The sequence below is a fragment of the Berkeleyomyces rouxiae genome (assembly GCF_048999995.1).
Source record: "Berkeleyomyces rouxiae strain 22BRR77 chromosome Unknown BrBRR77_ptg000001l, whole genome shotgun sequence".
NCBI classification, from domain to species: domain Eukaryota; kingdom Fungi; phylum Ascomycota; class Sordariomycetes; order Microascales; family Ceratocystidaceae; genus Berkeleyomyces; species Berkeleyomyces rouxiae.
Genome location: NW_027396491.1, coordinates 3187640 through 3295298, shown reverse-complemented (window position 1 = coordinate 3295298; position 107659 = coordinate 3187640). Strand labels below are relative to the sequence as shown.

General features: G+C 52.1%; 23 protein-coding genes across 23 annotated transcripts; 14 read left to right on the top strand and 9 right to left on the bottom strand.

The window, feature by feature from the left end:
* Nucleotides 1-7104: 7104 nt before the first annotated feature.
* Nucleotides 7105-8520, top strand: BROUX77_000937 (uncharacterized protein; the record flags this gene model as incomplete). The annotated part of the gene is made up of 1 exon (XM_073753596.1): nt 7105-8520. One exon carries the CDS (start codon nt 7105-7107, stop codon nt 8518-8520), a length of 1416 nt encoding a protein of 471 aa, XP_073609172.1.
* Nucleotides 8521-9667: 1147 nt separating this feature from the next.
* BROUX77_000936 (uncharacterized protein) lies at nt 9668-11526 on the bottom strand (the record flags this gene model as incomplete). The annotated part of the gene is made up of 2 exons (XM_073753595.1): nt 9668-10717; nt 10846-11526. The coding sequence occupies 2 exons, from the start codon at nt 11524-11526 to the stop codon at nt 9668-9670; spliced, it is 1731 nt and encodes a 576-aa protein (XP_073609171.1).
* Nucleotides 11527-12207: 681 nt separating this feature from the next.
* Nucleotides 12208-14554, bottom strand: BROUX77_000935 (uncharacterized protein; the record flags this gene model as incomplete). The annotated part of the gene is made up of 2 exons (XM_073753594.1): nt 12208-14051; nt 14122-14554. The coding sequence occupies 2 exons, from the start codon at nt 14552-14554 to the stop codon at nt 12208-12210; spliced, it is 2277 nt and encodes a 758-aa protein (XP_073609170.1).
* A 1694-nt stretch (nt 14555-16248) lies between these two features.
* On the bottom strand, nt 16249-17130 carry BROUX77_000934 (uncharacterized protein; the record flags this gene model as incomplete). Its single annotated transcript, XM_073753593.1, has 1 exon — nt 16249-17130. One exon carries the CDS (start codon nt 17128-17130, stop codon nt 16249-16251), a length of 882 nt encoding a protein of 293 aa, XP_073609169.1.
* An 854-nt stretch (nt 17131-17984) lies between these two features.
* On the top strand, nt 17985-19126 carry BROUX77_000933 (uncharacterized protein; the record flags this gene model as incomplete). The annotated part of the gene is made up of 2 exons (XM_073753592.1): nt 17985-18206; nt 18278-19126. 2 exons carry the CDS (start codon nt 17985-17987, stop codon nt 19124-19126), a joined length of 1071 nt encoding a protein of 356 aa, XP_073609168.1.
* A 944-nt stretch (nt 19127-20070) lies between these two features.
* Nucleotides 20071-22321, top strand: BROUX77_000932 (uncharacterized protein; the record flags this gene model as incomplete). Its single annotated transcript, XM_073753591.1, has 3 exons — nt 20071-21275; nt 21341-22128; nt 22257-22321. 3 exons carry the CDS (start codon nt 20071-20073, stop codon nt 22319-22321), a joined length of 2058 nt encoding a protein of 685 aa, XP_073609167.1.
* Nucleotides 22322-26371: 4050 nt separating this feature from the next.
* Nucleotides 26372-28625, top strand: BROUX77_000931 (uncharacterized protein; the record flags this gene model as incomplete). Its single annotated transcript, XM_073753590.1, has 2 exons — nt 26372-27104; nt 27172-28625. 2 exons carry the CDS (start codon nt 26372-26374, stop codon nt 28623-28625), a joined length of 2187 nt encoding a protein of 728 aa, XP_073609166.1.
* Nucleotides 28626-29902: 1277 nt separating this feature from the next.
* Nucleotides 29903-32650, top strand: BROUX77_000930 (uncharacterized protein; the record flags this gene model as incomplete). The annotated part of the gene is made up of 3 exons (XM_073753589.1): nt 29903-30034; nt 30108-30186; nt 30261-32650. The coding sequence occupies 3 exons, from the start codon at nt 29903-29905 to the stop codon at nt 32648-32650; spliced, it is 2601 nt and encodes an 866-aa protein (XP_073609165.1).
* Nucleotides 32651-33053: 403 nt separating this feature from the next.
* BROUX77_000929 (uncharacterized protein) lies at nt 33054-35047 on the bottom strand (the record flags this gene model as incomplete). Its single annotated transcript, XM_073753587.1, has 2 exons — nt 33054-34678; nt 34747-35047. 2 exons carry the CDS (start codon nt 35045-35047, stop codon nt 33054-33056), a joined length of 1926 nt encoding a protein of 641 aa, XP_073609164.1.
* A 2420-nt stretch (nt 35048-37467) lies between these two features.
* Nucleotides 37468-40280, top strand: BROUX77_000928 (uncharacterized protein; the record flags this gene model as incomplete). The annotated part of the gene is made up of 2 exons (XM_073753586.1): nt 37468-37599; nt 37686-40280. 2 exons carry the CDS (start codon nt 37468-37470, stop codon nt 40278-40280), a joined length of 2727 nt encoding a protein of 908 aa, XP_073609163.1.
* Nucleotides 40281-41848: 1568 nt separating this feature from the next.
* BROUX77_000927 (uncharacterized protein) lies at nt 41849-43825 on the bottom strand (the record flags this gene model as incomplete). The annotated part of the gene is made up of 1 exon (XM_073753585.1): nt 41849-43825. The coding sequence occupies one exon, from the start codon at nt 43823-43825 to the stop codon at nt 41849-41851; it is 1977 nt and encodes a 658-aa protein (XP_073609162.1).
* Nucleotides 43826-58964: 15139 nt separating this feature from the next.
* Nucleotides 58965-59548, top strand: BROUX77_000926 (uncharacterized protein; the record flags this gene model as incomplete). The annotated part of the gene is made up of 2 exons (XM_073753584.1): nt 58965-59025; nt 59100-59548. The coding sequence occupies 2 exons, from the start codon at nt 58965-58967 to the stop codon at nt 59546-59548; spliced, it is 510 nt and encodes a 169-aa protein (XP_073609161.1).
* Nucleotides 59549-60090: 542 nt separating this feature from the next.
* BROUX77_000925 (uncharacterized protein) lies at nt 60091-62051 on the top strand (the record flags this gene model as incomplete). Its single annotated transcript, XM_073753583.1, has 4 exons — nt 60091-60234; nt 60318-61085; nt 61203-61534; nt 61919-62051. The coding sequence occupies 4 exons, from the start codon at nt 60091-60093 to the stop codon at nt 62049-62051; spliced, it is 1377 nt and encodes a 458-aa protein (XP_073609160.1).
* A 9450-nt stretch (nt 62052-71501) lies between these two features.
* BROUX77_000924 (uncharacterized protein) lies at nt 71502-73817 on the top strand (the record flags this gene model as incomplete). The annotated part of the gene is made up of 2 exons (XM_073753582.1): nt 71502-71913; nt 71977-73817. The coding sequence occupies 2 exons, from the start codon at nt 71502-71504 to the stop codon at nt 73815-73817; spliced, it is 2253 nt and encodes a 750-aa protein (XP_073609159.1).
* Nucleotides 73818-77854: 4037 nt separating this feature from the next.
* Nucleotides 77855-80327, top strand: BROUX77_000923 (uncharacterized protein; the record flags this gene model as incomplete). The annotated part of the gene is made up of 2 exons (XM_073753581.1): nt 77855-77920; nt 77982-80327. 2 exons carry the CDS (start codon nt 77855-77857, stop codon nt 80325-80327), a joined length of 2412 nt encoding a protein of 803 aa, XP_073609158.1.
* A 1158-nt stretch (nt 80328-81485) lies between these two features.
* On the bottom strand, nt 81486-82924 carry BROUX77_000922 (uncharacterized protein; the record flags this gene model as incomplete). Its single annotated transcript, XM_073753580.1, has 5 exons — nt 81486-81550; nt 81661-82096; nt 82321-82384; nt 82541-82631; nt 82756-82924. The coding sequence occupies 5 exons, from the start codon at nt 82922-82924 to the stop codon at nt 81486-81488; spliced, it is 825 nt and encodes a 274-aa protein (XP_073609157.1).
* Nucleotides 82925-86934: 4010 nt separating this feature from the next.
* Nucleotides 86935-89506, top strand: BROUX77_000921 (uncharacterized protein; the record flags this gene model as incomplete). The annotated part of the gene is made up of 3 exons (XM_073753579.1): nt 86935-87045; nt 87131-87395; nt 87450-89506. 3 exons carry the CDS (start codon nt 86935-86937, stop codon nt 89504-89506), a joined length of 2433 nt encoding a protein of 810 aa, XP_073609156.1.
* Nucleotides 89507-90350: 844 nt separating this feature from the next.
* BROUX77_000920 (uncharacterized protein) lies at nt 90351-91442 on the bottom strand (the record flags this gene model as incomplete). The annotated part of the gene is made up of 1 exon (XM_073753578.1): nt 90351-91442. One exon carries the CDS (start codon nt 91440-91442, stop codon nt 90351-90353), a length of 1092 nt encoding a protein of 363 aa, XP_073609155.1.
* A 936-nt stretch (nt 91443-92378) lies between these two features.
* BROUX77_000919 (uncharacterized protein) lies at nt 92379-93415 on the top strand (the record flags this gene model as incomplete). The annotated part of the gene is made up of 2 exons (XM_073753576.1): nt 92379-92911; nt 93283-93415. 2 exons carry the CDS (start codon nt 92379-92381, stop codon nt 93413-93415), a joined length of 666 nt encoding a protein of 221 aa, XP_073609154.1.
* Nucleotides 93416-93659: 244 nt separating this feature from the next.
* On the top strand, nt 93660-94469 carry BROUX77_000918 (uncharacterized protein; the record flags this gene model as incomplete). Its single annotated transcript, XM_073753575.1, has 1 exon — nt 93660-94469. One exon carries the CDS (start codon nt 93660-93662, stop codon nt 94467-94469), a length of 810 nt encoding a protein of 269 aa, XP_073609153.1.
* Nucleotides 94470-94844: 375 nt separating this feature from the next.
* On the bottom strand, nt 94845-95786 carry BROUX77_000917 (uncharacterized protein; the record flags this gene model as incomplete). Its single annotated transcript, XM_073753574.1, has 1 exon — nt 94845-95786. The coding sequence occupies one exon, from the start codon at nt 95784-95786 to the stop codon at nt 94845-94847; it is 942 nt and encodes a 313-aa protein (XP_073609152.1).
* Nucleotides 95787-97060: 1274 nt separating this feature from the next.
* On the top strand, nt 97061-99854 carry BROUX77_000916 (uncharacterized protein; the record flags this gene model as incomplete). The annotated part of the gene is made up of 3 exons (XM_073753573.1): nt 97061-98732; nt 98825-98962; nt 99040-99854. The coding sequence occupies 3 exons, from the start codon at nt 97061-97063 to the stop codon at nt 99852-99854; spliced, it is 2625 nt and encodes an 874-aa protein (XP_073609151.1).
* Nucleotides 99855-102027: 2173 nt separating this feature from the next.
* Nucleotides 102028-104013, bottom strand: BROUX77_000915 (uncharacterized protein; the record flags this gene model as incomplete). The annotated part of the gene is made up of 1 exon (XM_073753572.1): nt 102028-104013. One exon carries the CDS (start codon nt 104011-104013, stop codon nt 102028-102030), a length of 1986 nt encoding a protein of 661 aa, XP_073609150.1.
* Between the last annotated feature and the right edge of the window lie 3646 nt (nt 104014-107659).

Genomic DNA, 107659 nt, shown 5'->3' with positions numbered 1-107659 from the left:
CAAGAAACATGCCTCAGGTCCATCCTGGTTCGTTGGGTGCTCTGTTGGAAGCTCCGTCTCTAGTCGAATGGGCAATATTATTAATCTAGTTCAATACCGTACCGTGACAGCCTTTCCGAGGTCGTGCTAAGGCGGGCCAACCTTACAAATACCGAACCTTGATTGTAGTATAGATAGTGGATATCAACTGGACTTTGCGGAGTTTAAGGACTTAAGTTGTCTCTGGTGAGAAATGATCAACTTTAAGCTTATATACACCCACCTAACTGCCGTTGTATTAGATTTATCTGCACGAGAGCACGTTTCTGGTAAGATCAAGAAAATAGCCGGAGCTACGGCTAGTACAACAGGTGTTGTCTAGTTGGGGGCATTTGTCACATACATCCTACATTGCGAGAAGCCCATTTGTAAGTGACGATGAAGACGTTGGGGGGCTTAGAAATTCGTATGCATCCTCTATCTCTCAACCTACTCAGTGTCTATTGGCATGAGGTAGACTTCTTTTAGAACAGAACCGAAAGGCGAACAAGTGACTGTGTCGAGTCCGACATCAGCAGTAGGGCGGGCTGTGGGTGCAGCAGCTTTTCATTTCATTTTAGTTATCTTACATCAATTGAAATGCTTATCAAATACTCAAAAGATGACCAAGCATGTTCTGGCAACCGGGTAGCGACAGAGCTGACTGCCGTGATCCCCTCACCCCAGGCTGCCTTGGTGGCCGTCATCTCCCAGCTCAAGGGAAACTGTGGACGCCGACTCGGGATCCTCCTGCGGTGATAAGCACATCTTGGCGCGGGATGCACCAGAAGGCGGGATACATGAAGATTGTGACAATAAAAAAGAACAAGAAAAGTCATAGTTTGTAAGCGAGGCACCCGCCCAGGTCGTACGACCCCAAAGCTACTGAGCACAACTCCAGACTCCCAAGCCGAGAACAGTCTGACTGCATCTACAACAAGTACCAACCGATGTTTCTCTTTCGAGATACTACATAAACTACAGAGAATACATACCGGAAATCGCGTAGAAAGTTGGATGCAAGATAAGAAAATGCATCAATAGAGCTTCGTTATAAAAAAGAAAAGGCAAAAAAGAGAAGGCGACGCCACCTTAGAGTCTAGATGTTCTTCGTATGACAACTGGCCAGAACGCGGAACAAGATAAAGATCCACAGACAAGAAGTTGAGGTTGGACATAAGGACGAGTCCCGGACGCAACCCACTACCTTCTGGGCAACTCTACTTGCACGAACTTGAACTATCATGCAGTCCCCCTTGAAGACGAGATAGGAAAGGCGGACGAAGAAGGGAAAGACGGCGACGAAGAAGGAACTTCTGGTATCGCAGAAGCTTGATTAGAGGGGGAGGCGCCACCGTGGGTGGTCCAGTAGGACCAAAAGGCGTCGCGGGCGGTCCGGGGGTACTGGCCAACATCATCGCTATTTTGGTTCGGAGGTTGCGGCCCAGCTCTTCAGACTGCTAGTGTAGCCCCTCCAAAACATTGACTGCTTCTTGCAGTTCACCTCGGAGGAATTCAAGATATCTCCTCATGTTCCAATCTATATCCTTTCTTCGGCGGTGGGCGCGACAAGTAGACTTAGAGTTCTTAGTCTTTACCTGTCAGCTTTCGCTTTCAAAGCAGCTTTATCGTCGGTAGCTGGAACGGCGGCAGGGGCATTGGCATAAACAGCTCGAGTGAAAAAGGTAACATGGTCGGTCGTTTTGGTAATTATATTCGTGGTCTTGATAGAATAGGTTATAAAAACAGAAGTGCTTGGAGGAGGAAGATGGGTCGGTGGTCAAGATAGCAACGAGCAAGCAGAAAACCCGAGCGAGAGTATGATTTCACCCAGCAATGCCGCAAGTACTGACCTCAAGTTACCGGAAAAGAACACAGACCCGGCAATTTCACTGACTAGACGTGTTGTGACAGCAAGAGTAAGCATTGCGTTGAAGTTTCAACCTCGGCCAGCACCTTCACACACTCTCTCTGTGATCAAGCACAGTGGGAGAGGCCGGTACTGGAAAGGCATCTGCTTTCCTAGCCAGATACTGATGATAGAGGCAAGAGCGAGCATGTCAGTTGGTGATGACTGTGCGAGATGACGGACGGAAATTCGGGGAGTGAGGCGGAGAGATGCTTAGTCTAAACTTTGATTTCGACTGGGGCTTCTTGAAGACCCGAACTGGAGGGAAGCCTTGCCAACGGGCATTGATTTAGGCTAGCCCTACCTGCGCCAGGTGTAAGTTTTCAAGAAGCTTGACATCGCTCAGCTCTATACGTGTGAATTCCTAAATCTTTCAGGTGTCGGACAGCTTTGCAGACAACTATTCGAATGTTTGAGCGGACCAGTGGCATCCCGCGGTTCGCCCATGACATTGCCGGTCGAGACCAACTCGCTCCGGGTATAACACCAAATAACCGCGGATAGCCGATTCCCGCAGTTGAAATAAAGTTGAGGATATTTACCACATGCTTCATAAAACTAACAAACCCATGCTGTGACGATGCTATGCTTTTAGATGTAGCCGCTTCAAGATGAAACATGAGCTCTTCAACACTTCAACTTCTTAATACTAATGGACTGAAAGAGCCTTCATCAATTCAGGCACCTCTGAGAGTCCCAGCCGAGGCTTCTGCTTGGACTTCTACGGCCGCTACTCGGTGAAAGGTTGACTTGGCAAGTTGATGTTGTCGTTCCTCAGTCGCAAAGCCTATCTCACACAGCATGGTCCCGTTCCATGATTGGTCAGAGTGTCAAATAATTGATTTGATTTGAAAGTGTGGTTTGACTCCTGTCCTACTTGCGTGGCAAAATACGGAATATACGTCGTACAGTGCTAGGTGCAAGATAATGGTCAGGGAGTCAGTTGGTTCAGTCGGTGTTGTCTATTCTCCTTCTCCAGCCTCATTCCATCTATCGTGATAGCTTTATACAGGTACAAAGTGGGGTATTACCAGGGTTAGCGCCAGAAGGTGCTCACGTGATCAGAACCCTGTAAATGTACCTTGTAGCCGTGGAGTGATAAAAAGTTTTGTGCAAAATAAGAAAAGGGGGTTGGCGGCGTGTTCACACCAGAGGGTTGGCAGCGCGGTTGCGCAAAAAAGTAGGGCCCCAGAGGCTAAGCTGCCCCGGGTAGGTTGATTGATTCATTCTTTATTTACCTGTCTACTCGTGAGGTATTCTCGGCATACGATAGGCGACTATAAGTAGTACCAGAAAGAGTACATACAGAAACTGAGACCACAATCCAAGCCATGCATACAGAAACCCCCCGCACAAAGTGTAATGACTAAAGTGTGTCCACCCGCCTAGCCCTGAGGCTGTCCTTTGCTTGTGTGGCCCCAAACATACCCGGAATCCTGGCCCAGCGCTGTAGCACAACGCAAAAAGCAAACCTCCTCAAAACCATCCCCAAAAGTGGAACCAAAACCAGCGCAGCCCTGCTGTGGAGCTACCATCCCCACCAACATTCGCTCGTCGGCTAAAGGGTGGGAAAACGAGAAAAATTCTCGCAGACGAGCCAATCAGCGGACGTGGCCTGGGGCTCTCGAAAGAGCGAAAAACCAAGGCCAGATGAGCCTCCAGAAGTCTGGTGATCGTGGGTCCGGAAGAAAGAAAAGTTGGCGTAACCGCAGCGTGCGCGATGGATGAGGCACGGCGGTACGGTTCCCGCGCCACGGGGCGGACTACCTGAACCTTCCAGAAAGGCGGTCCATCGAGAGTGAGTGTGTCTCCCTGAGGTGCAGTGCAGAGTGCTCGAGGGGCCGACGGTCGTAGCGGTGGTGAGAAAAGGGGCGAACGTCGACGAGATCAACCCACGAGAGGGGAAAAAGACGGGCTCAAGGCCTCACAACTCGAAAAAAGAATAGACGCAGCATTGGGGATATGTGCGCGCTCATTCAAACCCACAACGAGGGGGAAATGTTCGTTTTTTGGCGAGGGGGCGACATCTTGAACTCAAAGGCGCCACCCCGAGGGTTGTAGGAGGGAAGGTTGATGCCGATTCTCCGCCCCGAGACCCCCGGGATCTATCCCGGGGAGCCGCGATCCGGGCTCCACACGACGGACAGCCCGCATTCAAAAAGAGTATGATGACCACGATGGGATTCGAACCCACAATCTTTTGATTCCACAGAAAATTTCGTAGTCAAACGCCTTGCCATTGGGCCACGCGGCCGATCTCTCGGATTGTTGAAGATAGGATGTCACTTCACAGATTTTGAGGAAATCATTTGTCCGGGGCCGGGTGGGGCCGGGTCCAACCCCCTGGCAATGCCCCGCACAAACATCCTCCTTCTTCACCATTGGTTTTAGTGGTGTAGGAATTATGTTTCTAGTTAGAGCAGGAGCATAGGTCTTGGAGACTTCCATATTCCAAAGATGATTCCCGAAAGTACATTGCTGATCGGCGCATGGGGAAGCCGGTGATGCCGCATGTGGATGGAGGCGTTCTTTCGTCTAAGCTTTGTCATGTGTCAGTATGCTCGGTTGTGCACATGTGGATATGCTGGTACTAGGCGGGGTAGCTTTGGTTGTTCGATTGAGCGATGGAGTTCCGACTGATTCGTTGTGGGTGTTTGATTAGCGGGATTGATCAGCGTTAGAACATGTGGCATTGAATCTGTAGTTATAGATATGTATAGCCAACTACATTGCTTGATTGTTTGAGAGCTTAGCTTGCAGATGCCTTGACTTGACTTGACTATATTTATCGTCTACCAAAATCACTAAGATCACACGACGCCGGATTGGTTACCGGACGGAAGTTTAAAGTCCTCCGCTCGACACGCCCATCGTTTCTGTGTGTTCGGGATGGCGCACCATCCCCAAGCCCCGAAGAACCAGTGGTCCACACTCCGCATTATCGCTGTAGCTTGCAGATGCAGAACACGGTATCCCTTTATGAGCACCAACAGCAGCCAGCATATCATCAAGATATCAGATCTCACGGCACCGTGGCCGAGTGGTTAAGGCGCTGCCCTGCTATTCCGCACTCCTACGAACTCGCAGAGTTTGGAGGTCATCATCAGAATATCAGTCCAGGCAGTTCGTTCGCGAGCGCGTGTTCGAATCACGTCGGTGTCGAGAAACTTTTTGGGGGGGTTGTATGAAATGAAAAAAAAAGGGCCGGATGTGAGTTGTGGGTTGTGAGGCATTCGGTGTGGCAAGCTGTACTGCTCACTCTGCCCTTTTTTTTTTTTTTTTTTGGTGGAGAGAAACACTCGCAAGTAGATGGGTTAATAGAGCAAAGAATTTCAATTCAATTCTTCTTGGGCGTGTTGCGATTGGGTCTGCAATATTGTTGTGAGTCAGTTTCACATGTTCTCCTCGTGGTTGATATATCGACATAGGAACAATGCAAGCGGAGAGAGAAAGAGAGACACGACGCGTTGGGAGAGGTACAAGTAGGTACGAGAATGTGCGAGTGCCACCTGTGCAAGCATAAAAGTACGCCTTGCATTAAGCGAGGGAGACACTTGTACGAGGGACAAGGGATGGCAGCATAGCCAGCCAGCCAGGTGGTGCCAGGAGCGCACATACGAATATGGAGACGCAGGACTAGTGCGGTCGCTGCGTGTTTGAGTGTACTGTGCTGTCTTTGTATGCCGCATGCAGACGCTGAGACAACCAGTTAGTTAGTTGGCAGCGTCTTGGGAAACAAAGATGCTTGTTTGCAGCGATGCGTCTCTGGCGGTCCTATGACGCTGATATGGCATGCTCGTATGGAAGATTGCTCGTATGGGCGATGCAAAGGCTTGAAGTTCAGAGGCTCAGGGCGACTAACGTGTTGTGTGCATGATGTAAACAAACAGACTTGACCTCAAAAAGTCTTCAGCCAACACGGCCCTGGCCCTTGGCGGCCTCGGTTTGGTTGGTGTTTGTTGTTCTCCCTGGACACATTGTTTCCAGTAAACAAAACGGCGTGGTGCTCCCTGGCATTGACAGTGACAGGGGTTGGGGTTAGGGCTTGGGACTCGCGCTGGGACCCTAGACCCCTGCACTGGGACCATGGTGGCTATCTGGAGGTGGTATCGCAATTTAGCACAGACCAGCGGCCGTTGCTGGTTGGCAGCGATCTGGAGCTGGTCTGCCCATAATCAGCAAGAATCCTTTGGGTGGTTACATAGCCAGCGCAAGCGCAGGCCAAGCACAAGGACCAACGGAGATGCATCCATAGAAATGTGTGTGGTTACATACTCATACACGTACCGGTACACGTATTAGGCCATGCAGAAAGAGGCATACAGAAGCTATCAGGGAGGCCAGCAGCGCGAGGGCGAGTTCAGGGCCTGCGCTGTGGTGGCGACTGGCGCCCTGAAGATCACCGGCACAGCGCAATCTGGGCAGAGACAAGGAGAGAGACAGCGACAGAGATACGACAGAAGAGAGAGTTCCAAGAACAAGAAGCCGGTCTCAGGCTCGTCTTTTCATCCCATTCCTGTCTGGCCTGGCCGTTGCTGCGGCTGCACGACGAAGGAACCAGACGCCTTGGGTACCCCTAGACCCGGGCATTTTTACCATCTCTTTGCAGGCGATAACAAGTACCAGTACAACGAGACACTAGCTGCGACTTGGCCTGTAGCTGATAGGCGTCCTAGCTGAGAGCCTTTAGTGCTCAACAGCCTGCCGCCCCCACTGTAAGACAGCCGTTCCACTGTATGCACAGGGGCTCTAATACGAACCACGATTTTTCATGTTTTTTTTTTCTTTTCATTTTTTTCTAGCTAGTGAACTACTTATTTTTCTTAATTTTTTTTCTTTTCCTCTCCGCATTCCACGCTAAAGCTCGCAGCGCCGAAAGCGAAGGACGGCTACGTCGCGCCTACATTTTAGGTTGATTTTTCTTTTTCTTTTATTTTTTTCTTCATTGTGTCCGCTTCTGCCCCGAGCGTCTGAATTCTGCGAGTTTGCCCATCAAAAGCGTCGAGCGTCCCGCCGAGCCACTGAGCAGCCGCCTTTTGCTTCTTTTTGTTCTGCCAGCTCTCAAAGGTACGTTTTCCACGGTCACGATCCACGCTCTACGCCCCCCCCCCATCGCGTTCCTCTTTGCTCTCGTCCGCCTGCTGACTCTCGTCTTGCTTCTCCAGCCTCTTCGCACCATGTCGGCTCCCACTTCGAGTACGATTCTGCTTCCCAGCAGCGACCCTGCCGCCTCGGCCGGTGCTGCCGAACCTTCTGCCTCTTTGACTGACTCCAGCCCCTCACCCTCTTCAGACCTGCCGACCACTGCGGCTGCCGACTCAAGTCCAGCGTCCTCGGCTCCCGCTGCTGAGACCTCGTCGGCTGCTGAGCCCACATCGGCCGCTGAGCCCACGTCGGCTGAGACCAGCGCTGTGCCAGCCTCCTCGTCGACCCCCGAAGCCACCAGCGCTGCCCCGGAATCATCAGCCGCCCCCGAAACCACCTCCTCAGTCGCCCAGCAGACGACAACAATTGCGCCAGAGACGTCGTCGCCCGTCACATCATCGCCTGCTGCCACTTCATCCCCTGAACAAACTCAGTCGCCTAGCCTCGTATCCAGCATTTCTACAACCCCCATTGGCTCGTCAGTAGATCCTGCCTCAACCACCGCCGCCGACCAGATCACTACCGCCTCTGTTTCCACCAGCACCTTTGTCACAACCATCACATCGACCGACAGCAGTGGAGAAACTGCCACCAGCGTCGATTCCTCATCGACAGCATCCGCCTCGTCAACCGACACGAGCAGCGGCGGCGGTGGAGGCGGTGGAATGAGCGATGGAGCCCGGATTGCCATCGCTGTTGTTGTTCCCGTAGTGGCCATTGCCGGCCTTGCTGCCGGTGGTCTGTGGTGGTGGAAGCGTCGCAAGGCCATGCAGGTTGCCGAGGAGGAGCGCCGCAAGGAAGCCGAGGACTATTCGTACAACCCCAATGGCGACCCTACCATTCCCGGGACTGTGGCTGCGGCTGACGGCGCCTATGAAATGCGCCAAGACTCCAACACCGGCTACCGCGGTTGGGGAACCACCACCATCGGCTCGAGTGGAAGAAAAGCATCCACCACTCTGTCCGGCCCCGTGGCTGTAGCCTACTCGGACGACACCAGCCCTTCACATGGTGCACCCGACGCCCGCTCTGGCGACCGCCTGATCGAGTCCCAGGCCGACTCCTACTCGCCCGAGGGGGAGATCCTCGGCGCCATGGGCAGCGGCCAGGGCCAGGTCAGCGATGTGCACCGTGGCCTGTCCAATGCCTCCTCGTCCTATAGCGCCGCCGGCCGTTCTGACGGATCTGGCGACGGTAACATCGGTGTGGCCTATAGCGGCGTCGTCAACAACCAATTCTACGACCAGTATGGCTCGGCGAACCCCTACGACGCTCAGTACCAGGAAGGCTACACTCCGAACGGCCAAGTCCCCGGCGCTGCTGGTCTTCAACCTAGTGAGTTGCCGGGCCAGCCTGTCATTCGAGATAACCCGGCACGCCGCAACACACGCATCGAGGGCCCATCGCATTTCCCACAACAGAGCGCCGGAATAGCACAAAACTTCTAGCCTCTCCTGAACACCGACGTTGACGAAACACCTCCTTCTTTCCAATCTGCCTCTTCTCTTTGACATATAACTCTTGCCATGACGACTCACGGATTTACTTCATCTACCGCACCATCTATTATTTTTTTCTTTCCCCTTACCCTTATTCTTCTCCCTGAACTCCCTCTACGACACCCTCCTTATCCGCCCTTTGGCGTCTCCGTATCTACGCCCCTAGTCAGTTCGCCCGGCCTATGAGAGAGATGAGACATTTGCCGCGCTGGCTTGCTTCCACCACAATCCATACGAAGAAAAAAAAGAAAGGATGGGTGGCGAAGCAGGCTTACCGACGTCATTGAACTGACTCTCGAGGCTTACCTTTCCTTTGTGTCTGATGACCGCTGCTGTTACCCTCGGCAGTTGTTCTTTTGCTGGCCACCGTGTTTAAGCTACTTCGACCGGGTCTTGTGGTGCCTGAATCTTGCGTTTAGTTCAAGACTCACCACAACAACACGCTCCGAGAAAGGGCTCGTCCCTTTGTTCACTCACTTTTTTTTTTCCAACACTTCACACAATCTTTTCTTTTCTTTTTGGTCTCATATATATCCCACCCTTTTTTTTATCTTCTCTTTATACTCTCTTGTGTCATTCTCGATTTCGTATTTTTCTCTCTCTATCTCTGGCCCTTTTCTTTTTTTCCTCCACATCACACATTCTCTCCCCCATCTCCTCCCTTTTCTCCCTCTATTTAATCTGGTTGTTCTCATAAAACAGGTGCTCCTTAAGCCAAAAAATGCTACTGGCATTGTTGTGCGCCAATTGTCCCTTCTCGCCATTCTTTCTTGTTGCCAAGGGTAGTGGTGAAACCAGCTAAACAAAGCCTTCGTGAATGCCTGCGGCTGGCTTCGTAGACAGGCTATGTTGAATATCTTGGTTTTCCTTTCTTTATATATACGCCCTCTTTTTGTTTCCCCTCCACTTTGTCGCCACTTCTGGGACCGGAGATCACCAAGTCATAGCAAGGGGTTATACCGTACCGTGTAGTTGCTTTCTACAAATACAATATATCCGTAATCTTTTTCACCTTTTATAGTTCCAAGTCATACATGTCCTCCCCTTGTGCTGCATACGTACCGTACCGTCTTTCCAGATCTCCTCTGTCTTCACTTCACCCAGCCTGCGCGTGTATGCCCTCGCTCAAATGCCTGCGAGACCACCAGAATCTACACGCCGCAATCTCATGCGCCGTCATATCCCGCACCTCCCACGCCGTGCCCCGGCACCCGCCAACCTCATGCATCAGCTCATCGTTCCCCTTCCCAAACACCATGATCCGTCCCCTCCCCGGCGTCCCGTCTGGCTCCCTCCCATCACCCAGCGGAGACACAAACGCCGGCCACTCGCCCAGACACCCCTCCCCCTCTCCGCCTGCCGCAAACTCAACCACCTGCGCATGCATCCGCTCCGCCGCCGCCCGCAGCCCCGCCCGCCCCTCGAGCACCTGCATCTCGTGCGTCATGCCCAATGCGCTGTCTGTATGACACGCCAGCCCAAACGGCGTGCTCAGCGCCGCCCACTCGTACACACGCGCCGCGCCGCACGCCGCGTGCGCGCTGTGCAGCACCGGCGTGATGTACGCCCAGTGCGCGTACACCGCCTCGGCGCGCCGCCAGTGACTTGCGTTTACGGTGCCGTCGTCATCGGGGAGAGGGTACAGGGCTTCCAGCTCATCGAGATCGGCCGATGTCAGGCCGCCGGGGATAAGCCGGGTGAAAAACTCGCGGAACGCCGCGCGCGAGTTGATTTCCCGCGGGACAAAGAGCGCGCCCTCGTGTGTGCAGAAGCCTGTAAGCAGCGGCGCGGCTGGCGCGGGCACTTCATCTGCGCGCGGCGCCAACGACGGTGCACCCCAAATCAACCCGCGCGGGCCGTCCACGACCGGCTGGAACGGCCAGCACAGGCTTGGCGAATCACGCGCCCACACCTTGCCGGCCGCCGCGCAGAGCTCCTGCACGGACAGCTCGCGCAGCGCATCAAGCAGTTCGGGAACCGGCGCGAGGCGCACGCCAGCGGCAGCCAGGAACGCGCTGAATTGCTCTGTGGTCCGTGGGTGGACTGTGGACAGGACACACCGCGCAGTCGCGGCGCCGCTTTCGAGAATCGCGCGGCGGAAGGGACGCTGTGACGCAGCGGCATATACGGTAAGAATGTGCCCGACCTGAAGGCAGGAGTTAGCGGCGGTCTGTATATATATATGGGCAGGCCGATTGAAGCTTGACAGAGAGCAAAGTATTCGGTATGTAGAAGACAGCTGGGAATCGCTGTGCGGAGCAGGGTCTCACTCACCATGTGCGCACCAGCACTTGACCCCATCAACGTGATATTATCCTCATCGCCTCCAAACCCTTCAGCATTATGGGAGACCCAATCCAACGCCAACATCGCGTCCCAAATCCCCGCATTCAGCGTGCCCGGCCCCTTGTCGCCATAGTTCTCCGACGCCTCATGCTCCAGCGCATGGACCTGCGCGCCGCCCAGGAACCCCAGCACGCCGAGCCTATAGTTGGCCGCAACGACAACCATCGGCGTGCGCGCCCACGAGACCATGGAGCGCAGGTCACGCGCCATGCTGGTGCCAAAGTTGAACATGCCGCCGTGGAAGAAGAGGACGATGGGGAGAAGCCCGTCTCCCGCCTTCCACGCCTTGCTCTCAACTCCCGCAGTCCGGTAAATCTGCAGATTCAAACAATCTTCCCTCTCACCCTCATCCTCCCAGCCGCCTCCCGTCGTCGGCGCCCCCATCCCCACCTTGCGCGCGTCGCGCTGCTCGCCCAGCCGCGGCCCCTCCGCCACGCGCGCGCGGCGAAATCGATTCCGCCCGCTCGTCGATGTGCCGTATGGGATGTCGTAGAAGGCGTCGACGGCTCGTGGGTAGTCGCCTGGTTCGGCGGGAAAGTGCGTGCCGAGGTACGTTCCCTCGCCGACGTTTACTGTCGGGTGCGATGCTGCTCTTGAACTGGGCGCCATTTCTGGTGATGTGAGCGTCAATCTCGTGGTTTGTTGCTTCAGGCTTCGCTTTTGTTATGTGTGAAGCCAAAGTGAATCTACTTGGCTTTGGGGCAGCGAAGATGTACTTGGTTCGGAGGGAAACGGACCACAAGACTACGGGATCAACCGGATCTGTTAGATAGAGCCTGATTTGTAGTTGGATTCAACGGCAAGGTTCACGCCTCGGGCAGTCTTTGCACTTGATACGATAATAGACTTAGATTTGATGATTGAGGAAAAAATATTGTTCATGTCAGACAGAGCCTTCACGTAATTAGCTCTTGGTCAACTGGTGATAAAGCTCTTCTACATACATACTTGCTAACCCTAACTACGAAGTCTAGAGCATTCAACGTCAAAACCTGTACGACTATTCAATCGTGTACTCAAAAGACTTAAAAATTCAAAAAAAGTAACAAAGAACAAAAAAACCCCTCGCTGCATCGCAAAAGGCAGCCGAGCCGTGAAAACACCAAAACCACTCATAGGAGAACGCCGCGAGAATCCGGCTTGACCATCTCAATGCGCCAGCCTTGGTCAAACTTCTCTCAAAAAGCAACCTGACAGTATGAAAGATAACTGGTCCCGCAATCTATAAAACATGTATCCAGACGAAACACTATGATAGCCTTGTAACCCAAAGACAAGACACGCCTTTATTTATACGCCAACTGCTTTGGGTGTCCTTTCAGCCGCCTGCTTTCGACGTTGTTTCTCGGCCCATTCACGACTTGCCTGGCGAGATCGTTCGGCAGCCTCTTCGCGCGCAGCTTTGGCAGCTTGCTCGCGCTTTTTGCGGTCAAGCTCTTTGTTGCGCGTGTATTGGCTGTCCTGCGCAACAACTTGCTTCGCGCGTTGACGTTGCATGTTGATATCTTCAGCTGAAACAGTACTGCTTTGACCGATTGTTGAAGTTGAAGTGGCCCGACTAAGCTGGCCACCAGATAGCTTGTGTTCCAGGTTACGTCCCCGGAGAGCATCTGATCCTGGAGTTGATGATCTCGGTGTTGAACGGCCCTGAGCCGTCAAAATCGATGCGCGCTTCGGAGTAGAGCGGCAATCCTTGTCACCCTCGGAGGCCTTGCCCTGTCGAGCTCTGCTAGAAAGCGTCTCGCGAGGGTACTGGCCACCGCCAAAGATGCTAGCTGGAATTGGACGGGCCTTGAACTCACGTGCCTTGCGCTCTTCTTCCTCTTGGCGCCGAAGCCTTTCCTCATGCTCTAGTCTTTTTCGTCGTGAAATAGCTTCACCTGGAAGTTCAAAGTTGGGGATTGTGAGACGCTTGGTGGACTTGACTCTGTGGAGCGATGGGGTTGACACTCGAGGCGGCGTCTTGTGAGCAGGCGACTGAGCCTCTTGGTCTAGCTTGGCTGCCAGGCGAGCTTCCTTTTGTTCCTTCAGCCGGCGACTAACGGCAACACCTGGGAGTTCGAAAGTCGAACTAGTGATGGGTTTGGCTGACTTAGCAAGAGGCTTGGGAGGCAGAAGACTATTCGGGCGAGCCACAAAACTACGTGTCTTTGACGCCCTATCTCCACTCTCAACTAATGGTGAGTTTTCAGTCGACTTTCTCAGTGACAGAGAGCTACTCCGTCTCATACTGTTATTTAGTTGGAACTCAACAGCCTTGGAACGGCCTAGAGTTTGGGCCTGTTGTCTCGGGGTGATGGGTGATCGTTTGGGAGTTAGGTGTGAGCTTGAGACCGCCTTGTCTCCAGTATTTTCCCGCGTAGGTGTCATTACGGGATTGAATTGAGCATCAAGAGCCTCAATGTCGTCTGCTAGTCTATCAAGTGCCTCAACTGAATCTTCGATGCGCGAAGGCGCACTAGGAGGGTTGGCCACAAAGGGGCTTCGGAGAGCAGGGGACATATAGTGAGAAGGAGAACGAGTCGGGGTCTGGTTGAGGGACCGGGCCATTGGTTGAACTTGGTCAAACATTTTGTTGTTAAGTATGGAAGAAGGCACGGCTTCGGCGTACGAAGGCGGCTGATCTTCGTGCTCAATAGGAACGGGGTAAACCTGAGCGTAGGGATAATTAGAAGGGGCGTCCTTGATTCTTTGAAAGATGCTTGGATGCTTCTTCAGAATTTCGTGATTAGTGTCCAATCGGGTGGCTATAATGGATGCGATATTAGTAAAACTTTGGTCTCCTTCACCAGAACCACTGTTGACTTGGGAGTCGGTTTTGGCGCCTGTATCTACGCCTGGACGGCAATCTGCAGCAGAAAGATGGCCAGACCCGGGCACCTTAGTCTTATTCAACTCCTCCAACAAACTAATGCCATAGACCAATGTAAATAGCTTATCGCTGTTGGTGTGTTTAAAGACGACGGCATCGGGGTTGGCAATGCGATTCAGATGGCGGTTATTGTCGCATACAGGCACCGCAAGCACCGCCTGAAACTGACCTGCAGTATGACGCTCAACCTCACCGTCAATGTCCGACGATGGTTTCGGAAAGTCGCCTTTGTTTCTAAATGAAAGAGGACGAAGATGATTGTCTTGAGGGGAGAGAGTAATACAGAGTTAGTTATGACCGTGGTTGGGATGGATAAGCAAAGGCAGACTCACCAAGTCCTAGTAACAAACTAGGTGAGGCCGGGCGAGGAACTTCAAATGAATTGACAGTACCAGGCAACGACGAACCGGACGAGGTTCTACTACTTGATGATACGATATATTTGCGGTGATCAAGGCGATGTGAAGGAGACACCGAGCTACCTGCACTGAGGTGAGAGGTGGAGTTGGAATTGCGGAGAGCGTGATAGCTAGTGCCAATGTCTAGATTTTTGATGCCGTTTAAAATGTCTTCAACGTTGCCGTCAACACGCGGTTGCAAAGGAATATGGTCTCTGTTGTCGTTGTTTGTACGGCTATCCCAAGAACAAGAGCTGAGGGGACTTGCACAACGACTGGACTCGGGAGAATATGCTGAGGTGTCTTCGAACTCGACCAGAACTGAGAATCGAGCAGGATCTCGGGGATTTGCTGTGGAAGAATTCATGATTCAGGGAAAAACAGGACAGACTGGGCTGCCTGTATTATTTGCAGTCGGCAGCGGGCCTTGACTAGACGTTCCGGGGGGTGGCTGCGTTTTTTCCTCAGGAAGACGGCCAAGACCCCTCCTTCAATGCTAAATTCAGGAATTCTAATGTTGATTCCAGGGGCTACCTATCCACAAGGCCGGCTTGGGGAGGGGGGTTAATTTTACAACACCACGTTTTAGCAAGGCCCAACGAGTGGTGCAGAGCACGTTTAGAGTCTCAAGTAGCCCAATCGGGACAAGTCAGGCAGTCTGCGACGGAGGTTTTGAGAGCGACGCTGGACTGGAGATGCAAGCCAGCAGCAGGCCGGAGAAGCAAAGAATGCAAGCTAATTTGGTGTGATTATGGATGTGACGATGATGCCGAGCTGATGAAGTCAAGTGACTTGAGCTTAAACCGTAGAGACAGAGGCCGCCAGTGGGAACAATACCAGTAAAAAAATTGAAGCAAGTGAACAAACAAACAATCTAACAAGAGAAAAGAAACATATTGAAGCTGTGGAAATCCAAAGTGGTGAAAGCAGACAACGAGATATTTTGTAGAAGAACAAAGTAGAGATAAGCAGAGACGGCGAAGGGGAGAAAATACTAGAGCAAAAGCGTGAGGGGCAACTGGAGATACCCAAACCAGAGGGGACAGCCCGAAAACAGAGGAACAAGGCAACGAGGCAAGAGCGCACGAAAGAAGAAGACGCAGATGCAAAAGTCTGCCAGAGGCAAACGGCAAGGACCCGTGAAAGAAGCAACAGCGGCAAAGTGCGGGCGGCCAGCGCTAGATGCAGAAGGCACGCTCGCTGTTTTTGGCACTTCTTGCCTGACTTTTACGTCGCTCTCAAGGCAGGTGCTAGGTCTTGATGTCGACGAAATTAAAGGGGAGTTGCGGGCTTTGGATGCGGAAGGAACGTCAATTTTGTGGGCAGTTTCCTCCGTCTAGAAAAGTCACGGACACACCACTCTAATAAACAACGCCGTCAACAAAGCTACAGAGCGACTGGTTATTTCTGTCCCATTCTGATGTTTTTGTTATTCTGACTGGTTGACTGTGTGTACACGTACGAGCAGGTGTTGGACTGGCAACGGTAGACTCATAGGAACCGTTTGATCCAGACTTCTGACACGTGGGCAGGGCATGAGCGTGTGTTTCCATGTTCATACCTCTCACTTTAGGGTTTCCTCTCCCTTCATTGTTCACTATCAAGCGTAACTAACTCTTCTTGACGGCTTTTTTCGACTCAACTCAAGTCCGTCACCTTTCGCATTTCTTTTCATTTGAGTTTAGGCAGGGGTCGAGTCATTTCCCAGGACCAATGCAAACTACAACTTAGGCCCTGGCCCTGCATGAATCGGCAAGGTTTTAATCTCACATTCATGCATGGTGATGTAGCTAGGAGCATCCTACGATATGAAACCAAGTCAACTCTTCACTTTGGTGAAGAAAAAAGAGCCGGGGAGGGGAGCCTGGCGTCAACTTCAGATAAAATGCACAATCCAGATAGTTGTGTGTATTTGCATAGTTAGCTACTCCCATACCATAAAACTGGCCGTATCAAAGCACGAATCTGTATTTGGAACTGACGCTGAAAAAAAACCCCAAAATCTGACAATGAAATTATAACTAGTTACATACATATATTCTTGGACAGTCATCCAACGAATCAAATGTTAACGCCCATGTTATCCATGATCTGTTGTCTCATGGTTCGTCTCTGACCGACTTCACTATCTTGGTGCTGAGCACCGCTTGTAGTCGCTGTGACGGAAGAGTCTTCGCCTTCAAGTCTCCGCCGGAGACCTTCAAATTCGGCGCCGCGCTTTTGGTGAGCCAGACCGACCATCCAGCCGGGCAGTCTCCATTTCACCAGAGCTGTCGGCATGAAGTCCTTCCACGCATAGCCTATAATCCAGCCCAGAACAGCTCCCAATAGTGACCCAGGCATTTGCAACATAGCCAACTGCATGGCAAGCACATAGCGGTACGACTTATCGGATAGCGTGACGCCTGCTGGTGGCGCAGCGTCTGGGGTTGCGTCATTTTGGGTGGCCGAGATGCGGTACTGGTAGAGGTGAGGCACCAAGAGATGGTACTGTGCCAACATGGCAAATATCACGGGGGTCGGACCAGCCGGAAGATAATTAAAAGCACCACCGGTCACCAGTCTCATGAAGAAGGCCAAGACAAATGGCGGGATAACTGCAGTGAACATAGAAGTAACCAGAACAAACGACTGAGAGACAGATGTTAGCCAGGTTTTGCCAGCCATGGTGGAGGTGGGATAACTTGCCGCATATTTTCGAGAGCCCCAAATGCGCTCAACTATGCGCATGTTGTAGAGGGTTATGCACGCAAATAAGGCTTCTGACGAGTTGGTGTAGCTCAGCTGATACGTGAACAAGCGCCAGAACTGGCCGTATCTCCATAGATGCGGGTCAATGAGAATATAAGAATAATGCTTGATATCAAGTAGGCTCGCGGCAATGGAAGATGTTACTAGGCCGATGACCATGAACTTGGTCACGGGTGTGTTCGTAAATGACATGGCGATTTTTGGATTTTCCGTGGAGCTGGATTTTCGCTTCTCTTTTCTTTCTAACGTGCATGTGCTAGGGTCGAATTCGAAGGAAAGTAAGATCGCAGCCGGAGGATCTAAGTTGTGTGGGTTGGTGGAGGTTGCTGATGGGCTTTTACACTTCGGTTGCGATGCTGCGAAGCGGGAGGTCAGGAAGAACGGCGCGAGATGTCAAAAATCGAACGGGAAATGCGTGGAAGTGACTGCATTTACATTTGACCAAAAAAAGCCAGGCTTACATTCGATCCATCACAAGTGCGGTCAATGGTGACAGACAGCATCACCGCTGTAAATACAGCTTCAGTGACGAAAGAGGACAGCTTTGCCTGTGTGGTATGACTAATCAACGAGTCAGCCCGACAATATTGTTGACACGACATCTGGCAACAGCTGCTGGAAAGGTAGTTGCAAGGCTGCCACATTTCAGGGTGTTGCAACCAACCAAGCCACTTTCTGTGGAGCAAGAGCGCCGTTGCTGGCTTCGGCTTTCTGCGCTTCATGTGATTCTGCCTTGTTACTTGTTTACATTTACTTTGTTGCCTCCAAACCCCGCTTGCTTCTTAAAGCATCGCCTCGTCTGACTCTCTTATTTATTCCTCTGCTTCTGCCTATTCTTCATAATTTGCCCGCCTCTGCACATATACGATATCCTGTCGAAGTCCGGTGCTTATAATCAACGTTGATGCCCATATCTGAAGCTTAGGTTTAGCTGTTACACACCTCGACCTTCCATTAGCTCCCACATATTAAACATCGACCAAACTCCCTCACCGAATCAGACTACCGACGAGACGTAATTAACATATACCCACCGTCCTCCGGAAATGTCGGACCCCTATCTCACTCACTTGAGCCGCTGGGTCAGCAGCTCTCCCCCTGTGGAATGGGCTGTAGGTAAGATTCATGAACTGTTGATTAGTGCCATTCGCCAAGGCCCCATTCCGCAGCATGTGGCTATTGTGATGGACGGTAATCGCAGATACGCACGCGCTCAGCGCATGGAAACGATAGAGGGCCACCACCATGGCTTCGAGGCCTTGGCCACAGTAAGTGACATAGCCATACCCTCATCCCCCACAGAGATGACTGCTTTAGCTAACCACCTCCTACACTCTAGACTCTAGAGATTCTCTATAAAATAGGAGTCAAGGTTGTTACCGTCTATGCCTTCAGCATTGAAAACTTCAGCAGGCCCAAGCACGAAGTCGATGGCTTGATGCAGCTCGCCAAGGTGAAGCTCGAGCAACTTGGCCGCCACGGAGACATTCTGGACCGTTATGGCGCTAAAGTCTGTGTTCTTGGACCGCGCAACTTGCTGCGCCCCGATGTGCTTGAGGTTGTTGAGCGGACGGTGGAAATGACCAAAAACAACAAAATGGCAGCATTGAACATATGCTTTCCCTACACCTCCCGCGAAGAGATTACTACTGCTGTGAGACTGACGGTGCAAGAGTATCTCAGTCCGCCACAGAAGAGCACCATGTTCTCGCCGTCTCGGATCTCTCAAAAGGTCCTGTCTAAGCATCTGGATTCACGAGATATCTTGCCGACAATTCGGGACACTAGCCCGGCCCCTTCGGCCAACTCTGATATCGACGATGCGGTCTCGACGGCCACAACTCTCCCCCCCGACTCTCCGCCGCTTGCCAATGTGCGCGGTCACAACCGTCTGCCTAACCCCGAGACGATTACCGCGGACACCATCAACAGTCACACTTACACGGGCGATAACCCGCCATTGGACATCTTCATCCGCACCAGTGGAGTGAAGAGACTCAGTGATTTTATGCTTTGGCAGTGCCACCAGGACACGTACATGGCCTTCCTATCTTGCTACTGGCCAGAGTTTGGTATGGGTCAACTCTTGCCTGTCATGCTGGAGTGGCAGTGGAAACAGAAGCAAAAGGCTCGCGACGAGCGACCGGCCAAGGGCAACCGGCCCGCCTCGGCTCGCATTACGGGCTAGACCGAGATTGGGTCTTTGACTCTAGAAAATAAGAGATTTGCGCGACATGAGCGCGATGGGGTTCCTCGGCGTTTACTTTGGGATTGATTCTTGCCAACACAGGACCGTTGTAGTGGTTACTTTTTGTTTTCTTTTGCTCGTATTCTGTATCACTTTATATTTTTTTTAGACCCATACCTTTGTTACGAGAAGACATTCTTTATCATGACACTTTAATAATACTTCAATCCAGAACATGTACATGATTATCTCATGGTTGCGTCACTTCACTGTGAGAATGAGGTCAAGCCGCCGCCGCGCCGCAGTTAAGTGGAGCGCAAAAGATAAGATAAAAGATAAAGCCCCATCCACATGCGCCACACTGACCTGCTCCAAGTAGGCTATCCTATTGGTCAATACGAGTCAGCCACAGGCCGAATTGGGCTTAGTGGCAGCCAAATGTGCTGAGAAGAGAAGCGCAAAACGCAAAACGAGCACAGGAAAGCCGCCAGCTGCAGCGAGACAGGGCAAATGAATTAATAGCAGGGGCGGAGAAGAGCCAGGACCAGGCCAAGAGCGACTCCAATCCGCGGGTTCTTCACTTTTGCTTCTCCTCGCACTTGCTAGCTTCTTCAACCGCTGAATTTTCCGTCCTTGTTCTGCTATGAGCGTCGCTTGAAGCCCCGTGACTTGCAGTCTTGATTTTGGCGAACAAGCTCCTCTGCTCAGTCTGTTTCGCGATTGTCCTTGCTTCAGGTGTTTTGCTAGCCTTCGTTTCGTTCCGTGAAGCTCATCTTCTATTCGCTCGCGATTTGACCTTTGCTCGTTTGCTCTCCGCTTGCGGTGCCGTTTTTGCGCGGTCTAGGCTCACTCGATAAAATCAACTTTTCTATTCGTGTCTCCTCGACCTTTCCACACTTACGCGTACTCATACTGGCCATATACTCGCTCTTGTTCTGCTTCCGATGAAGCCTGTCAAACCCCCCGCTACTACCGCTGCCATTGCCGTCACACCCGAATCCACAGTGGCCGTCGCCTCCTCGATTGCGCATAACCGTCGCTCACAGCCTCCCCGACAGACTCGAATGAATCCTCCCAGATCCCAACGGGGCTCTGGTCTCGGCGCCGGTGGTGGCCGCGATGGTGACTCCGGCCCGTCGGACCAGCCCATCAACATCTTTCCAGCCATCAACTACCTCGCTGACTCACTCACCACCTTGCCCAAAGAGCTGATCCGCCACTTCACCCTCTTGAAGGAGGTCGATGCCAAGATATACGCGCCCGAAGAAACCCTTTTCAATCTCACTGACGCCTGCTACACGGCCCCTATGCCACAGTCCAAGCCACTTCCCGAGGGCGTGCCTGAGCGGCTCCAAGGCGTGGTAGCCGGCGGCGAAGCACTCCACAACCTCGACCCGACCCCGGTCCCCAACACACTAGGCGGAGCCCCCGGTGAGCCCAACTTCCGCGCCAGTCTCTACGACCCGCAGAACCTCGACCGGCGTCAGCTGTTCGCCAGTACGGCAGCCCAAATCAAGGAAATGCTGGTCGCGTTGGAAGAAAAAAACCACGTTATTTCCACGGCTAACGATGCGCTACAAAAGCAACTTGCGCGCATGGACAATGTGTGGCCTCATCTGGAGGAGGACTTTTGTGATGAGGCGAAATGGGGTAGCGTCAATCACTGGGCCTATCCCGAGAATCGCGCCAAGGAGGGCCGTCGTCGAGATCACATCTCAGCTGCTGCGTTGGCTGCTGCCGAAGAGGCCGCTGCTCGCAGCGACGCTCGCAAGCAGGCTGTCCAGGCCAAGAAGGAAAAGAAGCAGCAACAGCAGCAACAACAGCAACAGGAGAACGATTCCGAAGAAAACAAGAAGGCCAAGTCACGCCGAGCTCCCGAGGCTTCGACATCCACCGGCCCTGCACATACTTCGGTCGGCCTCGGCATTTCATCTGGCTCGACAAATAATGGAGCTTCAACGATTAAGAGACGCAAGGCCGAAAAGGCGCCAACTGCTAACGGAACTGGCTCGGCAGATAAGACAAGTTCTGCTGCATCATCAAACGGGACAAAACAGACAAAACCGCCAGCCAGCCCGGCTCCTCATGTTCCTGATGGTACCAGAAAGAGAAAGGCGGCATCGACAACAACAGCGCAGCCCAAGAAAAGGTTCGTTCGTGATATACAGCGTGTGGTTGGATCTAAACTGACATTTATACTTTTCTTTTTCGTAGCCGAAACGGTGCTGGCACGACGACTTCTGCTGTATCGTCACCTGTCCTAGGTGCCCTTCCCGACCCCAAAACCACCTCTGCTCGCAACTCGCCCAAGCCCACCTCCAACTCCCGACCCCCTGCGTCGCGCGGTCGTCAAAACTCAATCACTTCCGCATCCACAGAGAATGGGAAAGGCTCCAAACCCACTGGACCATCCCACAAAAGCAGCGGTGCCGGGCCTCTGACCCCAGAACTCGGGGCTGCGCTCACGGGTCCAGTGCTCACTCGGCCTGAGATTAAGAAAGAGACCGAAACACACGAACCCGGGACGCTTACCCTCGGCGGATCCCCACGCAAGCGCGATACAGCGCTGTCGCGCACTGATGACCGCGGTCGTAGCAACACCACGACACCAGTACTACCACCATCCATGCCAACAGCTACAACCAAGAGCGGGCGCGTCAGCAAGCCCTCGACACCGGCTCTTGCCACGTTCCAGGAGACTTCGGCCCGGCTGCGCACATCGCGCAGCAGTGATAGCGGCAAGGAGACAAAGCGCAAGAAGGGCTCGACCCCGCTGCAGGCCCAGACTGTCGTAGAGGAAGAAGTCACTGCGGTTGCTAATGTGGAGGCCATGGACGCGACTGTCCAAGAGGACGAAGAGATGGAGGATGCAAATGAGCCGACGTACTGCTTCTGCAATGGTGTCAGCTACGGCGCCATGGTAGCCTGTGACGCCGACGACTGCGCGCGCGAGTGGTTCCATTTGGAGTGCGTAGGCCTGAAGGTAGCACCTAAGACAAATGGTAAGTTTTTTTTTTTTTTTTTTTTTTTTCAATCCTCTTGCCAAAGTCTTTGCACTTGTTTGTGTTTGGTACTGGTCTTTTTTTTCTACATTTTCTTTTTCGCAATGCTAACTTTTATGGGTACATAGCCAAATGGTACTGTAACGACTGCAAAGAAAAAATGAAGCCGGGCAGCAAGAAAACATCACGGTAGCCCAGGCGTGCCGCTGATGTTTTTTCCCCTGTCCTTTCCCCCTTTGCACTATCGGAGGCCCGTTAACAAGACAGGAGAACAGTGTTTCCTGTGCTGGTAGCCGGCTTCAACAACATACCGAACCAGACGGTATCCTTGTCACTATTGTATGCTTCCTGTCTTTGTACTGGACTTTGCCATCTCTTTTTCTTCTTTATCTAGAGACTCTTTGGGTCATTGATTCTCACCTTTGCACGACTACATAGCATCATCTTATGGTTGTTCTAGTTATATTTTTGGAGGCTTATTTGTCTAGAGGCTGTTTTCTTTTTTTTCACTCAAAATACAGGCATCTCGCGTTGCCGCTTTTCATATGCCATCTTATATCTATCAACATCAGAAGATAGTATAACGTCACCGTTCATGAATTTGTAGTAGTTATGCGGCATCTTTCTCGTTACTAGCGCCATTTTTGATTGAAGATGTATTCCGCAATGCTCCTATTTTGGGCTATAGCTATGGGCCACGTGAGGACGATTCAAAGAGAGAACATGAGCATAGCCCGGTAGGTTAGATATATTCAGGCCTTGTATACGTATGTACATACAGGCTCATGTGACTTACTTTCATCATTGTATGCTGGCTTCCTCCATGGACGTACAACGACTCCTGTTTGCACTTGGAGTTACTCAAGGGTGGTGCGTGCCTTGAACCCTGAGATCTGGACCTGGAACCGCCCCGAACATGTCAAACTCTACTCTTGCTTGTTCTTGTTCCCTGTTGACTGGCTCGGGCTTCTCTGTGCCCTTTGCCCTGGGTCTGCATGGTTGATGTGCGACTGTGGGGTAGACTAAAAAACCCCAGGCACGTGATTGAGAATCCGGGGTACCAAGAAACCAGGCTAGAGGCGAAGAAGGCGCTAGTGGGCGAACTATCGTGAGATTCTGTATTGGCCGAGCTGGACTCCCTTTCCGAGATCTGGGGGCTGGTCTCAGCGCCTCGCTCGCTTGAGTCGAGCGGTGTCCAACATGTGCTGAGCTGACTTGACCTGAAGCCAAGAGGCTCCAGGGTCTCACCCAGGGGGAGCGTGCAAACACAGACATGCTTGTACAAGCAAGCATGCCAATGAAAGCTGCCTTGCGAACATGCAGCATTGTGGAATGCTATGACTGATAGAAACTAAGCTGAGGACCTTTCCCCCTCCTTTCTTTGTGCTTACATGGTTTTCGTTGACATCACAATTGGAAGCAGCCCGGCCAGGCCAGGTGGTATTGGCAATTCCCTCCCCTTCTCCAGCAAAGCCGTCTCTTTTCTCCATGCAATGTCCGAGTGTACAAGTCATGCCATCGTATATGTGCATATACATGTGCAAGCTTTGCTGCCTCACACCCACATCAACGCCGAAGTAGCCCTTGTGGATTATCGTGAAAAAAAAAAAGTGAAACTAAAGGCTTTTTGGGGGCTTTCTTCCTCCTGCTGCCGTTGGGGAAGCTCTTGTTCGCGTTTGGCAAGAGGGGCCCAAAATAGCTTGTTGGAGAACGCGGAGGCAACTACTTGTGAAAGTACTAGCCACTGCCACTAGTGGTTGGTCCCCAAAATACTCTCTTTCAATGGGCTCTTTTCTGAGCACAACAAGAATTATGTTGACGACAGAGGCAGAAGCAGAGAAGAAACAAGTCGAGGGGCTCTCTTGTAATACGAAGACAGTGTTTGCTTTCCGCTGCCCGCGATTACTTTCTTTTAGGGAGGACACCAACGGTCCGTCAATACTAGCTGCATAACTCGCACTATTACCTTGGGCAGAAAAATCATGACACTCATCACGGGATGTGGTCACGTCCAGGTAGAATTTTGTTGTCATTAGGTAATGGACTTGCCCCGTGCGGTTGTAACACCAGCCAAGAGACGTTTGACGTGGTGTTAGCCTGTCTTATGGAAGTGCTGCAAGCCACTTTGCAGCGCTTCCCCTTTGGCCCTCCCTGAACATGAAAACGAGTTCGTTCCTCCACATCTGGCCAGTCTGGTCAGGAGAACAGACCCAAATGGCTGGGTTACGTGTGTACACAAGTGGACATTGCCAGGCATTGTCTCGATATTTTTTCCTCTTTTGGTCCCGAAACGAGGAGAACAACCAATCCCTTCGTTGTCACATGGCGGGGAAGTTGGGCAAATATGTCCTTTTCCCTGTATTTAACGACTGACCTGACGGTCTTCTCCAACAAGGAGAACTTTTTCACTCAAAGGGTAGCGAGAAAAGAAGCGACGATGATTCAAGGAGCGGGAAGGGAACCGGAGCAAAAACAGAACTGGGCGATAGGGTCTCTTCTATTTCTCCTCCTCTATTGGTTTTCTCCTCTTAGCTAGTCATGTGACCGCCATCGGTGGGCTCAGCATGCGTCCGGGAAGCCAATCCGAGCTAGGTTTGTTGTATTCTGGGAAATAGCGTAACAAGCATTGGAGGGCCTGCAGAGGATGATGATTGCTGAGTAAATGAATGAATTACCGAACTCTTCGTAAGTACGAGGGAGGTTTTCTTTGCCAGCATGTGCCAAGTGCGATGCCGGCGACCATGAGGGCCTCCCCTAGCAGCAGTATAGCCCAACTCAGGTCAATGTGTGTCACCGTAGGATCACTTAGAGACAGGGGAGCGAAGCCCACGACGAGCGGAGCGGAGTCCGGAAAGAGAAAGAATCGATGATGCTGGGATTTGACATGACGAACAGCAACGTGTGTGATGTTACTCACTCGCCCATTACTACACCATGGAAAAACACACATCTGAGATGGACTCCAGCGATATTAATCGGATTTCCGGTATTGTTTTGCTCCTAAGGCGTCGGCAACCGCGACTAGGTCAAAGCTAGTGACTAACTAAGTTAGTGCCAAAAAAAGCAAAAAAAAAAAAAGAAAAAGAAAAGAAAGAAGAGAAGAGACAACGCGAAAGACCCACGGCTTATTCTACAAGTAGCAGAAACAAGAATGAGCAAAAAAAAAAACTATACACAAGTCCCACCCGGTGCCAGTGGTTGACATGCTTTCCCAGTGTGGTAGCTACCAGCCGAAATCCAACAATTCAGGTTGGGCCCTATGTGTCGAGTCTTCGCGCTGAAGAAGGTAATTGCTGTATGTATCCATCCAGTATGGCAATAGCCTGGTATTTTGGGACGAAAAAGTAAACCCCCCCCCCCTTCTTCGCCTCCCCGGCTTGCAATGGGAATAGCACAACAAAGAGCCTGAAGGAATGCCTTCGCTAGCCTTGTTGGCGTACTATTTTTTTTTTCTCGAGTTGCGCTTCCGGCTTGGGAGCGAGACCTGGATCGGAGACATGACGTTGAGTTTTGCGTAGATATATAAAGATCATGCCTTCACGTTGATGCATGTCCATGTTCTTCTCTCTTCCATATTCTGTATACCTCGCCTCCCACATCTTGAAATTGATCGTCAACTGTGTAAGCAAAGTATGTTTTCTCTCTGACACTCCATCGGACTGGCTTTTGTTGGCTACACCCCTCCACGCTTGTTTGTCTCAACCCGAGCCTGCACACTGTAAAAGTACACACAGTTCGACAAGCGCCGAGCATCCCTTCTCTTCGCTTCTCCATCTTTGTGGTCTCCTTCTTTTCACTCTTGTCATCCTCTCCTGTCCGGGTTCTCTCATCTGATCACAAAATCCCTGCGTCACATTGCCTCATCCCCATCTAGAACAGGACCAGCTTTCTTGTTACCTAAAACCAACAACATCTGACTAATAAGAACCAGGCCTACTCCAACCCAAGCTCAAGCCTTGAATACGTACCAGGATCTCGACTTTGCTTTATTATTTCTTTTTCCGTATCGACTATATCAACCGGCCCTCTCCACCAGACGACTTTTCTGCAGCTTGCCAAACGCTCTACCGCCTACCGCCTACCGCCTACCGCCTACCGCCTACCGCCTACCACCGACCACCGACCACCGACCACCTACCACCTTACCCATCCACTCACGTAAACAAGCCTCTATTGACCGGACTTTTCTCCATCGCCGCTTGTCATTGATCTAGAACCTTCGAAATTTCCTATTGACTTCGATATGACATCTCCCTCCTTTGGCGTCCCTCCTTCTGGCTCATCCATCCGTTCCGTGTTCTTTGAAGCTGGTGCTCATCAGATGCATCCGGCTTCTTTCCCTACCCAACATGACGATGATTGCATGTCTTCCCAACATGATGATACCCATGAACATCAGCAGCAAACGGAGGGCCGTTGCGGCATGAGCCAGCAAACATTCACCGCCGGAGAGCCCCACAGCCCGTTGCCTGATGGCACTCTCGGCCGTAGCTCATTCTCCTCAGTGCGAGAGGACGAGCTTGGCCCTACACAGAGCTTCACCTCGTCAAAGACTTCGGCCTTTACCTATGCCGTGGAGAACGCCATTGTCGATTCGCCCCCCTCTTCGGCCAACAACTCGCCCGCTCCGTCACGCTCCGCATTCCGCCCTCCTCCTCCTTCGATCCCCTCGGTGCTTCAGCAGCCCATGGCCAATGACACTCTCATCCCATCAGCAAACAAGAGTCTGAAGCGGCCTGCCTCTAGTCTTGCTGTTAGTGCCATGGGTGCCGGGGCTCCCGCATGGCAACCCGCCGACACCTTCCGGGGCTGGAAGCAGATCAATGTTCGCGGAAAATACGCCAACCGCAGCTTTAGTGATCTTCAGCTCCTGAACATGATGTGGGCTATGCCTAGCATTCCTGCTGTGGAGGACGCTTCTGTTAAGCCCGGAGCTGGCCACTCGCGATTGGAGATGCTTCCTATTGAGCTTCTTGGTATGCTTCTCTAACTGTTATACCCAAACAACGTTCCCACACCCGTATACTAACATTATACCTCTAGGCGCCATAATTGATCTTCTTTATGTTGAGACGCCTACCAAGGGCCTCACTAAGCGCAATGGCGACCTCATTGCTGTTCTCAACACGTCACACACACTTCATGTTGCTACGATGAACACACTCTACCGCAAGATCACCATCCCACACTCCAAAATCTTCCGCAAGTTTCTCACTGCCATCCAGAAAGACCCCTTCCTGGGCACGATTGTACAGCGCCTGGACTTTAACCACTTCAACCCTAACATGCTGTTTCTCACTGGCGGCGAGCGGTCCCAGGCCCAGAACTTGACCAAGGACACTCTGCTACAGTGCCTCGAGCTGACGCCCAACGTACGGGAGTTTTTGGCTCAGGAGCACATTCTCGAGGATCTCAGCCCGCAGGTTATTGACAAGCTTTTCTTTGGGCTTGAAAAGCTGCAGGCCGTCGACTTTGCTGGCTGCTCCAACCGGGCCTTCAAGTTGGTCTGGGACGAAGTCCTCCAGAACACTGAGAAGTGGGCCAAGACGCTATCGATCAAGCGCCTTTCCTTTCACAGATGCATGATTCTGTCGTCGGCCGTGTACGAGACAGTGTTCCCATGCCTCGGACGGCTGACGCATCTGGATGTTACGGGCTGCAGAGTCACCGACCAGGCTCTCATGTCGATTCCCAAGACGGCTAGAATCACCCATCTCAACCTGTCAAAGTGCTGGCTGCTTTCGGCCGACTGTGTGCTAAAATTCATCGAGACCCACGACAGCGTGCGGGAGTCGCTAGTTGTTCTGAATGTGGCGACAGATGCTACTAGCCACCAGATGTTCAACGAGGATCAAGTGTCCAAGTTGCTGACTATTCTTCCTCCGACACTCAAGTCTCTCAACCTCAAGGGCGCCCGCATGGGCCCCCAGCACATCGAGAAGCTCAAGTCCGTTGTCGGTCGCATTGAGGAGTTGGGCATCGGCCGAGGCCTTGATATCCGACAAGTGGGGCAGATTATTTGCGCCGAGAAGGACCAGGCATTATCCCAGCTGCAGCTGCAGATGCAGATGCAGACGTGCAATGATGGAGACGCCATGGTTGACGAGGACGACTATAGACAGCCGCACTCACTGCGTTACATTGACGTCTCGGATATGTACCACACCACCGACCTCGACTATCTCTTCGACAAGAACTGCCAGCTACTCGACGCCGTCTCACTACCGCTCCAGGTCATCGAGGTCTCGGAGAACGTAGCCAAGCGCATGCGTGCATCGTTCCGCACTGTGGCGGCCCATGGCTGGGCCATCTCCGAGGAGGGCGCACGCTATTGGCTGGTCCGCAAGAACGATTGGCAGACCAAGGCCATGCGCCATGACGAGGCCTTTCGCTGGTGGAAGATGGGCGCTACATACTGGGGCACTCGCAAGATCCCTGTGGCCGACTGCGAGGTCGGCGGCATGTATGGGTCCTTTATGTTTGCGCGCAAGATCTAAGCGGGACATTTTTCGGCGTCTTTTGCTGTCTTGGCTTGTTAGCCTGTTTGCAGAAACTCTCGCTTTTTACTGGCGCGTGTCACTGGGGTCTATTGACCGGATATCGGCGGAGACCAAGGTGTAAGGCGTTGGCCAGTCGTGAGCTTGTGGTTCGTTATCAGATCTTCCGAGCCCTTATCAGATCTTTTTGGCCAACCAGGACTACAGCTGAATCTTGGCCGACTCTCTTTGTTTTTTTGCCTCTGACTACTGACAAGTCCCATATCCTCTTTTTCCACTTCTTTTCTCTTCCTTTCTGCTTCTTTTCCTTGCCTTTTACTCTTCCTGTCTTCTCATACTGTTGTTACGTCTCATTCTTCAGGTCCCCGAACCTTGCATTATGCATTGCATGTCGCATTTTAAACTTGGCCGGCGCATTCTTGTTTACCTTTCTGCGCGGCGGAGTGGTTAGCCTTTTGCGTTTTATTCCCGGGGTTTTATCTTTCTGGAGTTTTGCATCTGCTTTTTTGTCTGCTTTCTTACCGGCTCATGGCACTCACGATCACGGCGCTTTCTGCTTCTTGTCTGGATGTTTTTTTTCCTGCTTTCTGGCGAGCATTTTCTTTTGATATCCACTCTCCAGACCGACTTTTGTACTTTTTCCTGTTTATTTTCATTTCTTGTGCATTATTTTACACATCATCCAGCAAGGGCGTCCTTATCCTCGCTCACAAGAGAGCATCATGCCCATTATGTAGTACTCTGACCAATTAGAAGGCCCAATAGAATCCAGTGTTATTGTCATATGCTCCACATTGAATCTGCGCCACACCTGTAAACGCTGCCATAGCGCTGCCTGTACCATCCAGCGTCCTTTCCGCCGGTACACGGACGCCACATTTGCATTGCTGCGCCACGGTCCGCTTAGTCACCATGCCAAACGCGTCGATCCAGCTCCGCTGCGATTATCCCTCACAATTCGCCTTGTCTCTCTTTTCTGTCCCCTGCTTAGCCACAAGGCTCTGCAATCCAAATAGCCGCAGCTTCACATCCGCCTGAGCCCGAGGCATCAAGAACCTGCTGAGGCCTCGTTTCATTTCTTCCACTCCTTCCTTTAGACCGTTTGCCGTGTATTTTGATTTTGTTTCCTTCTGATTCACGTTTTTTTCGTGGCTTCGGCAGCCCGTATTTACCTTCATTCATTATTAGCCCGACTGCTTCCGCTTCAGCTCCCGATCCGATACTACATCTCGTCCGCCCATCGATTCTATTCCGGCGCATCATCCGTCTTCGCGAAGATGGCGCCTCTTGCACAGGACACCATGTTCCGCTCTTCGGAGATGAGCATGGTGCAGCTGTACATCTCCAACGAGATTGGCCGTGAGGTCGTGACCGCTTTGGGAGATCTTGGATTGGTGCAGTTTCGCGACGTATGTGTTATCTGCCTCGTGTTTCAATATTCTATTGAGAGTCGCTTTGCTAACAAGATTCGACTTCCCGCAGTTGAACAGCAAAGTCAGCGCCTTCCAACGCACCTTTACCCAGGAAATCCGTCGCCTCGATAATGTAGAGCGCCAGCTTCGTATGCCACCCCCAAGGACAACATTGCCAGGCTATTTTCAACATTTCGCTAACCAGTTCTCGTGCTACTGACAGGCTACTTCAACAACCAGATGGAAAAGGTGGGTATTTCGCTCCGCAAGCTTGATCTCGACAGCGAAAGCCTTGCCATTCCCTCAACCGGCGAGATCGACGAGCTGGCTACTCGCAGCCAGGGCCTCGAGCAGCGCATCTACCAGCTCAACGACACCTACGAGACCCTCAAGAAGCGCGAGGTCGAGCTCACTGAGTGGCGTTGGGTCCTGCGTGAGGCTGGCGGCTTTTTTGACCGCGCCCACGGCAGCGTAGAGGAGATTCGCGCCTCGACTGACGACGACGATGCTCCGCTTCTGGCCGACGTCGAGCACCATGTGGCCAATCCCGATGGCGAGCGTTCCTTCTCGGCCATCAACATTGGCTTTGTGGCTGGTGTCATTCCTCGCGACCGCGTTGCTTCGTTCGAGCGCATCCTATGGCGCACTCTGCGCGGTAACTTGTTCATGAACCAGTCTGAGATTCCTGAGCCTCTCATCGACCCCTCAACCAACGAAAAGGTTAACAAGAACGTCTTTGTCATCTTCACCCACGGAAAGGAAATCCTGGCCAAGATCCGCAAGATATCTGAGTCCATGGGCGCGGAGGTCTACAACGTTGATGAGAACAGCGAGATTCGCCGTGAGCAAATTATGGACGTCAATGCCCGCCTCAACGATGTGCAGAACGTGCTTGGAAACACTCAGACCACTCTGGAGGCTGAGCTGACGCAAATTTCCCAGGCCCTGTCTGCCTGGATGGTCCTCATCACCAAGGAAAAGGCCGTCTACGACACACTGAACCTCTTCTCGTATGACCCTGCTCGCCGCACCCTCATTGCCGAGGCCTGGTGCCCGACAAACGATCTCCCGGCCATTCGCGCAACCCTCCATAACGTCACCACCCAGGCCGGCTTGTCGACTCCATCTATCATCAACGTGATTCAGACCAACAAGAAGCCTCCTACCTTTCTCAAGACCAACAAGTTCACCGAAGGTTTCCAGACCATTGTCAATGCCTATGGTACCCCCTCGTATGGCGAGGTCAACCCGGCCCTGCCTGTCATTGTCACCTTCCCCTTCCTCTTTGCCGTCATGTTTGGTGATTTGGGCCATGCTATCATCATGTTGTCTGCTGCCATTGCCATGATCTACTGGGAGAAGCCGCTCAAGAAGGTCAAGTTTGAATTGTTCGCCATGATCTACTACGGCCGCTACATCGTGCTTGTCATGGCTACGTTCTCACTCTTTACTGGTCTTATCTACAATGATATCTTTTCCAAGTCACTCACCCTGTTCTCCAGTGGCTGGAAGTGGGCCAAGGAGCCTAGCTACGAGGGCGAGATGGTCACTGCCGTGGCTGTTGAGGGATACCGCTACCCCTTTGGATTGGATTGGATGTGGCATGGCGCTGAAAACGACTTGATCTTCTCCAACTCGTACAAGATGAAGATGTCGATTATTCTGGGTTGGGCTCACATGACCTACTCTCTGTGCTTTTCCTACATCAATGCTCGCCATTTCAAGAAGCCCATTGACATTTGGGGTAACTTTGTGCCCGGCATGATCTTCTTCCAGTCCATTTTCGGCTACCTGGTTCTTTGCATCATTTACAAGTGGTCTGTGGATTGGTTTGGCCGCGGCGCCCAACCTCCAGGTCTGCTCAACATGCTGATCTACATGTTCCTGCAGCCCGGTACACTAGACGAGGAGCTTTACCCTGGCCAGGCCACGGTGCAGGTCGGCCTTTTGCTGCTTGCATTCTCCCAGGTCCCCATCCTGCTATTCCTGAAGCCCTTCTATCTTCGTTGGGAGCACAACCAGGCCCGCGGCAAGGGCTATAGAGGACTTGATGAGCAGGCCCGTGTCAGTGCCCTAGACGACGACGAAGATGCCCGTGCCGGCGGAAATGCCAGCAACGGCCATGTTGACAGCCCCGAGCACAACGACGATGCCGACGAGGGCATGGCAATGCTGGCTTCGGGAAGCGACGATGATGATGAAGAGCACGAGGAGTTTGAGTTCAGCGAAGTCATGATTCACCAGGTCATCCACACCATTGAGTTCTGCCTGAACTGTGTCTCGCACACGGCCTCGTACCTACGTCTGTGGGCCCTGTCGCTAGCTCATCAGCAGCTGTCCATGGTGCTGTGGTCGATGACCCTTGGACCGGCGCTGCAGACAACTGGCGTTCTCGGTGTTATTATGATTGTCATCTGCTTCTACATGTGGTTCTTCCTGACCGTCGCCATTCTGGTCATGATGGAGGGTACCTCGGCCATGTTGCACTCGCTGCGTCTTGCGTGGGTCGAGTCATTCTCCAAGTTTGCCGAGTTTGGCGGTTGGCCGTTTGCGCCCTTCTCGTTCAGCACGGTGCTGGAGGAGTCGGAAGAGATCAAGGAGTATCTGGACTGAGTGGGAGCTCAGGAGGGGGGGATTTGACTGAGAAAAGTTACTGGGACCTTGTGAAGAGTAACGGAGCATTGCTTTGGACTTCTTTGGGAGAGGAGAGGAGACATCTACCTGTTTCCCCGGCCCTCACACTTTGCTCAGGTCACTACTCCCCGCTGCGCACACTTTTATCGGTGCCTTGATTTTTTGCTTTGTATTTTTTGCCTTTTCTGTGTTTCTTTTCTGTTTCTGTTTTTCCATATGTTCTTGAATAGATGACGCGTCTTGTCTCAACTTATCTCACTCGTGATAGATGTCCTTTTGCATTAATCGGACTATAGTTATTCAAGACATGTCACTTTATATGCGCACAATTAACCCTAAGTCCATGTATGAACTTCACGACTCAACCAGTCACCCACTTGTCTCAAGCCAAATAGAGATACTCCTCTGGTACTTTAGGCCACTTATCGATGCCATCCTGCATAACGACGGACATGCCACCAACTAAATGAGTTTCTATGTGGCAGTGAAGCATCCAAGCACCGGGATTGACGACGTGGTATCTCACCACAGTCCACGTTGGCTCCGTCGACGCATCCAACGTCTGGACTGTATCGCGGAACGGCGGATCGACCAGATTGAACTTGTCCGGGATATCTGCCACAGCCTCTGCAACGCTATCCCAGACCCAGGCGCCGGTGCCTTGGCCGATCAAGAACATCTTGTTCGAGTGTTTGTGTATCGGATGCGCGGGCATGGGGTACGTATCAGTAACAAAGACCACGTCGACCCACGTATCATTGCGCGTCGTAATGGTCACATTATTATACCGCTCTGGATCAGGCACAAACAGCAACGGCGGCGCGGCCATGTCCAGTGCCATGGGATAGACGGTGCTGTTGAGTGCCCATTCGTACGCGCGGCCAGCCACGCGCATGTGCATGACGACTGTTTGGTCGGCTGTGAGTGCCGGTGCTTGGGCCGGGAACGGCTGCATGGCTGTCTGGTTAAAGAAGACGACGGAGGCATCAGAGCCAGCGCCGCGCGGTGTGATGGACGCCGTCGTCGGCCCGCGCTGCGCAAAGGCGCTGGCGGCATCTTGCGCTGGCACCGAGTAGGCGAGCTGGGCGCTGGCCGTCAGCGTCTGGGCGGTCGTGGTGCTGGCGAGCCGCATGGTATAGATGCCGGGCGTGCTGAGCTTGAAGACAACGGAGTAGCGCGCGCCATTGGACATTGTGATGGCGTCGACTTTCTGTGGCGTGATGAAGGCGCCGTCGACGGCGTAGACCCACATGGGCATCTCATCAATGGAGAAGACCGGGGCTAGCAGCCCCAGAGCGCCAATGAGGTCTAGGGCTACCCACGTGCTGTCGGGGTCGCTGGGCAGCGAGCTGGCGCCGAGGTTGGGGTCGGTGTGTGAAGGGGCAGAGTAGCTGAGGACAGTCTGCGAGCCAGAGGTGTTTGTGCATTTGTCAAAGATGTCGGGCGGGACAACAGACAGGTCTGTAGAGAAACCGGCAGCGAGGACATTGCTGACGACGAAGCCAGGAAGACAGCCCTTGGCCGTCAATTCGGTGCCGTTGCCGGCTTCCAGGAACGCGCGCTGGGCGTCGTCGGTGGCGGCGTCGATTTCGGCTTGCGGCAGGCACTGCACGGTGCCTCTGCCATTGAACAGGAACGAATCGTAGCACGGCATCTCAATGCCGCTCGCGAGACTGAGCTCGTGGCGCTTGCTGCTAGTCAGGTGCTGCCAGTCAGAGAGTATCAGCGGATGCACAGCAGCCACGGCGGCGTGGATGGCGGCTGTCTCGGGCGAGTCTTGACCGGTGCCGGAAATGAGGTGGAATGGCATCGGGGCGGACTGGCGCGGGTGAATCACGATAGCGCCGTAGAGCCCGTCGTCTATTTGGCCCATGGTGTGCGAGTGGTACCAGTAGCTGCCGTACTGCGTGGCGTTGAAGGCGTACGTGAAGGATTGGCCGGGATGGATGTGCCGTTGGCTGACGCCGGGGACGCCATCGGACCAAGGCGTGTTGAGCATTTCGATGCCTAGAGAGGAATTAGCATAGAGCGGGAGTCTGTGGGTTGCTTGCAGGACCGGGTAGAGGATTACATACCATGATAGTGGATGGTGGTATTGAACGGGGATTTGTTGTGCACATCTACACGCACCTGGTCACCTTCATTAAGCTCCAGAGTAGGGCCCGGGAAGATGCCGTTGACGAGGAACTGCTTGCGCGTGAAGCCGTCGGGTGCATAGTCGGCCCATGTGACTTCCAGCTTGAAGTAGCGGAGTTGGCTTGGGCTATCGTCCGTGTTGCAGTTGAGAGAAGGGAGAATCGGCTTGGCGGAGATTAGGCCAGTGAGTGACAGGAGCAGAAGCTGGGCCAGCAGAGGCCGGAGGGAGAGGGACGCCATGGTGGAGAGCATTTAGCAGAAGAGCACTTGGTGATAGTCGACGAAGATAAGACCAGTAGGCTCTTTTGCGCTGCGCTCGCCAGCACCACCAGGCGGCAGTCTATTTTATACATCTGCCCAGCGGCTCTAACGGAGTTCGTGCTATGGACTGGATGCTTTGGGCAATAGTCTAGCCTGGCCGCAACGTTTCTTCGCGTCTCCCTCTAAGATGAAAGATCCATATGATCTTTGCGTGTATGGGGAAGCCCCTGTGCTGATTGAAGCTGTGCTCTCCAGGCCTTCCATGATCTTCTCCAGGCATACCTCTGCAGAATCTGCGAAGGTCTCCCTTGCCCCTTGAGTCTGCACTCCTTGACTGACCACATTGAAGAATGTCTCGAAGCCCTTGTGCCTTTGTCATGCCTGTGCCACTACATTTCTCTGCGTGGTTCTTTTACGGGCTGTGGCTCTGGGGATCTAAACTCTAGTCCAAAATTTCACGTCAAGCTGCAATCAAATCCCGAGACGAGCCGGCTAGTGGAAGCCGATGGCGTGTAAGTGGCGACGGAAGGAGGAAGTCCACATGGTACCACGTGTTATGTAAGCACACTGACATAAGCAAACAGTGGATCGCCGTGGGTCGCGTCCCTACCTTGTTTGCGTGTAAGTCTGTCGGTACGAAGGTACAACATAAATCGGAGCGGGTTTGATGGCTGATTCAGGGGGAGCCGCATAGGGGCCTGTTCAGACCCTGCAGCCTCTATAAACAGAGCTGGCTTCAAAACAGCCTTCCGCGGGTCAATTTTGCTGGGACTGGCGCTGTCCCCGGTCCCTGAAACTGAGAATAGGGTGACATTAGGCCCTTTCAGGCTTTGACGTTTCCGTTGACAAAGGGTGCTAGTACTAGGACCGGCATGCTACGCAAACGAGAACGTGAACAGGAGCAAACCAGTTGGATGCCATGCAGTTAGTTATACGGCGTATACTCGTGGTGGCCATCCCAAGCAGTCCCCTGAGTCTGAACAAAAGTGTGTGTGTTCTTTGGGACGCTCTTGGGTGTGCAGCCAGAGGCGCCCAGCCAGCCAGGCCCACCATAGAGGCAAAGTAATTAGCAGTCTCACATGCCAGCAGCCCTGAGACGTGGACTCTACGCCACACGCTAAGACAATAGCCTCCCGGTCTTTGTCGATAGTGTTTGATTCAGCAGCACCTGTTGAGAATTCTCCATGGCTCGTTTTGGCATGCTATCCCACCCACAGTGCTGACCTGGCCAATTGTGTGGACTGCGTGCTGCCGGGCCGTAGTCTGTGAGGGAATGAAAGGAAACTTGACTTGAGATATCGCAGTAGGATCTCGACAAACGCAAGAGAAGCCTCAGCTCGTACTACGCAAACAATGAAAAAAAAGTAACAGCAGCAAAGACCAGTGTCTGTTCTTTGTTCTGTCCTCTGCAAAACTTGCGTCACGCAGTACAGAAATAGCCACACGCGCAGTTCCGGCATTGGGAGCCGGTCTCAAGGCCGGCCCTCCTGCAGTCCTGGCTCGCGCTGTCTCGCACAGTGCTTGTCTAAGCACGGCTTCACGATGTCGAATTTAGAGGACGACGACGAGTGCCCGCACACGCACACGCTCAGGCACAAGCCTGGGCTGGGATCCCCAGCACAGTGCCATCTTGAAACCTTCACGGTGTGCCTTATGGTGTGTTTGCCCGCAGGCGGTCACCAACGAGGGCCACAAATGCACTGTGCGCTTGCCATGACGCACGGTCTTTTCCACGCGATGCATAAACAGGCAGGCACGCAGAGACAAATAGGAAGGAAGGAACAGCCAGCAGGAAGAAGGGGCAGAAGGGGACGAAGAGGAAGGAGGTACAGGCCCCATTGCCGCGTTCTGATTGGCTGGCCCTGTGTGCTGGTCCCAACTGCCCTCAGGCCGGTCCCCAGGAAAACGGACGACCTCTGCTTCTTTTGCTGCTTCGTCTTTTATGTCCATCTGCCTTTTTTTTTTGCGAGCTCGTGCGCTGTCGACGGCGATTTATTCCATATAATTGTTGTAATTAGTTCCTACTGCTTCATTCTGTTGTCGGTTTCCTCTTTTGGCACACGCATTTGTACATATACAAAGCAACTCCTCCTCGTCTACATCTCCCCCCCTTTCGCTCTTGATCACGAATATCACAGTCACGCAAGCCACGCCCACCAGAAAAAGACTCTTCAATCGCGGCGTTTCTTCCTCCAGCCCGTCTGCTGCATGTATCTCTGGAATATTCCGCGCGCAACTACTCCCAGCGTCAAAGACCCCATCCAAGCGCGCCCGGGCTCCACGACACCCGGCCTCCTCCTTTTTTTCGACCGTCAAGCGCCCAGCATTACAGCGACTTTGTTCTGTGGCTGCTCGTGCCTCTTCTCCCTTTCTCGTCGCTTCTGTCTCACGCCGCAATCATGACCTCATACGCACAACAATCTCTCTATCCCGCCCAAAACGGCTCCCAGCGCGACGATGCCGGCCTATCTGTGCCCGGCGACGACTATCGGAACGACAGCTTTCCCATGGAGAGCCCCAGATTCCCTCAGGTAAACTCGCCGCTCGTTATTCCTCCGCATGATGCTTGTCGAGTTCCAAGCTTCCACTTCGGCTGCTGACTGCCCCCATTCCACAGACTCGCCCACTAAGCACAACCTTTGTCGACCTCAAAGACCCTATTCAAATCCACCTTCTTACCGAGACAGCCCTTGCCGACAGCCGGAACTACCAAGTGATAACACAAGACCAAGTCGACATCCTCAAGAAGCAATGTCAGTACCTCTCGCAGCGCATCGAGCAAACAAAATCGAATCTTGCCCTCCAGACAAAATACCGCGATGCTGCCGTCTCCATGGCCAAACTGTACATCCCCGGAAACCCACGCTCCAGCGCCTCATCCATCGCCGGTGCGCAGGAAGCCGAAGCAGAGCGTGAAACTGCCGAGAAACGCTGCGAGGAGCTCGCTGCTGAGCTATTTCAACTAGAAAAGCGGTTGATGGAACCCCAGCGCCGCCTCCTCGAACACACATCCGCCATCCTCCAGCTCACACATCGCGCATCACACAAGAAACAGATGCAACAGAACCTATTAAATAACCCCAGCGGGCTCCATCTATTCAACGGTATGCCTGGAAGCCCCGAGAGCCTATATACGTACTCGACCAACCGCAGCAGTTTAGCATCCGACGACGACGTTGAGTTCGATACCACCAAGCAGCTCTCTCGACACCATGTCAAGGGGCTGGAAATCCCCGTCAAGTCCCCCATTCGCGAGCAAACGAACCGCTTACGAGAGGACGTCGAGCAGCTCAAGGAAGACAATGCGCGCCTTATCCAGGAGAACGAACAGCTCAAGAGCTCAGAAAGTAAACTGGAAACTATTAACCAGGCAGTGCGAGATTTGATCGTAGCTTTCAACCCCGATGAGAACGCCGAATACCCTGACCAGCCTCGCAGCAGCGCCCCGGGACATCTCTTCATCAACACCCAACTAGACTACCTGGAAAAGGGTATTCAGATGGCTCGCCAGGAGCAGGAGTATAACGCATCCAACGTCAGCAACAATAATCGTCTCGACGCCGATGACCAAAGCGACAGCCACGCAAGATTGCGATCTGTCAACGGCATCGTTTTAGCTATGCTAGCATCTGCTGGCTCCGATCAACCACCATCCCCAGGGCCCACCGGCCGCCCGTTGGAAGACGAGATCAGTTACCTTGAGCGCGCCATTGCTGTGGCAGAAAAAGAACTGGGGCCTCGTGGCGCTGTGAGTGTTTCTACAACCAGTGGAAATGTCGAGGGCGAGCTCAAGATGATCTGGGATAACATGCAATCTCGCGCTGCCTTTTTAAAGAAAGACCGAGAAGATCGCAAGAGGCAACGAGCTGAAAAGGGTCTGGCTGATGAAGAGGAGGAGGACGGAGAGGAAGAAGACGTCAACGAGCCCTACAGCTTTATTGCATTTACGTCCAAGGTCAACTTTATGGCGACGCGCGTGCGGCGCCTGGCCGAAGAAAAGGTTGTTCTCAAGCGCCAGATCAAGCAACAACGCGAGTTGAATCAAAAGGCCGACGCCGAGGAAGTGCTTCGTCTACAGGGCGAGGTCGACAACAAACAGGCCGAAATCATCGAATTGCGCACACAACTCACAGAGGTTAAGGACCATCTGGATGATGCGCGGGCCGAACTTTCGCGCAACGAGAACCTGCTCCAGACTGCCCTGCGCGACGTTGAGGGGCTCACAGAAGCCCGCAAAATCGGCCAAGACGAGGGCTCCAAGGTCGCCAGCCTGCAGACGGAACTCGACACCGCCAAAACTGAGCTCAGCGGCCTGCAACAGCGCGCCGGCGATTTAGAAACCCGCGCTGCGGCTGCCGAGGCCAGCAGAGCCGATGCCGAAGTGGCGCACCAGCAGACTGAGGCTCGCCTGACGCACTCCGAGGCTACGCGCAAGGAGCTCGAGGTGCAGGTCGCCAGTGTCGATGGCCGGATTGCCGAGCTGTCGGCGCAACTAGCCGAGGCGACCACGGCGCGCGCAGCCATCAACGAGGCCCTCGACGCCAAGCAGAATGAGGTCGACATGAAGACGCGCCAGGTCCAGGAAAAGGAAGACCTCCTCGAGAGCATGAACCTGATGCTTGCCGAGCTCAAGACCGAGCTGACCATTGCCCAGGCCGAGCTGGACGGCGCATACGGCTCGCGCGCCGAGCGCGCCAAGGACATTGCCGCCATGAAGAGCACGCTCGAGGTGCAAAAGATGCAGACTGAGACCGACACGCTGCGCAAGGAACTTGCCGCGACCGTCAAGCAGCTGCAGGATATAACCTCGGTGTCCATCTCCGCCGAGACCGAAAAGAGCGACATTGAAGCGCGCCTCGACGATGCCGAGCAGGCGCGCGGCACGCTCGAGGCCGAGCTCGAAGAAGTGCGCACGCGCCTCGACAAGGAAGTCCTCGCGGGCCGCGAGCGCCTCGCGGCGCTGCAGGAGTCGCTCGACGCCGAGAAGCTCAAGGGCGGCGCCGCCGCCGGCCTGGCAAAGGGCGCCAGCATGCTCAGCGAGCAGTTCCGCATGACCATGCGCGAGGAGCGCCGCAAGTTCCAGGACGACCTGCGCGAGGAGCAGGCGCGCCGCCGCAAGGTCGAGGACGAGCTGCGGCAAATGCGCCGCGCGGCGGGGATGCGGAGCCCGATGACGCCGGTCCCGCCGCCGCCGGCTGCGGGGACGGCGTGAGGAGCGGGGAGGTGGATGAGTAGACCAAGCCAGTAGAGTTTTTTTTTCTTTTGTCACAGATTTGTTTTTCTTTTTCTTTTTACAAAAAAACGGATTTCTTTTTTTTGTCTTCTTTGTAGCCTTTGCGTGCTTTTGCTTGTTCTTTTTTTTCTTCTTGTCCTGGTTATGGTTAGACACGTTCCAATACTCATCTGCAAGTGTCGTCGTTCTCTTTTTACTCCCTTGTTTTGCATAAACAGCTGCACAATGACGTGATGGAAAGGAAGAAGAAGGAAAATATAAAAAAAAACACACCTCTCCCAGATGACGTCCAATGTCGCTTTTTTTTTTCTGGTACTGTCTCCGTGTGCTGCACTCCCGCTGTTTCCTTGTTCCCGTGTTCCTTTTGTCTTGATCACTTCTTCTTTTTCTTATTATCCAAGAGCTTGGTTATGACTATACACGCACGGACAAGATATCCTACATCACCAGATACACATGTCTCATTATTTCTGTTGCAACTAGTTCGTTACATTGTCTTTTTTTTTCTCCCTCATAAAACAAAAAAGGACCATCTCACGACCATCTAGACACTTGTTCACCGCTCCTTTTTCTTCTAATAATTACCGCATTTTATGTCTCTCCAAATACCTCTTGCCTCTCTCTCTTGTTTTTCTGCCGGCTTAATTACATCATCTTCCCTTCTCCACCGCCCGCAAAATAAATCCCATCGCCCCGCTCAGCTTGGATCATGGCCCGCGTCCCGACTGGTCTTACACCCTCTCTCACCCATCATCATCCAATAATTCACGTGCCACCCATTAACTATAACATAACACCCTTTTGAAAATGTCCCGCCCGTACGAGAAACTCGCGCGTCTCCGTCGCCCTGTCTCTCATGCTTTTTTTTTCTCCGTGCCTTCGCCACACCACCGCTGCGTTGCGTTGCTTGACGGCTCGACCATAAATCTCCCCACGGGCTTAATCTCCCACCCACCATCGACCGTAGCAGTAAAGACTCATAAATCACACATGGCAAGACAGAATGCGATTAAATAAATGGTTGACTAGACATAAGCCAGCGCTTGTTCATGATGCTAGAATATTGAAAAACAACCTACAAAATGACCAAAAAGACTGATGAGAAAGCGGCAGAAAATGCACAAATTTGACGCCGGCAAAAACCAACAGCAGAAAAAAAAGAACGCCGCACAAGCAAAACCCCACAAAGAAGCGCCTGAAACATGTGATGGAGGAAAAGAAAAAGAGCAAAAAAACAAATGCGAGTCTTTCTTCCAAGCCGTCCGCCCACCTGAAAAAGCGAGGCTGCAGAAGCACAGAGAAAAGGCCCGGCCTGTGCGCACCTTGCACAAAAGGAGACGAAATCCAGGTCCATGGGCCCTTGTGACTGGACTGGGCTGATGGAGCAATTATAAAAATGAAAAACAAGAAACAGCAGTAAATATGGGTATGGAATGCGATCCGACAAGTAAGGAAGACGACCGTGAGCGTGAGAGAGACAAAGGAAAAGATTGCAAAAAAAAAATATACCAACCGGGCAATCGAGCAGTATGGGGCCGAATTCAAAGCTACTCGTTCTCTGGGGTGGCCTCGTTGTTCTCCGGGAACGGGTTGCTGGCATACACAGAGGCCCACACCTGGTAGTGCAGAGTGGCCACATGTGCGATCTTGGTTGCCATCATGGCAATGCCTGCAGTCTCAATCTGCAGCGGCGGCGACGTCACTCCGCGAGAGGGAGTGTATGGCCGGCCAGCAGTTCCGTTGGTGAACAAGTGCCAGGCCTTCATGCCGCGGAAGTCCCGCAGGCGAGGCATGATTTCCCAAGCCAGATGCTGGAAGATGTCCATTTGCACTTGAAGCGCCACCGGCGTGGTCAGCATAGACATGCTAGTAACGAAAGAGGCCTCAATCTCGGAGACCTTGTCCAGCGAAGCCGACGTGTTACGCACAATCTGAAGAGCCCAGATCGGGCCAATGGCATCCCAGCGAGAGACACCATTTCTATGCGAGGATGAAGGCAGAGTGCGGAGGAGATCAACCAGAGACTGATAGACATTGTCACGGTCCTCCTTGAGCGTTGGCTGCTGGGGAGGAGGGGCAAAGACAAGAGAGGCACGAGGTGATGATCTAGGAGATGAGGATGCCGAGTCGTTGTTGCTCAGGGTGACTGACGCAGGTCTGGATGTGGGGGGAGAGTTGAAGTCGAAGTCGACGTCCATGCTACCGGAGAGGTATGAAGGCACGTCTGAAGTCTGCTTCTTGGGGTACTCCTTGAGCAGCTTGTCGTAGAGACGCATGGCGATGGAAAGGGCCGTCATCTCGGAGATTTCTTCGCGGAACTTGTGGATGCGTTCTTCGTCGTGCATAAAGGTCGGGGGAATGGTGGTGTACTTCCCTGAGCTCGTAGTGTGGGTGGTCTGGTGGTGGTGGTGGCTGTGAGTGGTGGGGAAACGGTAGGCAAACAGAACAGGCATAGTCATTTGAGCCATGGCGATACCAAGAATGGCAAGGTCGCCCAGGGCGCGCACGTGCGAGGCGTTGGCGGGCGTGGCAAGCTGGACAAACTCCTTGGTGTAAAGCCGGACGTTCTTAAACCAGTTGTGCGCGGGTACCACGTCTAATCTATCCGAGAATATTTTCTTTTCAAAATATCTCTTTTCAAACTTGACAGTGTCTTCAATGAGGGATGGGCGCAGGCAGCGGATCTGGTGGTTTGCCACGTCAAGCTTCATGGCCTCGAGAACACTGAGCAGATCACGCATGCCTTTTACCATGGTCTTGATGTCGTTTTCACGGTTTCCTTTACTAAGCAGGTTGTACATGTCGTCAACCCAGTCGTCTCTCATAGGGGCACAGTGGGACTTGAGCAAGCTGGCCAGCCATGAAGCCAGCTTCTCCAGGTCGGCAACACCGTGGTTGAATTGCTGCATGAGGAGTTCAAGGTTGAAGCACTCATCGAGGGATTGGCGGTCCCTGCTGGGGACAAGGGTCTGGATAATTTCCTTGACAGCCTTGAGGAGGTTGGGAAGGCACCAGTTGTTGGATTCGCCATACTTTTCAATAAAGGCAGGGCGGTTGACTAGGAACATGCCAAGCTGCTCTTCCAGAGCCAGCCAGAACTGCTCGGCTCTCTGGTTCTTCTTACGGCCCTTGTCGCCGTCCATGTTGGGACGGAAGTGCAGCTCGGGATCGAAGTTGATGTCATGTCTTAGGCGGGAGTTAAGGACGATGCGGTTAACGTCAAGCTCGACGAGAGTGTGTCTGGTGACGGGGGGTTCTAGACAGGAGTCTGAGCTGCTGCTTGATGAGGAAGACTTTGAGGTCTTTGCTGGAGAGTTTGCCCTTGAAATGGCGACGGGCGTGGCGGACTGGGAGGACTTGACGTTGGAGGCGGAGGAGGCAGACGGAGAGCCATCGAAGCGACGGGGCAGCTGAATCTGGGCGAGAGGGAAGGTGTTGGTTTGGCTCTTGACAGAGGTCTGAACTTCGGGCTCCTTTCCCTTGGTGTTCTCCATGCCGCCGCCGGCACCTTCTTCGGAAGCCATGATGAGAGCGTTGGGGTGTTGGAAGAAGAGGAAGAAAAGAAAAGGGGGTGTGCGATGGCGATGGACAGATCGAGAAGAAGAAAAAACTGAGAGTTGTGGAGGAGAAGGGCTGATGAAGACGCAGAAATGCGGTGGTCGTGGTCAAAAGTGTGTGTGTGGTGAGAGGTTTTTTTCCCTTTCTGAAAGTTCTTGTCTGGGCCGGCGAGACGACAAGACTAGAAATATAAAATGAAAAGGAGACAAACGAAAGAAAAAAGAAACAAGACAACTAATGATAGATTGTTAGTTTTAGTTTAGTTTCAGGGTGGAATGGGCGAGATGCGCTGGGCGGCCGGACAAAAGAAGTTAAAGCGAGAGCAGAGGGGAAAAATGGATAAAAAGCTGGTGCGAATGGAAGTGGTTATAAATAAAGCGCTGGGCGCAAGGGAGATAAGTACGCAGAAGGAGCCAAAAAAGTGACAAGGAAGGGACGCCAAGTGGAAATTGAGCGACACGCACAGCACTTGCACTGACTGCACTGACTGCAGTTGCATTGATTGAGCTGAGTGTGATGCTGGAGGAGGGAAGGATGGGAGGAGGAGGGGGTGTAGGAGTGGGAGTGGCCAGTGGTCCAGTGGCAGGGAGTCTAGTGGTTCAGTGGTTCAGTGGTTCAGTGGTTCAGTGGTTCAGTGGTTCAGTGGTTCAGTGGTTCAGTGGTTCAGTGGTTCAGTGGTTCAGTGGCCCAGCGGGCAGGCAGTGGCAGTGGGTGGTCAGGAATAGATCGGGCAGAAAGCCGCAGAAAAGGGCAGGTGTAGTGGTGTGCAATTGCAAGGCAGGAGAGACCGACCATCAACCCAGCCGCAGACAAACGAACGGTCTTTCCTTTTGGTAGGCTGCTTCCTTCTTTCTTTGCTTCTTTCTTTTTTTGGGCGTGTTTCAGAGGGGCAGGAGCAAACAACACAATGACTTGCAATTGCACTTGCACTTGCACTTGCACTTGCACTTGCACTCTTTCCTTGGATAGGCATTGCAGCTGCTCAAAGAACAGGTGGGTGGGCTCCGACACCGTGCATATAGTGTGTATCACTGTGTATACGCTACACTACACAACACTACATGGTGGGGCCGTGGAGGGTGAAGGACGGGAAGACGACGGATATACTGTGAGTGTGATCGGTTGATGGCTTGCTTGCATGGTTTTTTTTTTCATAGTGTGCGTGCTGTGTATGCTGTATATGCAAGAGGGCCAATGGTATGGGCTTGAGAGACAGAGACAGCACACACTCGCAGCAAACAAGAAAGAAGGCCAGCCTGCTGCTGCAGCTATAGAACAACCACCAAGACACACAGACGAGAAAACACACAGCACAGCACAGCACACGCAGCAGTGCCCAAGAACGAGCCCAGGCAGATAGAAAGGTAGAAGGGCCGGCTACGGCGACTCACAGGCAGACTAGCAGCCTGCTGGCCCTCCATCTACCTCTCATTCCGGACTGTTGCCAGTGCCATGTGCAGGTTGGTTTGCAGGTTGCAGGCGTGTTGGATGTGTGGTGGTGATGGTGGTCGTGGTCATGGCGTGGCGTGGCGTGGGGATGGGATTTTGCATGCAGGCGGCCGGTATGGCACAGTTCAGGGTTTGCGCATCCAACAGCCGAGGAGGGAGCTCTGTTCCAGCTGGCCTGGGGCGCATGATGGAATGCTTGCTTGCTTGTTTGGCTGATTGCTTGATTGCTTGATATTGTGCAGATGGTTGTCTCGGTGCGGCCAGCATAAGGAGAAGGGAGGGGTGGTGGTGGTGATGGTGGTGGTGGTGAGAGGGGAGACAGTTGATGTGTGGCGTACAGCAAAAAAGTGTGGCTGCATCGTGGCGTGACTACTTACCCAAATAAAAATAAAAATGTAATCTGTCGAGAAAGAGCGACGAGCTGCAAGCGAGACTGGAACAGCAAAGCGGTCGAATGCAAGCGTTAAAGATAGAGAGTCGAGCAACTGGAAAGAAAGAGAGAAAGGTCTGAAAGAAGGACAAGTCCAGGAAAACCGAAGCTTAAGAAGCAGACAGGAATGGGCCGTAAGAAGAACCAGTCGAGAAATAGGAACCTGGGCATAATATAAGAAACGTATGTCCATACATACATACATAGAAACAAGAGGCACACGCGATAAATTGTGTATTATTCCATAGCGCCTCCGGGCCAGGTACGAAAAGCCACTAGACGTATCACTAAGTCACTAAACCGCCAAATCCAGTCCAAGTCCAGTCCAAGTCGACGTCGATGTCGATACCAAAAAGACATGCCCAAGGAGGGGGGAAGGCAATGAACGGGGGCATGCACCAAGGAAGCAAAGGAAGAGGACGAGGTATGGCGTAGCACGGAGCATATGGAGTGAGCGAAGGAGACGAGACAAGACAAGACAAGACCAGAGCAGAAGGGGGAGACTAGGGCTAAGGCGATAGATAGTCTGGGTTGTTCCAGTGGGCGGAGAGGGCTCTCTGTCTCTGTCACTGAGTCTGTGTCTCTGTTCTCTAACCCTCTAACCCTCCAACTCTCTCCTCTCTCACTCTCTCACTCTTGTCTCTGTGACGCTCTCTCCGACTACTGGAAGGGGCGGGGGCGAAAAAAGAAACCAGACGAACAAAAAGAAGCTTTGCTGACCACCCATCGATAAAATCGACCATTTATTAGCTCATGACGCTCGTGCGCCACTGGACCACCCACTACGCTTCCGAAACAAGCCAAAACTTTCCCGCTGCTGGCCTAGTTTAACTGGCTTGACGACTTGGGACCCTGTCTTGAGCCTGTGTACATATACTAGACGTATATACATACACAAATCCAGACATCCCACTCGGAGGACAGCGTCATAGTAGTCTGCTTCGTGATTCGGCTTACCCACACTGCCCCCGGCTTGTTTTACCTTAACTGCTGATGCTTCTAGTAGAGAGCATCATACGCACTACCGCTCTTCTGGCGCCGGCGCTGGCGCTTCCGCGACCGCCACCGTCACTTACGTCTCTGACTGTGCCTATTTAATTAATTGCCTGCAACTTTGCGGCATGCCGGCTCTGGTTCATCCCAACGGAATTGCGCCTTGTAGTCTGTCACATATTGCCATGGTCATGGATTGCCAAGTTACCGCCAAACTCCCACGCGAGCTCCGGCCTGCGGGTGCGGGTACGGGTACGGGCAAGAAAGCTATGCCATTACTCCAGGCATCTCTCGCGAGTGAGCCACACACTTGCATGCATATACACATACATAGACAAGAACAACATGCGAGCACGGAGTAGCTAACTATGTGTCCAAGTATAAATCAAGCAACGGCACAGCTACTCCAGCTGTTCTTTGCTGCCGTCTTTCCTCAGCCCCTTCTCCCTGATTGCCAAATTAGTCTCCATGATTCATGCATCCTATAAATTCAAAGCCAACAAGTCGCCAAATTACAATCTGTGTCTGTCTATCCAAGCAAGTACACATGTAACTGTAGTCTATGATTGTGCTTCTACAAGTCTGCTTATACATATGTATGCATGTACATAACACATAGAGTCAAATACAAGTTTTCCAATGTCAATTGCAATGAGGCCTTCGAGTGCACCTAATGTCTCTCCCATCCATTTTCCCATGCATGAGCAAAGGAACAAACAATATACCATCACGTCGTGCGTGGCTGTAGGACCCAAGCTTGCAGGAGACAACAAAATACTACCAGGGTCATCCGAAAGGGTTCATTGTCACGTGGTGTTGGCTAACCCTAGGTGTGTCTAACACAAAATCTGAGATGCGCCTGGCGTAAATAATTCCGCTTCAGAATGCTTGTGCTTCATGTCCTTGATTATAATACAGGCCTGACCGGTTGGAGGTTTCAATTTTTTCCTCAGATTTATATTTTGTCTGGTTGTTGGTTTCCTTACACATGATCACCTCGGCCGAGAGAAAAACCAGCCAAGTGTGAGCCGAGTTTGTGCTGGCTGTCACTTTTGTACAATTATTAGTTATATATAACCAACTACAAGACGCTTTGCTCCGTGATGGCTGATTAGCCGCCGCTGCTGATGCACTGTGAATATACCCCCACCATGGGAATGGGGATGGGAATGGGATGGTTGTATGTATGGATGTGTGTACAAGTCCCCAACTGACTATCTCTGCCCAAGTAGCATGACCATGAATGAGAACGGCATAAAACCCACACAACCAAATATCCAGCAGCTCATTCGGATCGAAGCCAATTCAGGAGATGGCATATATCAGCCAGGGGCTCCAATATACAAGCCAGCACCGGATGGACCCAGCCAATTACTACCGCCGCCTAGAGAGCTCCCCTCCCCGTCCTTGGCCTGCGGTTCTTCAACCGCTCAACCAACAAAATCCTTAGTCGGGCCGCTTCAGGGAAGAAAGCCGTAATTGAGATCACTTTAGGCCGCCCTGTTGGCTCTTAGGCCCTTTTTGGGCCTTTTCTTGGGGTACGGCTTTGTCTCTAGTATTGTATGCATTCCAATTTCCTTGGCGACACGCCCCCCCTTTTTCTTCTTTTTTTTCTCTTTATTGTCTTTTTTATTTCTCTGACCTTGCCCCTCTGACTTGCTCAGGCCGGCTTCCCCTGTAAACAAGGCCTGTGATTTTCATAGCTCACTGACTGTCAGCACATTCTGGCGATTTCAGAGCTGGATTTACAGACGAAGTGAAACGTCAGCAACAGTGCGAGCAGGGGAACACAAACACTGTCCTCGGAGACAACGCCTGGAATTGAATGGGCATCAGCTCTAATATCAAATTCAAATTCAAGATCAACATTAACATCAACAAATACTTTGAGGAGCTAGCCCTCCAGAAACACAACGCAACACAACAAAAACATAACCCATACACCCACAATTATCCGAACAACCCTGTCTAGTTGCAGATTCACAAGTTGAACCCCGAGTTGCACATGTTCCAACATTGGAGTGTAGTGCAGTCAGTATCAGTCCATTCTCACACAGCTCTGGCTTTGACTGCAAGAGACTCTCGCTACGCACAGTCGAGGTAGGGTTGAGACGTGGGCCTACCCTCCACAGCACGCACACATGAAATCCAAATATACTTGCGCACATGGATCACAGCCTCAGATACTTGTGCCGGCAGCCATGTCAAAAGCCCATGCACAGAATTCAACCACGAGACCATGTGTTTTGCCTGTCTGCCCAAACGGACAGATCTACATGTAGTTAGTTGTAACTATTTGGAAACACTATGAGAATGTTGCAACGAGGTCATAGAGAATATAATCATATATACCCCCTCCCCTTTCCCCTGTACGTCTTTGGTCCCAGAGAGGAGGTTCGAGTGATACAAGCAGGAACAAGAACAAGTACTGGTAGTTGGCTATGTGTAGTTATCAATCAACTACACACATAAATACATAGTGTTGTACTTTTTTGTACACCACATTCCTCTAGGGAACGATGGCAGCAGATTTTTAAAATCTGGAAGAACCCGCCTGACTGCTAGACAAGAAAGATACGAAGACACACACGGAGATACACGCGGCCCATCTCAAACAGCGGCTGGCAGAAAGGAAGAGACAACACGGCAGAGCGGCAAGTAAAAAACAGGCCTTACTTGGAAGACTGCCCTTTGCCTTCCACTTCTGTATTGTGGGGTACCGGCAGCAGGAGGAAACCAAAGGCTTAATTCTCGAGAATTTGAACAAGAAAAAGGGCCTTGTCTAAGAATCAAGGCGGAATGACGCAGCAATGTTTCTAGTGTGTGTATATGTCTGTCTGTCTGTCTTGGCATTTGCCGGGCCGGCTTGCATGGCGCATGCCACGGCCTAGTTAGCAGCAAAACCTGAAGAATGCGGGCCCATCCTCGTAGAGCGGAAGGGGCTTTGCGATTCTAGAAGAAGGCGACATGACATGGTGAAGAGGTGCAAAATATGCATTCATGAGGAGTAGTAGCAGGTCGAATTAAACAGCCATGAACATGTCTGTCGAGGAGGACGATCCCACAGTGTAAAAACAATGGTCACAGTGGGTGGGGGGGGAAATGGAAAGAGAAGAACGAAGTGGGGCCCCTTACGAATCGGCACTCCGGCTATTCCTCTTCCGGCTAAATTCAGGAACACGGGTCCAAATCGGGAAAAAAGTCCTAGGAGCACGGCGAACGGAGACGACGGGGTGAGGCTGCGGACCATGAAGGACTACAAGTACTTTGATATTGTGAACGTGTCTTTACTATACGATAACAGGCGGCGCTATCGTGGCCATCCAACAGCTAGCGGGGGAGACTATAAACTCAGACACTCAGCACTAGAAGCCTGGTAGAAGATCACCCGACCAGCTGAAGCATCAGTCATCAATCTCACCAAATCCGAGCCGGAATCGGGGGGCTTGAGAGCGAGTTTCTTAGCAGGCCTCACAAAGACAGGCCCGGTGGCTGTAACGAAGGAACAAGGCCAATTGTGGCCACAGTAGTTGATTCTCGAGGCACTTAGATACCGCGTTTTGTTAGGAGTCAAGATCTCCCTCCCCCTTTTAAGTGTCTCTCTCTTGTCAGCGACATTGGGCCTTTGGGTCTTTGGGTCTTTGAGGGAAGAGGGACATAGCTTCGCCGGATCGAGTACGATGGCTGCGAGAAAGAAAAAGAAGAAAAAAAAAGGCGGCCAACAATGGGCGGCTGGCTCTCCTATGACTGTGCTTGCTTAACAAGAAAGAAAACTCTGTGCCAGCCCTAGCCATGTCTTGCGTGGTCCACGCAAGCTTGCCCAAGGCTTTAAGGCTTACCTGCTTGTTGCCATCGGCTCCAGCACAAGTTGTCTGTGGAGTTGTCTGTGGCTGGCCCTCTCAACAGCATTGTCCACCATGTACGTACATACGTACTTATTCAATTATGAATGTATGCGTATATAATGGTCCAGCATTAGTAAACCAACGATAAGGAAGCCCAATACGAATATGAAGATCCTATAGCAGCAAGTTCGCATATAAGTCATACCACTACTGCCCAAGTAAGATGGCTAGTGTTGCTACTACCAGCGTGCTACCATGTGCCGTAGCCGCTGGTAATTGTGCATGTAACTACATGCATATATGTAAGTGTACTTGTGTGTGTAGCCATGGCATAGGTAATCCGTGCTTCTGATAACTAATGGACATGTCCGATCTGGTGGTACCTGCGGAAACGAAATAAAAGCCCAAGCCAGCCCGGCCGCTAATACCGGCGGTTCTGGATAGAAACCTTAGGGTACATGGGTAGATGCGGTCACATGACTAATATTCTTGGTTATATTAGGTGGATTAACTGGAGCTAGTTAACTGTCCTCTCGCTCGGCTTGCCACTCAATTAATCCCTTCTCAGACACCACTCCGACAGGCACAAAGCCGGTGTGGCGCACGGCGTGAGGCCGGGAAAGGGAAATAAGGACGGCAAAAAAAAGTGCAAAGAGGGGCCGGGCACACTCGACTAAAGGCGCAAAGCGCCTTGTTAACCACATGGACCTACCCGTTCGCCCACAGCCGCCACGGTATGATGTGCCTCTTTTATGGGCGCTGGCCGACGCTATGTAAATACATACATACTTGTGCTTGTACTTGTACATAATATGCATGTGTTGGCCACACACAACTGACTGACTGACTGACTGTACTGTACTGTATGCGAGGGAGGGAGGGAACGATACAGAAACAGAGACAGAAACAGAGACAGAGACAGAGACAGAAACAGAAACAGAGACCAAGCATATTTGCTCAGGTAAGCCTGGAGGTGAATTGCCTCATCACATCAGACAACGCAAGGGAAAGACACCGACAGGTCTGTGTTGGCGCTCTGGAAAAGTCTTTCGGCGCTGTATGCTACTTACCTGATACTTGCCTTACCGACTTGTAACTATGCTCCCACAAGAAAAGCACTACACAATGCACTTGGGCCTCCCCACAACTCGGCTGGCTGCCCTACACCCTACAACACAACCGCCAAGATACATTCGTTAACTAGTTGCTAGCCTGCCAGCCAAACCATGTTTCCGAGCATTGCCAGTGCCATGTATCTGCAGCTGTACAATATGCAGCCCCCACCCACCCACCACCACGAAGCTATAAAGGGGGCAGACATCGATCCACTATCCCAATACTGGCTGGCACATTGCCATATGGCAACATATTGAAGCCAGTACATACATACATTTATGTCTATTGCACCCAGTCATCAAACGCCGCTTCCACGAAGCGAGAAACTAACGAATGGCAAGGTTGTGGCCATCAGCCCCCTTCTTAGATTCTTAGTGCTCTTAGCCTCACTCGCTCGCTGTGTTCACCTTCAAAAAGCCTAAAAAAAAAGCGCCTCGGACACCGCGTGTACGCATATATGCTCGCCCAGCGCTTCGACAGATCACAGACGCTAGCTGAGCGACTTGTTATCCCTCTGGGCTTCCTCCACACGAAATGTGTGTGTATGTGCAGGTACTATTACATGCAGCCGCACGCTTTGAGCCTGGCCCAGCCAAGTGTGGATGTATGTACAAATGTACTTATACAAGCAAGACATCAGCCAAAAAGCCCCCCCCCCCCAACCTGCCTTGGTGTTGCATGGTTTGGCGCACATCAATCCATGACTTTCTGTAGAAAAGAAAAAGGGAAGAAAAAAAACCCCCGAGACCAAGCCATTCATTAATTATTGCCACCCTGAACCAGCTTGGCTTGCGCACTGGCAGATACTTGTCTCGCGGGGCTCATGTGATCTTTCTCTCATGCTGGCTGGCCTTATCTTTTTTTTTGCTCTCGTTCTCTCGTGCCCTTCCTTTCACCGTCTTCGTGTACAGCCGCACATACGGTTTCGATGCCGTATCAGAAGAAGACGAGCGTACAAGAGCCCGAGCCAGAGGAGGCAGGAAAGGCCGCACCCACGATCCAGTTTGGGGCCGTCATTGATCGCCTAGTTACCCAATGCCTACGCAGGTTTTGTCTGTACGTACGAGTATGAGTGTCAATTCAGTAATGGGTGTTCGCCACTAGATATCGAAAGAGGCCTCGGCCTGTATGTATGTACATACATATGTAGATGCGTGCGGCAAAAAGGCAGATCCTGAGGCGTGACAGAGGATGGACGCCAAGGCACGATTCAATAAGCTACGGTTGGATTTTGCTCTTCGCTCTCTTCGTGTTCTTTTTGGTACGGGGATTTGTTGGACTTGTCTACACATCATTTCTGATCTCCGTGTCGTGTTGCACTCTGAGCGGTGGCATCCTGGTGCTGGCCCAAAGACTCATTGACAACCCCCGCCAATGAGAGCATTCTTGTAACAGCTACCAGTCAAGATGTATGTACAACTACTTGTGTACTTAAATCGTTACTCAGTCACCAGCTGGTCAGTCAGCTGCCACGCCGGGTTTCCGGTGCCCAACCTGTTCTGTGGTCTGGGTCTCATTCTCCCTTAGACAAAGCAACTATCAAAAGGCAGTAACTAGTTGGTTAGTGAGAGAAGAAACCAAGAAAAAAAAAGCCAATCAACCCCCTTGAACATAGTTTGTAGCTGATCATAATCTCAGCCAGTGGTCATCACGTTATATCTTCCGTATTCCGTCCTGACAAAGCTGACTACGACCTCGTCAGAGCAAGACGGGGATGAATCATGACATCAGTAAATGCTGGATTTTTCTCTTGTCTTGCAAAAAAAAAAAGAGAGAAAGAAAAGAGCGAGGCAGGCCAGTATGACTTTGTTCCGTTGTTGTCTCTTCTCACTCTCTGGCTGTCTTTAAAAACTGGAGAAGCTTTTTTTTTTTTTTTATCAACAAAAAAAATCCCTTTCGGTGTATTTCTGCAAGCTTCACCGAGCACCAAAAGGAAGACATCTTCCAAGTCCTCTGGCCCACCCACCCCCACACCCCCTCCTCGTTTTATCGTTTTATTTTTAATACCTTCTGCTTCAAATCTAGACGGCCCGTCGTTGCTTGTGAGAGAACCCGCGGAACAGCGGCAGAACGTGGAGAGAGAGAGCGATATCATGGCATTGATTGGTGTTGTCGGGCGGTGAGGAAAAAGGGAAGGAGGGCGATCCTTCCATGGAAGTTCTAGAATTTCCTTTATTTAGCTCTCGCACTTTGCTCCTGAGATATCTTCTACTCTTTTTTTTTTATTCAGACTGTGAGTGAGGCTTTAAAACCTTGTCCACAGCAACTTTTCTGGCTTGTTCGCAGTTTTTGTTCTCCTCCCACTATTATTGCTCATTTCTGTGAATGTTTGTAGTCTAGCAACGCCGATTGTGCATATATGGATTTCACTGCTATCCCTTTGAAACCAAGAGAGTGAGAATAGAAAAGAAAAGAAAAAAACAACAAGGCAAAACATTCCTCAGGCCATGACTTACTTAGACGGTCTACCCGCAATCACCCAACCAAGAAATAAAGTCGCCTTTTTGTTTTCTTCGCATGCCAGCCAATCAAAAAAGCATTAGGCATGCTTCGTTAGGGACTTGTATTTTTTCTTGCTTACTTGTACTTTGGTCTCGCCGAAAAAAAAAAAAAAAAAAAAAAAAAAGAAAAAGGCCCTGGAAAAAGAAAGGGTCTTTCATCCGTCATGGAATGGAAAATTGGGCAATAAAATCGAAAGCCGTCGTTCAGGGCGAAGACAATATGAACCACCCAGATCGATCTCTGGGGACCTCGGGTTTCCCTTGCTTCCAATGCTTTTGCAGGCGCTGCTCTGACTGACTGACCATGGCGAGCCTGCTTCCGGTGGGATGAGGGAAACAAGGGCCTTCGGCTCTAGTCCAAGGAACGTGGCACAGAAGGACAAGACAGCGCCTCATATAGGACTCCATACATGTACGTATATGTATATACATATATGTGTCTGTACGGAGCATATGCTTTATCAAGGCCCTTGTGGTCTCCTTTTTTTTCTCCGATGCTGGCTGTCTGAGGCGTCATTGTGTGCTAAACTGGTGCGTCTGCCCGTGACTAAAGCATGGCTTCTAATCTCATGGTATCTGACTGGGGCTTACCTGCACCAACTCCTGTTTCTCCCCCCTTGCGACCAGACTATGATGACTATGATTTCCAGCACCAGCACTAGTCGCAATGCAAGTTACAATATATGCATGCATGTTCTGTCCTGTCCTGTAGACTTGGGCCTATACGGATAGAGGGCCCATCTAGTCCCCGAACATGCTAGCAGCTACCCATACACTCCCACCCACATGTAACCCGTACTATTTCACAACGTCGTATATCACTCACCACCTTTTCGGCTTTCTGGCCTGACCGCCGTCGCTTTCCATCTTGACTAAGCCTGGGGCCTCCTTTTTCTTGCTGCTGCGCTGGCCTGTCTTGATAGTCTCGTCTCAGACCGACTATAGCGGCGGGTCTTAGCTCGGGGCTAAAATAACGAGAAGAGTAAAGGGAAACCCAGAGCCAAAACCAAAAGCTCGCCTTGCTTGTTTGTATCGTTGCGAAGTGCGCAACTGAAAACACCGGCTCGTTAAGCTCAGACCCTCCCAATGAATTGACTTTTATTGGCAACCTGCTTCATCTGCTTGATAACCCTAGAGCGACGTTGGGCTGGTCAACCCTTATCCGACCCCCCCCCATGCACCAGTCTTCACGTCCGGGGGAGGGGATATCGCAAACTCTGATTTTTCTACTGCGGCAAGCTTCCCCGGTCGTTCAACGCACTGGGGAGGTTTGGCTGGGACACAAAGTTTCTCAAGCTGAGCTTGATGAGTAGCCACCGCTGCAACACTGATTATCGAGTCAAGCCTCTCCCCCCATTGTCAATGGATGTGATGTGCATGCATGTATGTACTTGTATGTAGATACATACATGGCCATTGTTCATGCAGTGCCCCAAGGACACAGCCTGGGCGGCCATGCATCCACAGACGTACATTGCCCGCGTGAATCAACACAGACTCGACGACACCAAAGTCCCTCCCTGTCTGTTGTTACCCCGTCCAACTGACCTGGCTTCTCACAGCAGTGGCTCACTCTTGCGATCCCTTCCCCTGGCCGCCATGTGACCTCGCCACCATACCGACCTGCAGAGTGGCGAGCCCTTGGCTCCGGACGCCTGCCTCGCTTTTTGCTCTCGCCCGTGATACACAGCCCGCCAAGTCTCCTTGCAATGACAAAAATCCCGGCTGTCTTGCCCGGTTTTGTATTCAAGGCCCGACGAGAGAGAGAGAGAAGAAAAACTTGATGGCGTTTTCTGTTGATATGTATGTGCTAGGTTAGAGAGCAGCGGCTTGGCTCGTCGCTAAGGGAGGCATGTAGCTTGCTGCAAGAAAAGAACTGGCCTGGGCCATGTGTACGGCTTGTATAAGAAAGGTGGCCGCTTAGGACTTTGCTTCGTCGAAGCACGTCGAGGAATTAGGCACATCAGCTATGCAATGTTAGTTTGTGCTCCGGGTAGGTAGCCGTTGAATAGCTGATGTCCCTGGAGTTTGGTTTTGTCGTTTTCAGCCGTGGGATGCGTGGGTAGGAATAGCGAGGACATGGTGAAACCAGATGTGGCTGTCTTGAGAGCAGAGATGCCCAAGGTTTCTTTTTTTTCTTTTTTGGTGGCGGCATTGTGTCCCGCCGAGTCATGGCGGTCTTGTGTCAATTGGCCATGCATGAGAGGTCGGCAAAAGTGCACATGTAATCATCAATTTGTGACTGATAACCCTGCGCCATGTGTGGTTCCATGAAAACAACGTGTGCGGTCTCGGAACCAGTCAATGAAGGACAAACTATCAAGATCCAATAGTAGACGACTGAGTAGTTTTCTTCATGTTATACCGTAGAGGAAAACTTTTAGAAAAATGGCGTTATATCTGTAACTCGTCGAAGTTACTATACACCCCCCCCCCCACGCATGTCCATCCGGCATGAGACGCTCTAGTACTCGGGTCCAGCTCACACCATCCAATAGTATACAGGTATATAGACTGCAGTCAATACCCCGTGTCCAAAGATTGGAGAGTGAGCTCCGACAGAGTGTTTCTAGTAATACATTGCGAGGGAACTAGCATGCGTTTTGATACGCCCGTAACTCTTCTCCATGTGTTGAAGTGGATCTTGTGCTACTACTCGTCCCGTAGACCAAGTCCCTTTGTTTCAGGAGGCCATGATACTTGGGGTTTGATATAGCAGGACACCAAGCCATTGAATTTGTTTAACATGACGTTTCGATGTAATCGCCCTCAAAGTAACTATAGACAGTCTTAGTATTCCTTGAATGACGGCTGCGTGTTGTAATACAGCAAGCATAAGCACAGCATGTCATACTGAAGGCGATGAGGTTTGGGCACAAGCACGTCTATTTGACATGCCTCGCTATTCCGTGACAGGGTGGAGAAGGTTTCCTGTAGAAAAATAGATGGTTGTTCGCCGCGACAAGCCGCAATGCTTAACAAGCTACCCAAGACCTAGACCAAAAGCCAGTGTCATGTCTTGTGTAACCATGGCGGCATGGGAAGTGAATACTACCACCAGGCCTCCTATAGCCAAGCGCAAGAGACGGGATGGGCCAGTCGCATGTAGCCCACTACGGACCAGCGCCGAGTTAAATACAGGGAAGGAGCCTGGCTATATGAACTTTCGTAACATCGACCACTTGGTAACAGGAAAGAAGAGAGTAGACGAGGCAGAAAACAGCCCATCCACGCCCTTGCGTACAACAGCACCCGAGACGAGAAGACTGGTCGTTGTCGCATTCCGGGAGAGAGAGTTTTGGGGCCGGTGCAGGTGGAATGTCTACAATGGCGTGATATACAAGTTCGTGTTGGACTCTTCTTACAACCACCGTAGCCAAGGGTGTTGTGATGGGCGCCGTGACGTACATTTGATGCTCTCGGTGGCGGCAGCTCGGCATCATGATGGGAAAAGAAGGATGCCCCGTCTGTGTGAACACATGTCCCAGTATCACCAATGGCATTGACTCTGCCTTATTTGCGAGCAACATTTGTCCCAAAAGATCCAGAAACAAAGAATAGATTCGCTGCTTCGCCTAAACGCCAAGAGGACAAGGAGGGCAGCAGTACACCCAAGCCACTATTACATATCTTCCACAAAAGAAAAGGAAAGAGAGATCCGCCGATATTGTGGCATAGGTCGTATGTTGGAGGTGGACCAATGCATGTAAGCGCCCCTCAAGAAAAGAACCCGAAACGAGATATCGTGAGAAAGAAGAGAATCGAAAAAAGGTAGTCAAACAGGATAATCTAGTTGACAAGAATGGACATCTAGGAATCAAGACCACCATGTTAGTATGTACACACAGACCAGACCTGCAGAACAAGCTACTCACTGCCATGAAGACACAGCATATGCTAATGTATGGGCTCAGTCGTTCTCCTATCCGCGCACACTTCCAGAAGATGCTCATGAACCTAAGAATTGCCGTTAGTACCGGGACCGCTTTGTAGCAAAAGGAGCGTATGCAGCTGGAGATGAATGAATTGCATCTCCTAGCCGCATAGTGTACGGCTTTGCCTACCCGTTCTTGTTCTTGTCCATGAAGCCTGTGAAGATGGCATGCATGTATGTGCTGGTGCAGACAAGCAGCAAAATAACCAGCAGAAGTGACTGGAAGTTGAAGAGCGCCGTCTGTAGAAATGTGTCTCGTCAGTATCATGGGGTCCGTGTCTCGTTGAGTATCATCGTCATTGCTTTCGTGGAGGTGGGCAGACGGGAGGGCAGATGACGGTACCATTTTTGATAAAAAGAGCCAAGCTGGAACTCGTGTGGTAGCAGGTGGGTCAGGCAAATAAATCTAAAAAATGAAAGGCGTCTATCTGGCGATTGAAGTTGTCGCAAACTTGTCGTTGAGCTTCTTAATCGTGGGAAGATGGAGCTGAATGCGCTGGCGTCGTCATTAGAGCCACGAAACACAGAGTCACGTGAGGACAGGAAATAGGGTGTAACAAGGGTTAACAGTGTTGACAAGGCTGGGAACAAGGGCAACTACGTCACGACTCCAAGAGTTTGCGACTCGAGGAGCCCTGGCAGAATATTTCCACTACCTCATTAGTGTCTTTATTTTTCCAGCGTTTACCAGCAGCATAAAAAAAGGCTGAAGATATACTGCTACAAAAACCCTCGCGTGCTCTTCTTGAAAGCGCCTTGAACTTGTCCACCACAAACTTAAACCAAACCAAAACCAACACCAACACTTTCAAGCATCAAGCATCACATCCGCCCACCATGGAGCCTCGAGCGCGCGCGATCAAGAGTCTCGGAAAGATGACCTTTAATAATACCGAGCGTAAGTTGCCATTCACAGTACCGGCGCCCGCGGGCTTCCTTTCAGCCGACTAACAAGATACCATTCACGGCCAGTCACGCAGCTTCTATATGCCCACGGTGATGTGCAAAACCCGCTGCCCGAGACGATCCGCGTGCTCGACGAAATAGCCACCGACTTCATCCAGAGCCTTGCGTTTGACGCGACACGTGCCGCCAACTACGCGGGCCGGCAGAAGGTCAAGTTTGAGGACTTTGAGTTTGTATTCCGCAAGAACCCCATGTTCCTGGGCAAGGTGCAGGAGGTGTTTGAGAAGAAGGGCGAGATTGACAATGCGCGCAAGATCATTGACGACAGCGAACATGCCATCATGAAGAACGCCGGGAACGAATCCAAGGACAAGGACAAGGACTCGAAGAAGACCGGCGCCGCATCCAAGTCGGCGGCTGACGCGGCGAACGGGAAAAGCAAGACCAGGCTAGATGAAGAGGAGCTGGGCGATGCAGACGATGTTGAAATGGAGGACCTCATACAGACAAAGTAGACGCAGGTTCATGGCACGGGCTTCACGGGTCGGTCCTGTACCGCATGTTGGGCGCTTTGGGGCGGCTGTTCTTGGGGGAGGGGGGTTGTGCTTTTTCGTAGTTTTCTATAGCGACGGCGTTAGGTGCACTTGAAATTCACTGCGATTTAAAAGACTTTTGAGTTTATTCGAATTGCGCATCTACATACAACGAACGTCTTCTGATGTGCGGAATTTCGGTCGTCGTGGTGCGGGATGGTGCCACAAGATACGATCACGTGCTCAGCCTTGCAGGATTCTCCAGGCGCGGCTGAACCTGCTCTTCGCGTGCTGGTCCAATTTTCTGGAATTCTGGACAAGCTTCAGTCTCTGTTCACCGACGACGCGCTGTTGTTTTTTTCTGACTTAATTTGGTCTTCTTATCCGATAACTCTGTTGCCTCGAGGAATTCAGGATTTTTTTATACCTACGATACGCCAGAGACCGACTGTAATCGATTGAAAATAACTCCGCCTCCACGAACACCTTCACTTCTGTCGCAAATCTCGAAAGCATCCGTCGCAATGGTTCAGATCAGCGAGGTCAAGGGCAACAAGCGGGACAATCGCACCGCCGCTCATACGCACATCAAGGGCCTTGGCCTGAAGGCTGATGGAACGGCAGAAAAGCTGCAGTCCGGCTTTGTTGGCCAAGAGACTGCCAGAGAGGTACGAACCCACAACAACTCATTATTTAGGTTGCTGGCTGCGCAGTAAAGACAGACACTAACCTCTCATATGGCGCATTTTAGGCCTGTGGAATTGTCGTCGACCTGATAAAATCGCACAAGATGGCCGGTCGCGGCGTCCTGCTTGCTGGTGGACCCGGAACCGGCAAGACGGCCCTGGCGCTTGCCGTCAGCCAAGAGCTCGGCACCAAGATCCCGTTCTGCCCCATTGTCGGCAGCGAAATCTACTCGACAGAGGTCAAGAAGACCGAGGTTTTGATGGAGAACTTCCGCCGTGCAATTGGCCTCAAGGTGCGGGAGACCAAGGAGGTCTACGAGGGAGAGGTGACGGAGCTGACGCCCGAGGAGGCCGAGAACCCGCTGGGCGGCTATGGAAAGACCATTAGTACGCTGCTGATTGGCCTGAAGAGCGCCAAGGGCCAGAAAAAGCTGCGCCTGGACCCGAGCATATACGAGGCTATCCAGAAGGAGCGCGTGACGGTTGGTGATGTCATCTACATTGAGGCGAACACGGGTGCCTGCAAGCGTGTGGGCAGATCGGATGCCTACGCCACCGAGTTTGACCTGGAGGCCGAGGAATACGTGCCGATTCCCAAGGGCGAGGTTCACAAGAAGAAGGAGATTGTGCAGGACGTCACGCTGCATGATCTGGATGTGGCCAACGCTCGGCCCCAGGGCGGCCAGGACATTATGAGCATGATGGGCCAGCTGATGAAGCCCAAGATGACCGAGATCACGGACAAGCTCCGCGCCGAGATCAACAAGGTTGTCAGCAAGTACATTGACCAGGGAGTTGCCGAACTGGTGCCCGGCGTGCTCTTCATAGACGAGGTAAGAACTAACAATACCAGACGACAACAGTGTTGTTTCCCAGCGGCGCGACATGAAGCGCCGAGCTTCCTTGCACATGAACGTCTACTGACACAATCCCTCCTCCCCCTTTTCTAGGCCCACATGCTCGACATCGAGTGCTTCACCTACCTCAACCGCGCGCTCGAGTCGCCCATTGCGCCCATCGTAGTGCTGGCGTCCAACCGCGGCATGGCCAAGATCCGCGGCACCGACGACATCTCAGCCGCACACGGCATCCCGCCAGACTTTTTGACGCGCCTGCTGATTGTGCCGACGACGCCGTACAAGGCCGATGAAATCAAGCAGATTGTCAAGATCCGGTTGTCGACCGAGGGCGTGGCCATGACGGACGCGGCCGTCGACAAGATTGCCGACCATGGCGTGCGCATTTCACTGCGGTACTGCCTCCAGCTGTTGACGCCTGCCAGGTATGTTTTCTTTTTTTAAAAACTTTTTTTTCGGGGGGGAGAGGGAGGGGGAGGGGTTCTTTACTCTGCTGTGTTGGTTTTTGGGTCTCCTTTCTCCTGGACGCTTGGTCCATACGTCCAAGTCGGCATCATCCTTGTTGCTCAAGCTCGCCCAAGTTATTTGCAGTGCGCCCCTGGATGGAGGGGCCCTCTCTACAGGCGGCCTTCGCTCTCTGTTCTCTCGTTCGAGTCTAGGTTCAGCTACTGACCTGTGGCCTGTGACTGGTTGAGAAAGCAATTGTTACCTCTATTCTCTCTCCCCCTCTTCCCCTTCTTCTCCTCTGCACTTCTATTGTATTGTCTTGATGATCTGGTCGTCTCTAATACTAACGTCATCCTTACTAGCATCATCGCCAAGGCCAATGGGCGCACTCAAATTGATATCCAGGACGTGTCCGAGTGTGAGGATTTGTTCCTGGACGCGAGGCGCAGTGCACAAATTCTATCCAACGAGACAGCAGCTGGCTATCTTGCCTGAACCAAAACGACAACCGGCAGTGTCCTTTTATCTCGTTTTCTTTCTCCATATCACTCGCGCGTTCGGTTTTTTTTTTAACTTTCTTCTTGTTTTGAGTCTGGCCTTTATTTTTTTTTTCCTTTTTTTTCCTTTGGTCCAGCCTAGGGCGCGCCGACCATGATGATGTCTTTTCATGGCGAGCCTCATGGCTTCAGGTCTGGGCTGTTGTCTTACATGCTGAACACTGGTACTACTACTACTACACGTGGAGAGAGCAGCAGCATAATCAATGGGGTATTTATTCACGGAGACGATAGAACGCGGAGGGTTCTTTTTTTTTTGGGAAGTTGTAACGCGTAAGAACAAAAACACACACAAATCAAAAACGATTCACTTTTATTTCCTTCAATTGATGATCACACTTGAGGAGGGGGGATGGGGGACGTGATATTACCTGGTACACCTTTGGTTTCCACCACGTGCTAATGTCGTTTTGTCAAGCCTGTGCAGCCTTGGGGCTTTGTTTTTTCTCTTTTTTTTTTGTTCTTCTTTTCCCTCGCCTTTCTTATTCTTCTTCATCCTCTTCTTTGTTGCTATTATTCGTTGGCTGCTTATTATTTGCTTTGTCTTTGTGCCGTGGTGTCCCTGGGGCGGCCCCCTTTGAACCAAATTTTAACGCGCGCAAAGCGGCCTCTGCTCAGGAGGATCTTAGACAAAAGTCTTTGGCTTTCTTTTTTAGCAGACCATGCACAAAGTCTAAGAAGGAGGGAAAGGGACAGAGGGGAAGGGGAGGGGGGGCACTTGGGGCTTTGGCCATGACCCTCTTGCTCACAGTCTCTCATGCTCTCGCTGACGCTCTCTCTGTATTCTCACCCATTCACAGACACATATACTCACTCTATTCTCACTCCCTCATTCGCACGTACTCTCTCTCTCTCTCTCTCACTCGCTCTTCTAGCTCTACGCCCAGACGGCCAGCCCTAGGGTCACTCGGGATTGCGTAGCCCAGTTTCGGGGAAGCAGGACAAGCTGAAGAAGGGACACTATGGAAGCTGGAAGCCAAGCACTAAGGAGCCGTACACAAGAAGACTACAGAAGGGGGGACAGAATCAGCCGGCAAAACCTTTTTGCTCTGGCTAATTGTCTGGCAGTTCTATAGGCCGCGGCATGCCACTATATGCCCTGAAGGCACTATAAGTGCGGGAAACATTCTACAAAGGTAGGGAAGGGGACTTTCATGGTGCCATAGTCTTCCTCTTCCCGTATAGCGAGCCAGTCTTTGTTCCTTCTCCGGCTGCCATGCTTCTTTGCCTCTCTTTTTCTTTGCGTTTTTGTCCTGGTTCTGGTCATTCTTTTTTTCTCTGCCATGATATGCCATGGCTGCTGGTCTGAAACACATTGTCCTCTAGGTCTATGGGACAAGTACAGCCAACTACAAGTAACTATGTATGTGTGTACTTGAATCAGGTAGAAGCTCGGAATGGACATTCAAGCCCGGAGAAGCCGAGCTCTATATTTCTGCATGTGTGTAGATAGATGGCGCTAAACTTGGCAGAGACAACAAGAGAGGAAATTTACACCGGGCAGGGCGCTGGTTAGCACGCATCTGCTTTTGGAGAGACTTGACTTGGCTATATTTGACATGTATGAGCTGTTGGAGAGAGAGAAAATTTGTGTAGGTACAAGAACAAGTACATGGTTCCAAGTACCCGTACAAGCACACAATCGCACGTTTTTTATAATAGTCAACAAGTGGTTAGTAGCTGATAGATAGTCCTGCCTTCTTGCAAAAGTTTCCTCACGTCGGCTCAGGTACATATGCCTCTCACGTGCTTCGCTCCAGCCAAGGGAATGAATGACTCTGGTGGATGGTTGCATAGCAAACAAACTCAACCCGCGTCTTAAATGGACAGACGCTGTAAAGAAAGGCCCAAACGCCAACCCCAGAATCCAGAATCAGCCAAACGAGAGCCGTCCTTGGTGAGGTAGGACAAAGCAAGGGTCAAACCACTGGTACAAAAAAGTGTATAAGTGCGTAGCTACATGTGTACATGGCTACTTGGGGAGTTGGATAGTCACATACATGGCCACAGCCGTGACGATTCACAAATGACGGGCGCGATTCGCACCCCTCCACAAGAATTCAAGCTTGTGATACCCGGGTATTTTAGAAAAAGAAACGTGCAAGATGTAAACAACATGGCAGACGGAAAAAGAAATATTGAGCGGAACAGAAGGGCTTTCAAAGCCAGGGCAAGGGATACAGCGCACAAACAGGCACAGAAGTGGGTATTGCACCCCCATAAGCCCTAACCCTACGGAAACCATGCAGACGTCACATCGCCGTGACAAGACACCGCGACCGGTCAGATATGGACAAACGCGAATGACGTCGACGGCCTGCTCGTTCTCCTCGATCAGTTTTCACAGGGTCCGCTTAGCGCATGTCTTGCCTTTTCGTTTTTGTGTGCGCAGCCGAATGCATTGTCCGAATTTCTACTTGCAACAAAGTTGGGCGGGCCGAGAATGATCATCTGGAATGCACAAATAAGAAGAGACACACACGCACACACATACACCACAAAGCACAAGTAAGAGACTAACGATAAACTAGAGCCCAAAGAGGCAAAGAGAACCCGACGGGTGAGGAGATCGCCTCACACCGCATTGGAACATGTAGTGAGGCGAGTTGTGAGTGAGAATATAGACAAGCTGTGTATGAGGTAGACAGCCCCAAGCGTAGCGACTCGACCTGAACTATGGGGATTCTCTCTCTTAATTCTTTTTCTGCATTATTCTTTAGAATGGTTGCTTGGCCTCTCTTTTTTTTTTTTTTGCATTCCAAAAGGGCCTCTCACCGTAATAATTTTTTTCCGCCCAGCCCAACTCAAAAGGTCTGTTCCAAACCTAGCGCTGACACCAAGAAGTCTTGGGTACTCTGAGCTGAACTTAAAAGCTATATATAAGCAAGAAGAAAAAAAGCGAGGACAATGCCAGAAAAGAAAAAGCAGGTCAGGGAGATGGCCAGGAAGAAAGAGTGGCAAGAATGAGAGCCGCGGGCCAGTTAGCGTGGGCGTTCCTTGGCACCCGGGACAATCCATAGTATGCAGCAGACAATACTTGTACATTTTAAACTAAAGAATGAAAGCAAGGATGGCACCAAGACATATGGCAGAGCTAGACGGGCCTTTGGGCCTACCAGATGTAGCGATGAGAGAAAAAAAAGTAGAAGAAAAAGGCTCCAAGGGACGGCGAGAAAGGCCGAGGCTACAGAGACAACGAAGACGAGAAGCCATCGCCAAAACAAAGTGCCTGCTGCTTGCAGCGTGGGAAAGCCGCATGAAGGATACCTTCAGCAGATTTAGTCTTCCTTGACGTCAAGCACACCGCTATGGTTTGCCTGATGTAAGCCAAACCTGAAGTTGACTAGCGTGCGCTAAAAACGACTGGAGGGCGCAAGAAAGAACGAGGAAAAGGGGGGCTATAGAATGAGGTGAGTGTAGCGGGCTGTTTGTGATGGGAGTGGTGGCGGTTTAACTGGTAGGAAAAGAAAGACTACATGGCAAGCGTCGTTAAACTAGCGCACCTGGGGCTTTGGGGTGCTAGGAACAACACCATGGGCCATTAGGCAACAGAATAAGAGAGAGCTGAAGAAGATGGGCCTTTTTTCATGTTTATTTCTTTGTGGGGAGGCTACATGGCAGCATCTGGAACGTGGATATTGGAGATGGGCTGACGAATCTTGGCCAGAACAACTGCCGAGCCAGCTGCGGATACCAATTCAGGTGTAGACAGATGCCGTCTATGATTGGAGCGAGGAGATGAGCCGTGCGGATAGGGACTTGCATGTGTGATGTGGTGAACTCATGCACGTCCAAGTGCGTTTGTGCGTATATGTCGTGTGTTTGTTGGTGGTTGTACCGATTCTGGCCGACGGATAGTTGTGCAGGTGTACATACATACACACCTACATACATACAAATGTACCTACATATTTACATGTGCATATGCACCATGAACTGGCAAGTTATACTGGGAAAGATGGGGGTGGGAGGTAGTACTGGTGGAGGTAACGGTGACAGTGACAGTGGCAGAGCTGAAAGAATCTGCGTAGTACTTTGGCTGTAGGCGGTGCACACCCACCCACACCATATCATAGGCTGTCTGTCTACTGCATACCAGTGACTGTCATGATCATTGTTTTTGTGAGGGCCTCTCCCAGAACAAGGCGAATCACACAAAACCCCATAGACCACAGCCTACCAGCCTGGTAGATGCAGAGAAGACAATGGCAGGCCTGTACGCCATGTCCATGTCTTTGTCCATTCCTGGCCGCCCTGGCTTCCGCCTTTTTTTTCCCCTTCTTTTTCTTTTAGGCCCAGCCAGCGTTCCAGCTCTGGCATTGTTCAGAGCGGCTTTAATGCGTCGTTGCTTGACACACCCACCAGAGCACCGCGCCCGTAATCTGCACCAGGGATTCTGCATGTTATCAGCGTGGTTCGTGGTGCGTGGTGGCTCGACATGTTAGTGCCCCGGGGACAGGATCATGCCTGTGGGTTAGTGGCTCACGGCCAGGGTTAGATGGTGTGAGCCGTGTCAAGTTAGTGTCGCTAAGGTCTTTTTTTTCTTCTTTGTATGGCTTCACTTGCTTTGCTCGTTCTATATTTTGTCGCAGCTGGTCAGCCAGGGTTGGCGTCGGATCCGGGGAACGGAGTTCTGCATGAATCCAAGTGCAAAGGGATAACTAGCTAGTTACAACTAGAAGATAACACACAGACAATAGGATCTGTTGACACCGATGTGATGCCTTGCCTCTGTTAGTATAGATACACGAGTTGAAGTATAGCTAATGGCCAATGGCCAGTGGTTAATGCTATATCGGCTGCTAGCCGGTAATATCAAACCTTGATATTGCGACTGGCTGGCTGGCCATGCTGCTGCTTGCAAATTGCATGTCACACGGCGCATTTGCCAGGGCCAGAGAGCCGAAAGTTGGTTACATTCCGGGCCAAGAAGGCGCAGTTTGCAAGGTGCAACGATGACATGACTGGCAAAAGAACAGCAGCGGCCCACGGTGTACTTTCCAGGCTGTATTGCCGCAATATAGTTGCAATCTGTAGTCTATGCGTGCAGTGTGGCAGATAGAGTGCATCCCATCACACCAACACCAACGCCGCACCGCATCGTAAAAGATAACCTATGTAGCAAACAGCAAACAGTTCACAGGGAAGACGAACGAACAGGGGCCACGGACAGGGCTCCGGACAGGGGCTACCTGCAGAGAGGCCCCTAAAAAGAAAGAGGCCATAAAAGAAAAAGAAGAACATGGGAGAGGCAAGGTGTGACATGGGGGAGTAGGACTGGACTGCATGGGCCATGTGGTGACAGCTGGTTGTGCCAAGACGTGCAAGATTTTGGGGCGATCGATGAACTTGTGAGAGGCAGGCAAGTATGTAAAACACAAGCATATAACGGTGTATTATATATTTGCTTGTACAAGAGTGCAATGCAGGCGGGCGTGCCTGAGCATTGTCTTTTGTCTTTTGTGCCCTGGCGAGCTGGCAACTTGTAACAGCCTCGTCATCTTAAGAGGCCCTGCTATAAGTGAGGACCGTGGAGAAAAATAGGAAAAAAAGGAGAAAAAAAAAGGTGCGCGTGGTCACGAGAACAGAGGTTGTGCTATAGGCTGAGTTATAGCTGGAGGCAAGCTAGAAAAAAAAGAAGCAAAAAAAACAATTACACTCTTGTAAAGCCGTCCTACGTTGATCGCCCTTCGGCCCTTTCAAACTAAAGCCGATCGTGATTCTTTGCAGTCAGCTGCCACCAGCTGACCTGATCTCGCAGGCTGACCGTCAGCCAATCACAAGCCAGAGCACGACTGCGCGCTGTCATTGGATCACCGGCTTAAGAACAAGAGACTCACTACACACATAAACGGTCACGTTGTCACATCACCAAGAATTGCAGCAGCCAGTCTATTGTGTAGCATCCTGGGTCATGTGCATCCGGACGAAAACAATGAGCAGGGCAAAACTTTTGAGACCAGAGAGGCCAGGGCTGATCCTGTCTAAACTCAGACTCCATGGATGATGTGAGCGTCTTCACCGAGTCTGACGGCGTCGAGCGGTGAACGGGAAAAAAAAAAGAAATGCAGCAGACGTAAAAAGCAGAGGCTGATGTCATGCCTGATGGTTTGGGGCTCCTTGTTTATGCGTCTTTCTTCATCCTGGGATAAGTTCAAGTCGTTAATACAGGCGTACACAAAAGCAAAAGCGTCTGTGTGTACCAACTGCTGTGCATGTGTACACATGTGCCCAGCGTGCCCTTGTCCCACTGTCGTCATCTATGAATGTTGTACATGCTGTTCTGGCTGCTTGTGCTCCGTGGGCGACTTAAAGTGCTTGCATTTGTGTGTAATGTTAGTTAGTTTAGTGTCCATGTCTTATGTGGCCGCCCAAACAAGCAAGAAACGAGTGACAGACGGCCGCCATCAGCATGGCCACACAGCCAGATGCCACTACGCGCTATCCACTCTCCAGACATCCCTCTCGCGTGCTGGGCCTGTTGGTTGTGTTGTTGGCTGGCATTGAAGCTGCAGGCTGTGATCTCCGCTCCACATCATATCACATCACATCACTTCACTTCGCGTCACGCCTGTGACGACGCGAGCGAGCCCTTGTCCTTGCGCCTGGGGTCTTTGGCGAGGCACACAAAGAACCGCGGCGTGTGCACGATAACAATAAATAAAGCCTGGCTAGCCAGCCAGCACCGGCGTTGTTATTTTCGGGGCAGTCTGTGTCTGTGTATAAGAAGAGTACAAGTCTGTATACATGGAGTTATATGTAGCAGATAAAATGGCCCGAGTTTATCGCTGACGCTCGTCCTCTGCTTTCAAGCATTTGGGTTCTTTCCAGTCCGAAGTCGAACAAGAACCGAGCCGGGGGAAAGAGCAGAAAGCAAGGGGAAGGGGCAGGGACATGGGCAGGAAAGCAGGGAATCCAGTCCTTCCTCTTTCATCTGGTCAAGTGCATTCATTCATTCATTGGCCCATTGAGCCATTGATTCATTCATGCATCGCCATCAAACTTGCTTGTTGAACCCCCCGTCCGACCAGTGAGCCAGCGAGCCAGCGATCCATGGCGGCCTTGGGGCCTGTTGTGCTGCTTAGAGCGAGCGTAGACGTGAGGCCAAGGACGGATTGTTCAGCACTTAGTTGGGTGAGTTATCCATGTTTCGTCTCATCCTTGGCTCTCCAGGTAGTAACTACGCAAAGTAGCTGCACAAGTACACGGACACACAAGCACGGGTAGGCAGGTACATACACACACACATACACATGTAACTAGTACTTGCTTCACCAGACAAAGCAGCTGCTCTTTCTCCTCGTGCTCTAGAAAAATGGCGGCTACACTAATGAGGAAGGCGCCATCTTCTTTCCCTTTTCCGGGCTTTCTTTTTTTTTTTTTCCTTTTTTCTTGCTCTCGCTCCTTCTCTTCCTCCTGCCCCCTTCCATCATGCTCAAGAGAAGTTGCCTCGCTCGTTTTCAGTCAATGCTTCATCCAGCAAAGCTCCGGCACTAAGTTGTATATAGTGTTGTAGTTCTGGTTCTGGTTCTAGTTTTGGTTCTTTCCTTTGTGGGTTTTCTTCCTTCTTGTTTGCAATACAGCACATTCTTGCCGTTGTTGGGGCCTTTCTTTTTTTTTTTTCCCTTTTTTTCAGTGGGTTATTTGCCGAGTTTATTGGGTGTGGATGATGTTGTTTTTTTAAAGAAAAATAACAGTTTTTTTTCTTGTGCACATCCTCTGTGATTATTGTTTCTCTATGCCAACGACTCCTCTGCTCTTCTTGCGCGGCTGTCTCTGTGGTGCTTCTTTTTGCTGCCCTCAACCTCCGTGGCCCAGAGCATCACGAGTATCACCAACACCAACACCAAAAGCATCATCATCAACATCAACATCCTCACCGCCCATCCGGCCTCGCTCCCGGAATCTGACACCCGCTGTCACTCGCCTGCTATTGACAATCCAGCTGGCCTACTTGGCCGTGGCCGTGACCTCTGGCTCGCTCTTCAATCAGCTTGGCCTCTTTTCATGACCTTTTCCGCTTGCAGCTTACACGCGAACAACACCATCATCCAAACAATAAAAAGACCCAATTAATATCCCGGCCACTGGGCCAGCGTGAGAGCTCTCGGCGCATCTGTCATCATAGTTTTTTTTCTTTTTTTTTTCTTTTTTTCCTTGTTACTCTTCTTCCTCTTCGCACCACTACGGCACTCCCCTCCCTTCCGTCCCCCCCCCCCCCCCCCTCCCCGCTGTCTTCCCTGAAGCCGGTCACCATCACCCTCCATCCGCTCTCGCTCTCTGCTGGCCGCTTTAAGCTCTCGCCATTGTCGTTTGTTCTTTGCAGAGTCTCCGAGACTTGGGCTCTTTCAGCTCGCATCGCATAGAGCAAATCACTCATCCTTCCGTTGTCTCTATATATTCTGGGGCCCTTCTAAGCCGGCTTCTTTCTTCGCATCCTTTGCCCGTCCCTGCCCGTCCCCTCGCGCACCTTGTTTCTTTTTATATTCAAGCGCCCGTCACTCACTCGCTGTCCACGGCCCGAGCTCTGTTTCTCTTCTCCCCTCCAACTCTGCGCCTGTCCGTCACCTCGCCATTCCACTAGCGATATATCAGGGCCGAGAGAGCCCGGTGCCGCCCTGCTTCCACGTGACTCCGCCTGCTTATACCAACCAGCCAGCCCGCCCACGCCCCTCCCCAGGACCTGGCCCTTTTCCTTCTCCTGTCCCCTGGCCTGCTTGATCGGATTCCGACAAACGACTGCCCGCTCTGCACTACCCACCCACCCTCAGTCTTACTCCCGCTGCCGTTAGCACTCCCGCTTTCCTCTCTACGTCCGTTTCGACGGTCTGCTCTGTAGTTTGGTGGCGTGTCTGCCCATTCGCTGGCGCCCCAACTAGGCCCGAAGTGCCGCGCTTGACGACATCGAGATATCCGGCGTCTGCTTTGGTCTTTAGCTCACTCTCTAGCCGGCTATAAAGACTTGCCGCCTATACATCTCTCCCCCCCCGCCATCTTCACTCCTGTTATTCTCCGTACCACCACCGCCTCACCCTCCCCCACATAAACTGCTCTCTTTGTCTTGTATCTCTGCGCCTCCTTTCAACCAACTCTTCCATCCTCCAGAGACTCACATCCCCGACCAGCCGCCAACGCTTCGCCAGACGCCGCGGTGCTTGTTTCTCTCGTCCTCTCGTTGTCCTCTCTGCGTCTTTGTCTCTCGCTTCGCCTTTGTCAACTTGTTGCAGATAACAAAGAAACTCGCCTCAATCAACCCCCAAATAGGATATTGTCTGCCGTCTCTGGCACATCCATCCTTCTAGCCCTGTGACTCTCACTCCAGAAATCTCACCCTTCTGCATACCGGCCGCATCCTTACCCTTCCTATCCACTGCTCACGTTGTCGCTTATGGATCATTCTCCAAAGCAGGAGGCCAGGACTCCCGAATACCAGCGATCAGCCGCACAGTTTCCTCCGGTTGCTTCAGCTCCCCCCCCTCTTGGTCATTCTGGTCCTCAACGCTCCTCCACCCACCAGCCCTCGTCGCATCGCTCGTCCTACTCTCCCCACCAGGACAGCCGTGCGCCTCTGCCTTCCTCCAGACGCCAGTCCTTTGGCACAATCAACTCCGCCACCAACGGGACCATGGCAGCAGCCACCTCCAGCAACGCCAACATGGTCAGTCGAAGCTACGCCAACATGGTCAACCTCAGCTTGAACCTTCAGAGCCCTTCAACTGTCGGCCAGGCTCCTCACCCGCTGGCCAAGGACTTCCCTTGCATCTGCACACCCACACCAAAGGTCCCCCGCCCGCGAAACGGTAAGTCGCCCTTTGCCCGCGCCGTATGGCCCATGGGACATGCCACTAACATGACCACTATAGCCTTCATTTTGTATCGCCAGCGTCACCAGGCCGACATTGCCGCCCAGAATCCCGGCCTGTCAAACCCCGAGCTTTCCAAAATCATCGGAGGCCTGTGGAAAGACGAGTCCGAAGAGGTCAGAGACCAATGGAAGAATCTTGCCGAGGAAGAAAAGCTTCGCCATCAACGACAATACCCAGACTACCGTTACCAGCCAAGAAGGGGCGGCCGTGCCTCTGGAAACCGGTCAGCAACCGAAGACCCATCCGGACGCTGCGTGAAGTGTGGCGGCCGCCTGAGCACCATGCCCCATACACCTCAAACACCGTTTCCGCCAATGGGCCCGAACCCCACGCAACATTCTCTGGGCTCACTGCAGCAGCACCGCGACCCGCACGACGAGCCACAACCCGTCCCTAACAGACCCCGCCATGGGCCGTCGCTATCCAATGGTTCCAGATCCGGCTTCTACGAAGTTGATGACGACGGAGACATGCTCATGTCGCCCGAAAACATGTCAGGCGCCGCAAAGCGCCGCCGTACCAATAACGGGTCTTATACTCCCGTAGGTGCATCTCAGATGCCGCACGTCCCGCCACCCCCGTACAATTACCCCGCAGAATCTTCGACCATGATGCGATACCCGCCCCCGTCCAACTATGCCTCGTCAAGTCAAGTCCCGCCTCACCATGGCCAATCGCCCGTTGTGCGGGGCCTGCTTCCCCTGCCCGACGCTTCTTCTGGAAACCGCCCAATGGCTTCCGCCGTAGCCCCACAGGCTCCCAAGAGACGACCCTTGCCCTCGTTCCCCGAACCGGCCATACATGGCCATTCTGCCCCGATGCCAGCGCCACCATCCGAGTCACACTTTGATGCGTCGCTCAAGCTGCCGCCTCTCAAGACGCAGATTCCGATGCAAATGGGCTATTCCATGTCCTCAATCAGCGAGAGGCCCGTTGAGGACACTCGCAGTGTGGAAGCCCCCGCCCACAGCAATGGCCAAGAGAGAAGCCAAGAGTCCATGATCCTAGCAATTCCCGATAGCCAAAAGTACGAGATGATTAATAATGTCAGTTCCACCTTGCGGTCCCCTCCCCCTGGTAGCTCTCCATTTGAGGTACGAGGTCCCTTTGTGGCTATTGAGGGCGAAGCGTCTCAGAACCTGCTTGATCTTGTTAGCGCTGTTGTCCGCAACAGTCTTGCGAACGAATCGGATATGGCTCTAAAGACATGGTCTGAGAGCCAGTCCTCTAATGATGACGTAGCGATGGCTGAGGCCAATGGTCAAAGATCTGTGCCCGAGAGTGCCCAGGAGAAATACAAGACCTATCTCTCGAATGTCACAAAGTGGCACGAATATTCTCGTGAGATGGTGAAGCATATTACCACCAAGCCCCGGCCAAGCACTTCCTCCGCCCCCGACGACACACCCAGGCCCATCAAGCGCCGGCCTTCCTCGGAGACCGAAGATGAAACCTTGACGGACCGCACAGAGCAAACACCCGACGACTCGGCCAAGATCCCCGTGGCCCTCGTGACCGGCGGCTTCCGCATCACGCTCGCGACACGCGCAGCTCTTCGCATCCCGATCGAGGACGCTTACACGCCTACGGACCATTACCAATGGATGGCGTCCATCTGGCGCTGTGTTATCGGTCCTGATCTGACGGTCAATGTCTTGAGTGTCCGGGAAGAGGACTTTAGGCCCGCTGATGCCTTCGAGGTCGTCTCGCCGAACATGATGGTGGTCCGCGCCGTCGAGGGCCAGCGCCTTGACGAGGCTGCTTCGCGCCGTCTGGCGTTTGAGGTCGCCGAGTGGGTGCGTAGCGGTTGCTATTCTAGAAGCGCTGCCGCCGTCTGAACAGTTAAAAGACAAGACTGATGATTTCTTCTATTTAACATTGCAAGCCAAGCCTTGTTTTCTCTGGGTCTGCGTTCTTTTTCTTCTTTTCTTTATTTCCTTCTTCACTTCTTTTCTGTTCTTTCTCGTCTCTTATCTTACTTCTTTTCTATCATTTCTTGTTGGTTGACTTCCATTGGAGTGATGTTCCAATATTTCTCTTCTCTTCTCTTCTTTCTTTATTCTCCCATTTCCTTCATTTTCTTTTGCTTTGAAACGTGTATTTCATCTTGGTCATGTCTTCTTGGTTATGTCTTTTTTTTGCTTTTTTTTTGGCGTCGGGTGGATTCAAAGAGGAGGTTAAGATGATATCAAATTAGGACCGCAACGTCCCCGGAGCCAGGTGCCTTTATTTTTTGTTTGGAACCAAAGTGCCATTTTTTCTTGTTTTTTTCTTGTTTTTTTAGGGGAATATTGGGTGAGACAAGCGCAAGTCATTGTTGTCACTTTACTGGTTATTGACACTAGATGAGACCAATTTTTTTCGCTGCTTTTGTCATAATCATAGATTAGATCGAATGCCACCACTCTCACATGACGACTCTCGTGGGTCGGAGAGTGGCAAAACTTTTTTCCCCATTTTCTTTTTTTGCGGGAAAAAAATTAATAAAAAAAGAAGAGATTTTTTTTGAAAATGGCAGAAAAGAAACGTAAATTGGTAGAAAAAAAAAAGAAAAAGAATATGTTGGTATATCTCCTATTGTTAGATCATGTTGGACATGTCATCAGGAAGGCACGTCTGGTGTAACGATGAGTTGGTGGGACAAATGGGTTGCTCAAGGCATCGACAACACGAGAGAATGGCCCTTTGTTTTTCAATCGGACAGTTGGAATTATATGAGAAAAGGTATGCAAAGGGGGATATGGAGAGGCACGGAAATTGAACAGATATAATACATGTGGTTTTAGTGCGATTGAGTCGATATCAGACGATTGCCATTGTGTTGTTTTCAGGAGGCTTCACAAGCTGCGATGTCTAGTAGTATTAACCCTAAAACAGGCTTCTCTGCCAGTAGTCCTATAGCCATAGAAGAGCCCAGTGGTATGAAAGCTTCTCCGTCACCTTGCCAGTTTATTTTTATAGACGGCGGATATTCGTTTAATTAGACAAGCTCGCAAAAGCCAAGAACGCCTCCAAAAATACGGACTCACTGCAACCCAAGGCCGGGAGGAGGGAGGAGGACGGGCTCTGGGCATACTACATAGACAAATATTTTATACATGGGGGGGATCCACCCGGGACGATATTGGTGAGGAAGAGGGCGAGGAGGGAGGGAGCCCAGCCACACATGGGGCTGTTGTTAAAGTTCAAGCAAGAACCCATGAAGCCGGCCAAGCTTGTCATTCTCGGTATTTGCGAGATTAGGTGAATGGATAGGCGGGTGGACCGTGATCAGTTTCTATGTGATTTATTTCTTGGCCGAGGTCTCTAGTGAACAAGGGGACGGACAGCAGGGCTGAATCGAGACCAGACGAGAATGCAGTGTAATGGTGCTTGGTGACATGTGGAGGGGGTTTTTTTTTGTTCTTCTTTGTTCTCGGCTATCTGGTGCTGTCAGTTGAGAATAGCACATCACAGTCGGATTTGGGAAAGTGAACTTCATTGAGGTGTTCGGGGGTGGAGAGTCTAGAATCTTGCGTGTAGTGTAAATCATGAGTGTTCCCCTGAAAAAACGACGCGTACTTGTATGCATGTATGTACATATGTAGTATAGTTAGTTATAAGCAGCATAACTGACTATACTGATAATGACAGAGAGCACCCAAGCTCCTCTTTTTGATTCCTTCAGAGACCTCAACCTGAGTTCAGCAAAGTGAAAAAAAGACGCACAAGCCAAGAGAGATAGAGACCAAGACTCTTGTTGAGAGAAGCATAGCCAAGTCTTTGGGTACAAATCTTGAAGGCAGGATGAGCAAAAGCCGAGAATTAATAGGGCCATACTCAACTGCACAATTGCATGTACATATCGGCTATGGTTTACGAAATTTAAGCCGCTTCTTTTGCACACCATGCATGCAGATGGCGTTGCACTTGTAAGAGAACCCCGGCCGATACCATTAGACGGGCCCCTGAATGGACCAGACCAGCCAATCACAGGGCCCTCAGCACCCGCCCACGGTCTCGAAACCAGTCCCTGAGAGACAAAGTAGTCGTAGCTTGTCTCAATTTAGCAGCTCTGAGGGTGGAGTTGCTGTGCGGGCCTGTGGCCAATGAGCTGGTGAGGTTTGGAGGTGGGTGGCCGTAGCTCTTTGTCTTTTCCCCCTTCGCTTTGTCTTTGATGTGTATAACTAGCTAGTTATATACACATACTTGGAGGGTTCTATGGATGCAGGAACATATAGCGACAAAGGTGGTAGATGAACATGCAGTAAGAGGCCAGAATCAGCCCGCCAGACTGCCATCATGGGCGTCTAGGAGCTGCAAGCGAAAGCAAATATGTTTCTGGTACTTGCAGATGGGCGATCCGGAACTGCAGATATGTGCTTGTACTGGTACTGGTACAACCCACCGTGCATATGGGGGCAGAAGCATCCGTGGTCTGGTGTTTCGGGCGGTCCTGGAACGCAGGAAAGGGGACGGACATGGTCAAGAGCCCGAGCTAGAGCAGCAGCAGCCCTGGGAGAGCAGTGAGTCTGAGGGGGAGGCTTCCATTAGACTGAGGTACGCAAGCCCGGAGCATGGAGAGCCAGACAAGTGCGCGTACATACTTTTGGAGGCACTGTCTGTCTGCCAACTCTATCTGTTCAGGGCCAGCCAGGCCAGGGACCAGGGACCAGGACGAGGTTCCATCTCGTAGCCAGACTTCCCCCTGTCAGTTTTTTTTTTTCGCTGTGGTTTTCAAGATTGCAGACATTTGGAGGTGGAATTGGACAAGCAAGCACCAGGGACCCAGAGTTTGCTTCATTATCTCTGGTCTTTATACTTGGCCAATATCAACCGGCGTCCGTGTCCCGCTCTCGGCTCATGTCACGTCCTCGCCCTTGGCTGTTTTCCTCTCTTCTCTCTTCTTCTTGTTTGTCGATTTTCGTCTCTGTTTCTTCTACTGTGTGTGCTCGACTTCTCTCACCGTCGACTCGGACAATCATACTCGCTACCTTTTATTTTTTCTTCTTTCTGCTTGGCTCCCTACCCGCAGTGCCGCTTTGCCTTTGCCTTTTTCTTTTTTCTTTCTGATTTTCCCCCCTCTCCCCCTTCGCCGCTTGTCTCGCGCCGCGTTTTGCATTGCTGCTTAAATTGGCAGTCCGTGGTTCTTTTTAAATCCTAGAGAGCCCAAAGCCCAAAGCCCATACTTGGCTGCTGCTGTCAAGCTGCCCGAACCTTTGTGTGGCTTGATCTTCTCTCTCCGTGCCCTTCGTCCAACTCGAAATCTGGACCCTGCTGGATTTCACCTTGTCGATCAGCGCGTTTCTCTCTCGCCGACACTTTTCGTCTCTCGCTTTGTCTGTCAGTGGTCCGAGTTGCGTCTGTTTCTCGTTCTTGTTCCCAGTCTTTGCCCGTCCTGCCAGTCTGTTTCTCTTTATCACAGACATGTTCTGTACTGGCCTTGACCAAATCTGCGGTTCAGAGTAAAGGCACGAACGAACCTTGTGCACGCCTCCTTTTGTCTCTTCTTCCTCTTGTCTTGTATCGCTGCAAGACAGACTTGTTCGCCAGTTCATCACCCACTCTGGAGGCCCTCGACTCGGCCGTCGACACTCGCCCATACGAAAGCCGATCCAGCCACTGCGATTTCGCCATTTCGTCACTCTTCACGAGCTTCGTCCGTTACTTCGCAGGCGAGTAATGGCAAGTTCCAGCGGCCGGCCCGACCTCTAAACTGCCACACTCCTTTGCCTCCGAGGCTTACAGTCCACAAACCATTCCTGGGCACACATCTCCTTTAGTATCCACGACTCGATTTCCTTGATTCTTACGACACACATCTCCGAGGCTGTCAAGCCACAGGCACATATACACCGACTGCTTCTATTCTTACCAAACCCCATTTCTCAGCATCATGGGCTGCTGTGGGCGCTCGCGCAAGGCAAAACAGTACCACACTGAGCAGAAATGGGAGTACATTGTAAGCCACTCCTCGTCCCCAGGGTGTCACAGCCATACCCCGGAACTAACCCATCGTTCAGACCCTCAGCGACTTCAAGGCCAAGGGCTGCCTTACGCTCTTTGCGTACGGCTATCTGTGGTTCTCGCTGCTAATCTCGGTTGCTGTCTACGCCGTCGACACCTTCACCGCCGTAAATCTCCTGGTGCTGAACAACTGGACCTCTCAAATAAAGCCTGATATCGACCTGAACGTGGCCAAATGGGTGTTCAGCATCTGCATCATTCTATCCTTTATCAATCTTGCCTTTGAGCACTTCCGCGCCTGGCGTGTCATGGCGCGCGGAAACATTGCCGAGTGCTACCTAGACAACTTGGCTGCTAGACTCGAGAGTACGCGCTTTGGCAAGGGCCGGGGCTACCGGCGTTTCCTTGTCTTTGCCGAGCTGACCAAGAGTAAAAAGGGCGTCGAGTACGTGGCCTTGTTCACCTACTTCAGCCTGCAAGCCTGGATCCGCGTGCTCATCTGCTCCGGGCCGCGCCAGGTCATCAACGTCTTCACCATCAAGGCGCTCTATGTGGCCGACCTGAACCCGGGCGCTGCCGACGTCGAGGGCTCGCTTGTTGGCTTCTTCGAGAACCTGAGCACGCTGGCAACCGAAGACTACCAGAAGGCGCTGGTCCTGGCTGGCATGTGCTTCACGCTCGTGGTGTGGGCCTTTTCGCTGCTCTTCCTGGTCATGGCCATCTTTGCCTATGTCTTCTTCCTGTGGCACTGGATCCCTCGTGCCGACGGCGGCCTGGCCGGCTACTGCGAACGCAAGGTCAACAAGACTCTGGTCAAGATTGTCAGTAGAAAGGTCAACAAGGCTCTGCGCCAGGAGGAGGAGAAGCGCATGAAGGATGGCTTCCGCGCTGGCCCGAGCGACGTCCAAGCCATCGACCGAAAGGCGACCCTCCCAACCCTCCCCAACATGGGCTCAGGCAAGCTGGACGTCCTGCCGCAAATGCCCACCCTCCCAAACCTCGAGGCTAAGCCGTCACTGCCTAGCCTCGAGCGCAAGGACACCATGGGCACCGTCTCTACGCTGCCGGTGTACACCGCCAGCGCGTCCAACGCCGACATCGAACTCAACCCCCTCGATGCCCGCCGCCCGCCCCCTGCGCGCGCCCAGCCCAAGCCCGCGCAAAAGTTCGGATACTCTGCCAACGCCCCGCTGCTCACCAACGCCCAGGAAATGGCATACTCGGCCTCGCCCCCCAGTGCCGGCGGCCTGGACGACGCGTACCGCGCCAACAGTCTGACCTCCATCGCCCACCCCGCCCCGCGCCAAAACACGTCCACGCCCATGGCCCGCGCCCAGTCACCCTTTGCTCCGCCCGGCCGTCGCCCCATGGGTCCCGGCACTGGCCCCGACTACGCCCGCTCGCAATCTCCGGCCCCGTCCATGACCCCCGCGCAGTACCCTCCCCGCCAGCAAACCCAGAGTCCATACCCCGCCGGGCCCAGCAGAGCCAACACGGCCCAGACGCCCATGCGCCAGATGAACGCACCAGGATATGGCGAGATGGCGCGCACGCAGTCGCCCGCGCCCTACGGTTCCGGCCCTCCGCCTCCAGGCGGCAGACCGCCCAACAGGGCGCCCGGCGCGATCCCGCGCGCCCAGTCACCCGCTACCTTCGGCCAGCAGACGCGTCAGCCTACTCTGCCGGCCATTCTGCCGGAGCCGACCATCCCCGACCTCGACTTTGGAAATCTCAGCCGTGCCGCATCTCCCAGCCCCTTTAACCAGCAACGACAGCAGCAGCCAGCCCGCCAGTTCACGCCGTTCAACCCCAATGCCCAGCCCAAGCCTGACAGCATGGTCGCTGAGCTTGGCAGCAACAGCCCGCCGCGCCCGACACGCGCCGCGACCAACATGCAGGCCGACAGCATCTCAATCGCCGAGCTCGCCACCGGCAGCCCCGAAAGAGCACCGCGCGCGCAGCCCGGCTCCTCGGCCGCCATTGCCGAGCTGGCCGCTGGTAGTCCGCCGCGGCCCGCGCGCAACCAGACCTCTCACGCCTTTGATGTGTTTGCCAGCGGCGATGGCCGCAACAGTCCTGCACCGTCTGTTCGGTCCGCTGCGGGCCCCGGTAGACGCATGTCAAACCTGAACCCCGGCCCGCCCATTGTCTCTGCTACGAGCACGACCCTCAGCGGCTTCCGGCCCTTCACCCCGTCCATGACTGAGTCGAACCTCTCACAGGCTCCTGCGCCCACCCAGCCGCCAGCCGCGCACCGCCCGGCCGGCTTGCCCATGACGCACGGGTACTCGGGGAGTGGATACGGCTCCGAATACTTCCTGGATCACCGCGACTCGACGCAGAGCTCGGCCTTTGACCTGGAGTACTACGACCTGGAGCGCCAGGGCGACCAGCGCAGATAATCGAATGTCTGATTCTCCGTTTTCCCTCCCAAAGGTGCTGTTTTACTAGTAACGAGGAGTCCCTGGTCTTCTCATCTTTTACTCTTCCGTTCGCTTTGCTCTTTTACTTGCCTGATTTTTGAGATACCACTTTATGACTTCCCCCTTCTTCTCTTTGATATTCCTCTTCTCTTTGTTTATACCACGCCGATGCTTCCTCTTCTACGGCGTCACTTACATCATTCATAGCCTCTCTCTCTCTCCCTCTTCATTCCTTTTACACACACATGATTTGATTGTGGGATCACAAGACCACCGAACCAACCACAGCCACCGGTTATTTATTTTCTCCCTTATGTCCTCTTTTCCAGGTTCCTGAAATTCTGTCGCTGCAATGTTTTATATTCCTCCCTGTCTCTCTAAACGCGCAAAAAATGGTAATACTGGATCTGTAGATATCCAACCTTCCTGGACACAAATATTTTAATACATATACTCTCATGAAGCAAAAAAAAAGATTTGCCTAGAAACTGAATGCAAAAAGACATATTGGACAGTACGGGAATCGAACCCGTGACCTTTCGCAGGTTCGCAGAAGATGCGAAGCAAACGTTATACCCCTAAACCAACCGCCCCGGAGATGATGATTTGACCGGCCGGTATCGGGTGTTACATAGTGTCAACTGAATCTGGCGATGTTTTTTCCCTTTTTTTTTTTTCTTTACAGAAATAAACAGGACTTCAGCCATCATTCATGTCATTAAAAATTAATTAGACGCTTCTCGCCACATTATCTGGCAACACGGATTCATGTTGAAAGAAAATAACGTAGAGTATCATGGTAGTAGTTTCAGATTAATCAAAAAAAAAAAAAGAAAAAGAAAAAGAAAAACTTCGCAGCCAGGCCGGAGCAGCGGAATCCAAGGCATGACTAAGGTATTGAAGACAAGCTTTGTTGAAAAGGACAAAAGGTAGATAAGAAGCACAAGAGAGAGAGGAGTTTGTCGATATTTAATCAAGAACAGAAAATAGCAACAGAGAGACGGAGAGACCACATTAAAAAAACATAAGAAAAAAAAACTCCAAGAAAACGCCGGGTAGAGGGAAGAAAGAAAACCACATAGTTATTGCACCGAGAGGCTTGAACGTCACACAACTCTCAAAGACAACCAACTATTCTCAGTTCTTGCGGTCTTGGTACAACCCGTGCTCGTAGATGTACTTGATGACACCGTCTGGAATCACTGCATACGAGAGATTGGGTTAGGACATGCGTGGTGTATGTGATACGGGCCCAGGGCGCAGAATCTTGTGTAGCTTGCAGCGCCACGGGTCTTGGAGACTTGGAACTTACAATATTGCACGCTCATGTCACGCTTGATGTGCAAGCGGATCTGGGTGCTGCTCATGTTATTTTGGAAGACCTGCTGTATGACGTGGATGTTCTTGCGCCACTTGTGCAAGCTGTCAATGGCCTGCTCGATGTCGGTGCCGGAGCGCTCGACGATGAAGGCGCCAAAGCGGCCGAGGATATGGTCGAGATCCTCGGGGCTCCAGACGCCGGGCGTCGACATGGTCTGCACGAGGTCGGCGCCGGCCAACAGGGCAATCCGCGGCTTGACGTAGGTTGTGCCGTCGGCCGAGAGCACGCCGTCGGGCAGGGCACACGAGATTTCCTCCTCCAGGTGGTCTAGCACGCGCGCCGTCGGCACGTAGTGCGGCTGCAGCGCCTCCCACGGATCGACGGTCACGCCGCACTCTTCGTCGGGGACGGCGGCTTCGCACATGCTCTGCAGGGAGAGAGAGGGTTAGGTTAGCATAGGCTGGGTTGGTTGGGATTTGCGGGTTATTTGGTGTTGCTGCATGTGCATGGCAAGACAAGGGCAGATGCATGTGCAGGGAGCACAAAGCAAAGAGGAGGTATGTGCATGTTTCGGATGGGCGAATTGCGTCATTGCACATCATCTGCGGGTTGCGTGTCGCTTGCGCGTAGTGGGCGTGGGCGGTGACTTACTATTCGGTCGTGACTGGGGGCCAGACCAGCCTTTTTGTAGGCATCGGACACGGGGGACAGGAAGCTGCGGTTGCGGAAGCGGGGTCAGCACGGCGGTTCATGGGCTATGCGGCCAAGAGCAAAGAGTGCCACAGAGGGGCCACTAAGATAGCATCCAGCCGGTCGGGAGGGTTCCCGGTTCGTGAGGGGCTTCTCGTGGCCTGGACGAGGTCCTTCTTACCCTCCAATCACCTCGAACTCGGTGTTGGCATGGCGAGCAAAGTCGGCAGCCATGGGAAACATGCGGAGATGCAAGAAGGTAATAGGCGAGACTGGCAAGACACAGAGAGAAAATAGTCAGCACAACTTGGCTTGGCTCGGGTCAAGGGAACAATCGGCGGCGAGCGCAGGGGCTTCGGGCGGGGCTGGACGGCCAGACAAGTGGGCTCGACTCACAACTGCCGCAAGCCACCAGGACCAGCGGCGTCTTGTTGGGCTCGGTCAGCCTTGTGCGGAGGCGGTGGGCGGGAAACTGGTATGTCTCGAGGGTCATTTGCGACGCGGGGATTGGCGGCGGCGGCAGCGTCGCATAGGCGGCATGGTGGGCGGCGGCGTTGGAGGCCATTGCGGAGCGGAGAGAGATATAGCGGGGAGAGGCAAAGAGGAGATTCGGAGCAGAAAAGAGGCTTCTAGGGCCGAAGAAAGGGTTGGAGGGGCTGTGGGAGAAGAGGGTTAAACTCGCTGGCCGAGATCCGGCGGTATTCGACAAGCGACGACAGTAGAAAAAAAACTTCCAGTAGCGCTACGGCTAAATAGTGCAAAGAAGGGTTTACGATGGCACAGCAAGACAGAAGAACGGCGCAATTGGCGGCAGATTTGGACTTGGTGAAGGAAGGCGTCAAGGTAGAGTTCTGAGAGGGCAGAAAAAGAAAAGAAAATAGCAAAGCAGTCTCGTCTTACAAAGCACGAAACCGGATCTCAGAACAGAGGAGCAACCAGAAGAAGAAAAAGAAGCGCTGCTGGCCGTGAGGCAATTGGCCGGAGAGGGGGGAACAGCAGGGGAGATATATGCCGTTCTAGGCCTAGATCAAAGCTGAAAGACAAGTTGGAGAAGGAGATGGATGGGGATTAAAAAACAAGAGAAAATAAATCCAGCGAAAAATGACGGGAAAAAGGGAAGAAAAAAAGGACGCTGGTGCTGCCAGAAGGCTTGTGCACAAGTGACAAAATATACCTGTACAGCGTTAGTTACAGTTAAACACTCGAGATCGCCAAGACGGGAGACCACCTCTTTTTCTCTCTCTCTTTTCATGTGCGCCTTATCTCACGCTGGGATGTGAGCCCGGCAGTCAGTGAAGCAGCACCCAAACAGTTCATGAGACGCGCCCCGTTTGTCTCTGCCGCCTTTGCTGTGAGTCTGTGTCTGAATCTGTAGCAGGGTGGTGGTCGTCGTGGTGGGGGCACCTGTGTCAAGTACCGGGTACCAGCGCGCCACATACCACCAACCCGCACGCCAGCGGTACCCGTGACTTTGACATCTCCCACGACGGGGGCGGGGCTCCTGGGCCAGCCAGGGCCGTGGCACCCCTCCTCTATCTCTCTGGCTTTGCCTCAACAGACTTGACTTGTGGCCGCTGCAACCGAGCCGAGCTCGCTGGAACCAAGGCGTCGGACCCCCGCTGCAGCTTGAATTGGACAATGGAATCAATAATACACGCGGCACTTGGCGCATGCCACCACACAACTCAAGAGGCGCCTGTGGTTGTTTTGTCGTATCATGTGTCACACATACAATCACACAAAGCGGCATCTGTTATGCGGCATATCGGACTCTCGATTGGCTGTAAATTCTTTGCTGAGATTGTCTCGTTGAATTGATTATAGACACACACACATTGCCAACTTGTGCAACTTGTACAACTTCTCCACGAGTTCCCCCCCCAGCTTTCTACTATTGCGTCGCTCTGCTCGTGTTGCACGCAATTTTCCACGTGGCTTGGTGTTCTCACGCATCGACAACAAATTCTGCCCGCATTTTTTTTTTTTCCTTTTCTTTTTTTTGCCTGTCCTCCTCTTGATAACCGTCTATCCGGTCCGCTGCGAGCCGGTAAAAAATACTTCAAGAAACACAATCACTTCCGCCACCAATCTTCACATCAGCAAAAGATTAAATCTCCCCATCTGGGAATCGAACCCAGGTCACCTGCGTGACAAGCAGGTATGATCACCACTACACTAATGAGGATATCAATTGTTGAAGTTGAGGCATCTAGTTGTGGTCTATGAAGATTTGGAGATTCGCGGCCGGTGCCGGTATTTTTATTTCTATTTTTTTCCTTTTTTTTCTCGCCTCTAATCCGCCCATATTCACCCATGTCGTCCATGCAAGGATTGTTGAAACAAGGAATCAAAAAGAAACAAGCTGCAGTTGGGGAACAGAGCATTGAGGCTTTGCTTCATTCAACCTTGACATCCATTCCTCCGTTCCGCCTGTGGCCATGCCTCCTTCTCCTCCTCCCCCCTTCTCCCTCTTCCTATCCTCCATCTCACAGGTGGGCGGGTTTCTCTATTGCTATAGATGCATACAAGCAAGCATGTCCGGCTCCTTCATCGGTGTAAAGGAAGTTTCAGTAGCAAACCGCCAACTAGCAGATTCAAGACCAATTCCAGGTCCAATCACCGTGTGTTTCGTCCATGTTACCATCACCAAGAGCCTCATATCGCTGTCTGTATATTTCCTTCTACTGTTGTGTTCTTTGCTCCTCTCAACCAACTCTCCTTCTGTCTACTATCAGGCGTGTTTTTCTTGCTTCATGCTTCACTCTTGTTAGTCTGCACCGCCTCCACATGACATCATTGTCTCATGTGGTGATAAGGGGTGCTGCCCATCAGAGAAAAATACTAGAACATTCCCCTCTTACTTCCCCCAAAGCTACCACAAATTGACAAGATCAAGATCAATGCCTAATAATTAAACTTGACAAAAAGATTTTTTGTCGGCTCAAGCAATAGTTTAACGTTTTCTTCAACCATGGACGGACTGGCCACACAATATTGTGGCACTTGGCTGAATGTACCTATGTACCCGTAAATCTTCCCAATGGCAAGGCGTTTGACTTGGCCTTTGCCATTGGAAATCCCTTGCCATTGACCCTAGTCCCCTGATCCAATTTCTAACCCATATACACATGCTAATATTAGGGTTAAGAACGAACTCTTCATGTGACCCAGCTTCTGCTGTTGTCGTGACAACTAAAAAAAGACACTTAGTCTCCAGCGCTTCCTGCATCTACAAAACACCAAGGGAGCCACTGTTGGCTTCGTCTTCCTCCTCAATGCAGTTAGCCATGTCTATGTCTCTCCCACCAAGGAAGCTTTGAACACGCTCGTTTCTTCTTTTTTCCTCTTCGTCACTCGCTTCACCTTGCTGCTTCATGCGCATATCCATTTAAATTTACCTCTTTTTTTCCGCAATATTCAAGCAAGAATTGGTCCTGTTCTCTGCTTCGTCACAACATCAGACCAACTAACTTAGCCGCCTTGGAAGTACCTTTCTGACAGCTGACAATTCTCTCTTGTCTTTCTTTGGCGCCAATTCAACGGCTTCAGCTAGCTTTCACAGGCAAAATAAACAACAACCGTCTCACGAGACAACAGTCAGCAGCCAGCAGCGAGTCTCTCTGCTTCACGTCTGACCCACACTTTCTCTGGTGCTGCTCCTTTTTGGGCTGTCCTTGTATACATTTTTTGTTTCACCTGGTCTTGTTCTCTGTGTGTTTACATGCTCCCTTTCTTGGACTTTGTAAACACCGTCACCCACCTCCGCCATCGCCTGACGCCGACGCCAACTTCTGCCGTATCCAGCATCTCTACCATCGCCAACTCTATCAGCGGGTAACTACATCCCCTTGCATCTCGTCCCATGGCAACAGCCACTTTGATGGCTTCTCCTTCCTGTTCCTGCATCAGCGCCTGCATTTTTGCAAGCGTCCTCTGGTCTGGTCTAGTGTTGGTATCAAACAAAGCAAAGGCATCAGCCAGCGACCTGGTTGCTCTGTAAGGGAGCACACCGTGAGGCCGAACACAATAAATTCCCCACGAAGCCCCACGAAACGTGCTTGTTTGTTTGCCTTTGCGCTGTTGCTACTTTCTTCTTCTACTTGGTATTCCTCAGTTTCTGACCTTTGGGTGCGCCTCCTGTTCTTCTAGTTTCCCTTTCGCCTGTGGCTATTTACGCGCCTTCCATTCTCCTGTTGGTCGCCCACGAGGCAGCTTCCCCTCTAACCAAACCACCATTCACCATTCGCCGCCTTCGCTTCGCCTCGCGCTTTGCTGCTGCAAGTTATTTCCTCCGGCAGAACAAAGGCTTAAATCACAACCACAAAACCAACAGCCAGCCGAATCTCACCCACAAAACGAGACGAGTGGTATTTTGCTCTAGCTAAACCCTTTTTTCCACTTCTATCGAGGCGCTCATTGGTGACGGCCACTTTGCTGTCTTTCGCTGTCGTTCTCTGTCTCCGCGCCGCCGACATCCTCACGCATTTGTATTTTAATACCCCCCCTTTTTTTTTCTTTCACTTTATCTGTTATCTTTACGAGTTCGCGCGAGGCGACTCCTGCTTGCTGTCGAAAATGGACGCAAGCTTCTTGTCCCACCAAGTAAACTCCATAATCGAGCAGCTTCATGGCCTCTTTGACGAGATTGGCATTCCTAACCATGACCGCGAAGCCCGTGAAACCGAAGTACGTCCCTCCCACCGTCCCAGCCCCGAGCCTCGTCTCGACCCCGTTTTGCTACCGCCAACAACTAACACCCTGATGCTGATAGCTGTTTGCGGCCCTCTCCGATACCCTAAACAACCATGTCCATCTGGTCAACTCAGAAAAAAAAGAGCTTGTCGAGGAGGCTCAACAACTCATCTCGGCCATCCGCCAGATGGAGGCGTCATTAGAGGACAGCAAGAACTCCCTCGGAGAAAAGGGGGACGATGGTCTGCGAGTGACGTATCCACTGGTCAGATGTTTAAAAGTCCTACACGAGAAGCACCAGCAGATCCACAGAATCCACAGAGACCGATTCGCCCAAGTTAAGAGTAAGCATGTCTCGAAGCCACTGCGCTTTGCATTCTCCTACTGACGTTTTGCAGAGCTGGCTGATGCCCTGGAATCTTATTCATCACACCTCGAGCCGACCTTTGTCAAAATCCCGCTTCCACCGACAAACCCCAAGGCTACAGTGCCCTTAAATTTCGATCTGTCACCATCCTACGTTGACAAACTCGATCTCGAGTTCACCCGTGTCTTTGACGAATACACACAGCGTATCCAGACTGTTCAGACCCTTTGCGAACAAATAATATCCCTGTGGGCTGAACTGGGTACTCCTCAAGCACAGACAGACAGCGCCATTGTAAAGTACTACCGTGATTCACCCGAACAATTAGGCCTACACCAAGAAGATCTTCAGCGACTAGAGTTGAAACATGAGCAGCTCTCCAACGAGAAAAAGGCCCGTGAAAAGCACCTCATGGATCTCAAGGCTTCTGTTGAAAACATGTGGGCTATGTTAGGAATTGATGAAGCTGAAAGAAAGGCCTTTCTCAACGCCAACCGCGGCTGTGGTGTGCGCCAAATCAATGAATTCGAAGACGAAATGGCGCGTCTTAGCGAGCTTAAGCGTCAGAACCTGCACCTATTTGTCGAAGATGCTCGCTGCAAGCTGCAAGAGCTGTGGGATGCTCTCTACTTTTCTGAAGATGAAATGCTCGAGTTTACCCCTGCATTCTCAGATGTCTACTCTGATGCACTTCTTGATGCTCACGAGCGTGAAATCGCTCGTCTTGAGCGTCTTCGGGAACAAAGGGCGCCCATGCTTACGCTCATTGACAAGCACAAGGATCTCACAGCCCAAAAGACAGAGCTTGCTCAGTCTAGTCAGGATGCTTCTAGACTGATGATGCGAGGCCAGAAAGGCGAGCGTCGCGACCCAGGCAAGCTCCTGCGCGAAGAAAAGATGCGCAAGCGTATTGCGAAAGAGCTTCCCAAGGTTGTGACTGAGCTCCGAAAGGCCCTTGAAAAGTACGAGAACGAATTCGCCGTCCCCTTTTTAGTACAGGGCGAGCGTTATCTAGATACCCTGGAAGAAGAAGCTAGCTCTAGCGGAAGAAGGGGTGCTACTTCTGTAACACGACCAAAGACACCCGGCGCACCGGTGATGCCGTCTAACAACGCACCATCGACTACCAGGGGACGTCCCCTCAGCAAAGCTATTTCAATGGGCAACCTAAAAACCAACACCACAACAACACAGTCCACTGGCCGCTCCGCTACCAAGACTCCGACAAATGGTGCTAAGCAACAGCCACAACAGGCACAGCAACCTCCTAGACCTGCATCTACTGCTCCAGGATCTATTGGTCGGTCTGTTCCTGGTAGTCCATCGCGTATCCCTGCTAGACAGCCTCTGGCGAACCTCAAGTATGGTAAGAACTCTCCTGAGCGGACACCTGCTCCCCGTCCGAGTTCGCGTGCTGAAGCTGGTACATTAAGACACGGCGATGCCCCCATCATGAGAGCACCTCCCCCCAAGATGCGTGAACCCCCACGATTAGAGACCCCTATGAACCCTTATCAGACGTCCGGTCTTCATGATAACCCGACAGCGTCTATTGTGCGGTCTGTTGAATTTGAGGATGTGTTTGGACCCCCGACAACATCCATCATGGCAGCATCACAATTTAATGCCTCTCGATACGCATATGCATCATCATCGTCTGCTACTTCGTCAAGACCCGATTCTTTACTCGGAGGTCCTCGACAGGTGTCGGGTTCCTCGACTCAAATTTCTGGCTCAGAGAATTGGGAAACGTACGATGACACGAGCGAGCCTGAGCCTGACGCTTCGGATGCTTACTATGCCAAACTCCGGGCTGCACGTGGTAAGCGTTATGCTGAAGAAGTAGCCATGAGCCAAAACGCGGATGAGATGCAGTCGCATCCACAGCCACAGACGTCATACTATTCCCATACAAGCCACAGCTCCCATGGCTCACAGGGGGGTTATCCTAGCGGCGCTGCTGACAGCAAGCGTGCTAGGGGGTATCTTCCAACCGGCAACGCCCACGGAACCCTCGTGGATGCGGATGGCAACATAATTGCGCCTGGGGGCGAGTGGACAGATGAGGATGCAGGATACAGCTTCTAGCCGGCCAGCGTTTATACCTCTCTGCTTGTGTATTTTTTTCTAAACTGACCTGGTCGTGTATATTACACACGACTCCGTGCTAGCACTCAGTGGGCTGTCTTTTTGTACATCTATATCCCACTCGTTGAAGGCTAGCCTAAGAGTATGTATGTGCCTTATAGGTGTAGGCTGTCTTTACTTGTTTTCCTTTTCCTTCTCCTTCTACTGTTCCTTGTTCACTTTCGGTGTTGGATGTTCATAGCGACCCTGCATCACTTACAATCGGCTTATTCGCGCGGTCTTTTTTCTTCTTTTCTTCTTTTCATTTTCCTGTATTGTTATTCATCTAGCGTTGTGGCAAAGAGGGACAGGTTTTCCAGCTGCGGGATTGGGTTTTATAAGATTCCGGTGTCACGAGAATGATCACCATGGGACTGTTACTACGAACGAGTTAGTTACTACTAATATGTCGCAAGTAGAATCTTTCAGTTTCTTCTCTGAAGCTTTTATTTGCCTAGACATGTGATTTCGTGTCGATGAACTCGAGGTTTATTCATCTGTTTTCGTTTGTTCAATTGTATCCGCCCTTGACTTGACTTGACTATATTTATCGTCTACCAAAATCACTAAGATCACACGACGCCGGATTGGTTACCGGACGGAAGTTTAAAGTCCTCCGCTCGACACGCCCATCGTTTCTGTGTGTTCGGGATGGCGCACCATCCCCAAGCCCCGAAGAACCAGTGGTCCACACTCCGCTATGAGCAAAAGAAAACAAGTAAAAAAAAAAAAAAAAAGGGAATAGCAAAGAAAATGAAAGAACACAAAACACGCAGAAACACAGCAAAAAACAAAACCACTCTCATCACCTCCCCCCGCTCCCCCTCGCTCGTTCATCCTCTGAAATTGTTGCGCCTGTTGATGGGGTCGCCTCTCTCGGTGCGTGCGCTCTGTAATGGCGCCATTTCACCTCCAATCTCTTTGCAAGATACTTGCATGAGCTGTTTTTGCGGAGTAGCTTTTTGACAAAGTTCTTCCGCAGTCGTCGCTTGTTGCTCATACAGGACCAAGGGTGGAAGGGTTCCTTTGGCTGCTGGCAAAGCGGGCAGTTCTTCTCGGCCTCTGTGTGGTCGAACCGGTCATGATACTCCGCGAAGTCGCCATGGCCCGCTCGGGCAGTCAGGATGCGAGCGATGGTGGATCTGTGTTGGCCCTTAAGCCAGTCAACCTTGTAGGCGTTTGTCGACTCGAAGCGAGCCCCAATGTGGCTTCTAGGCTCGCAACTCTCGGTCCACGCCTTGAACTCGGCGTTCAGCTGCAACTTCTTCCATCTGCGTGCTGACGCAAGGGACATGCCTCCAGGCCTGACAAGCAGGACCTCGCTCTCACATCCTCTCTTTGCCAGCCCGTCGACGAGCTCGTTTCCGGGGACGTTGGTGTGGCCCGGGACCCATCTAACAGCGCCAACCGCTGCATCCAGTGACAAGTGCTCGGTGCCTCCCTTCCAGTCGTGAAGCAACCGGCGGATCTCATCAACCTCTCCTTGGGATGTGCCATTCTTTTTGGATCTGCAGGCGATGCGTTGCGCTACGCCCAGGTTATCGAGGCACAGGTACAGGCTACCCGCCTCCGGAGGAGCATTTTCGACAGCTGCTCGGACCGCGTTGACGGCAGCGACAGCCTCGGCATCCGCAACTTCTCGCAGGGTACCACAGGACCCAAACCCTTCGCAAAGCTTAGTGCCTCCGCTGAAGATCGCCCAGCCTGCTCCTGTTCTGCCGTTCTCGTCGCGCGAGCCATCTGAGTAGGCCCATGCAGTGTTTGGGTTTGACTCGGCGACTTCTCTTTGGTGCTGCTCAGCAGCCTCCTCTTTGTCCAGCTGCGGGGGCAGGGGCTCCGGTGGGCCCTTCTCTTCTGGAAGAAGTTTCTCGGACTCGTGTATAGGGTTCGGAAGCATCTTCTTGTACTCGTCTATGTGACCACCTTGTATCCGCCCTTTTTTTTTTTTTTTTTGCATAGTCTTTATACTCCTCATTACAAGCCGACTTTACCATCGAAGAAAGTTAGTCCTCATTAGTGTAGTGGTGATCATACCTGCTTGTCACGCAGGTGACCTGGGTTCGATTCCCAGATGGGGAGTTTTCATTTTTGCACCCTAACCCATACCTTAGGGTCCATAACCCTAAAGAAATTTGACTTTTTGTGTCTGTCCGAACCAAGACTCCCTCCCTCCTAATATCCGCCCTGCTATCCCGTGTAATGCTTTTCGTGTAGCTTAGTCACGTAAAATAAAGTTAAGTCAAGCCCGCCCTGCGATCTCGCGGTGACTAACTGCATCTTTCTCTTTGTCTTCGAATCTCTATCCCATCGTCCTCGTCCCAAAATCCAGCGCCGCTTCATTCCAGCGTCTAAAAGACCTGGCTCGATTCTATTTTTAGAACCCCATCCCCTCGTGGGGTCTTGGACTTTTGGTAGGCTGGAGCTAAGACCCTTTCTTCTTCTTCGTCGTTTCTTTTCAGCGCGACAACGCATTTCTCTCTCTCTCCCGTGCTTCTTCCTGCGGACACAAAGCACGAAGCGAGTGGCTTTTATTTTATTTTTAATTCTTTTTCGCCATCTCAGCCTGCTTCCCGACTCTGCGACTACAAACACTGCGGCTTCACGATCATGAGAATGCTGCTTGGAGTGGGATGAAGTCCGTCTTGTTCGAGACCTTGTCTGCAGTCTTGCTCACATTCTTTAAGTATATCTTTCAGTAACTAGTCAACCAGTTATTATCTTTTTTACCCTTTCTCTACCCACTGGCCAACTTCCTTGTTGATCTGGCCAAAGTCACGAGACTCGCCCACTGAGATATCTTCGCCGCACCCGAGCCACCGAATAATTACCCGGAATGTCGGACAATGCTGCGGCTGCTCTCAAGGGCGCCAGTCTCGCCTTCCGGTCCTCTGCCGAGCCCCGCACCCAGTCCCCGCCGCCGCCGCTGCCGCCGCCACCGCCATCGATATTTACAAAGCCCAAACTGAAAGCGAAGCCCAGCACTAGTTTGAAATATGGCGCACAACTCACATCCAAGTCGCTCCTGGCAAACGATGGAAGCACCCGCGATTCTGGCTCCATGGCTGCGCTGCAGGCCGCGAACATCAGTACAGGCACATCTGTGCTCCCGGCCAAGTCGACTATAGCCGGCAGGCACCCGGCGCGCTTGGCGCGACCGGAACTGAGCCCGCGGCGCGCCGAGTCACCCGGATCGTCTGTGGCGACCGCGACATCAGGGATGGCTGCGTCGACTGTGCTTCCGGGCGTTCGGTATCTGTATCCGCCGGGCGCAACGGCCCAACCGGATCCGAAGTCGCCGTCGTATATTGCCGCGTCGCTGGCTGCAAATCGTGCCGTCTCACCGGACCCGTCTCAGGCTACCCGGAGGTTCACGACTGCAACAAGAGGCGAATCAGTGGGGTCTAACTCTTCGTCGAGTACAGGGCAGAGAAGGTCAAGCTCTATGGCTCTTTGGAGAGATAATACGCCTTCCGTAGTCTCTCTGACTGAGTCATTATCATATAAAGAGAAACTATTGGATACCTCGTCAATCGGACCAGCGACTTCGCTGATCGGCATGTTTGAGGGAAAGAAACCAACGGAAACTAGCCTTCCGGCCGTGAACCAGAACAAGTCAAGGCCAAAACCAGCACGCCATTCGCTGGCGGCTTTACCAACAAGTAGCCAAGGCTCTCTAGACAGTCTTAGATCACCAACACCAAGAATAAACCGTGACGTAACCTCACCGGCGCTCGTAGCAGCTCTCCACGCCAGCACAAGCTCGTCCCCAAGTCGACCACAGACGCCACAGAGCAGCAGAGAATCAGTGTCCCAAGCAGCGCCGACAACAGCCCCGAAAACCACGGCGCAGCGTCGGCAGCGGACATCTAGACCACCAACTCCACCATTGTCGCGCAACCTCTCGAGGCCTCCAGCCTCGCCTTCGTCAACATCATCAAGACAAAGTAGTCCTCCAAGAGCCAGCTCCCCACCCCATTTTTATGAACATAGACATGCCTTCTCCGTTAGCAGCATACACAGTTCTCCTAGCTCCCATGCTCGACGACATCACACAGGTTCAAACTTGGCTCACTCACCTGAAACCCACAACTTTACATCTACCAATACTTCTGCAATGCCCCTGAATTCCCTCACCGATGCCATGCTTGCTTCTGCCATTGCCGCTAAGCGCCTCACACCCAGCAGCACTGGAACTTCCAGCACAGCCGGCCTACACAGACACAGCCGCACTACGCCCGGCGCAACGCCCGGGAGCACATCTACATCCACCACTACAGCCCGACAGCGATCGCCGCACCTTTTGTCCACGCTGCGCAGCGACCCCCGCGCGCCCGAAAGCGACGAAAACAGCGCCGAGCGCCGGCGCAAAAAACACGCACTGTCCAAAATTGGCGCCAAGGGCAAGCATCGCCACCACGAAGGCTCGCGCAAGCGCTGGCGCGAGGAAGTCACGGAGCGCGAGCGCAAGCGCTACGAGGCCCTGTGGGCCAGCAACCGCGGCCAGTACCTGGTTCACGCGCCTGCGCACCCGGCTCTGACGCCGGCGGCGGCTGCGGCGTTGGTGGCGGGGACGACACCGCCCGTGCATGGCGAGGCTCAGGGCGACTATTCTTCTTCTACTGCTACTGCTGCAGCTGCGGCTGATACGGGCGCCGCGGACGACGAGCGCGACCTCGTCGCCAACGTGGTTGTCCGCGAGCTGTGGCGCCGCTCGCGGCTGCCGGCCGGCGAGCTGGCCGAGGTGTGGGACCTGGTGGACCGGCAGGCGCGCGGCGCGCTGAACAAGCAGGAGTTTGTGGTGGGAATGTGGCTGATTGACCAGCGGCTGAGGGGGCGGAAAATTCCGCATCGGGTGCAGCGGAGTGTGTGGGACACAGCGAAGACTGCGTGGTCCAAAGCGTCGTCGCATAAAGGGCAGAAGTAGCGTGGGTAGGCTTTTGGGTCAGGGAGGGCCAAGGGCGGGCGTTGGAACGGGCAATGTGCATATAGCCAGTTCATGGATCACGACATGATGCAGCTAGAGCTTCAGAGTTGACTTATTCAATTAGAATTACGAAACAAAATAAATATTATAGAATTCTTTTTTAAAAAAAGACAACTTGATGTTGAAATTAGCCAGAAAACCAAGCGCTCGGTGTCCTACGTAAATGAATCCTCTGCTCTCTGTGTAAGTGCCCTGGCACATTACTTGGTCACTGTGCGTAACTAGACATAGATGGGCTATGATTGCCGTGCTCCCTGTTTCACTTACCAGAAAATAAACGAAAAAAAAAAGGTCATTGCATTATGTATTCCTCTTCTACAGCCACATTGTCTTGTCCGGATGAAACCCATGTTTGGGGTCTGGCGCGCGCTTGCTTTCGAAGCCGTCGTCGTTTTCAGGGAATAGATAGCCGCGCTGATTTGCCAACAGCGTTGTATTTCCACGGACAATGGCATTTGAGTAGTGCGTGTGGCCGTAGACCCAGGCCGTGACGGCCTTGGCATCCAACGCGCCCTTGAGCAGGTCGGTGGCAAAGGCGCAGCTTACGGGCGACCCGGCCTTGTCGGGGGCCGAGGCACCGGCCATGACGGGCGCGTGGTGGGAGACGACCAGGATGCGGTCCTGCGGCTGGAGCGTGGGAGTGATGGTGGCGAGCTCGGCGCGCAGCCAGGCAACGTCAGAGCGGTGGGCGTGGTTGTGGGCTTCGATGGACCAGTCGTCAATCTTTTTGAAGTCCGAGACGCAGGCGCGCACGGCTTCTGAGCTCTGCATGGGGATGTCGGACCACAGCGAGCAGCCGAGGACGTGGATGCGGCGCTTGGCGTTGGCCTCTGCTGTCTTGGTTGCTGTGGCCAGCGAGTTTGGCAGCGTGAGGATGGTGCGGTCTTGTTGCAGGAGGACAAAGTTGGGGCCGAGGCGGCTGGCCATGGCGCGGGCTAGGCGTATGCCGTTGGTGTAGGTGGTGCCGAAGAATTCGTGGTTCCCAGGGACAAAGAATACTTTCTCGAACCGGCGGGTTTGGGCATTCAGAAACTCTTCCAGGCGGGGGTCGGTCAAATAGCCAATGTCTCCGGCTAGGATTAAATACGGGGCGGTCGGCTGGAACTCAAAGGTGGCGTATTGGCTGCAGAGTTCCAGGTGAAGATCGGACATGTACTGGAAGGCGTAGCGTGAGGGATCCATGGTGGTGATACCCTGGCGGTCCGAGTCGATCCCGGACAGGGAGTTCCACACTGCCGAATAGAGTGACGAGAGCATTTTGATAGGCGAGACTGCGAGGACAAAGAATAAGACAAGAAAGAAAACGGCGTCCAGCAGACTGTTGGGTTCTTGAAAAAAAAAGACAAGAAAAAGAAAAAAAAAAGAGAAAGGCTTAGTCAGACCAATCAAAAAGGCAGATAAACGAACCTAGGCTCTCCAGATATGCGCGGGCCTGCATAATCCGCTGGCAGACACCAGCAACCCGGCTGGCATACACTTCCCTCTCTCAAGCTTTCGGCTACTCAAAGGCTACTCATGGGGCTGCAGAGTCTTAAGTCGCGTGGCTGTTCGCGATGGTAGTGTGCAGGGGCGCGTCTGCTAGTGTGCGAGCTAAGAGGCTCTCGGCGGGGCCCGGAGCCTGCTGATTTGTCGAAGCCGGACGATCTAGAGCCAGAGCTCTCGGTACTTGCAGCGGCTTTAGCCCGTTTGGGCCTGGTCGTGCGGGGGGGAGCTTTGGCGTGCTGGGCGAGCTTTTCCGGGAGACCCTTGATGCGTTACGCGGGCTCGCCTCGTTGAGTGTGGGCGGGCTCTGCGTGACTGGGAGCCCAAGTGAGGCTGTCTGCGCAGCCCGAGATGGGGCGGAGACGAGGCTTCTGGCTGACTGGCTGGGCCAGAGAGGTGCGGATTGCCACGTCGATAGTGGACGAGGGGTCTCAAGCGGATTCAGGATTGCAAAGCAAACACGGAATTGCTCTCACTCCACTAGCAGCTCTTCGACAATAGCAACAAGCATTACGCGCAGAGAGAGAAGCAGGGCGCCGTAGACAAAATAGAGCAGCCCACAGGCCGATAGCGCGAGGTTAAAGTAAGCAGAAGGCATGACTATCCAGCAAGTCTGACGCCGATGGATTTCAGCGCAGGGAATCAGATGATTGGGTGCCTGGAAACTGAGGAAGCCAGATTCAAAGGGCTTGTCAAGTGCAAGTACGTTATGCAGCAAGAGTAGTTGCACAAGACAGCAAACGCCGGACAAAGAAATGGCCCGGCTTTGTGACGTGCAAAAAAAAAAGTGGAGAAAGAAAAGTGGACAGAGATCGGACCAAAGCAGAAAAAGCAGCCCGCCAAGCGGGTTGTTGCTGTGATGGGGAAGCACGGTATACCGGATGAGATCGAGGAAACTGCGGTTTTGCGGCGCCTTAAATTTTCACTTCTTGCCGGTTCTGCTTGTCTGTCGTTCTGCTCCTTCCCGTTTTGCCATCATGGTTTTTTCCTCCTTTTTTTTTTTCGGAGCCACCCCGCCGTCTTGAGTTCTCGGCATCTCCATCTTCAACATGTCGCCAAACCCACGGCAAAAAATGACCATTGGCACCGCCATCTTCGGCCTCCTTTTTCTCTGCGGACTCATCGGATTCGCGCCCGTCACGGTGCGTGTTCCAGTCTTCCTGACCACTGTTGGCATCAGTTGCTACCAACACAGGCGCCTGTCCCAGGTAACGAAGCCGAAAGATGGCGGCTTGGATAACACCCCGGACTGTCTGCCGAGCAAAGAAAAGACATCCGCTGGCGTACACGCGGCTAGAAAAGAATACGCAGGCGTAGAGTCCAGGGATGCAACCCAAAGTAATGCTCCGGCCGAGACTGTTAGTGAAAGCCCCGCGCAGACTGGGCCGGACCCCGGCCGTGAACAGCCAAAGTCGTCAAGCGAGGCTCCCCAAGTCTTGAAAAAGAAGACCAAGAAGAAAATCAGAGCTTTTAAATCGCTGAATAAAGAAACCCCTGATATCCCAGCTCAAAAGAGTGCTGACAACCCGGAAGCCAACGATCCTGCTCCTGGTTCTTCTGAGACACTCGACCCCTTAACCCCCGATGATTTTGAAAATGCCATAGCCACCGAAGCACCTAACGGCACCAGTGAATCATCTTCAAGTCCCGGTGAACATACAGAAGTAGGCCAAGAGAACAAGGAAATGAATGCCAGTCTTTGCCCTGATGACTCGCCTCTCCTCCAGAAACAAGACCTCAACATCGACATTGTCATGCATCACGGTTCCAGTCCGGATACACCCTGTGATGACGACTCGGCCTTCAATAAAGAAGCTTCATCAAACCCCGAGCCCCAAGTTCCAGACCTATTGAATTTTCCGTCGGAGCCTGAAACTCAGTGTTGTGATTCCAATCGGGAAACCCAGACTAGCCATGGAACTTGTGGGTTCGAGACCAAAGATGAGGACGAGGATAAAACAGAGGAATGCGCTTCTCCAGTTGAAAATGATAATGGCGATGCTATCGAATCGCAAAATATCGCGGACAGAGATCTTGGTTGGGCAGATGATATCACTGCCACAACTCAGTCTCAAGATCAGTCTCAAGACATGAATACCGATCACAAATCGCCTATAGAAAGGTCCAAACTTGATGGGGATATGTCAACTAACACGGCAGATAGTTCCAGTGACCTCAAAGTTCCCGATGATGATAGTGAAACATCCGGTCCTTCTCTGAGCCTCCCAAAACATTCGAAGGCTCAAAGAAAAGAGAGGATGAACAAAGAGGAAGGGCATGCCAATTGGGCAAATGGAGACGGAGTAGATGGGCAAGACAACCAGGAAGAAGAGGATAAGAGCAAGGAGGTAAACGAGGAGAAGGGGAACAAAGCAGAGGGCCAGGCTCAATTTGAAAATCAAGAAAACAATGCCGAGATGGATGAGAAAGGCACCGGTCAAACAGAACCTCCTCCGGACCTAACCTCAGGCGACAGCGAAGACACAGAGCCGGCACGCTCCACGTCGAGTTTCCAGCCGGTCCAGACCGAAACACGTGTTGCCTCCAAGCCCACATCTGACCACGACAACAGCTCCATCGACATGACGACCACCGCAGAAAACTCCAACAACAACTCGGCAGCCGTAGACCACAAAGTGTCAGACAGCAAAAAGGCGCTCATGGAGAATCTACGTCACTACATGCCTGAAACAATGGCTATACTGGGAGATCTCCGAAAACGTGAGCAATCTAATCAAGACACCTGTTCCTCTTGGGCATTGCTTCAGACAATCGACTTATAGACACTACTGCTAACAATACTGCTGCATGAGTGATTCGCCACTTCAAAAAGTTGGAGGGAACTACGCCAAAGCCCAAGGCACATAGGCGTAGGCTGGGGAATCGATACAAGGCATTTCGTCAACGGGAAACTATGCACAAGCATCATCGCATTAAGCACAAGAAGTACTGTAGGTGAACTTTTCCCTTTCATAGTTCACCAACTTGTCATCTTGGAATATGAATACTCACGAAATCCCGTTCTCAGCCCTCGAAGGAAAAACCATTGCACGTGGCGGTGGAGTGCATATCGCTCTCTGTGACAATGGGCATATTTTGAAAGAGGGATCAATGGTGCGTCTAAACGAAGAGCTAGCCATGTCTTTTGTTGCAAAGCACTGCCCCTCTATCCCAGTCCCCGAGGTACTCCATTCGTCATACGAAACATACGGCCGGATCTTCATGACCCAGCTTCCCGGCGTGCATCTCGACAGCCTATGGCCCGATCTCAACGATGCCACCAAGCAGCAAGTATGCGAGGACATCTGGGCGCTGATCAAAGAGATGCGCAGCGTCAAAAGACCCGACGACCACTTCCCGCAGCAAATGTACGTGTCGCTAGACGGCGGCCACACCATCGACGACCTCCTCGGCGTCGACGACGACGACCCGACGCCCCCACTCTACACCGACAACGTCCTGCGCACCCGCATCGAGCAGCGATTTCGCGACGCGCACAAGCGCGCAGCCAAAGCCGCTAAACGCGGCCGCTACGCGACTGCCGCCAAGATCCCCCGGCTGCCAGAAGACACCAATATCCTGCGCCTGCCGCACTGCGAAAAGGCGGTCCTGACGCACGGAGACCTGTGCCCCCACAACATCCTGGTCGACGCGGAGACGGCGCGCATCACGGCAGTCTTGGACTGGCAAAAGGCTGGTTGGTATCCCGATTACTGGGAGCTGGCCAAGACTCTGAACCCGTGGAACGATCCGGACTGGAAGGGCTGGATGAAGCGGACGTGCCCGCTCAAAGAGAAGTGGGATCTCAGTGGCATCATGATTGCTCGTCGGTTCCTTCGCTAAGGAGACGATGGGGCCAAAGGGGACGGTGGCTATCCGGCAGGGAATACCATGCAAGTATGTGTGTACGTGACCCAGAACTAGCGTGTACTTGTTTGCATACATGGGCGTCAGAGAAGTGCGTTGGGGCGAATATCGAATTGCTCACGAGGCCATTGTCCTGCATTAGTTAGTGTCTCCATTTGGAGCTTACACAGGTTGCGTGCCTTATCGATAGCGACACGTGAATCAATGACGTCAGTGCAAGTGTTCTCATGCTGGTGATTATACTCGGTGCAGTTGTCATTCGTATCTAGAACTCCAAAAATTGGGACCAATCATCGCATTGGAAATGTGAAGTGTCGCTTGATTCTGAGAAACTTGACCCTGTTAATAAAGACAAGAGTCAGAGAGTTCAGAAAGGACAGAAAAAAAAAGGGACTCATCTCTACGGCAAAACTCCGGATTTCGGCCCTCCCGGCCCGATACGCTCAGAAAAGGAATGTGGAAAGAAAAATCACTTTCCTGGTGTATCATTGGCTTCCTGCTCTTTGGGGGTTTTTTTTTTTCTTGACAGGTTTCTTCGCAGCTGCCTGTTTGGGAAGTGGCACATTCCGGAAAGTTTACAAGCAACTGCAGCAGATGACCAACCAACTAGGTTAGTTAGTCCATACAAAAGAACATTGCAACTACCACCACGATATCATTCTGTGACATGGTGGTTGGTGGCTGTAAAGGGAAATGACGTTTGAACCGCCGATTAGCCAGATCTGCATGCCGAATCGGCGGACTTTTCTTTTTCCTTTTTTTTTACCTCTTTTCTTTCTATAGGATTCCAATGAACACGCAATAAAGAAGAGCGCATCTGCCAGCCAAAGCCGGGAATGGAGAACGGGGGGAGACCCTTTTCTTGTTTTCATTATTATTATTTTTGCGCTCTGCGCTAGCTCAAATATCGTTTGCAAGGGCGCGTACACACAAATCCAGCGTGTCTGCAGATGGATATACCGGCACTTGTTCCCGCCCACCAACCCAAGAAAGACGGCAGACGGCCCTATTCCCAATAAATGAACTCCATGATGAATGACCTAGCTCGTGCAGAAGAGACAACGAAAGGGCGGGAAAGGCGTAGGCTGGGGGGAGACTGACTACTTACTACACCTGAGAAAGACGCGGCAAATGTGAGCAACACAAAGGACAGCCTGGGGAACCCGTTCATAACGTGACGGAATCTACTCCTTCGGGTCAGCCAAAAAAAAACAAGAGCATTCATGGAGCTGTCCTCTTTTCTTATTTTTTTTTTAATTCGCTCACGTGTGCTGGAATCTAAGCCCTCAAAGGGAGCTTTGGTGCTGTTGGATGGTCTGGTCTCGTGGAAGCATGGCTTGGCCAGACGAGGAAAGGAGGCCTCAGGCCACATCTGGCCGCCGCCCCAGCACCATGGAGGCAAGGCCGAAAGCTTGAGCAATAGCAAGCAAGAGTACAAGTAACAATGAAGCAACAGAGGCTAGAGTAGTGATGTGTAGTTTATTGCTTCTGTAGATAGATAGAGATCGAGGCCGCACTTGGCTGTGCTCTCCAGAATATAGTCATCATAAACTATACAAACTTTCAGCCAAACAAAAAGAAAAAGAACACCGGAAAACAAGATAAGATGCCCATAAAACGCCAGCGAGATGCCTCAAGTACCACAGTGGATATCCCTAGAAAATAAAAATCAACAGCAAGAATCAACAAAAATGGTAGAAAGCAGGACGCAGATATGCAAATGCTGAAGTGGTATGGGCAACAAGCGCAAAAAGAAAAACACGAAAACTGAGACAAAAAGAAAAAAACAAAGTGAATAGACGGCAGTGAAAAGAAAGCTCTGTGTTGCTTTGCTGTTGGTGTCGTATCGTACTGAGTCCTTGCGGGTAATCTTGTGTGGACTGTCCTCCCGCCCTGTGCTATGTCGTATAGCTAAGTGGAAGCCAGGACTTAATTTCATGTGTAAAAAAAAGAAAAAGAAATGCAGAAAAGAAAAAACTAGGCTTCGGCGATGATTCGGAGCGGATCTGTGTGTTGGATCTGCTCTTGGGCCAAGGAAGATCCCAAAAATATGAAAGAAGCTAGTCATGGTCTGGTCATGGTCGTGGTCGTGAAAGAAAATGCATAGGGAAAAAGAAATATGGAGCAGAACAAAAAAAACAAAAAAAAGCTAGACGGCTTCGCAAGCTTCAGGTGTGGGTATTTTTGAAACCCAGCGTTCAGGGATACCGTCAATAGTGACCTCGCAGATTCTCGTCGGTTTTCTCGGCGGTAGGGCCCAGCGAGCTCGGCCAGGGACTGACTCATCGAGCTTGCCGTTGCGGCGCATGGCCATTTCCAGGACAGCAATGCGGATAAAGTCGGGATTCTCGCGCATTTCGCGCTGGCGCATACCGCTTGCCGGGGTACCGGGCGCTTGGGGGGCTTGATGAGGATGGGCCTGCTGTGCCGAGGAAGAAGAGCCTGACGATGACGTCGATGCCGGCGGTGGGGATGAGTGGCCCGATGATGAGCCGCTAGAGCGTGAGCCATTGCGAGACTTGTAAACCTTGTACGTCTGCATTTGTATAGAGGCAGTGTAGGGCCGGAGAGGGTTCTGCATGGTAGCCATTGCATCTGTCGCTGAGGCAGGGCGTGGCTCAATGCGGACAGATGACGTAGGGTTCAGGTAGCGACGCAGGGCAGCCGAGGGTTCCTCTTCCAGAACCGGTGGGCGGCGCTCGTCAGTAAAGGGTACCCTGGGATCAATTGTGAGAATAGAACGCGTGAGGAAGTCGTCGGGAGGAATAGACGAGAGATTAATGCTGGAAATGCTCTTGGCAGCATTCTTGATGGCCCGTAGCGAGGCAGTCAGATTCGATTTGAACGCTGACCGAACCATGCGAGGAAACGGGCTAGCAGCCATGGAAGACTTCTTTGGGGCCTCAGAGGAGGAGTCATCGTCGTGCAAGTCAAAGACGCGAAAGTCCAATTCATCTACCGTGACAGCCTTGGAAAGAGGGTGGGCCTCGGGCTCGCCAGAGGGCGAAGAAAGGGGCTCCAAGGGGGCGCGGGTAGGACGCTGCTTGCTGCTACGCGAGCGCGAGCGAGAGACTGAACGAGAGGACGGGCAGAAAGCGTCCCACGAAGAGCCCAAAGACGACGGGGTGCCATACACAGAAGAGCTTGCCAAAGAAGGCACAGAGTCCAGAGAGTCGGTACGAAGGCCGAGAGTAGAAGCTATATCACTGTCATAAACAGATGAATCTATTTCGCAGCTAACCTCGTCAGGAGGCAGAAGAAGCATATCAAGAGAGGTCTTGCTCAGCTTGAAGCTAAGCTCTGTGTCAGTAACACGCTCCATAATGGAGTCAACTGTCAAGGGCACGACATCCTTCTCTAGAACGCGGCGTTGGCTGCGGTTACGGCGAGGCTTAGGAATGTCAGTCAGAGCCAGGAGAGCAGCAACGGATGGCGGGACTGAATCAGGAGCGTGAACGTCGACCAGGCGAGAGCGGGGTTGGTTTGTTGAGGAGCGAGAAGAACGAGCAGAAGATTGGCGCTTCACAGACTTGGTATGGCGGGTTTCGGACTGGTTCTTGGTGGGAATCTGAACAGGACCAGTAGTCGAAACAGAGCGGCCTGGCAATTTCATGAAAATAGGCTGAGTCATGGACAACATGCTGTCTAGAGCAACCATTTTGTCTGAAATTATTTCCTGGCTAGGCTGGATTGAAGGGGAGATAGTAGTAGATGCTGAAGTAGGAGAGGGCTCCGGTTGTTGACTTTGGTCATACTTGTTTTTCCGCCACTTTATTATTGAAGCAGGATAGGAGGATGTTGATGGAGATCGAGACGGAACTACAGAATCTGCAGTGGGATTGTTGGGCGAAGAAATTGGCTGGAAGACCAGAGAATCAACGTTGCAGTCCAGAAGGGAAGGTGTCGAGGAGGCCGATATCGAGGAAGGAGATACGGGCCTAGATAAAACACTAGGAGACCGAGGTTTACTAGGCTGATAAGACGGAGGTGGATGGCTAGAAGAAGAAGCAACAGTGTTCCTTGATACAGCTATAGCCCGTGGCGTGTCACGTTGAAAGTGGTTTTTCTGACGTTGCCGGTGTTGAAAATGTTGGTCCTGACGGTTGTAGTGCACAAAGGAAGCAGCAGACATCATGATGGGCAAGGAGAACACGAGGACATTGGCCACTATAAGTATACCAGGGTCGGTTGCAACGGTGCAGGATTTCGGGGTAGGCTTGTGTACTTTTGCTTTTTTAGGTACTTTTATGAGTCGCCTACACCCTGGGACCTCGTTTTAGCAAGTGGTCGGCCGATAAGAAAAGCAAGACAGTGTAATCAGGGTTGATAAATAACAGAGCCGGGGCGGCAGAATGCCGTAGCGTTGTCGCAGCTTGTTCCTTTGAGAAGAAAAGATAGCCAGAGAAGAAGGGCGTGAAGATTGCGGTGATTGCCGGGGTGGGCCTAGAGCAGGGCTTCGGCTTCGTGGATCTTGGTTGTCTTGTGCGTGGTGAGAGGAGCAAAACGCCGCAGTCGCAGCAGGAACAGATTTGAAGAAAAAGCAAGCTGTCCGTTGCTAATCAGACAATGCTGAATAAAACAGGGCGCTGAAAAAGACGTGCGTTTTGATTCGATGGGTTTGAGCCGTGTTTTCGTGCTTGTACGTAACCTAAATGCCAGACCATGAGTTGGGCCTATGACGGGTGTTTGCCTTGTCTGAGGGAAGGGTTCCTGGCAGGGATGAATATACTTTCAAACAGGCCAGGGTGAAGAGGGAAAAAAAAAATAGCACGTCGCTCTTGGGCTGAGAGAAGGGGGGGGTGAAACGTGAAATGATGCAGGCAAAAGGGGGCGTGTAGAGCTTGGTAGCTGAAGGAACTCTGGTGACGTTGTCTTGGTTTCTTGTTTGCTGAGACTCTGAGACTATGGCAAAAGCTTCCCCCACAGAAAAATTGAATTGTCGCTTGAGGCGGATTGGAATCGAGATAAGGCCAAGAACACAATGTAGGATGGGGTCGATGTGCCCGCAAAGCTGTCAAATCGGAGATCCGGAGTGAGATGGCTAAAAGATCCCGAGCGTTGGTAAAGTTGTAGAAAAGCAAACAGCAGAGCCAAGACGGTGCTCAGAGACAGCAGAACACCAGAAGGGGACCGGCAGAGAGTAGATCACAGGTGTAAAGCGTGTGGTTGAGTATAAGTCGGTCTAGACTTGACGATGCTTTTGGACATGCTAGTTGCCGAGCTTCTTGGCAGTTCAAAGGCCCAAAATGCTAGTTCGAAGAAAGCAATGTTAGCTTGGCGTCGAGACGGTCTCCAAGTTTCAGTATTTTAGTCAGATGGTCGAACCTTTTTTTTTACTCAACTTTCTTATGCGAGTAAGTCTGAGAAAGATGTTGGGCAATGTGCACAGTGGGCTGGCTAGAAGACCCAGAAAAAAGCATGTAAGTAGGCGGCGTGGGTGCGGCTGTGAGCCTGTTTGTTGGCGACTCTGACGATAAGCGCGACGAGATGACGAGACAAAGATCAAGAGACTCAAAGAAGTCGTCGGCGAGGGGGGGCAGGCCAGATTTATAGTAGATACGGGCGAATATGTGTGGGAAAGAACGCGTGATGGATGCAGAAGGTACGCGTGGGCGGGCGATGAAGATAAGAAGTCTTGGGCAGGAGAAGGGCAAACGTAGCACACAAACCCGGAAAGAACAAATTGGCAGAGCAAACGAAACGGTTTCACGAGGGTCTTGAAAGGAAACAAGCAATTGTCCGTCTTGGAAGGGACGGCAGGCAAGACAGTGGTTGGCAGCTTCTGGCAACTACTGCGAGGGAGGAATTCAAGTCACTGGCAGATGATTCAACTACTGGATCTGTAAATATACACAAGTGCGTTGTGGATGAATAGTTGCTGATAAGGCAACCACGGCTACATGATGATAGCAAGAACGGCAGGTCATGGCAGTTGCTGAAATAGAAATAGCACTAGCATGGTGCACTGCGTCATAGGCCCCTTCCGTGGAACATAGTTGACCACAAGATAACAAGATAAGGGGAGACACAAAAACGCCGGGTGAGGTGTTCATTTCAGCCTCTGTTGGCTACTCTTTTGCATTCTCGAGTGTGTCATGTCAATACGAAGTCGAAGCCGACTGGGCAGACGGCCACATTGTGCCCTGCCCAAAGATATTAGGCACTGGTTTCTGTCGTTGTTCGCAACGCTTGACAGGACGAGCACTAGATCAAAGCGCTTGTATTAGTTACTTGTCTTCCTGGGCGCATAAGGCATGGCAAACGCAACATTGGGACAAACAATGTTGCAATTTAGCTGCACACATGTATGCACAAGAAAAAAAAAAGACACCATCCGAAGCTTGGATTACAACAAATTGCCCTTCAATTTTAATCAGACGACAAGTCGCCTTCTTGCAGGCAGTTGCTTGGGCACAAATCTGGGGCCACCAGCCAAGGCAGCGAGCGATAACAGCGTCATTGGGCAAGAACTCAAGGGGGCAGCAGGTCTGTGGCAATGACTCTCGCTTATCCTTCCTTCTCTTTCTCCTCTTTCCTAACACTCACGCTCACATGTTGTAAAGTCTCCGCTTGTCTTGCGGCTTTCCTTTTTTTTCTTTTCGTTCTTTTGTCGCTTGGTTCTTTCTCTTTGCGTTCGAAGCCTCCCTTCCTTCCTCCAAACTTCCGACCCCGTTGGCGCTCTTTCCCTCTGCATTTCCATCCGTCTCAATCCCCGAATGACGATGTCATTGATGATGCTCGATTCAATCTTCCCCGTATCCACCTCCAAAGTGCTGGCAGTAGACTAGGCCCGATATGGACTAAGTAGCCCACAAACTGCCAGCAAAGACAAGGAAAAGGGCTGGTGGGGCTGCCGGTATCTCCGTCGCGAGGTTTATTATGATGTAGCTGCATACAAATCGCTACCAGAAGCCGAACATGTTGCACTCAGCCCTCTGTGTCTGTCCCACAAGGCGGCGGTGAACGACTGAGTTTGCGTCCTGGCTTTCTGCTTCAAGCCTGTGAAATCCCGCAAACGCCAGGTCGCGGTTGATCTACGGCTTGTCTCTGGGCCCCCAGCCAACCCCCTGCCCCAGGCGATTTCTGACTTCTCCCCCACGGCCTGACAAGCCCCAAGGACCGTCCCTCTCCTCGCCGGCTGGTTCTTATCTTTCTCTCTGCCTCTGCCCCCCCCCCCCCCCCCATGCAACAAGAACTAGTTATTCCCTCTTCATGGCATAAGGCAGGGCGCAGGGGCCATGATATGCCCCGGGCGTTTCCTTCTGGAAGCCCCATGAAGAAGAGGAAAAAAAACTCGTCAACATGTACAATGCCAAGTCATCCACAAGTCACAAGCCACCACTAGATAAGACCCAATTCCATTGGCCGGGCGCCGTATGATTTGGCCAGAGGTTCTGTCGCCGTCTTATCAGCACCAGCACATCTTTCCCTCTTCGCCGTCGAAACACCAGCTGTATTGGTCTCGGGTACTCGATACTTGCCCAGCAGCTACTAGCCCAACTGTGGAATCAAGTATAAGATACCTGCATTCAACTACAAGATTTAGCCTGGCCCGGCCCAGCCCAGTCTACCTTTATCGACACGCTACTAGCCTTGTCAAGGAATGCACAAAATCATTCAAGTCCACGAAAGACAAAGACACTCCAGTCCACATTCTTCCAACTGTCTGTAATGATATACAGACCCTACGAAACCCTAAGAACCACAATCCAGCTTCACCATCTCTCGTCTGTATGCTGATCTCGAGCTGCCGCAAAGAAAATCATGTGAAAAAGATTGTC